Genomic DNA, 144179 nt, shown 5'->3' with positions numbered 1-144179 from the left:
ATTTGTTTACTATCGGCATCTAAGGTATTACTGGGTATACTATATTTTTGGTAATTACAGTAAATACCACACCTCGGTAATTACTGAAAATACTGGAGCTTCAATAATCACCAAAAATACCATACCTCGGTAATTACCGAAAATACCATACCTCAGTAATTACTGAAAATACGGGCGGTGGTCGTTTCGACGAAGGTAATAATTGTCATTTATACCGTTTTTTCTTCTTTTTTTTCTTCTAGCATTTAATACTCTATGAGTTTTTCCTGTCATCACTATGATCTCTTTGACTCTATCCATTTCTCTCGATCATGAGCTATTTATCTCCTGTTCTTCCATCATGTTAAAGACCTCTTCCACAGCATCCTGCAGTCATCTTTTCCTAGGTCGTCCTCGAGGTCTTTTTCCTGCCGGTTTTCACTCTAGAACTGCTCTGCTTACATCATCCTTGTTTCTTCTCATCATGTGTCCCAACCACTGAAGCCATTGTCCTTTTATGAAGCTGATAAGATAACTGATGTTATTTACATTTCTTCTTGTTATTCTCTGTTAAATTGTTTCATCTGCATTCTTTCTTTATTGCCATATACATTGGTCCAAATATTATCCTCCATATTTTATATCCAAATGTCTTTAGTCTTCTCCCGCGGTGATACTGGTGGTAGTACATGCTTTACAGCCATAGGTAAGACTGTAAGGGTAGATATTATTACTACCGTATATAACCTTGCTATGGTTTTTTAAAGAATAATTTTGACTTTAGGAATTTACTTTAGACAAATGACGCATTTTCATAATTTATCATCCTTAATCCTATCTCACTCGACCAGTCATTTTTAGTACTCAAAACTGCCCCCAAGTACCTGAAATTGTCGATTTTTTCAAAGGCTAGTGATCCTACTTTGGCGTTGTGTTCATTATTTAACAATCCCATTATTTTGGTTTTTTCCTAAAAAAATTACATATTACAGTATAGTACCTATCTATATGCAATATATTATATATTATTGAATATGATATATAGCATAATATAGAAAATATTATATTTTTTTTTTTTTAATTGATCTTTAAGCCCGACGATTATTCCCATTAGCTGATTGTGGGGTTTTTTATGATTGTAGATAGTGGGGTTTGTAACGGTAGGGTTTTTACATGTGTGTGTTGTGTTTAGCAGAATTTCTAATGGGGCACCCGTAGGTTTCTGCCATGCGCCGGATGGGGATGGCGGCACTTGTTTTCCGGACACCGTGACTTTCCCAAAGAAAAATGCCGCCTGCGGCCGAGGTATCGAGCCAGCGTCGGCTGCGACGCAACCGACGCCTTAGTCCGCTCGGCCACTCCGTCCCCCTATTATATTTTATTTAAACAATAATTGTCAAATGTCAAACACTGTATTTATACTACATAATATAATAACGTGTCTTATTAATAAAATAATATATAACATAATAGATAATAAACATTTTTATTACATTTTTGCATTTGACAATTTGTTTAATTAAGTATGATAAATTACAAAGCTGGGCATTAACGAGTTAAAAAGTTAAAGTTAAGTTAAAAAGTTAATTTTATTTTAACTTTTTAACTTAACTAGTTAGTAGTTACTTTTGGCTTTTCATTAACTTAACTGTTAACTTATTAAATTTCTTTCTTAATTAACGTGAAATTAACGAGTTAATTTTTCATTTTAAGAAGTAAGTAAAGTAAATTTATTTTGTTTTTAATTTTATAATATTTCACTATTTCAATCTATTTCGTTTTCATGTCAAAAAATATGTATTGTAAATTGTTTAAAGTTAAAAATGTATATCATTCGAATCTTACTTATATGGAAATCTGTATGAAGTATTAACACTATAGCCTATAATTTAGTTTTGGGTTGGAAAAAAATTAAGTACGTTAGCGTTGTATAAACAAATAAACTTTTTTTTAACTTAATAAAAAGTTAACAAAAAATGTGTATTAACTTTTAACTTAACTGAGTTAACCTATAGTTAAATTAACTTTTAACTTTTAACTTTTTGTTATTGGTGCATATTAACTTAACTTAACTGAGTTAAAAAAAATCATTAACTTGCCCATCCTTGATAAATTATAACTATATACAATAATATACATGTTACATAAACAGGTACTATACCGAAACATGTCTTTTTTTATTTAATTTTTACATTCGACTTTTTTTTTAACAAAATTTAACATTTTCTAACCAAACCTATGTACCTATTGTATATTATATTATACCTATGCCGGGTTCCCTGAACAATCACTTAACATTTATCAATAATGAGCTAATGGTTCCTTAAACATTTAGTAATTATTGGTCCATTCAATGTTATTGAACCATTAAATTAATTTATTTTAATATTTAGTATAGAAATTATTTTGGTGAAAACAATTATTGTCAATATCTCATTTGGTGGAAACGAGTATTGGTAGAAAAGAGGAAGGTACACAGTACACTTTTGGTAAAAACGGGAACCTACTACACATTTGTATTTTCATAGATGATAAAAATAATTTTTAATTTTCTTTAAATTTGGGTGGAGGCAGTGGACCTCCAGGACCAACCCTGATGGCCACGCTACTGTTACATATCTACCAATATACTTTTAAAGTTAAAGAGTTCATTATTAATGTATTCTGTATATGACTTTATTTTTCAAATTAACAATGTACATATTATATTACTATAATATATCAATTAATTTACCAATAAACCTATATTCATACGTATTTGCACAAACGACAAGCCTGGATTAAGAAGGGGCAAGGGGCCATGTCCTCGGGGCCCACGTATGTAAATGGCCCATAGTCTTCTCGCCTTAAAATTACATTGAGTGCTTATTTGTACTTTTTATAATGCCTACAAGAATTTTTTTTTTTGAACTAACAGCCGTCGAGTTTTGTACTCTTGTCATCTGCCTACCATGTTTACGGTGTTTACCATTACGGGTCTGATAAGTGGGGGCATATGTCCAGGTTGATAGGACAAATAACAACATTGTAATAAAATATCTATTCATTTACAAAGCAAAAGCAATAATATTTTACAAGCGGTAAATTTGTTGAAAAGCTTAAAAAATTTTGTTTCAAGTTTAAGAGATTTTAACATGATCTATGAACGTAGAGTTGGAGAGTTTTGCTTCCAAATAAGTAATACATACAAAGATGAAAATAAAATAAAAATCATAAAAAAATTTCCTGATGGTAACAATAAGGGTTTAACTATACTTAGTGGTAATAATATATTTGGGTTGAAACACATCATGTAATAATTGATAATTTTCCTCAGAACTGGGCAAAAGAATAAATGCATATAATGTGTGTTGAACACTTTTAAATTCTGAGCGAAGCGATGAATGTATTGATTTTACAATGATGTGTGTTTTTTTTTAAATTTTTTTTTTGTATCTATCATCACCTTTTAGGACAGTAAAAGTATTTGGATTTTCTTCAACAGTAATTTTTTTGATAGGAAAGTGAATCTAGTTGGTACTTTGGGGGGGGGGGGGGGGGGGTCAAAAGTAAATATTTCTCAGTAGTTATCAACGCAACGTGAAAAACAAAAGAAAAATTAAGGAAAAACGGGAATTTTCACGTAAAATCTGTTTTCGAGAAAATCGATTTTGGTTTTTGGTGCAACTCTAAAACAAATGACCGTAGGAGGTACATGAAATTTAGACTGAATGTTTATATTAGCATTTTCTATACACCATAACATTTTCCAAATATTTTGAGCTGTTTACGGACATTTTCAGTTTCCATTTTTTTAGTTTTTTTTTCTATAAATATCAATAAAATTTTATCTGTTGGGTAAAAAAGCTTGAAAATTTAATAGAATGCTCCTGATATATTTTTATAATAGCAGTTGAAAAATATTAAAAATACATAGGCACAATTTTTTTTCATAAGCATTTAAAGTTCAAATTTATCAAATTTAAAATTTAATAATTATTTTGTAGTTAAAATTTATAAAATGTTCAACTTTTATAGCTACGGATTAAAAATTTAAAAAAAGCTCCACGTAAATAGGTTATATATAAATTACTCTATTCACAATAATATTATCATATATATTTGGTAATATCATAGGCTGACTGACCGTTTTCGCTCAGAATCATTTTTCTTATACAATGATATTATATCATTGAATTCAAATTTAACACCAACCATTACAGTGACCCACTTGTAACCTACTGTACAGAAGAGTGACATCCACTTACCCACCTTTTTTTAGTTTTTTTTTTCTATTAATAACAAAAATATTTTATTTGTTGACTAAATTTAATACAAGACTCCTAATATATTGTTACAATAGCAGTTAAAAAATATTAAAAATACATAGGCACGATTTTTTTTTTTTAAACATTTTAAGTTAGAATTTTGAAAAATTTATCAAATTTAAAATTTAATAATTTTTATAATTATTTTGTAGTTAAAAATGTATAAAATGTACAACTTTTATAGCTAAGGATTGAAAATTTAAAACAAGCTTCCATGTAAATAGGTTAACTAGGTTATATATAAATTACTTTATTCACAATAATATCATCAAATATACTTAGTAATATCATAGGCCTGACTGACCGTCTTCGCTCAGAATCGTTTTTCTTATAGGTACAATTTATATTATTGAATTCAATTAATTTAACATCATCTATTACAGTGACCCACTTGTAACCTACTGTATAGCAAAGCGACACCCACTTGCTCACCTTTTTTTTTTAATAGAAAAATTTGTAGGGAATCTCCTATTAAAAATTCTAATGTTATCCTTCAAAAACACACTTTTATAAATTTCTAACTGAAAAATAATTTGAAAATTTTCGAGATTTTGACGAATTTTGTCAACATTTGAACTTTAAATTCATATAAAAAAAATAGTTGTCCCTATGTATCTAATCAAAAAAAAATGTTTTTGCAATGATTTAATAAAAACTTTAAAATCAAAAATTTTTCATAGCAATAAATAATTCAAAAAGAATCAAAATATTTTATCATATATGGAAAATGGTCATATTTACATTTGGTGAAAATTAAAAATACCTACGGTTATTAGTTTTTGAGTTACACCTAAAAATATATTAACCTGGCCATTAATTCTCAATGCTATGATAATATACCTAATGGATTTATAATTAATACACCCTGCATTTATAAGTAACGTTCAATAATTGTATATTGCTAAACGTTAATGCTATAATAATTAATAATATATTCCGGTACACATCTTAATTATATAGCTACATACATACATTATTATATAGGTATTATAAGAGTATAATAATATATTAGATTAAAAAAAAATATATGTTTTATATAATAATGTATTATATATATTTAACACAGAACAATATATTATAATACATGTAATATTATTACTATACTATACATGTATATGTTAGTGTACATTAGGTTATACTTTATAGTGTACCTACGTTAGGTATATAGTATATTATAATAGAAATATTTTATTTTTTATGGACATGAAATACCTAATTTACAAGAGCTAAATATTTTTTTTTACTTAAACTTAAACAGGTTTAATCAGTATAGTTGATTAGAATATATAGGTACCTATCCATATAGCCACATAGGGACTTATACTCTAAACAAAATGTATCTTTTCGTCTGCTAAAAATATAGTTAATGTTACCTAATTTGTACTTAATAATACCGAACTATCCTATATTACCTATAATAATATTTTATAAAACCTATAATAGACGTTAATAAGAGACGTTGATGGAAATAGCAATTTGGTTGAACCTTGATTGCATAATCTTTCCTTGTCTTACAGGGTTCCTCATAAATTGTTGTTTTAGTGAAAATTGTAAAAACAGTTGAGCGTAAATCCATAATAATATTGTTACGAGCGTCTGAATTTAAAATGTTTTAAAATGACAAAATTCGTAAAAATCCCGAAAATTTGCAAATTATTTTGAGTTAGAAATTCATAAATAAGTCTTTTTATAACTATAAGATTTGAAAATGTAATACAAGATTCCTGTTAATTTAAACTACTTTTATTGAAAAAAAAATGTACCTAACCAATTGGTTAACATTGTATAGTTACATTAACATTGTAACTCGATATCTCATGGAAGAGTTTTTTTATTTTGTTGTTATTCTAATCTGGAAGACTATCCAGTTGGCTATTAAGACAAGAGGATTGAAATTAGAGCAATGGGAAGCTATAATAGCTGACACCTTATATTCCATTCGGTCATTGCTACCCAATTTTACACCACACGAACGATTTTTCGCTCATCCTCGGCGCTCTTCAAATGGTGGAACACCTCCATCGTGCCTCAACTGCCCCGGGAAAGTTTTTATAAAAAAACATGACGTGCTTCTAAGTACGAGCCACTAGTGGTAGAAGTGGATTTAGTGGAAGCAAATCCTGAATACGCTTTAGTACGCTAAGGAAATAGTAGAGAGTAAAATGTTTCGTTAAGAGATTTAGTACCTGTGGGTGACAGAACATTATATATAGAACCTTCAGACAGAATAGATCCGAATACAACAATTAAAAATACACAAACCACGAGCGAGCCAAAGGAAGAGTTAATTCAAATAGATACAGTTACAGTAGTCAAGTGGACTTGATGGACCTCGGAGAACCACCAGAAATAAATCAACGCCTAAATACTTAAAAGACTACGTAACTTAGTATTTTGAATTTCCTATGCTAGGGAAAATGTGATAAAATATATTGTTATCTACTAACTATTACCATTATCTATTAATAACAATTGTTTCATAATAATTATTAGTTAGGTTAGAATATTATTATAAGAATATAATGTGCACCACATTTTGTTAAATAAAACCATAGAACAAACCTTAAATATGAAAGGTCTTGTATAGTTGTATACTGCTATAGGTATTCACAACATGAATAAAATATGTAATCAAAAGTTTATGTTTTGTAAGAACTGTGGTATGGATTTCAGCGTCTGGTTGTGCTGAGGATACGCATGATATGCGTGCTCAGTACTTTAGGGGATTTCCAGTTTCCACTTTACCGTCCGGCATTACGGAAATTCCCACTTTACCACCCGCTGGACGGAAAAACATTGTTTTCCATCGCTTCAACCGTCATCGAAAACTTAACTTTCGGTGCAGGTGTGACAAGATCATTTATTGTGTGGCAAGGGCGTGAAGTGAGCTATTTCAGTCGCGGCCGACGTGTGCGGCACGAGCCGCAGACGATGGCCGCATTTAGCTTAATACTTAAATTTCCTTCCCGCACGAGCCACACATACTATTTTTTGTCAAGCCTCTGCGTTCATTGATCACGTCATCACGGCAAAGGTAATGCAGGCTGGGATTTATGCAACAACAACCAGACTATTCTACAAAAACAATATTTCATGAGAGAAACGATTTGGTTTATCTATTATAAGTGTCATGCATGGAGGTTATAATATGAATATAAGATGTAACCAAAAGCTTATGTTTTGTAAGGACGGTAGTATAGATTTCAGTATAAATAACTATTATTATATTAAATAAAATAAGAATAAAAAAATGTAATCACGGCAAAGGTAATGCATTATGCAGGAATCTATGCAACAACCAAATTATTATACGAAAACAATTTCATGAAATAAATATGTTTACGGGTCATGCAAGTAGGTTATAACATGAATATAAGATGTAACCAAAAGTTTATATTTTGTAAGGACCGTAGTATAGATATTCGTATCTGGGTTGTACAGAGGATATGCGTGATATGTGCTAAGTACTTCTTTGGATTTCCACTTTGCTGCCCAGCACTAAGAGGATTCCCACTTAACTGCCCGCTGGATGGAAAAGGTCACTTTCCAACGCTTCAACCGCTATCGGAAACCAAACTTTCGGTACAGACGTGACAAATAATATATAGTTATATTTTATTCACACAATGATAATATAAAATACAAAGTTTTTGGCAAAAAATAATTTAACCTACTGTAGTCTGTTGTAGTAGGTGCACGCACTAATGCCTAATAGTAAAATTAAATTACTTGAATCAAAATAATATCATAAAATATATCTACTTAGTTTATATTATAGGCTTCGCTCAAAATCGTTTTTTGTATACAATATTGATAACAACTGGTCATTACGGTGGGGAATCGCAGTTGAACAGTTGTAGTGGTGCCTCTCCCATCATAGTTAATTAGCATGACAAATTATATAAGTATGTCAGCAACTTGTGATTGGGGAAACAGATTAACAAAATGCGCTCTGTTGGAAACAATTTGTACCTTCCAATTCGAGGTGTATAGATATAGTTTTAAATTGGTTATTTTACTTTTTATAATAAATGAATTTTGGTATTGAAACTTTATACGCTTTTATAGCTAACTGTATACGTTGGTAAGTATAATTTCTACTAATATTATCAAATACATTCAAATACACTTTACTTAAAGGAAAATATATGCGAAATGTCGGGAAAATACATACAATCTCCAGACTCGAGTCCCGACTCCACCAGAACCCGCCTAACGGCCTAACCATCAGTACGATAGGCGTCGACAGTGCTCCCAGTGTTAATCTGTCTTCCCAATACGCATGTCTGTGACGTAAGCATTTCTCAAACTGGTTGAGCGGTGTAGTGGTGGTGGAGTCTTTGGCGGCGGCGGCTACTGCGGCAATGACGGCGGTGGACCAATGAGAAACGGAGAAAGTCATACGTCACAGGAAAATGGATAGGTGGAGGGAGGATGCGCGATTTGTTTCAAAACTGGTATATTGCTGACATGCCTATATAATTTATCATGGTAATTACTAATTAGTTAATTAGCTCTGACGAACGGAGGTCTGCGCAAATGTGTGTAAGGACCCGAGCTCCCTCGTTGAAATGTTGTGAAGTTTCTGTTATAATAAAGTGAGTTAGTAAATGACTTGTCTTGAGTCTCTTGTTATTAGTGATATAGAAGTTAACACAATGAATTCATATTATTGAATTTAAATTTAACACATCCATTAAATTACAGTGACTCTCTAGACACCTAATGTTATGTACAGCAGATTGCAGACAACAGACCGTTAACCCCTTAACCTTTTTTAGATTTTGAGAGATACGACGTATTTATTGATTTGACAATGAGTGTTTTTTAATATCCGTATACACGATAAGTATAAGGTCGAAATAATGCTTTAATTTTCAACAGCGCCTGGAAAAATAAAAATAAATTATTAAAAACGGGAATTTTTACGCAAAATTGGTTTTTGACCATAACGAATAAAAAAATATGAGCAAGTGGGTGTCGCTTTGCTGTACAGTAGGTTACAAGTGGGTCACTGTAATGGATGGTGTTACACTTACCCGATATTTTTCTTTTTATATCTAAGATTTGAACATTGAATACAAGATTCCTCATAACTTGGTCTACCTTTGTCAAAAGAAAATAACTACCTGTAAGTCAAATTAAATTTTTAAGAGCATTTGAAGTTTGAAAATATTTTAACACGTTTTGGGCTGTTTACGCCTACAGACATTATTAATTTTCAATGTTTTTAGTTTATTTGTCTATAAATATCAATAAATGTCATTTGTGGTCATTAGGGTGGCCCAGAAAAAGAAATGTGAATATTGTGGAAGATACCTTGATAGAATGGGAATACAAAAATGTAGGGATAAACATAAATTGAGGGAGATTCAAGATAGTAACGGTGGTGAAAACTCTGGTATTAAATATCAGAAGTGGATGAGGTTTTTATATTTTTATTGTACAATTTAAAAAACCATTTTCATTTGTATTCTAACATGCCTACATTTGTAATACAATTATTAACCTAACCAAGCCTAACCTAGTATTCCAATTAAAAGTTATATAATTCTGTAAAGTTTCAACCAATAGTCATATGTTGTAAGTCATAACATTTTTACAAGACTAAAATATAATCAACTTATATCCTACTGTCCAGAGATAAGACTGATAAACAGTTCCAATATTAAGAGGATACCACTTCCGTATAAATGGCCTCCATCTAACAACATACATGGCAAATTTGCAATCAGCAAAACAATTGGTTCTGAAATATGTTGATTTTAATACTATAATTATTTAGCCTATAACAAAACTTATGGGTAAGTATAATATGATCTTCTTGAAAATTGTATACTACACTATTTTTACATGTTTGTCACAGGTAAAATTTGAATTGTGGTTAAAATTAAAGATCACACATCATGCTTTTACTTTTAAATTTGATAATGGGTATAAAAATATTAAATCTAAAAACACAAAATTGGTTTAACAAAATATGCCAGGGTGGTGTGTACAATAAAATTTAAGAATCGTCAATGTTCTCAAATAATCATAGAAGATATTGGATCTTAATATAAGACAATAAAGTAACCTTAATAATTTACCTCAGATGTTAAAAACTTAAAGGATGGAATTGTTTTGAAATTTATTTTATATAATTTTATAGTTTATAAAACTAGACGATTTTTTTTAAATTAAAAATTAAATTTTCAATTAAAGCCCGATTCAAAAGGGTTGTAGGTGTTAACTTTTTGAGATACTTTATCATAATATACCATTAAAAAGCAATTTTTATTAAATGTAACAAATTTGGGATAATATTGAGTATTAACCTTTTAAACCAGCAATTTAATTTTACTAGAAATTACAACAAAAAAATCTTAAGTGAAAATAGTATACATTTAATGATTATTTTAACATTTCTCAACAACTACTAGGAATTTTGATATGTTGACCTCCCCATACAAATAGGTTACTGTAAATTAATAATAATAAAAAAAAATTTTAATGTAATTTTTTTTAATAATAATATTTTATAATTTATATAATTACAATAATAATTATAATGATCTAATGATAGTAATAATATAGTAATATATAATAATTGTGTGTATCTTCCTCGTGTTTATGTAATATATAATATTTTTCATTTTAACAAACACACACACAGATAAATACATATGTTTATATATGTATATATGGAGTGTATGTTTTCTATCTATATGGGTTTTCATTGGCTTCAAAGATTTAAATTGTCAGTTTTGTACATATACATATATATCAGAATATTATAACTCTCGCGTGCGCACGCGCATTAACGACAACAAATAATAATAATTTCGTTATAATATTGATTTACAAACTACATAAAGACTATCACGCGCGCGAGAAATGAAACATTCATACAGTTAATATACGTATAATATTTATAATTATTAATAATAATAATAATAATAATAATAATAATAATAATAATAGTAGTAATAGTTGTAGTAGAAGCAGTAATAGTAGTAGCAGTAGCCTACGTGTAGTAGTTAATAGTTAAGGTTAAGGCATCGGCAACGACACTGTTAAAACATATTTTATCTTTAAAACAATTTTAAAAATCATATCATAAGACAATAGAAAAAAAAATTATGAATAGCATCAGTGGAACCACAATGGACATCAGTAATCATAATCGTAATATCATGATAAAAATGATGCAATACCATTATCAAAAAAGATATCTGATTAATGATTTTTCAATTATTAAATTATTTACAGATCATTATGTGTGAGATGAGTTACTTTATGTATTTTGTTATTAAATAATATTGTTAAACTCCTACTAATAATACCACTACTACTATTATTATTATTATTATTACTACTACTACTACTACTACTACCACTACTACTACTATTGCTAACAGTTAAGAATGTTTACATTATATATTATATAATATATTTATATATATATATAATTATTAAAAAATAACAATTTTTAATATTTAATTAATCTAATATTATTTACACACGCACACGCTTACACAGGGGGAGAGGGTTAAATCTAATATAATTTACATTAAAAATTAGAAAATTAAAATTTTTATAACGCCACATTTTGCATTAGTTATACGCGTTTACACGTGTGTTGATTGTTATTGTGATTATATCAAATCAATAGAATAATAGCAATGATAACATCACATTTTTGAGTACATAATATCGAACAATTCACATAATATACATTTAATAAAAATAAGAACATGCATGTAAACATGTTTTACATCACATATTTAATTTCACCAATTTTTCACTCATCAAATTCTCATACACATAAAATAAATATTCATAGAACATTCAAGTATGTCATATTCTATTATAATTAGCATTTCCATAATTTCTTTCTCTCAAATGATATTTTTTTAGTAAAACATAATTTTAATGTGGAGCATATGTTATCACATATTACCATACAAATACTATTGAAAATAAAATGTACACATACAAACACACCACAGCAGTATGTGCGCATCGATAACAACATTGTACGTTCATTGTATTATTTTAAAATTCCACCACATTAAATCTTAACGTTTTTGATCTTTAATTGTATACAACTACAATACACAAGCATACATGTGTATGTTTGTATATATAAATAAATATATAGATTATACATACACATGGACACATGTGTGTATTGAATGACAAATAATTATTATCGTTGCTACTACCACTCCTACTACTGTTGCTGCGCTGCAATTGGAGATGCTGCTATTGGTGCCGCTGCTATTGGTGCTGTTGCGGTTGTTACTGCTGTTTGTACAGAATCCAAACTATTGTTACTACTAGTCTTGTTGTTATTATCTACTGATATTAGTGATGCTGCAGATGGTTTACCACGACCGCTAGATGATATTTCGAGTTGTCCCAATCGTTTCCACAATTCTTCACGTTCAGTTTCCTTTTTCTTCTCTCTGTAAAAAAACAACAACACAATTGTAAAAAATATTACACAATATTGTTAAGTTTTTACTTTTGTCGTTCTGCTTTATAATTAGCAGTTAATTCGTCGAAAAGTTGACTATTCATTTCCATGAACGTTTTCAGTACATTATAAACTAATGCTACAATGGTTTGATTCCAATGTTCCTTACTGATACGGTATAACGCTGGAAACATGATTGGCATGATTGTCTGGTTATTTTCTTCTATCAGACTCATAATGTATTCGTTGTTCCACAAATATAACGCTCGTTCGGCAACCTAAATTGAAAAATACCATTATATGATAGAAAATACAATTAAAGCTTGATAAATTGCTTAGTCTATATACCAAGGATTAGAACATACACATATTAATAAATATGTCTATGGATTAGAACTATAATTGAATAATATATTAGAAATAATATGCCTTCTGATAATCTTTTTTTAATTTTTCCAGGGTACCAAAATCGAAATTAATATAATATTTAAGTATATATTTGTTTGGTTCTTATATAATTTTTTTCAATTATTAAATCTGAATAATATTTCTTTTTATTATTTCTTTTGTTTATTATCTATACACAAATCAATTTTATATGTTCAAATACTAGGTTGGTTATCGCGTCTGAGTGTTGTTGCTGGATAGCTACACTCCTCAAGCTTTTATATCATGTATATGCTTTTATACGCTCATACTTGTTCATGTTAACTAGAACTGTAAATTATTTTTCTGTAATTTTAAGATTCAAAATCATAATTAAAACTAAGAAAACTTTTATTTTAAAAACCTAATTCTATACCAAAAAAAATTGAGCATTAAAATTAAGCTATTAAAAGCATTACTAATACAACCATATTATAGGTACTGTAGATTAAATACAATATTAGGTACTGTAGATTAAATACACAATAGAATTATAGCAATAAAAGTATACATGCCTGAAAATGAGCACTGGATACGCAACGAGCGATTTGTTTAAATAGATGAGTTTCAATTTTTTGAAATTGTAATGGTTCAACAACATCGAGTATTTCTTCCATTTCACCGAGGAACATAACCTGTAAATTAAAAATTAAAAATTAAACATAGTAAAAAACTATGACACAGTTAAATATGTAAATTAATAAGAAAAAAATCCTATTAATGAAAAACACTAATATATTTATTATTATTTAGTATTTTATAATAAATTATCTTCTTCTATAATATAGTATTTCATTAATTTAAATCCATAAATTATTCCATTATTCAAAAGTTTGGGAGTCAACAACTCTTCAGTTTTAAAAATATATAACTGCATATTTATAATAACAAATGTTAGTTAATTTTTAATATCTTTAAGAAGTAACGTTATGTATTATATTACCTCTTTTAGGCTACAAGTTTTCGGCCAATACTTGAGTAGGCCTCGAATGACAGATTCAGTTAAAGAGCTATCCTTTTCGATAAATTGGACTACACAATATGCTAATTGTGCATGGTACAGACTTAAGCATTTGACTTTGTGCAGAGGTATGAGCACTTTAACCAGGAACTGCTTGTGTTCGTTCTTCAAGGGGAGTGCAAACCCATTGATAATGCTTATGAAAGCAAAAATATTTGTTTATATTAACTTATAAATTACATATAAATTGTAAATTATAATAATAAATATTGAAGTAAATTACCTTCCTAGTATTTCTAATAGTTCACCAACACCATTGAAATGTTCCGTTTCATAAATGAACCTATAATAAACATAATGTGTTTTGATTAATTTTACAGTAATAATTAAAGATATTTAAATATATTTTTTGAAAATACTAAGTACCTATTAATCTTTTGTATCTCTTATCTTTACTATAATTCATTATATACAAACCTTAAAAATATATTGTTGATTTGCTTGCGAATAAAAGCACGCAAGCCCAGGAATTTTCCATAAATGCGATGCAACACAGTCTTGAGGAAGTCTCTCTCCCGTGGGTCCTCCGTATCAAATAATTCAAGGAGCTGTGTAATATATTAAATTAATATTAAAATAATAATTTTATCTATTATAAAAGTATACAATTTGTATGGTCTAAAGAACTGACAGTCAAATTAATTTTGTACTAATTTTAAAGACAAAAATTATTACCAACAGATAAATATGTTTGTGTTCAAACGAATGGGAAATATTTTAATACACAAATACAACTTATTGTGATTACTGATTAAGAGGACGCTACCCACACATTTGTTGTCTCCATCTTACACACGCATGGCATAGCAAATTGTCGTTTACTAGTTAAAATAGTGTGCTGTTAGTTTTGATACTAGAGCAAATTGACCTATTATAAAACTTTTAGGTAAGAACATTATCTGTGCTTAAGCATTGGTGATTTTTAAAAATTTCTATTTTCAAGCAAGATATGAATATGTGAAACATCAAAAATTAAAAATGCTCATATCTCACTTGAAAATTAAAATAGCGAATAAAAGCCTTTAAAACGCTTAAGCACAGATAATGTTATTATCTAAAAAATTGATAATGGGTCAAATCACTCTAATATCAAAAATAACTGCACACTTTTGAAACTAGTGACAGAAAATTTGCTATGTCGTACGTGTGTAAGACGGAGACAACAAATACATGGGTAGCATCCTCTTAATGTTATAATAGCTGATAATTATCAATTTACCTAACTAAATCTCCTTTAAATCCACATAATATAGGTTAGGTTTAATTGTAAAGGTTTATTATTATTTAAATATCATTAGCTGCTAATGTTATTAAGATCATTTATATCGGGGAGTGTTAAAGAAATTTTAGTATTTGTTAAGAACAGGTGGTTTGATTGGTTGATTGGTTCTCTAAAAATCTAGTTACAGCTCTATAATGAAATCCCAAATAAACACATCATTATATTGTATTTTTTAAAGATAGTATTATACAATATTGTATATTTGATTACAACTCTGTTGTAAAATCAGGCAACGAGTCAATGAGAGGCGATACTAATTATACACTTACAGTACAGTATAATATGGTTTATACAATGTTTGTATCGTATAAACAAGTATTCAAAAGTGAGATCAACTGACTATTGTGGAGGAAGTGGTGTTCTTTGTGTTGTCATGCTCTTAAAGTATGCTGAGTATAAAAATAAAATACTAAATAGTAAATAATATGGTTTTTGTTAAGACAGCTTATGTTGATGAACTATAAATATTATATATTTTTTTTTTAATTAAATTGTATGAATAAATCTCAATTACAAAACTTAAACAATCATTTACAATTATTCAAAATAATGTGAGACACGTATGAGCATTTTAAAAAGTAAAATGTCTTAGGATGTATTATCACTAATATTATCACTTTAAAAATATATAAACTGTAAAATGTTGAACATAAAAAACAGTATCAGGACTAGCTGTATCTTACCTTATTTTTACCATGTCTACATGTATATGTAAGTATTAAGTTGTTTAAATAAGCTATAAACTTAATACACTTAATATTTTTATTGGTAGTAATAACTAATAAAATATTTAAACATTATTAATATTTATTTTACTATCAGAGTTATTTTTACCTGCAAGACAAATTTCTGATCAATGACTTTCTTGCCAATGGCTGGTTGAAAGTCAGGCGATTCCAAAAAGCGTAAAAACAATTCATAAACAAGCTGAAAAAAATGTAAAAGGTTTAATGATTATGAAACTTCCGCAATATTTAAGATGAATAAATGTCACATATATGAACAACTTCATTATTAATTATTAGTATGTATATCATAATGTCTTATTATTTTACCTCATTATTTGAATTTAAAAATACTTTGGTTTTTCAAACACAGAATGTATTGTCTTTACTTAAATAAACTACAATAACATTGAGTTTATCTTTTCATTTTCAATTTACCAACTTTAAATAAATAACATTGTAAACTAATATTTATTATTAATCACTATAGATTATTATAATAATATTATTATTGGCTAATAATTTATTTCAATTATCAATCTCATAACCGTTTAAATTTTAAACAGAATAAATAAAATAGTGAAAAAGTCAACATTATTATACAATTAAATACAATGTACAATTAAGATTTAGTTAATTCAATCTTATACTATTGCAAAAAAGAATAATCTTAACATTTGTGACATAAATATAATATAAATTTGGTGTACCTATAGAAATATAATAATAAATATTATTTATAATTTATTTTTATAGGTACTTAACCTAACTTATAATAAATACAAAGTTGAAACTATTCTATTATTTAATAAATAAATATATTTACTGTTAAATGAGGCCATGATGCTTCCAATGTTGGATCATCTTCTTCAGGATCAAAATCTGGATTATCACTGGGTGGCAGTGTTCTGAATAAATTTGAAGAAATCTAAACAAACAATGAATTATATAATAGTCATTTTTTTTAGGAACCGCAATGGTTTTATTGTTAAAATAATAGTTAATCTGACAAAAAACTATGGCTGTAACAACAAATCCTGAATTAATTTCAGTTAAAATGTTCAGTGATTGGTGAGTTTATCATATACCGGGTCCATAGTGTAGTTTTAACCAAATTATCTCCTTAAGCCTTTGACTATGTGGAGTGTAGGGTAAATAATTATTCCTGACCAGTTTGTAATTAACAATTTTTATTTAGTAGACCTTCCTAAATAAAGCTTGTAGATATTTCTAATATAATTATAACTCAATACTATTATATTAATGTCACCACTATGGATAAATGTTTCAGGGGAAATCTGAATTTAGAAATTATTTATTTTACATACATAATAGTATTCAGGTTTTTGTATGCTTCATTTTGTAATAATATTCAACATGGACACTTTTGATAAGACTAATTTAATTATGTCTGAAAAAAACTAACAAGGTTACTTATATTTGAAGTGGCAAATCAAGTAGTGACAAAAATCTCGTTGAAAATTATTTATCTGTAGTCTACTCATAATACAGACTTAGAACTATCAGCATATGATTTAAAATATGATCATTTTTAAATATGAACTATGTCCTTAAAAATGTTGAAATTTAATATTATATAAAAGTTAACATAGATGGTAAATTTCATTGTTAATGTAATGTAAATAATCGTTGTAAAATGCGTTATCAAAATATTCACTCCTTATCAAATTAGGTATAAAATAAAATGTTACGCACGTGGTGAAATTTCTAAAAAATCGAGTGGTTTATAGTAAACCAAAGGTTAAAATTATTTTAGATTGATTGAAAAGTGTAATCACATAAAATAAATATTCTTAAATTGTTGAAACCAAATTTTTAACGGACTCTAGTGCAAATTTAATTTCTGTTAATCACCAATGAATAATTTGCACTATTAACCCAAGTCATGATACAATAATATAATACAAGTATGAACCCCTACATGTTAACTATTAGTAATTAGTAATTAGTATTAGTAATTTAGAAAATTAATTAGCTGATATTGAAAAAAAACATAACATTCAAGAGCTTAATTACATAATTGATGATAGAAAACCACAATATATATATATTATATATATATATATGTATATAGCTACTTATGGGCTATGACTAAAATACTATAACCTTTTTGCTTACAATATAATTCCAATAGGTATACATTTTTTTACAATAAAAATAAATTACTATTATTTAATAAATTCTTTCTTAGAAGTATTATTTCATACCATTTTAATGATTTCTGGATACATATTTTCTGTCAATACACCCCGTGACGTTGAAACATAATCAACCAGTTCATTAAGTGTATCACGCTTTATTTCCTTGCCCTTGAGTTCCGCCATGGGATCCATAAAATCAAAAGGCACTGAACACTGTCGGAGTTTTCTTATCATTAACTCTTCTTGTTCCTGAGCAGTTACATCTAGAGAAAAAAATTGTAAGAAAAATTTAAATAATTTTATACTGTGTATATGTATGTTGTTGATTGAATCACACACATTACATTGACTAATGATATAATTAAAAACTTTATTTATAACTCATATTAAATCCTAACACAGACTTTTTATATTTTTTTTTCGTCAAGCAATTAAATAATAACATTAAACGGATACCTTATATGAAGCACCTAAACTTTTAGCTTGGCTAAACTTATTTTTAATAAAATAACTAGTAATTTATTATTTTTAATTCCCTCTATTCTTAAAATACATATACATTTGTGTACACATCAATGTTACATAAGTAACTCTATACATTATTATTTTGCTCCTTTAAATTTTTACTCTACTAACTAGTCAGATTTATTTACTTGTTTTCATTAATTTAAATATATATTTTTTTAATATAATATTTATAGGTACTTACCTATAAAGTTATAATTATTATAGGTTTATTTTTGAAAAATTTTAAGCAAATTTTAAAATAACACTCATGTAAATAGGTTATAAACAACTGAATAAGAATCTTATTTTGTGCTTACTTTATCAGAGATCCCTACCAATAAAAATCATAGCAATCTATAATACGGTATAATCTATAGGTACAAAAAAAAGTCTATGTATTATGTTTTATCTATTTTCAATAAGCTAAACCAGGCGTGTCCAATCTCCAGAAAAATTTCAACAGGCCCGTAAAAATTTTATAAAATTAAACATTTGTATAAGTAAGTAGAATAAATTTAAATTAAATGTTCATTTAAGAATTATAAAATATCTTACAATTTATTGAGTAGTTTTTAATTACAAAAACAAAATGTTAACTAGCGACTAGAGTGGAAATATTCAGTGAACAAAGATAATATTATATCTCGTATTATATTTATTGTATTTATCAGAATGAACAAAAAAACTGTGAAGTATATTCGGCCGCCAGTATAAATTTGAAATTTGAATGTAGCCCACAAGTTGAAAAGGGATTGGCATGCACGGGGGGCTAAACGAACAGAATAATAAATCCTAGACTACATATATTTTGTTAACCATTTCACAAATTATTTTTTTAATTATACAATGGTTTTAGAAAATAAGGTTAAATTTTTCAAAAATCAAAAAGTACATATATTCCTAAAATATACAAATATTGTATCACAGTGGGCCACAGAATTGACACTTAAGAAGCTTTGGACAACATTAAAAACTTCCAAAAAGGAATGTTGACCCATGGTGTTAGCCATCTTCACGACAATGCCAGACCTCACACCTGGTACCACGCCTACAAAAACTTAACAATCTGAACGGTGATTAAATAACAATATACGAGTGGTATAAGGCACAATTCCTGTATATTTCATGAACATACATTTTTTTAGATTTTTAAAAATGTTTTAGCTCATATAAATATGTTATTGAAATTAGTATAACCTAAAAATATTACTTTTTTTTATGTACTTATTAAAATGAAACAAGTTGTACATTTTAGTATTTTAAATAACTAATTAAATATGATGAATTACCTACCTATAGTAAATTAGTGTTTATATAATATTATTTGTTACACTTTTCTTTCTATAGATTATCTTGTATTGTAAAATATTAAATAAAATAACTAGGTAGATGAATCTTAATATTGTTTACATATTGAGGAAAAAAAATTATAAATATTGAAAAAATATATAGAAATTATATATTTGAAGATACTAAATATATTAATACAAAACTACTAATAGTTTTAGTGTAAACTCTTACTCACCCTTTAACAACGGTAAAGGCTGTAATTCGACGTCTGAACACGTACGGTATCTAGAAGAAGACGATGAGCCCTGTGAACGCTTCGTTTTGCGTTTTAACACAGATATCTTTGTGAACGGGTCGATGCGGTCGACAAATGTTGTGGCCGCACCAGTTGATGCAGTAGTTCCACCGCTAGCAGCACTACCAGCACTAGAAGCAGTAGCCGCCGTGTTTGACATGCTCTATATAAGCAAATGCGAAAACTTTTTTTTCGTTTACACGTGATCAGAGCTCAAATCAATTTTCTGTGACTATTGTCAATTAAACGACAGAAACACAATGTAATAATAATGTAAACAATTACTATTTCATTAATATTGTTCTTCTTGATATAATCGCATTTTGTTAACTATATTTCAAAAATAAACTTTTGTTTTAGTTAACAACTGTATGAACCAACAACTATTGGCCAGTAAGCAGACAGCTTGTTTGGATCGTTATTGAGTATTGAAACGATGAAACGTCTGTGTGGTTTTTGTCCGCCGTTTTGTAGATATTTATGATTCTGTTGTGATACAATCAAACTAGCATATTTAATGAACATTGTCCGTATGCGGAGTAGTGACTAATATATTATTATTCGATTTACTATCACACTACAGTCTTTGTAAATAATTTGAAATAAGTATTATGCATAGAATACAATTAATTTTATATAAATTATGAAAATGTTAAAATTTGATAAATCCGAGAATAAATCACTAATTGAGATGGTTCATTGTTTATAACAGTTGTTATAATACTATAAAGCTATCTTATCTTACGCGATAAAACAAACAGACATCTTGAATTTGCAACCTGTAAACAAAAAAAAAAATTAGTTTTTACAGTATTGTATACAATACGCATTTCAATAGTAAATAATTATAACTTATTTTAAAATTAAACCAACATTTAAAATAAATATCAGCCTTGTTATAGTAATTGTCGATATTTATATAGGTATGTTTAGAACTAGGTAACAAATTATAAATGATGACACAAAATAAGATTTGGTCAAATGTCGAAGCTAACGCTTAACATTAAGTAAGTAATAATATGTATCAAAAACCTCAAAAAGTTGGTCACGCAATAACGAAACAGCTACTACAACTTATTATAGGTGTTCCTAGGTACTTTGTTTACAGATGGCTTGTGATACAGTGTTATTTGAAAGAGGAGCTTGAAAATATAGAGGCCGCAAATAACACAATGCGTAGGTGCTTAGGTGCTCAGTGAGCTAACTAATAGTAACTAATAATAACTAACTATAGCCCCACATGGTGATCACATTACAAAGTATACGCACATATATAATAGGTATGCATAAAAAACAATAATACTCGTCGATGTGTTAATGTTGTTGCTGAAAGCCGTTCATAGACCTTATACAAGGATAAAGCGACCCATACACGATCTATTTTATTTTACGTTTTACTTGAACAGCAAATCCTGCCATATGTGACCAGTACTGAAAGACTGTAAGCACAGCATGAAATAATCAAAATATATTTTGATTTTTCGAGCAGGTGCAACGACTTTCGTGACCGTTGTGTCATTAAAAATGATCATGTGTGGACTTCATCTATTGATATAAGCAATTAAGCGTAATCGATCGTTGATAACCGACATGTTTGTGACACGAGAAATGCAACACATGATTATGACAATATATGCAATATATAATATATACATTCTTCAGTTCTGTTTTACTTGTACGAATTCAATTTCGGGTAAATTGGAGAGCGAAACTGACCGTGTATGGGGGATGCCTTAAGGTATATGTTACGCGCACCAGTGCACAACCAATTTTTAAAAAACAATAATAAACGGAAACGCGTCAATCAGTACGATGCACTTATGTACCGCGGCAAATGTATTATGCATTAACGGTGGCGATAAGCACATACTAACCTTTAATATCTCACGCACCCGCCCCGGCAAACCACAAGTGCGCGCATGTTTTGTGTACAGAAGATTGCGAGTTCGCGTTTTGACACCGACCGACCTTATCGCACTACAAGTTTTGAACGATTGTCAGTAAATGTCACTGGCCGACTGCCGAGCGTGCGAGATCTGCAAACGCGGTGGTCGGGTTCAACCTTCGCGAAGGAAAACGGAAATCGATATCGAAACGGGTATAATGCGCTCGGACCGCGGTGCGCGCTACGACGATATTATTATCACCATTAAACCAATATCGCCAAATTCATAACACACAAACGCGACACTCGTATAATACTATTTAATACAATGCACACAGTCGGGCATTCATACATGCACACACACACACACATACACGCGCACACACACGTCCACGCGCAAACGATACAAATATTGTAATAGGTAATGAATAGTAATAATAATAGTAGTAATAATAATAATAATAATAATAATAAATAATGTACCTATGTCGAAGTAATATAATAATATTATATTGTTTGTTGTTATAACACAGTAACACAATACGTGAGTGCCGCAATGGATGCAGTGTCGACGGCAATCGTCGCGGTTGTTGTCGGGAGGGCGGGCGACCGACCGACCGGATGATAAACACGACAACGGCGGCGGCGTCGGCAGTCGGCACACACGAATGATGTCCGACGGGGACGCGGCGCGAAAGAGAAAAACCGACGGCGGGCGGCGCGCGTGAAAAACGCGTACGCGAAAAACAGTCAACTGCGGCGAAACTGCGGCGACGACGGCGACGAGTCGCTCCTGGGCAAAAAGCTCGCGCGGTGCTCACACACACATGCACACACAAGTTAATACCACGGTGGCGAGAAAACCGTACATAACACACGGAACGATGCTATCGCTCTCTAATCACACACACACACACACACACGCCCAAACACGCACTCACACACACACCTGACACACTCGCGCGCGCGCACTCACACACTCACACACATACACTATCGCACAGGCTCGCGCTCTCGGGACACACTCGCACGCACGTACTCGTACAGACCGCGCGCACGCCAGCCACCAGCTCTTACACAGACGCAAAACAGTATTAATGCGTGCGCGCGCGCCGCCGACGCCGCCGCTGAGCGGACGGACGCACGCACTCGCCGCTCGCACCGTCGACGGGTACGCGGAGGGCGTCCGCACCCATGACTCGCAGACTCGCACGCATGGTGCAAATACACACACAAACAAACGCGCACGCACACACTTATGACGCGGCGGTGGTGGTGAAGGTGGTGGTAGTAGTGACGGTGGCAGCGGTGGTAGTTGTTGTAGATGAACTATAGTAGTGGTAGTAGTAATAATAGTAGTAGTTGTATTAGTAGTGAGTAGTGAAACGGCTTACCACCGCCGCGCCGGCAGACGCGACCCCGCGACATTCATCACCGTCATATTATTATTATTACGTACGAAATATCAGGCTATTATAATGTTATTATTATTAAAGTTATTTAATCGAAATGATAATACAATACTATGGAGATAACAAAAAAATATATTTTCCCGTTGTTTATACGTTAAAAATGAATAGTTTTGACTTATTTTTTATATATATACCTAAATACCTAATATAAAATTAAATTGCCAGTATTTTTCATTCTAGAATATAATATTACGTACACATATTGTATTAGATCGCTGATATATATGTGCCTCTGCCACTCCACTGCCTTGACTTCGTCGGCAACACCGTGCACTGGTTACTAGAATAATAATATACTAAATATCTAAATATAATATCGATGGCACGCAATAAAATACGTATTAATATATTATAATTTATATTGTTACGTTAATAAAAATAGTTGCTACTACGACAAGCTATTACTACTTAATACGTCTTATACGTCATAATACAGTTTATATGAAAAAATGCAGTCGTTATCGCAATCTGTCCCGACGCTGGTCTACTACCGTTTTCGTAATTTCGTCGTTATCATAACACCGAACACCGATTATTGTTATTTATTGTATATTATAATAGAGTATAGACGGTGTACGCGTGTACCTATATTTATGTTTGTACATGATATAGTAGGAGAGAGTTAGTATTATTTAACTGCCATCACGTAGGTATTTATCGGACGGTGTTTTCATAGATAATAAAAACTGCAATTTAACACGGTTACCGTGGGCGCGTTTGTTCTCGATTTGAAACAAAAAATGAAAAACATATAGAAGTAACGCAATATTATAGTAGGTAGGTATCTATAATATATTACAGTGCAGCTACGCTTTTGAACGTTTTTGGCAACGGTAACATTTTCCGTTATGTAAAAAACGACGTGACGTGTTTGGTCGTTGGTGGGAGTAGAAAAAAAAATTAATTAAGTACAAAAATTGCCGGGCTGGCTTGGCGGCCGTGTTAAATACAAGATAGTTTTATAATGTTATAGGTATATCGTATATTTTAAACACCAGACGAAAATAAAAATTACCTACTGGTTGCCATAGATTAATAGTTATTATATTTTATATTACTTACTCTATTCATTAAGCCTGGATTAGTTGGAAGGGGCCGGTGTACAGACGTACAGTTCTGACTTCTGATCCCATCTACAAAATATTGTTTTAATGCACACATACACATTGAAAATACAATTTTCATATCACAAAAAACTACTAAAATGATAAATTACTACTTAAAGAGTGTTTAGAAGGAACGAGTTTCAAAAGGAACGAATTCCTTTTAATAAAAAAAGAACAAGAAAATGAACTAGTTCTTTTTTTCAAGGAAAAATAACAAAATTGATCGTTCCTTTCTAGTTCCAATAATTTACACAGATAATTATGTAAATAATTGAAATTAAGATATATTTTTTTTAATGTGTATAATGTATATTGCTAACAAGCGATGGTTATCGATTATCGACGTTAAAACAATCGACATACGTTGGCCAACAATTTAATTTTGAAGAAAATCTAAAAATAGAATTATAAAATATGTACCTACTTGTAGTTATATATTATAATTAAAAATTAAAGAAGTATGCATATGAAAAAAAAACATAAGTGATTAAATAAGAATTTTTATTTTATTTGGAACTAAAAAGGAACTCGTTAATTTTCCAAAGTCGTAAATAATATATACAAAATAAACTTATAAATAGTCATAGGTAATTCTTAAAATATAATTTGTTACCTACTGCAGTTTTTGTGGTTACTATATTATAATATTAGTATTTTTGTTTTAATAATTCCCAATTGTGTACACAATTATTATAACATAATTATTACTAATAATAATAGCTCAGAAGCTAGTGGTTTTACAATGGTGTTTATTTTAGATTCTGAGCGAAGCGATAAATGTATTGATTTTACAATGATGTGTGTTTATTTTTTATTTTTTTTTTGTGTCTGTCATCACCTTTTAGGACAGCAAAAGTGCTTGAATTTTCTTCAACAGTAACTTTTCTGATAGGAAAGTGAATCTAGTTGGTACTTTGGGGGTCAAAAGTAAAATTAGTAGTTTTCAAAAGCGACGTGAAAAACAAAAGAAAAATTAAGGAAAAACGGGAAGTTTTACGCAAAATCTGTTTTCGAGAAAATCGATTTTGGTTTTTGGTGTAACTCTAAAACAAATGACCGTAGGTACATGAAAATTTTACTGAATGTTTATAATTGCATTTCCTATACACCATAATATTTTCCAAATATTTTGACACTTTTTGAGCTGTTTACGGACATTGTCAATTTCCATTTTTTTTAGTTTTTTTTTCTATAAATATCAATAAAATTTTATCTGTTGGCTAAAAAAGCTTGAAAATTTAATAGAAGGCTCCTAGGTTATTGTTTCAAAGGCAGATGAAAAAAATTAAAAATCCTTAGTCACAGTTTTTATTTATAAGCATTTAAAGTTCAAATTTTGAAAAAATACGGAAAAATCACGAAATTAAGCAAATTATTATGAGTTGAGAATTCATAAAAATTTTTCTTTTTAAATCTAAGATTTGAAAATGTAATATAAGATTACTAACAAGTTTGTCTACCTTTATCAAAAAAAAAAATGTCTACAAGAAACTTAAATTAATTTTTTATGAGCGTCTGAAATTTATATTTTTACAACATTTGATATTCACTCGATTTCTCATGTAACAATTTTCTTATTTTATTGTAATTAAAAAACGAATGACTGTAGATACCTGAAAATTTCACTGAATGTTTATATTAGCATTTTTTATACACCATAAAATGTTGAAAATATTTTGACTCTTTTTGAGCTGTTTACGGACATTGTCATTTTTCAATTTTTTTAGTTTTTTTTTCTATAAATATTAATAAAATTTTATTTGTTGGGTAAGAAAGCATGAAAATTTAATATAAGGCTCATGATATATCGTTCTAATAGCAGTTGAAAAATATTAAAAATACATAGGCACAATTTTTTTTTATAAGCATTTAAAGTTCAAATGTCGACACTATTTATCAAATTTATAATTTATTAATTATTTTGTAGTTAAAAATGTATAAAATGTTTAACTTTTATGGCTAAGGATTGAAAATTTAAAACAAGGCTCCACGTAAATAGGTTATATATAAATTACTTTATTCACAATAATATCATCAAATATACTTGGTAATATCATAGGCTGACTGACCGTCTCCGCTCAGAATCGTTTTTCTTATACAATGATATTATATCATTGAATTTAAATTTAACACCATCCATTACAGTGACCCACTTGTAACCTACTGTACAGCAGAGCGACATCCACTTACCCACCTTTATTTTATATCTTGTATACAAAATTTTTACCAGAAGGGGTGCTTCGATTTCAACATATAGTACCTTATCTTTTAGAAAATTGGATCAAGATGGTAGGTACTTTAAAGAGGTCATTTTTCGATTATATCAATAGTTATTTAATGCCACGGGAAAAACCATCGAAAAATTACGAAAAACCGCTAAAAATGGGATTTTAATTTCTAACGCTTTGTTTATCACCATAGAACTGAATAAAAAATTATAATGTTATAATATAAATTCAACTTACATGATATAATAAATAATAATATAAAATATCCAGACTGACAATCCGTCTCCGCTCAGAATCGTTTTTCTTATACAATGATATTATATCATTAAATTCAAGTTTAATACAATCCATTATACAATGACCCACTTGTAACCTACTGTATAGCAGAGCGACATCCACTTACCCGCTTTTTTATTATTATTATTATTTTAAATTATATAGGTACAACAGTTAAAATAGGTAATAATTTATTGAATATTTTTAAGTCTGAATGGTTGAAATTAATCTATATTTAAAGAGGAAAACTAAGACACTAAGTGTCTGGTGTCCCTGGATCGCAATTCACTACCTAGAGACCTACCTATGATACCTAGGATATTGAATTTTCGGCAAAATGTTATTTGGATTGTCCTGCTACACAATGTTTACCAATAGTAGAAGAAGTAGAGATAAAATACATTTTTGCAATTCGCATTTTCTCTAATTGCTACCTATAAGTTCAATATATTATGTTAAAATTATAGCATTCTAAACTTTTTTGAGTTTATATACTATACTAATATTTTGTTAAAAATACGAACAAACTCATGTAAAGAGTGTAAGAGACTGCACTTTAAGAGAAGTGAGGGGAGCATCAATTGGCAGGATATTAAGCAACTGTATACTTTGCATTCCTATATACACGTCTATTTGTTTGGCCATTTGGGTTATGCTCATCATATTCATATTTGTATTTTATATATAAGTACCATTTCAATGAATTTTGTGAAAATTAGCGACTACCGTTATTCATATTAAATATATTACTGCGTATCACTATCATCAAATAATAATATAGTAGGTAATTGATAATGATTAATGGCTGCAAACGTTTTATGTTATGGATTCGTATATTGTTGTGCTAACCAACATGTATACCTACAATTATGAGAATAATTTTGAAGTATATATTTTAAACATTAGTTTAACACAATAACGCTGAATTCGTTCTCTTTTTTGAAAGTTTTTAGCAATTCTGGAAATTCAATAATATGTTGATATACTTACGTTAAAATATATATATTTAAACATTTAATACCAAATTCAAAAATGCTCCAGATTTTTTTTAACTTGATTATAACTTCAGTATTATTTTTAATTTATAGACAGTATTTTCATGCTGGAATGATGGATTTGCCCTAACTTTTCAAGACTTAATATCGATTTGTACCGAAGGGCATATTATATAGATTCCGTCGATATTATGTCGGCTATTTATTCCGTTGTGTCGGTATTACCGATATAAATATATAATATATTATAAATTAAAAATCACAAACTTTAAAAGTGTTGGTAGTTGGTTTGTTGTATAACGTATGCGTACCAACCTGCCCAACTAATTCTTGGAAATTATTATTTTGAATTAGTTTTTTTAGGTATTAAATGTTTTAAATTATTAAATAAATCAGAAGTATACTTATTAGGTGTTATGAATACCTACCATAATTATATTATTATAAATTCGTTGTATGACATTTTTATATATTTTACATAATATTATACCATTTATATTAATGAATTCGGCATTACTTATGCCTATTGCCTAGGTACCTATGTGATATAAATTAATTATTTTAATACATTATATTATTTACCCGTTTAAAATAAATTATAAATTGTACAAACAATTTATACAAATCATTAAATTTATTAGAATAATATAAGAAAAAATATTATTGTATAATAAATTGTATTTATTTGTTATTAGACTTATTGATTTGATGTTATATTAACGTTGATGGACGGAGCCTCCTGTGTCTTGCAAAATATATTGCATATAATGGAACCACATTACCACAACTCACAATAAAATATAAATTACATTTTTTTCACATTAAGAAAATTTGATTTTTAGTCGCAAAGTGATTACTATTCACTGGGTACCACTATTTTATAAAATGTTGCTCTACATTTCTACATTGTACCTATTATGGGTCTAGAAATTCGTTCATTTAATATGGTATACGCGTAAATAATACCGGAATCTTTTTAGTTTATATCGGTATTCGGTCTATACTTCTATAGTATATAAGTATATGCCGGACACCGGTATATCAATAAATGTTTTAATTTTTTACAAAAACAATGTAAAATAAAAAAAAAAATTGTAGTTACAAGATATCAATATTCTCTCTATAGACAATTATTGTCCACATATCATTATATTATATTCCAATATATGAAATAGGGGAAGAATAATATATAAAGAGGGGAAAACACAAGTATCACAAACAAATTTCTTTATTTTATTCCAGTATTTTAATAAGGGGAAAATGTATACCGGATTAAACGAAAGAATTTCTATGATATTACGTCATGTTGGCTTTGATTTAATTTCAATCAAAAACATTTACGGGCAATACTTATTATACAGATTAGGTGCTATAATTTACTGAGATAAATCATAAATTGTATCATATTCACGATAAGGTGCTAATTGGAATGACCTAAAAAATTATTATGATTGTAACATACTAACATCGAGTAATAATAATGATAAATATTAAATTCATGTACCTACCTATAAAATATATTTTTTATAATATACTATTGTCCAGTTGTTGCAGAATTTATTTATTATTTTTATTTTTAGAGAAGGGGTATAATATTCCCTTGGCCCTTGAACCTTTAAATTATGAGCGGAGTGATTAATGTATTAGTTTTACATTGATGAGTTTTCTTCATTGATATTTATAGATAACATTTTAAACTATTTATAGGCGTAAGAAATTTTCTAATTTTTTCTCCTGTAAATATTGATAAGTAAAACTTTTTATACTCATTAAAAATGCTTGATAATTCAATACAATTTCCTCATAAGTTGTAGGTACATATTATATCAATTTAAAAATATCGAAAATGTATACGGACAATCTTTCTTAGATTCTGAGCGGAGCGATTAATGTACTTATTGATTTTACAATGATGTGTGTTTGTTTATTACTTTATTCACAATAATATCATAGGCTAACCATAGGCTGACTGACCATTTTCGCTCAGAATCTTTTTTTCTTATACAATGGTATTATATTATTAAATTCAAATTTAGCACCATTCATTACAGTGACCCACTTGTAACCTACTGTTCAGCAGAGCGACACCCACTTTCCCACCTTTTAAAAAGTGATTTAAGTAAAAATTTTAAAAAATTTCCAATTATAAAATATATTTTATAGGTTTTACGCTGTTGGTCGGGATTCACTTACTTATAACTTATAACTAATAACATATAATACAATATTACATTGATACATTATTTTATTAATTTGTTAAGTTATAGTCTATTGATAGTAACAAATTATTAGTAGTATTTATTAATAAATGGGTTGGCCTTGTTATTAATTTATGCCGCCGATAATCTGAAAAGAAATAACTATACCTACAGATGAGGTTTCAAATGCTTAGCATTCATAAAAGAAAATGGTAATATTTTATAGGTATTTCAAATTTTTAAAAATGTTGGCGTTTTACCATATTATGTTATTATTTTTTAATTATTATTGAATAAAGTGGGTCACCAAAAGTTTAATTTTCCATAATATTAACCTCCCCTCGCGACAATCACGTTGTATACGTTATACGTATATACGTCCGTGGTTATAACATAGTAACTCTTATCATTATCATTTTTTCAATGATTTTATTAAAGCAGTTTAATACGATAACAAAGTAGTATTAAACTAATATAATACTATAATAGTTAATAATAATATAATAGCAACTCAATTACCAAACAAAACAAAACGTTTCAAAATTGTTTTTCTTCCTTTTTGACGATTGTGCATTTGTGTAGATACCTACCTAATTTCTAATTATGACAGAAGAATCGCCGATTAATACGAATATCGCTGAAACAACCAACACCCGAGTAAAAAATTGTATATTTTGTGACTTAATTACTGCCAATGATCCAAATATTATTCTTGAGCGTCGAGTAAGGATTGTTTTTGTTTTTTTTTATATTTTCATATTATATTTACCTACCTATTATTGTATATGTTGCCTATCCTAAATTAGATAAATAGCAATACATTTAAATAGGTATTTAAGGTAATACTAACTTGCAATTATTGATGACCACCAAACAGTGATGGATTGGATTAGAGTAGATATACTAAAGTAAATTTATTTTATTACTAATGTACTAAACTACTAACTTGCCATTTTTCAAAAACTATGAGTTGATCAGGCAGTTGTCAGGTCTCATAATATTATGTCTGTTTAACATTCACTAGATTACAATCCAAAAACTTTTGATGAATACTTATTAAATTATATTTTTTATGGAATGAAAAATGTTACAGAGCGATCAATTTGTAATCATTAAAGATATTAAGCCAGTGGCTACTCACCATTTCTTAGTGTTGTGTGACAAACACGTAAAAAGTGCTAAAAGTTTACAGCCTAATGAACAGGATTGTAATTTACGTAAGTAGAAAAATATTAATCTATATTAATTACCTACTTTGTTTAATTTACATAATATTTTTGTGTATTTACATTAGTCAAGAGCATGGTTGCAGCTGCAAAACAAATATTATTAAACAATGGTTGTGATTTGAATGACACAAGGTATTCAAAATCATATGTTACATTAATTATAATGTATTCATTTTTTATGCTTTGTTGTTTTATTAGAATGGGTTTTCATTGGCCTCCATTTTATTCAATAGGACATATGCATCTTCACGCCATCAGTCCTGCTAGTTCGATGTCTGTTTTCAATCGTTTTGTTGCATTCAATCCAAGTTTCAGTTATATTTTTGTTGACGTAAATAAATAATTTTAAAAATAATCATTTTTTTATTTGTTTATCAAAAAATATATTTATATTAACAGGTAGATTATGTGCTACAACGTATTGGTTGCAAAGACAAAAATGAAACAGAAAACCCATCTTCAGTCACATAAAGCAAGCTGTGATACATATTTTATACATTACAATATGGGCACTATGTGTTATTTTTGATATATTAGTATTTTATTCATTAGGTATTATTATACTATTATTTTATTTATTATTACATATTATAATGTTGTTTTTATTGAGAGGACACTGAACTTGTATGTGTTGTCTCTGTCTTACAAGCGTACAACGTGGTAAATTGTTCACAAAACGTTCACTATAGTACATTTTACTTTGTAATTTCTAAAATTTAAGTGAAATGGCATATACAGGTAAGATAATTAACTATTAGCATCTCATAGGATTTTTATTATATTTTAATTTTAAAGCAAGTTATGAATGTTTTAAAATTATAAATTGTTTGTACATCTTAAAATACTTATGACTCACTTTAAAATTAAAATATAATAAAACGCCTGTAAAATGCCCTAGATAATAATCTTGCCTTTTAATTTTATAAGAAGTTATTTCACTCTAGTTTTAAGAAATTATATTAAAATAAAATTTGCCATGTTGTACGTTTGAAAGAAAGAGACACTAAATGTGGTGTAGTTCGGTGAGTTAGGTATAATCTTAATACGATTCTACTGTATGATTTTATTGATAGTAAATTATTAGTTTTTATATTTTTGATATTCAATAGTCATTCTTTAGTCAAGATTAAATTACCTAATATTTTTTTATCATACAATTTTGTATTAAAATAATGCTACTTTATGTTTGGAAAAATACTTGTAGATGTTTTATAAATCGTTGTCGTCACGCTAGAAGTGATCAAGTGAACATGTTTATAATTTTTATGTTTATTTAGGTTACATCTTAATTTTTGTTTTTTTTGCACTTTAGCATCTATATTATGATATAGGTAATCATGCTCAAAATGATCAAATGAAATATTAAATAATTATGAACTAATACAAATTTTAAAATAAAATCATAATATTTTTCCCTTGATCACTGATCACATGATGATGACGACATATATTATAAATTTATATTGATAATTGTATTTTCTCATGTAAGTTTGATCAACTTGAAAGAATAAATATAATTAATTAATGATAATTAAATATAATTTTGTTTAAGTCTTAATATATCAAAGTAAATAGTTCTTAATTTGTTTGACAGCATTTTCTGACTGGTGGAGACCAGCAGACAGCAGTTTATAACAAATATAAAATGCTCTTATTCTGTTGTTTTATAAATATAAATAAGTTAAAGTGGTTATACATAAATATAGGCAATAATTATTTAACTAATTTTCTAAGCCTGAAGTTTCAAAAATATCATAAACTACATAATAATTAAGTTTCAGAAATAAATTATTCATTTGACAAAGTTATTTGCATATTGTTGTCACTTATAAAAATTAGCCAATTATATTGTTTGTTTTACTCCTATAAGTAAGGTTAAAAACAGGAATATTTACGCAACACCAATTTTTGGAAAAATTAATATTGTTATTTTGTATTAATTCAAAAACAAATAACCAGATATATTTTAAATTGTTTTAATTTATAAATTAGTTATCAATGAATATTACTGTATTAGTGTTTGTTTTTATTCATGTTCCTCGACAGTCTTATAAAAGATACTTTTAAAAGTATTCTATTACAGTACAAATAATATTATTTTAAAAAGTATTTAAAATGCGTATTAGAATACTCAGTAAAGAAGTATTTGAGTAAAAACGCAAATACTTTAAAAAATAATTATTTATAGATGCTTTCAAATTGTTTATAAAATATTTGTTTTACTTTATTAATTGAAACTAATTCTTAAGTTTTATAGTAATTTTATTGAGCATTTTACACCGTATCAATTGTTGTAACTATTTATTAATACTCATCTGTGTACTTTGTCAGTGCTTAAATTTTAAGTTGAGTATAATTCACAGTAAAAAAAATATGTTTTGTTTTATATTCTCATTTTTTTTTTTATATTACATATTTAAAATTAAAATTAAAAATATATAAGCTAAAAAAAAAATAAGTATTTGGGTACTTTTACTAAGTATTTTACAAGACTGTTTTCGTGGTATTCTCAACAAGACACCACAGCTGAATTTTGTTTAAAAGAGGGATCTGCTGAATAAAATGTTTGGGATCAGCTAAATTAAACATAAAAGAATAAACGAATCAGAAAAAATCAAACGTTTTCAGGTTCAAGTTGTACCGTTCACCTTAAGTGCAATTACATTTTGGAAATAATAAATATTAATCTTATGAATTAAAAGTCTTCTACAGAAATAGAGCACTTTAGGCCAAAATATTTATTAAATAGGAACATGTACATTAATATCTACCTTGAAATATAAGAAAAATAATATTTCTTAATTTATTTAATACCTATAATACGTTTTTATAATAAAAATTCAATACTTGATAATTTTAAAACTGTGTAACATACTTATTATTTATAAGCCATAACTATCATAAAAATAAAAGTAATTTTCAAATAATCAATATAGCAGTAAGAGAATTATATGTATTCATCCCAAAAACCAAAACCCTCTACAACTAATAGTTTTATAATATATTTTACAAAAATATTAAATATAGCTGGTAGGTACTATGTATTATAAAAAACATTAAAAACATAAAACAATTTAGAACTATTTGGTTAGTTAGATATTGTATAATAGTTCAATTTAAATTTACAATCCAAGGCATTGGCTCTTAATTGTTGGAGGGTCAAAACTAAATTACAATTTTCTGACCCATTTAAAACTTTAAGTTTGCCTCACAATATTTTTTTTGTGGGTGGTCAGGGGGCCCCGCCGTGACACTACCAAATTAAGGCGAGGCTTAGATAATCAATCTATAGTTAAGATTTTTTGAAATAATACAACTAACAATTTACAATTACTTTGCCATTTAAAAAAATTGACACATTTTAAAATCTAAATTGATTAATTCATAAATAGTTAATATTGAATTATATATATATTTAGATTTATTTAAGTTTAATGCTAATAATATGTTCTTATATCTTATTGTTGTCAAACCTAACAGTATTACCATTTGTATAAAGTATAATATTATATTTATATGATTGATCATACAGTAAATAGTATTAATTGTCAGGGTAACAAATAATTTCAGTATTAATCGATATTATGGAATGACACTAATATTAAGATTTAACAGACAAATTATAATTTATAATATATAAATAGCCAATAGATACAATGAAAAGATCCAATTGCAGTACCTTTGTCCTTGAGGGAAACAACATGTGTAATTTCTAGTGGAAGACAGATTAAGGTATTATTTATTTTAACCTTAACTTAATTCTACCAATTAAGTAGAAAATAATAATTAAAACCATACATTTTCTTTTAAGCCAATGTGGCAAAGCTTATTTAATTATTAATTAAAATTACTATAGTTGTGGTTTATGCAATCAAAGGCTTTTATTTATATCTGAAGATGACTGGAACTCTGGAACAATGATTTTAGTTATCAAAAAAGTTATCAAAAAATTATTAATTGCTGTTACTGTAAATCTTAGATTAGTATATGGTCTAAGCTGTAAATCTTTATACCAAACATAAAAAAAAAATTTAAGGAATGGCATGAAATACAACATTTGATACCAGGAACTCACGAGCTGTCTATTTTCAATATTTCAATCATTTGAGTTTATAAAATCTTATTATATTTTAGATACTGAATTTTAACTTCATTTACAAAAGTGTTAAAATCTATCAGTTTGAAACCACTTGAAAAAATAAAACAAAATAATATTAATAGAAAGACTTCCATATTTTGTACTTGGTACTAAATACATAATTTAAAGTTTATAAAAATGACATATAATATTTAATACAACAAATGAAATACATATATTTAGTTAAAAAAAAGCTTTTTAATATAAGCTATGAAATTTTACAATTGTGACAAGAGTGCATGTGTTTGAGAACCAAAGTGTTCAAATTAGAATTTCTAGATTAAACTTTTTTACTTTATAAAAATATTTATAATGTAGTGATATGCCTGTAAGTTGTAACAGCTATTTATGGGGAATGTATGTTGTCCAGTATATTTTAAATTAATAATGTTTGTATTTAAATTATATTTTAGGTGAATACATTAAATTGAATAATTACTTATTCGTTTATTAACAATTTACTCAACCTCAATTTTGAACACTTATACTCATTGCACATACTCTTGTCACTGTTGAATACAAAACTAATCATTTTTTACATTTTTTGACTGAATGTCACCAATAAGTTTCATGAATTCAGTATGATTATAAGAAGGAGCAGTGGCAAATACTCCATATTTATTCAAAGGGTCTTTTTCATTTTCCTTGCTATAGCTGTATTTATTTCCATGTACGTCTGTTAATTCACCACCAGCTGCTCTTAGCACTGCCTCTGGTGCTGCTGTATCCCATCGTTTGCAACCAGCACTAGGATAAACATAAGCATGTGCTTTTCCTTCTAATATATAAAGTACCTATATAATATATTTTCAAAATTAATTCATATTTCATTATAAAAACTAATAATAATCAATAAGTTTCAGCGTTATACCTTATTTCCAGCACCACCAACTCGTATAACTTCGCAAGGTTTTAAGCCATCAATAAATTGTTCTATTGCTTTATCATAGTGACTCCTAGTGGTTACATACACTTTCTTTGTTTGAGGGGGTTCTTTTAACTCAAACCCACCTACACCACTGCCAACCAGACCCCAAAGAGCTCGACCACGGTTTTGCCAAAACGGTTGATAAATTACTCCAGCCACAGCTTCATCATTGACACATACTCCAATTAATATTGTAACATGATCTATTAAACCTATAAAATTGAACAGTAAATATAAATGTTTATAAGCCAATGACAATTGATGAAAAACAATGTAATATACAATGACTTACCTTTTGTAAATTCTGATGTTCCATCTAATGGGTCTACCCAAATTGTTACCTAAACATTAAAATTTAAAATTTAGAATTTGATTATATTATCAATAATAATATCTGAGGAAACCATATCAAATACTATTAGAGGTGAATAGGAAGAATGATTTAACTAAGTATAAAATAGTAAAATTGTTATGCAAATACTGAAGTTCTCTTGATTGACCTTTATTAAAAATTTACCAATATTTTAGAGTATTAAGTGTCCTGATATTTCAAGGAAATTTACTAGCATTCAAAATGTATTTAATTTTAGTTCTAAAATAATGTATTTTTGAATTACTTAATATAAATAAAATATTTAACTACACTAACTTGATCTTCTGTAACATCAAGTAGTGATTTTGGACACTCCAAATCCAATATTTTAGGATCAAGATCAGTAATTAGCCAATCTGCAGGAACATCCAAATTTTGACTAATTTTATCTACTTCTTCCGCCACAATATTCACATTTGGATACAGATTTTTAAAAGATGCAACAATACACCGTTGTGCAGATCTATCAGCTTCAGTTTGCAAGTCATTTTCACCCTAAAAATATATAAGTTAAATAATTACAATTATAGTTACAATTAATGTTAAATTTTTTTTCAGTAAATATGGTAATTTGAACATTACGACGATTAATAAAATATAATAAAAAATAATATTTACCTTTTCAATTATTCCCAAATCTCCTTTTTGCATAACATCGCGAATTATGTTACCTGCTTTATGAGCAACAGATACTGATGAAGCCAAAAGTCTACAAACTAAAGCTGGTCCTTGAGCCATTTTATAAGCTAAACAAATATAAATTGTATCAATAAAGCAAAAATTGTATTTGAAAATAGTTTATAATAAATTACAAGTTTAATAATTCACAATATTCATAATAATACTGCTATGATTGAGTAAAGTAGACTGAAAGCAATATTCGTAAAATTGATACCATCTTTTTAAGACTAAATAGAATGAAGGCCATTAATAACATCTATAATAATATTAATATATAAAATATAATACCTATACGTTGTCTATACAAGGTAATGCACAATAATTTAAACAATGGGTATCTAATTCTATAGCCACACAATGACCTCTACAGTGATTGTCTATTTGTCTTCTATATATTATACATAGATTAAAGGTATATAATAATATTAATATATATATACCTATATGCATATCTTACCACACAACTATTATAATAAATAATATGAATTATTATTTAAAAAAAAATTTACATTGAAATCATAAGTATAATATAGCCTTAGTAAAAATATTACAATGTTTTACAAACTCGAACAATCACGGCAAAACCACATTATTGACTTTTTGAACAATTCTTAGATATCATTATTCATCATAACTTGATGGTACACAATATTACCTATTTTCTTTTTAAGTATTTTAAAATATTTATTCAACCGTAGGTATAGCTAAAATAACCATAATCACATACATGTTAAGGCATAGAATAGAATACTACAACAAAAAATAAATGGAATTATATTTTGCATATACATATTTAATTCCTTGTTTGCTTAGGTATTCGTCTTTGTCAAGAGTAGATTTTTAATTATCTTTTCTTGTGTCAGCAGTTTTGTTAAATCTTTCAATGGTACCTATTAAAAGTTACTACAACATAAGTCTTAACATAATTTTCCAGGAATAATATTTAACACGTCAACCATTAATTAATTAAATAAATGGAAGTAGTTCTGTATATAACAACAAATTTTTATTTAAATATAAAAAATACAGCCAATTACTTTAAATTGTATTTCCTAGTATACACTAAAAAGTAATTTCAACAGTTTTTTTGAATTGTATACAACTTCATTACCATTAAACCAATAGGTAAGTTAATTACTTACCAGATGTTTGTTAATCAGCAGAGGCAATGATTTTAATTTAGAGGAAGTGCCTAAACTTTATCTTTAAATTTTCGTTAATACGTAAAATGTTTAAAACCTATTTACCTTATGGATAGTGGTAAAAACTTAGAACGGCGTTCGACTTTTATTTTATTCAATGGTTCAGTAAAACACCTATTTTGATGGCGATAATATTTCACAATGATGTTTGACGCATTGAATGATCCATTATTATATTTCGCCAATGGGAATGGGGAACGGGAAAAGATTTCTTTCACGAAAACGCTAATTAAGTATTGTATATAATAACTAGTGAGTAGTGGGTAACTACTTTTGTAGTTTCGTACTTTCTAATTTCTATTTGAGTTTGCACATATTATACGTTTTCACCAGTCGAAACTGATGATAAATTGATAACAAAAGTTGGGGGGAGTGGAACTCAACGCTATACGCACATCCGTAATCTGATAAAAAATTTAAAGATAATAATATAATATTATGTATAATATTTTCACATACTTCTTAATTCTTAACTGCCATACTTAGTACCACCCTGTGATTATTGTACAAGGTGGATTTAACTGTACACCTTGATACTTGAACCTTTTGATACAGCCACGGTTATAGATAAACATAAAAATATAGATTAGTATCCGTGACTATATTGTATATGCCATGAACTAAGATAAATAATTTAATTATAATAATTTATCTTAGTTCATGGTATATGGCATAATATGCTATAATGCAATCACTGAGATAAATATAAAATAGATAACAATATACTCCAGTTCCGAACGCGGCAGACTGCGGAGCCATGAGCCGTGGACATGGTCGTCGGTCGGGACGGTCGTAAAAAAGAAACGTCAGGTTTTATTATTGTTCTATGGTTTGACCTTTGAGTGGCTTTGACTGCTCTATACATTACGTTGACGGATAACAGTTAAACCCGCCAACGAAGTTCAACATATTGAACGTTTGTAAAATTAATATTAAACGATTACTTACTACCTACTAATTTTAACTGAACATATTTATGAAACAAATATTACAAATGATTATTATTAATTAGTACCTATGTCATTTACCGATATAGACATATAGTTGAATAGTTGATAGTTCTATAACTATACTATACTATACTTACTATACTTCCATAGTTCTATAGACTATAATATTTGTAATTTGCATAGTGCACTATACCATGGTATCATATTTTCTGTTAGAAAATTGTATCTACTTAGTCTTTAACCATTGTTGGGTAAATTACTTTTAAAAAGTAATACAATTCTGTTACTCGTTACTCGTTACTCGTTACTCGTTACTTCAAATATATTTATTTAAATAACATTTGCGTTACCTAAAATTATTTTTATCACGTTACAATCGTTACATTACTTTTTAATTTATGAAGTAATGCGTTACAAATAACGTTACTTTTATATCATTTTTTTTTAACCATATTCAATTCATATGATTCAATTATTATGTATATATTTTACAATCATAGACCTAGTGATAATATTAATATACCTATATTAATATTATGTACAAATGTACAATCATCTCACCTATATGGCTATATAGACATAAGTCATAAATCATAATTTATTTTTATTTTTAAACTACACTTTTTTCTTTCTGCTAATACAGTGATAACATTTATTCCTAGAATGTTTAGTAATGTTGTTAACTATTATCGGAATCAAAAATAAATATAATTGATTTTTAATTTTTCTGGGATATCCTATACCTGTAATACATTCAAAACTATTATTTTAATAACGTGGAAAATAACGTGTTAGTGCGTTACTTCATAGAAATTATTTTTCAAAAGTAATGTTGTTACAATTGCGTTACTTTAAGTAAAATTCAATGAAATTACTGCTGCGTTACTGAAAAAGTAATTGCGTTACAGAAATTTGTAATTTGCGTTGCGTTACTACCCAACACTGTCTATAACAGTGGTTTTCAAACTTTTATTAAACACAGCACACCGTGTTCTCAAAAAATTTTCACGGTAAACTTTTTTTTGCACTAAATAATTAGATGAACAAAATTTTTTTGAATTACAATTATATAGGTACATTTAATTATAGAAATGTTTGCTTGATGGACTAACAAATTTTTATTAATTTTATTTTGATATTTTATTCTTGGACGAATAGTCGAACTTTCCGAAAGACCCAGTGGTTTTCAAACTTTTATTAAACACAGCACACCGTGTTCTCAAAAAATTTTCACGGTACACTTTTTTTTGCACTAAATAATTAGATGAACAAAATTTTTTTGAATTACAATTATATAGGTACATTTAATTATAGAAATGTTTGCTTGATGGACTAACAAATTTTTATTAATTTTATTTTGATATTTTATTCTTGGACGAATAGTCGAACTTTCCGAAAGACCCAGTGGTTTTCAAACTTTTATTAAACACAGCACACCGTGTTCTCAAAAAATTTTCACGGTACACTTTTTTTTGCACTAAATAATTAGATGAACAAAATTTTTTTGAATTACAATTATATAGGTACATTTAATTATAGAAATGTTTGCTTGATGGACTAACAAATTTTTATTAATTTTATTTTGATATTTTATTCTTGGACGAATAGTCGAACTTTCCGAAAGACCCAGTGGTTTTCAAACTTTTATTAAACACAGCACACCGTGTTCTCAAAAAATTTTCACGGTACACTTTTTTTTGCACTAAATAATTAGATGAACAAAATTTTTTTGAATTACAATTATATAGGTACATTTAATTATAGAAATGTTTGCTTGATGGACTAACAAATTTTTATTAATTTTATTTTGATATTTTATTCTTGGACGAATAGTCGAACTTTCCGAAAGACCCAGTGGATACTCGGAACCCAGTTCGATAATTACTGGTCTATAACTTATAAGTAGAGCGCGGATTTCTATGCAATTGCATATTTTTTTCCTTTTAATATTTTTTGGATTGTTGTCAGTTATCTCCACGAATCATCATAATTTGAAGCTAATGGAGAAAATTTTTTTTGCATATTTCTGCATATTTAAAGGTTATTGCATATTTTTGCATATTTTGGCAAAATTCAAAATTTATTGCATATTGAAGCAAAAATTTAAAAAAATGTATAAAATAATATTTTGTCAAGTAGAAAAATTAAAACTAAATTTCATAGTCACTAAATAATAATGTATACATATATTTATTTAAACCTTTATAAGATAAATAATCGATTACGACTTAAACTTAATCGCTCTTGCTGTGTCAGTCGGTTATCGACATACCACTTGGCACTCGGTTAGGTTTATAAGTTATAAGGTAAGCAGGACTCTTGAAAGATCAAAATAAAAATTCCTTGAATTTTTCCAAATAATCAGTAGGTAAAACAAAAAGAAAATCATGATAAAATAGAATTTATTATACACTTTTTCTTTTGGTGTAACTCAATTACGAATAACCGAAGATACTTAAAATGTTTACTAAATTTTTATATTATACTTTTGTATATAAGTATTGAAAAATTTTCAAAATATTTTGACGTTTTTTTAGCTATATATTATAGACAACATTTGACATTTTAAATTTTAGATTCTGAGCGAAGCGATGAATGTATTCATTTTACAATGTGTGTTTTTTTTTTAATTTTTTTATTTTTGTGTCTGTCATCACTTTTTAGAACAGTAAAAGTGCTTGGATTTTCTTCAACAGTAACTTAAAAACAACATAAAAATTAAGGAAAACGGGAATTTCTACGCAAAATCGGTTTTTGGCAAAATAGATTTTGGTTTTTGGTGTAACTTTAAAATAAATGAACTATATGTTATATATGTAACTATAAATAAATAAATGAAATATATACATGAATTTTTTACTGGTTTTTTATATTTGCATTTTCTATATACAATAAAATTTTCAAAGGTTAAATACGGAAAAATCACGAAAATTAACAAATTATTTTGAGTTGAGAATACATAAAAATTTTTCTTTTAAAATCTTAGATTGTAATATAAGATCACTCATAAGTTTGTTTACCTTTATCAAAAAAAAAAATGTCTACAAGAAACTTAAATTAATTTTTTATGAGCGTCTGAAATTTATATTTTTACAACATTTGATATTCACTCGATTTCTTATGTAACAATTTTCTTATGTTATTGTAATTAAAAAACGAATGACTGTATAGATACTTGAAAATTTCACTGAATGTTTACATTAGCATTTTCTATACACCATAAACATACTTGGTAATATCATAGGCTGACTGACCGTTTTCGCTCAGAATCGTTTTTCTTATACAATGATTATATATCATTGAATTCAAATTTAACACCATCCATTACAGTGACCCACTTGTAACCTACTGTACAGGAGAGCGACATCCGATTATCCACCTTTTTAGTTATTTTTTCTATAAACATTGATAAAAGATTGTATACTTCGGTCAAAAACCTTGAAAATACAAGGTTCCTCATAAGTTTTTAGATTCTGAGCGGAGCAATGAATGTATTGATTTTACAATGATGTGTGTTTTTTTTATTATTATTTTTTATTTTTTGTCCGTCTCACGGTTTGGGGCATTAAAACTCCTTCGATTTTCTTCAACTGTATCTTGTTTGATGGGAAAGTGAATCTAGTTGGTGTATTCGGGAGATCAAATTTTTTAATATACAATGATTTTCAAAAGCGTCGGGAAAAACAACATACAAATTAAGGAAAAACGGGAATTGACAAAATAGATTTTGGTTTTTGGTGTAACATTAAAATCAATGAACGTTTTTTTTTTTTATCATGAATATTTTACTGGTAAACTATATTTGCATTTTCTATATACAATAAAATTTTCAAAATATTTTGATTTGTTTTGAACTGGATAGAAACATTTTCTGGTTTCCAATTTATTTGTTTGGTAAAAAAGCTTGACAATTTAATACAAGGCTTCTACTATAATGTTACGATGACCTTTAAAAATTCTTAAAATCCTTAGTCACATTTTTTTTTATAAGCATTTTATGTTCAAATCTTGACAAAATACGGAAAAATCACGAAAATTAGCAAATTATGCTCCTGATATATAATTCTAATAGTAGTTGAAAAATATTAAAAATACATAGGCACAATTTTTTTTTATAAGCATTTAAAGTTCAAATTTATTAAATTAAAAATTTAATAATTATTTTGTAGTTAAAAATGTATAAAATGTTTAACTTTTAAAACTTTGAAAATTTAAAACAAGGTTTCACGTAAATATGTTAATATAAAAATTACTTTATTCACAATAATATCATTAAATAGACTTAGTAATATCATAGGCTGACTGACCATTTTCGCTCAGAATCTTTTTTTTCTTATTCAATGATATTATATCATTTAATTCAAATTTAACACCATCTATTACAGTGACCCACTTGTCACGTACTGTACAGCAAAGCGACCCACTTTCCCACCTTTTTTTATATACCAGTTTAAAAATATTTAAAATACATTCACAATATTTTTTATAAGCGTTTAAAGCTAATATATGTACAAAATATTCTAAATTCCGAAAATTATTGTACTGTTAATAATGATCAATATTCATACCAAGATTTGAAAATGTAGGTACAATAAACCTAATTCAAGGTTCCTTTTAAAAATGTATTACTGGAGAAAAATAAAAATTATGGGTGATTCCACACAGGGGCGTCATTTTATATTTTGACTGATTAAATTTGCCGACTTTATAATATTTAAAAAATTATGGTTAGCTATATATTTCATATTTATGAAAAGTAAGGCATTCGTGAGTAAAATAATAATTTCTCCATTGTTAAACGATTTTCTTATTTTGTTGTAATTCTAAAACGAATAACCGTAAAATGTAGTTACTTGAATTTTTCAACAGATGTTTGTATTATAATTTTAAAAAAAAATTTGACTTTTTTAAAGCTATTTATAGAGATTTAAATATTTCTTAGTAATTTCTATAAAGTAACAAGCTAACGCGTTATTTTCCATGTTATTAAAATAATAGTTTTGAATGTATCATAAAAACAAGCCGATAGGATGATATTCCAGAAAAATTAAAAATCAATTATATTTATTGTTAACAATATTATTAAACATTCCAGGAATAAATGTTATCACTTTATTAACCGAAAGCAAAGAGTTCAGTTTAAAAATAAAATGTAATTAAAATTAATTATGATTTATGACTTAAGACTATAGATGAGATGATTGTATATTTGTACACAAAGGTCTATTATCACTAGGTTTTATGATTGTAAAATATATATACATAATAATTAATAATTGAATCATATGAATTGAATAAAGCTAAAAAAAAAATGACGAAAAAAAGTAACGTTATTTGTAACGAACTACTTTATTAATGAAAATGTAATGTAACGTGATAAAAATAATTTTAGGTAAAGTAAACATAATTTAAATAAAAATCTTTGAAGTAACGAATAACGTAATTTCATTACTTTTTAAAAGTAATTTACCCAACACTGTGGATGGTGTTAAATTTGAATTCAGTGATATAATATAGATATGTATAAGAAAAACGATTCTGAGCGAAAACGGTCAGTCAGCCTATGATATTACTAAGTATATTTGATGATATTATTGTGAATAAAGTAATTTATATATTAACCTATTTACGTGGAACCTTGTTTTAAATTTTCAATTCTTAGCTATAAAAGTTAAACATTTTATACATTTTTAACTACAAAATAATTATTAAATTTTTTCAAAATTCGAACTTTAAATGCTTAAAAAAAAACTGTGCCTATATATTTTTAATATTTTTCAACTGTTATTGTAACAATATATCAGGAGCCTTGCATTAAATTTTCATCCAACAAATAAAATTTTATTGATATTTATAGCAAAAAACAAAAAAAATTAAAAACTGACGATGTCCGTAAACAGCTCAAAAAGAGTCAAAATATTTTCAAAATTTTATAGTGCACAGAAAATGAAAATATAAATATTCAGTTAAATGTTCATGATTCTACAGTTATTTGTTTTTGAATAAAATAAAAAAAACCGCTACATGAGAAATCAAGTGTGTATCCAATATTTTAAAATATGAATTTCAAACGCTCATAAAAATTTAATTTGATTTGCGCGTAGAAATTTTTTATTGATAAAGGTAGACAAACTTATAAGGATTTTTAATATTTTTCAAATGTCATTGTAACAAATAGTAGGAGCCTTGTATTAAATTTTCAAGCTTTTTTACCCAACAAATAAAGTTGTATTGACTTTCATAGAAAAAAAGACTAATACAATTGGAAACAGAAAATGTTCCTAAACAGGTGGCCCATTCTTAATATCATACGGATTGGATCCGTATACGAACGATCCACATGATATATTTCCGTATACAAACAAAAAATCATATTCTTTAATCTTTTTCATTCGTTTACGGATTCGCGTTCCCCAAATTGTTCGTACGGGAATACTAGCCTAAAGGTACACAGCGGCAACGTCAAAAAATATGTCGTTCATCATGGAAAATAAAATAAATTCTATTAAAATATCGTGAACGCTTATTCATTTTACCATGAGATATTATTATTTTCTATTCGTTTTCATAATATACCTTTGCCTTTTTCTACTCGTTTTCTTTCACAAAATATGTCTTGCGAAAAAAGGAAAAAAAGTCATTCCATAACAAATAACCAAAAATCGGCAATGGTTGACTTTTTCAGCCATTCAGATTTACTAAAAGGAAAACATTCAGCCACTTTTACGCAAAATTTTTCCGCAAAACAATGGCAAGAATTAACAGATTTGTTAAACTCAATCCCAGGGCCAATAAAATACTGGAAAGCCTGGCGTAGAGTATGTACAATCAAATTAAAATTTATCTTAAAATGTATTTTTATTATCGATGAGATAGAAGGTGATATATTATATTTAAGGACTTCAATATAGGTAATAAAAAGTAAATGGGTGCAAAATTTGCGATGTGCACTACTAGTAGTAAACTTTTAATTTTCATATGATTTGAATAATAACACACTTTAAAATTGAAATACGATTTGATGAGATTAATTTTTTTAAACCATTCAAAACTCAGTTAATTATTAGTAGAATTAAGTACTTATAATATATATATATATCATAATATTATTATATAATTAAAATATAATATTTATGTTAATGTTAAAAATAACAAATACTGTTAACAAAATATAAATACAAATTCCAAATAACAAATATCCATCCTAATATTTTGTAGAGATGTGTTTATTGACATAAAATATAAACAATATTAATCATTTGAGAAATTATATTTACTTAATACTAGGTACAGTATAATGACCAAATAAATATTAAATAGTAATAATATGATATAATAAAATGATATAATAAAATGTGTTTAAAATATAGGGTCAATAGTTGGTTTATTTTAAAATGTTTTATTCAAAATCATTATAGTTACAAATAATATATCAATGTTATTAACATAATATGTATAAACCCAAAATATTTGAGAGGCCTAAGATGAACACAATATATACAACATAACAGATTATTATGGTTAGAATATAATATATATTATCTGGCAGAGATACTAATAAATAAGATGTTATAAAACTAAATAGGCCTGATGGCCAATATACGGTTCACAGTCATTCAGATTATTTAAAATTACCCACCTATTAAGTTTTAAATAATAATGAAACTATAATAAAATATGTGATTTAAATAAATATTAATCGAAGAATCGAAGGCCAATTAAAATTATACAATAAGTTTATAGTTAATATTGATGACTATGATACACTATAATTAATAAGTGCTTATTTTGCATTTCTTGACAATTTTCAATTTGAGGTAATTTTTTTAAAAAATTTGGAGTGCTTAAATATTTTTATGTCATTCAACACTAAAATTCAGTTTTTAATTTAATTTTAATATTTCAAATTATTTTTTGTTTAAAGCTTGTTCAAAAAAAAGTAAGTGCATTTTTAACCGAATTAATTTGAACTTTTAAGGCATAAAAGCAGTTTTAGGGAATTTTTGAGTATTTTAAGGAAATTACATTCCCATCCATAATTTATTATTATTAAAGCGTGTTACTTATCTAATTACGTATGTTACATAAGTAAGTAGGTAACTCAATAACATATTATAATTATAATATTATAATAATTTTATAATATAGTATAGGTATACTCATTAGTCATTACTCAACAATTGAATTTAATATACGATCATGAAACATTGTAATAATTTGTTTATTCGTACACGAAAAAACGTTTCCGAATGCCACACCCCACTCGAATGAATCGTACGGATCTTTTTCACACGACCGAACATATTCGTATACGTAAGCATTTCAAGAATACATATTTTTCGGATCATGTGGAAAGTCGTGTGAAAACCTGCACGATTTTCGTATACGGATCCAATCCGTATGATTTCAATAATAGGCCCCCAGTTCAAAACAAATCAAAATATTTTGAAAATGTTATCGTGCATAGAAAATGCAAATATAAACGACCAGTGAAAATTTCATGTTTATACGTTCATTTGTTTTAGAGTTACACCAAACCCAAAATTGATTTTGTAGAAACCCGATTTTGTGTAAAAATTCCCGCTTTTCCTTAATTTTTATGTTGTTTTTCCCGTCGCTTTTGACAACTATAGGAAATTTTAAATTTTGACCTCCCCAATGCACCAAAAAAAAATTCACTTTCCCACATAACAAGGTATACTGAAGTTGAAAATCGAAGCATTATTTCGACTACTTATCGTGTACTCAGACTAGTCACACAAAAATAAAAAAATAAAAATACACACATTTCATTTTAAAATCAATACATTCATCGTTCCACTCATAATCTAAAAATGTTCACTTGGTCAAAAACGTTGAAAATTTAATTCAAGGTTTCTCAAGTAAGTACCTAGTTCATACAATCATACATCAAAAATCAAAATTCTGAGCTGAGCTGATCTGAGCTATGAATGTATTGATTTTACAATGATGTATGTTTTTTTATTTTTCATCACCTTTTAGGACAGTAAAAGTGCTTGGATTTTCTTCAACAGTATCTTTACTCATAAAAAAGTGAATCTAGTTGGTATCTTTGTTGGTAGATTTTTGACAAAATCAATTTTGGTTTTTGGTGTAACTCTAAAACAAATTACCGTAGATACATGAAATTTTTACTGAATGTTTATATTAGAATTTTCTATACATCATAACATTATTTTGAGCTATTTGCGGAAATTTTCAGTTTCCAATTTATTTAGTTTTTTATTCTATAAATATCCATACAATTTTATTTCATGGGTAAAATTTGAATATTTAATAGAAGGCTCCTAGTATACCTATTGTTTCAAAGACAGATGAAAAATATTAAAAATTCATAGTCACAATGGTTTTTTATAAGCATTTAAAGTTCAAAATACGACAAATTAGTAAATACGTACATTTAACGAAAATGTGTACCTAAATTATTTTGAATTAGAAATTCATAAAAATTTTTCTTTTTAAATCTAAGATTTGAAAAAGTAATACAAGATTTCTCATAACTCATAAGTTTGTCTACCTTTATCAAAAAAATATGTCTACAAGCAAATTAAATTACATTTTTATAAGCGTTAATGATTGGATAATCACTCGATTTCTCGTGTAGCGATTTTCTTATTTTGTTGTAATTTAAAAAAGAAAATCCGTACATACTTGAAATTGATATCATAAGTTTATTTTATCAATTCCTATACTTGATAACATTTTCAAAATATTTATACTCGTTTTGGGCAGTTGACGGACATTTTTAATTTTCTTTTTTTTTCTATAAATGTCAATAAAATGTTATTCGTTAGGACAAAAAGCTTGAAAATGTAATACAAGGCTCCTGATATATTTTTACTTTAGCAGTTGAAAAATATTAAAAAATACATATGCACAATTTTTTAATAAGCATTTAAAGTTCAAATTCTGACAAAATTTATCAAATTTAAAATTTAATTATTATTTTGTAGTTAAATATTTATAAAATATAAACATAATAAATAATAACATTTATAGCTAAGGATTGAAAATTTAAATCAAGGTTCCACTTAAATAGGTTATAATATTTAAATTACTTTATTCACAATTATATCATTAAATATACTTAGTAATATCATAGGCTAAATAGGTAGATAATATCAATCGTTTTTCTTACACAATGATATTATATCATTGAATTCAAATTTAACACCACCCACTTGTAACCTACTGTACAGCAGAGCGACACCCACTTGCCCATCTTTTTTTTCTAACATTTGAAATTCAAATTTGGTTGAAATTCGATACTTCACCGAATATTAATACATTTTTTAGTTATTTTGTTTATCATTGAATTTAACACATTCATTACAGTACTTCATTAACCTACTCATTAAAATTTACAAAATTAATTTTAAGTCTTGTGTAAAAACAAACAATTACCTAGGTTATGGTTTCGATTTTAACGGATAAATTATCTGTCTGTATCTTCGTGTGGGATAAAATATTACTTTTTTAAAAATATTTTTTTTTTTATTACAACGCAATTGAATTCCTTTTAATTAAATCAATAGATTCCTATGTATATTAACTTAAATTAAACATAAATAGTTTTATTCAACATAATAGTAACATCATATTATTAACATTATACCGTTTTCGGTGAGCGTTGACGAGGTACTACTCATTCTTTAGTTTTGTCAGCGGCGGCGGTGTCGGTGTGGTTGTGGTATTGTAGTTGCGACGGCGATGGCAGTAAAGCTACTGACATCACGATCACGCCATCACGGCATACTCACGACTAATACCTAAAACTGAGCCAAACCGTTTTGCGAATGAGTTATGACCAATTTTATTTGTTCAAACTCAAATTGAGTAGGTAACTGTAAATTGTAATGAACGAATCGTATACAGAGTGTATTTAATCAGGTACCTATACAATAATAAATCAATGTAACTATGTAGTTTGTACGAAACACGATTCTGAGCGAAGACGTCATAATGTTAAATATATGCCATAATTATAATAAATATTATTCATACGCTTAAGTATTATATAGGTAATATTATAGTAGGTATAAGGAATTTCTTATACTATAGGTAGGTGACATTATAATATATGGAACTTTGTTAGTTTACCGGACGCCCTCTTTTTAGACTTATCACTAATTAATGTAGTTAACTATACTGAAAACAATGGTGAATTCAGAATTTAACAGACGGACTTAGTTTCAAAGTTATGGCCGAATGAAGTTCGCTATTTTGAGATTTTTACGCATTCGTGCATCACTCTAGTTTATAGCACCTATTACGAATATTGATGTTTTTTTCTGACTTCACCATCGTTTTCAGTATAGTTACTTCAAAGGTTTAAAAAAATGTGTAGTGAATGTGTAAAAATTCTATTTGATATATTGTATACTGATTTCTACTAATTATTTCTCCTATGATCGATAGCAACCATTTATAAACAAAAATGTCTATCGTAAATCTCAAAATCCCTGTTTGAGCACCTCCACAGGTTGAACCAACTGCAGGGTCCTATTGTGAATTTAAATTATCCAGGGAACTACTTAATACACACAAAATATTTCATCAAAATCGGTCCAGCCGTTTAGGAATGCATTATACATAAACACAAAGGACATACAGACAGACATTAATTTATATATATATATATATAGATTTGAAAATGTCTACGGGTTTTTTTATCAGTTTATGTTTGATTTATATAATAGGTATGTAAATTATTTTTTAGCTAAAATATCAATACAAGGCACAAGGCATGTGTTTTGCATACTTTAACTAAAAAATAACAACTCAATTTTTTGGTCATAAGTGTTTTTAAGTTTTTTCAAAATTCTTGAAACAACAAATATTTGAAAAATATTTAATAATTAATAAATACCTATACCTAAGTTTGAATATTTAATATATAATAATTTATTTCTTAAAATTCTTTATAAATGGAAATTTAAAAAAAAAACTTTTTTTATGAACGATTGACTCGATTGAGTAGGTAATTAAGTATTAAATACTTTGTAGTAGAGTATTTTAAACATTAGGTATACACCAATTATTTAATAAACAAAAATAAAAAATTTAAACTTATATGTTTTATCGAAATTCTGCAAAAAAACGTAGCATGACAAAATAGATTATTTTGTCATGTCGGGTACTGGGTAGTGTATGCCAAATGGCATAGACCTACACCTATTTTTTTTTTAGTAGTTTATAGGTCTATGGTGAATAGTGATTGCGAATGGTTAACTTTTCTCACAGATATAATCACATATCTCTGTGACTTTTCTTGAGTAATATTTTATTCTGTGATAATATTATTAATCAACAACTGATATTCCAAGTGTTACTCTTATATTATCTATGGTTACACCTTATCAAACCAATTCAGATTATATTTTAATAATATTATTGTGGTGATTAAGATGAGATAAATGAATCCTAAACAGTAAACAGTTAACATTCATACGACATATTTCATAAAACTGCCTAAACAAATACAGTACACATGGCTTACTCTAGTTATTAATTATTATAACTAATAATTATTAATCAATACTATAGCACCGTTATTAATGGTACAATATTATGGTTCCGTGCTCTGATCGAACAATAAAATAGTACTATAGATGGTGTTATGGTTTTTTGACAAACTTTTGAGGTACCTAGGTCATTATTTCGTTTGTTTGTAGTTCTTGACAGATAAAGAGAAAAAAAGTAATTGTTATACACGGACGGTCGACGATACTGAAGTTAGTTTACCATACTAACTTGTATAATCTCAGCTGGATATTCTGTTTTTTTTTCACGATATTACGATATTTTGTATTATTTTATCGAGTGTAAAATTGGAAATATTGTTTGATAATTCAAAAATCGTTGTTGGATAATCATATATTTTACCACGATGTTTAATGGGAATTTGGCCTGTAAAGAGATTGTCCTCAATCAGCTGTTCTCTGCATCTCGTCTGTTTTACTTAAATAAATTGTTAAGCAAGTCATCTTCGTCAATTGAACATATTTTAAAGTCTGTCGATAAGAGTGAATATGTAAGATATAAATTTCCAAAATGCATAAACAATTTAGTTGACATTAAACAACAACAATTTGATTCTTCATTTACCATTGTACCAGACATTGTGTCCGTTCACGAAGAGTCACAACTGATTGATGAAATAGAAAAATCATTGAAACGTCTACGTTATCAACATGATCATTGGGATGATGTAAGCATAATTTCTTTCTAATAATATATTTAAATTAATGTTTATTAAACAAATGTTTATTAACTTAGGCCATACATGGATACAGGGAAACAGAAATCATCACATGGAAAAATCAAAACAATTCAAATGTGATACAAAAGCTCAGAAATAGAGTATTTGCTGAATCAATCACAGAACAAATGCAGAGAGTTCATGTACTTGATTTATGCGACAAAGGTTATGTCAAACCACATATAGATAGTATACGAGTAAATATTTAATACCTGAATTCCTAATATTTTTAAATAAATAAATAAATAATTTTCTTTTATTTGATGAAAACATATCAAATAATACAACTATCAGTTATTTTTTGTTAACTAGTTCTGTGGAAATATAATTGCTGGCTTGAGCTTACTGTCCGACTCTGTCATGCGTTTAGCTGATGAAAAACATCCAGACACCTATGTAGTGTATGCTCTATTACCTCGCCGATCATTATATATTATGAAGTAAGTTTCACATGGTATTTTAAATTGTTATTAATATTTTTATTTCTTATTTATTTACATCTAATATATTTAAAATTATGAGTTAATTAAATTAGATGTGTGTGCATATTAATAAATTAGGTAGACATTTTCAATTTATATCCCGATACTGACCATAACTTAATTTTAGTTAAACATACATTTAAAAATTCTTACAGTTCAACTAAATTATAAACAGTTTAACATTTTGTTTGTTAACAATTATTATACTGCATAATTTAAATAAACAATTTTGAAACATTGTTACTTTATGATAAATTTCAATAAAAAAAAGTAAATCCCATCAATTTTTTTTAAAATCAAAAGCTTATTTTTTCTTAATAATTATTATTCTGTATTTATTATAAATTCTTATTTGTAATTTAACTATAAACAGGGATTCAGCTCGATACCAATACACCCATGAAATATTGAGTGATGGTGCAGCGTCTGTGTTCAGTGATAGACAGATTGTACGGGAACGAAGAGTATCAATAGTAATGAGAAATGAGCCACCGGTTGAGGCTGTGAAATAATTCAATAATCATATTAGTTAATCAAGATTTACTTGGGTTATTTTATTATTTAATATGATATCTCAGGTACCAAAATCTGTTATATTTACAAAACTATTTATTTTCTGTTAATAAAAATATATTATAAAAAATGTTAAATGTTATTTACAGCCAACCCTCAATATTTCAAACATTTGATAATTTAAAGTAAATATAAAATGTAGGTCTCTTGAGAATCGAAAATCTCTTAGTAGTTTGAAGTAAAAATTAATTTAAGTACACTTGAAGAAAAATATAGGGAAAACCAAGCTGCCAATTCATGACAAATCTAAGTATGTTCTACTGTACTGTCTGAAATTTAAAGTTGTTTCATGACAATTAAGAGTTAAAAGTGTTCATTATATACTATACTATTATTATTATATTAAAGTTATATATTATATAATCAATACATAGTATAAAATGAAGTCACTTTTTATTGTTTGGGATAAACTCTTAAACGGCTTGATCGATTTGACTGATTCTTTTTTTGTTGTGTTCAGTAATTGTCAGGACAAGGTTTGTACAAAAGACAATTTTAAGAAATCTGGATGGCAAAAACAATGATTGAAAATAATTGTAGACCTGTATTTGGTCATAACCATGGTATTCTTAACCTTATTTTTCGACCATTCTCCTGGGAACCTAAACATGCACATCTTAAACACTGTGGCACCCAACATGTTAATAATATATTCGTAATTACGTATGCACCTCACACCTACCTGAAAATATACTGTTCACATAATCACAAGTGTGTCTCACAATCGGGATAACTATAATATAATATTATCGAATGTGTTCTGACTGATCAAAGTTTAAATCATATAGAGTTGACATTTTTAACAGGCATTGAAGTTCACGGGATTAGGTAGGTATTATAATAAGATTATCTCAAATATATTTACATATAAAAAAAACAAATATTTGTCTCGAGTGGGACAACTAGTACTATATACATATATAGTATTATTATTATATTATACTATTAACTATTAATTATTATAAACATGTCTCGTTTTTCCGAGCCCCCCCCCCCCCCCAATTATTTACATACATATTTTATAATTTATCTTCATAGATTGACATGGTCAAAGGTGTTTAATAATATTATACTATATTGTTTTACGTATTACATCCTGTATCATTTATTATATTATATAATTTAGTGTTACATTATCAATATACATTAACAATTTGCATTTTTCAAAATTCTTGGTAGTTCAATTTTTTTTTACCCTCAATATTTGATTCAAACACTTGGTCATATATTTCTCTAATATTATATTAATTGTTTTTAAAAATATGTAAAAATTATCTTTACATCTAATACTTTTGAATTATGATCTCTAAAAAATGATGATTTAATTTTTTTAAACTGTACCAAATACTCTTTCTTAATCTATTTATTTATTTATTATTACAAATATTATTGATAATAATTATGATTAAAATCAGATTGATTAATCTTTTATTGGATTAAAAGGTTCAAAAGCATCACGAAACATTTTGACATCATTCTCTTCTTCATCTACAGATTGCTCACATTTTCTCCAGTCTATGCGACTTTCAACATTCAATAGTTTTGGAGACGCCAAAACTTCCCTAAAACAAATAAATAGTTCACTTTATTAATGCCTTGAAAACATTTAAACTACCAATTTATAAAATACCTTGCAATATGAATTGGAAATTGTGGCCGTTGACCACTTTTTTTGGCAGCACTATGAAACAAGCGTTTTCCGTTAGGCAACTCTGTACAAAAGTAATTGCCTTCACTATTCCCAGCTATTTGACGTAGCGATGCGGCTGGTGGAATGTCTACCAAATTGAGATCATATTCTTTAAATTTAGCCTAAACCAATTGAATATTAAACATAATGTAAGTTATAAATAATGATAGAAATTATTAAAATATATGATAATTTTAGTTACTTTAAACATATTCTCAAGATGATCTGCCATTCTGATAGGAATTGGAACCACTTGTAATTGAAAATGAGCAGATAAAATATTACGTTCAAAATAAACTACTACCCGACCTGTGCTTTCAAAATACTGATTTAAAGAACTTTTAATCCTGTAACAAAAATCCGAATCAATTCATTATTTTATTTTTTTATAAATTGTAATGACCAAATTATAGTTTGAATAGTAAAAAAAATAGATAGTTACAGATTTATTTCATTTTCTGTTTCTGGTGGTACTTCAGCAAGTGATTTGTAATGTTCAATTGGAGCCACTAGTATATGTTCTTTGACTAATGGACCCTTAGTGCCTGATAAGTATACCTTAAACAAATTAGTTCATATTATACAAATGTTATTGGTTAAAATATAAGTAAAAACTAATAAAATACTGAATACCTGATTCCCAATAGATATAATCAAATGCTTAGTAATGTTTTTACTCGACAAACAAAACCAGCAAGAATCTGCGCTTATATCAATAGCTGTACAAAAAATTGTATCAAAATCATAAAATTATCACATTTCAGATGTAATATTATAAGTTATTAAAAATTCTAAATAAATTTTACTGACATTGTCTGATTGGTTGTCCATCAAATTTTCTCTTTTTAGTTTGATCATTATTTCTATAATTGCTGTTAGTGCTTGTATTATAAAAATACTGTTTTGAAACTGGCAACATATTAGCAGTATAATGAGATATATTATCAGCAAATGGTGATTCGGTGATAGTATAGTTCATTGTATTTGGTGCAGTAAATTCTGCTAGTGATAAAACAAAGCCATAGAGCCATTTTTGTTTTTTTATTTTATTGTCATGATAATCACCCAAACCAATAAACCGCGTAACTGTTTTACTATTGGTATTTCTATAGAACCAAAAATATGTTAATTATTAATTCAAAATGAAAAATAAAAAATTAACATACTTGTAGGGACTACGCTGATAAAACACTCTTTGCAATCCAGCAAAGTGATAACGTGGAGTTAAGTTAATAGCTGCCCATGATAAAAGTTGAGATTCACTTTCTTTTTCGGCTGGTTCCTTAACATTTATGTTCTATGGAAAAATAATTAAATATATTCTTGAAATTGTTTCATATATTTTAAATTATTATAGAATTGTTTGAATAATGGTTTTTACTTCAAGAATTCGCTCTTTGTTACGAATGTCTAATGGCCACGGTGAAGTTAATAGTACATCCAATGACGTACTTCCAGCTCGAATACAAGAATCTCTGAACTGAGAGAGAGAATCGTAATTGAATGTATGGATTTCATTTTCCTTACTACTATTGTTTTGTATTCCACTGATATATCCTATTTTAAGGCCATCAGAAGTTGTAAAAATTCCATCTTTACCTAATAGATAAACATACAAACATACATAAAAAATTATTTTCTTAATTAAAAAAAGAGAGTTATTAGCAAGATATGAAACATTTTCAATATAATAATATAACCGTTTATTAAAAATAACAAAATATTACTAACCAAGATAATAAATATTCGGTGCTAACTGTTGATGTTTTAAATTCTTGAAATATTTTTCATGTTGTATCTTATTTGGTCCCAATGTATAAATAGGAACTGAAACTTTAAAAAAAACAACTATAAATTTACTCAAATATATAACAGGATTTCCTTACTAGATTTGCCCGACTTTTTAAACTCGTCCCATTCTTTTTCACAGGATTCATCGTCTCCAAAAAAATCACCTATGCAAAACACGTAGTCAAACGCGCCTTTTTTAGCAAACAATGCTTCTATATGGTCAATAAATGACGTTATATGTCCTTTGATACCGCAGCAAACCAATCTGTATACAAATAGGTAATTTTAACAACAACAATAAGATAACACAAAAAGAAATATAATTTTAATTCTTACATTTTGACTTGCTTTTTTTTATTTTCCATTGTGAATTCAATAACTTGTTTAATTTAATCCTAAAAATAATATTTTAATTTTAAACATGACAATGAATATTAAGTTTAATAACGTAGGTACCTGAAATTAATTTATAATTGAATGCTATAAATTAAATTAGTTTTACAACACAATAGATAGGTATTGCAAATATTTTAAAATTCATATTAACTATTAAGTAGTAACACTTTTATTTTTTTTTTAAGTCTATAGTAAAAGCTTAAAGCAGTTGTAAGCAATAATGGACACTCGGTCACCGGACTGTCTAGACAGTTATAAGTTGTAGTTGTAGACTCTAGTAGGTATTAGCGCTTTTTTTTTTATCTGGTGACTGGTGAGTGCTTATCTATAAGACAATATTTATCAGTATTGTCACGGATATAGATACTACAGTATCAGCTATATCCATGGTATATTGTTCGGACGTGGTATAAACACAGGGTAAAAAAAACAACAAATAAATTGTATAAATCTGATTTATAGACTATAGTAGATATTTTAAATGATTTTCATTTGAAGTATTTGACTATAGTGCCATAGACCATAGTGGTATAATTTGTTAAGTCGCAGTTAACAAAGGCGTGCGCAGACTTTCTTCGCAGGGGGGCCCCTTAAAAAGGTCTGAATCAAAGATTCTTGTACTAATGACTACTGTAAAATGAATTGACTTCGGACTTGTGGGGTGACAACATCATGTTTTTTTAGTCATCTTATAATTTTAGAATACACGTTTAACAAATCTATCTATAATAAACTCCATAGAAAATAATATATTTTATTGATGACATAATGTCATAGTACATGTCAGGTATGGAGGTAAATACGAAACATTATATTTTTGGATTTTTAAATTATATAACTGATAATTACTGTAGCACAACAACAAATAGACATATTATTTGACTGTGGTTTTCAGTAACCTACTCGTTAACTTGTCTGTATTGTATTGTTGGAATTGTAAGGTTCAAAATTATTATTATACACTAGCTGATCCTGTGCACTTCGTTGCCCGTTAAATGTACCAACTCTATATGACTCAAACTTTGTTCAATTTGTTATTTAATATTCGGTGTACGGTGTTCAAAATTTATCTTAACTTTTCTGATGCCTGGAATAAAAATTCTGATTCGCAGCAGTATATTATCAGGTAGGCAATCTACCTGCGGTAGATCGCGGACCCGGTGCGGTTTGTACGTAAGTGTATGATTTAACTCTAAAGTATCAAATTTATACCAAGTTTATTTTGATATAATACGGCGGATTAATGTAATCAATTAATACATAGTCCTAACCTAACCTAAACGTACTAAATTCCGACGAATAAAAACCAAATTTAACTCTTTTTAAATTAGCCTATCTTCTTCACAGAGATCTGCACACAAACGTATATATTTTAATATAGGCTATAGCTGATCCTGCACACTTTGTGGCCCGTAAAAAATGACAACTCTTAAACAAATTGTGATTGTTCAACTCCTTTTTGGTGTAACTCACTGCAGTAAGTGCAACTCAGCCACCCTGGTAGGCAATGTGTGAAAATTCGATTTGATGCATGCTTGTACCTGATCTGCCCGATTAACCAATAGCAACCAATAACAAATAAATACTATTTCTATTAATTATTTCTCCTATAACCAATAGCAATCATTTATAAACATATATTTCTATCATAAATCTCAAAATCTCTGTTTGAGCACTTCTATTAATTGAATGTAGCGTGATGTTATATAGCCTATGACCTTCCTCAATGAATGGACTATCCAACAAAAAAATAATTTTTCAATTCGAACCAGTATAGCCCCTTACAGCCCCTTTAAGCCCATTTCAGCCCTTTACAGCCCTTTTTTAGTAATAAAAAGTAGCCTATGTTTTTTCTCAGTGTCTAAACTATCTATGTACCAAATTTCATTTAAATCGGTTTTGTAGTTTCGGAGCCTATTCAATACAAACAATAAAATCTTTCCTCTTTATAATATTAGTATAGATACATATATTATTTATATATTTTTTTCTGCTAGATGGCGCCACCGGTGTAACTAAGTTTTTGTCCCTAAATCTCTAACTCACATCAGTTAGGTCTATAATTTATGCTATAAACCCGCTCCCCGACATTCTCTATCATTTAAAAAAAATTTTTAGCAAAATCGGCCCAGCCGTTCTCAACTGATGCAATTTCGAATTTTTTGTCTCCATTTTTATATATATAGATTATTAACAGTATATTGTATATACTATATGTGCAAATTGTTAAGTTACTTAATCTCACACTCAGCCCCTATTTTTCAACAAAATTCTTACTACACATTTTTTCACAATAATATTAAGGGTGTTAGTGCCGGTTTTTTCAATTTTCTGAAATTTTATACATTCAAAAATTATATTTTATATTTTAGTTACTACTTTATATTTTAAAAATAGTTTATTATATCAACGAAAATGACTTCACGGGAAAACTGATGCTTTGTAGAATAGTCGGATTTCGTTAATTTTGTTTTATTTAAAAGAAGAGAACATTTTTCAGGTCAGATCAAAGGCTGAAATTTAATTTTAATTTAAATGGTGGTAGAAAAATACGTTTTAAAAATAACAAATATTGTGTATTATTCAAATGCATATTTGAGCTTATATAATTATAATTTTGAAAATCGGGATTTGATCCGACTTGTAAAATCTTCTCTTTTTATATAAATAAAAATAATTAACGAAATCCGACTATTCTACATGGCTTAAGAGTTTTTCCTGTAAGACATATTTTTGTACCAAAAAACACAGTGACAGTGACGAAGAGGACTAAGAAATTAAATTAAAATTGATTTATTATGCAATAAAATATAGGTCATAACTTTTTATAAATTTAAGAGAATTAAAATCGTACCACAGAAACAATTAAAGGTAGTACCCTTCATAATAATTCAACAGCGTTTTTAAAACTTCTTTAAATCTCATTTTATGTTTCAACTGTGGGATACAGTATGCTTTTTTATATGAAGTAACGAAATGTATTGGTTTAAATTCTAGACATACCTACATATCTAATTTTGACACATTTTTAATTATCCGTCAGTAATTTCATAATTTTTAGTTATTACTTATTTAATCGTTGTAAATTGTAATTAGTTTATAATATTATACTATTTTGTATACATATCAACTATCTTGGTAATGTAAATTATACATTTATAACATCGATAACATTTAAAAAAAATATAACAAAAAATCTCCTTCACGATAGTAATTTGTAGGTAGGTATCTACCGACTATACCGACTACCCGGCGTGTTCACTATTCACAATTATTCAAAGTAGAGAAGTAAAGAACAATTTGGTAAAATGTTACTAAAAACAATTTATTTTTAGTACCTATCATAAAAGAATTTCATTTTTAAAAATTCAAAAATGTTTAATTGTTGTGCACAACACTTAAACATAAATTATAATAGTGTAATATACACTATACTATATATGTAGTTTGTGTACCTACATAATACCTATAAACTATTATCTATTTATTTTTATAGTCTTAATTATTAGTACACACTTCTCAAATCCGTAGTGCACACTTCCAACTTCGGACTACACACTTTGTGTCGGAGTTCACTAAAAATAGGGGCTGCTCCCACTGTAGTGTTAAATCGTTTTAATTATTACAAAACGTGGGGTGACTTCGGACAACATATTAACTATTCCCAAATCATATGTCAAAAATGTAGGAGCTCTGAGATTGTTCATATAAGAATTATAATCCTAATGATAAGTTTTAAAAATGTAGTTGATGCTGTTCGATATAAAAAAAAATGACAATACAACAACTAAAAACAGAAAAGTAAAAATAAATTTAAGTTGACATTTTTATAGAAAAGTAAAGATTTATTTTTTTAGATTATTAAAACAAATTATGTTGTAATTGCGATAAATGTATAGAGTTTTTTATTTCAATTAATTACATTTTTTTAAAAATATCTATATTGTCCGAAATCAACCATTCAACCATTGTAATTATAACATCGGTTTTTAATTAAATATAATACGTGTCCAAAGTCGTCTTATTTGCGGGTCATTCCAGACAAAATTCAACATAGCATTCGTGTAGCAGGTGATCTACCGCGGTTGAGTGATCTGCGAATTCAGGACAAATTAAAAATATTTTTCTTTTAATTGTATAACAACATATAATATTTTTTATTACGTCATATCATACAAATTTCGTTCAATATCAAAAAATAATTATAAAAAAGCGGGTAAATGGATGTCACCCTGCAGTACAGTAGGTTACATGGGGATCTCTATCATGGATGGTATTTAATTTGAATTCAATGATATAATATCATTGTATAAGAAAAATGATTCTGAGCGGAGACGGTGAGACTAGATATTTTATATTATATTTATATTATTATTTATTATTATTAATACGGTAGGAGGTAAGTTGAATTAATATTACAAAATAACTAAAGTAGTTATTCTTGGTTTTTTAATATGTAATTTTGTCCAAATTTGAACTTAAAATAACTATAAAAATAAACTGTGTTTATGTCGTTTTTAGATTTTTTGGTAACAGAATTAACTACTTACATGGAACTTTGTTTTAAATATTTAATCCTTAGCTGTAAAAGTTGACCATTTTATAATTTTTTAACTACTAAATAATTTGATAAATTTCTTCAAAATTCGAACTTTAAATTCTTATAAAAAAAATTGTCCTGTGTATTTTTAATATTTTTCAACTGCTGTTGTAACAATATATATCAGGAACCTTGTATTATCCTTGAATATCCAATCTTGTAAAAATATTAAACCATGTAGAATCCTCCCACTCGCAAAAATCACCGGAATAATGCGTACCTACTGCTTCTATACTTCCTTTACGGCGATGAAACATACAACTTTCAACAGCCATGTATTTTGATAGTCCAAAAAACGAATACAATGAGATTTTCTCTCACGCATCGCTTGACAAGTTAGCTACATGTTTTTATGGACGACGTCCGCGGGGTTTAGGCACCGAAACCCCCATCATGCCTCCAACAGCCGGCATTCACCACTATTCTAAATGTAACGGCTAATGGCAACCTGGATCCATAACTTCAATGGTCAAAGAGCAGCATAGGTGAAAATTCGGGGGGCATGTGGGTGCTTAGCCCACTTAAATCAGCAATAGACCCGCCCTCCAAAGAAATCTGGAATGGATTCATACATTTCCAAGGAGCTTGATCGTTGACAACATTTACAACGATGCACTGAACTGAATATAATATGCCAAGACTAGTGATCATAACACAAAAAATCTAGCTAAGACTCGACTACGAGATTATCACCGAACCTCTGCATGCATTAGTAAATGAGAATGTTCAGATCCCATTTCCTCACACAAAATGGAAAATAAGCTAGAATTTAAGGCAATACTTTTAATAAAATTAATTATTTTTACAACCTCAATCAATCCTTCGTTCAAATCTGGTGAATTTTTTTTCACAACTAAATGCTGTCTATGTTTAATACAATGTAAATTAATAAAATTTTTCTTTGCTGCATTTTTAATTTTAGAAACTACTCCTGAATATTTTTCGGTCATACTTGCTGCACCATCAGTGCAAACGGACACATCATTTTCCCAGTTTAGTAAGTTGGACATTTTGTATGTACATACTCATTTAATTGTTTAAATATATTCACACCCTGTTGTGCGCGTAGGTAATCCACACCAACATAATAAATCTTCACACAATGTATGAAAATCAATAAAACGGACGTAACATAATAGAATAGCTTTTTTAGGATATATATCAGTTGATTCATCAAGTTGTATTGTAAACCATTCTGATAGTTTTATTTTATCTATAACTTGTTCTTCAATGTGCACAGAAAGATAATTTATTCTTCTGGAAATTGTGTCATTAGATAAAGGTAAATAAATTAGTTTAGCAGCAGAAGGCCGTAAAAACTTACTGGTAAAATTAAATAAACTGGGTTTTACTAAACATTCTCCGATATTATATGGTTTTTTATATTTGGCTATACAAAATGCTACCATATAAGATTCTTCAACTAATGAGTAATATACCTTTGAAGCGTTAAACATGAATTTTTTTTTGGGCAGTCAACTATTATTATTTATTATGAACTGTAAACAGCAAAGAAAATGTGGGACAAAATGCTCAGCATTTATGAACAGAAGTCTGCAACAAGCATTTCTTTGTTACAAGAAAAATTCTATAGTTATGTTATGGACTCCGTAGATAGTATGGCTGGTCACATATCAAAACTAGAAAATTTAAGTAAGCCATTGGCACAATCAGGAGAACCAATATCTGATTCAATGCTGATGACAAAGATTCTAATGACGTTACCAGACACTTATAAACATTTTTTATAGTGCTTGGGATTCTATGTCAAGTGAGAATAAAACTTTATCAAACTTGACATCTCATGGTGGAAGAATCAAGGCAAACTCAAAAACATGATGTTCAGAGAGATATTAAAGGTAGTGCATTTTCAGCAAAGAAATTGTACGGAACAAATAAAGAAAAACATGCAAAAATTGGTAACTCTGAAAACCAACGGAACAATGATAAAAAACCAGGCAAGTGTAATCATTACAACAAAAGGTGGGTAAGTGGAGGTCGATCTGCTGTACAGTAGATTATAAGTGGGTCACTGTAATGGATGGTGTTAAATTTGAATTCAATGATATATATCAATTAATACCATTGTATAAGAAAAACGATTCTGAGCGAAAATGGTCAGTCAGCTTATGATATTACTAGGTATATTTGATAATATTATTGTGAATAAAGTAATTTATATATTTACCTATTTACGTGGAATCTTGTTTTAAATTTTGTATATTGTGGTGTATAGAAAATTCTAATATAAACATTCAGTTAAAATTGCATGTACAGTCATTTGTTTAAGAGTTGCACCAAAAACCAAAATCGATTTTTTCGAAAACAGATTTTGTGTAAAAATTCTTGTTTTTTCTTAATTTTTCTTTTGTTTTTCACGGCGCTTTTGAAAATTACTGGAAAAATTTTACTTTTGACCCCTCCAAAGTACCAACTAGATTCACTTTCCAATCAGAAAAGATACTTAAGAAAAATCCAAGCACTTTTACTGTCCTAAAAGGTGATGACAGACACAAAAAAAAATTTAAAAAAATATATATATCATTGTAAAATTAATACATCCATCGTTCCACTCAGAATCTAAAACCAGGCATTGGAAGCGGGAATGCCGGATTTTCTTAAAAGAACAAATAGAAAGAAATAAGAGCGAATCAAATTCAGGCAATGCGTTGGTTGGAGGACAATCAAAGGACACCGAAATCAGTGAGGCAGTAAAATGGGATGTGGATTCAGTGCAAGTGATCCATGACCAGTCGAAAATAATGGTTCACTAACTATGAATTATTTGAAACTTAATTACCAGTACGTATTGGTGATGGTAAATATATTATGGTTATTGGTAAAGGTAATATAAATGTTCAAGCGATAATCGGTTATAAATGGGTTGACAGTCATCTGTCGAACGTTTTACACGTACCTGATCTTAAGGTAAATTTGTTTTCGTGTGGAGCATCCCTTGATAAAGGTATAAAAATGGTGACAGACAGTGACGGCTGTATATTTAACAAAAACAATGGTATAGTTGATATAGGAGTTAGTGAGAATAAAATGTTTTTAATGGTTCTAAGAACAAAGCCATTACAACTGGCTGATCAAGCAAATGTTGCAGTTACAAATATCACGTTACTACAGTGGCATGAAATGTCAAGTCATCAGAATGTCCAGTATGTTCGGACATACTTGAAACATATGCGGATTCCATATACAGAAACGAAAAATAAATTTTTCTGCGAAGCTTGCATTTGTAGTGAACAACACAGAAAGCCATTCATGTTAAGTAATACTAAAACTACAAAACCAGGTCAGTTAATTCACAGTGATGTATGTGGCCCCAAGGAAGAAATCAATTCAGACAATTCAGCTGAAAACGTGGAAGACAAAAATTATGAAGAAGAAAAACTGGACGATGATAAACAGATGCCAGTAGCAGTAGAGGATCAACAACAGATGATACTCAGAGACAGAGGAAAACTCAATAAACCTATTAGGTATAGAGATGCATTTTTCTCAGCATGTAATGACCCAGTTACATAAAAAGAGGCTATGACAAGTAAAAATGTAGAAAATTGGAAGGCAGCAAAGGACAACGAAGTGTTATCATTGCAGAAAAATGAAATATGGCAATTAGTAGATTTACCAATAAATAAAAATCCAATAAATAAAGGGTGGATATATAAAACTAAGTACAAAAACAAATGGAGAAGTAGGTCGATTTAAAGCTAGGCTAGTTATAAAAGGCTGTGCGCAAGTTTTTGGAATAGACTACCAAGAAACATTTAGCCCCGTGGTTAAGGATGATTCGATTCGTATAATATTAGCCATAGCAGCAGCAAAGAAACTAGTTCTCAAATAGTTCGATATAAAGACAGCATTTCTTTATGGTGACCTTGAAGAAGAAATATACATGAATCAGCCTAAAGGATATGAAGATGGAAGCAGTCAAGTTTTCAAACTGCAGTGGAGCTTGTATGGTCTGAAACAAACCCCCAGATGCTGGAACAAGAAGTTCAAAAATATGTTAAACAGCTTTGAGCTAGAGGAGACCAAAGCAGATTCTTGTATATTTATAAGTAAGAAAAATAATCATTTACTAATAGTAGCTATTTTTGTAGATGATGGACTTGTAGCAGCAACAACTGACGATCAGGTCAATGACTTGCTCAGATGTCTCAAGGACAACTTTGAAAAAAAAGAAGGCGATTTGGATCAGTTTCTGGGCATAGAAGTGAACCAGAAGATTGATGGATCTATTTTCATACACCAGACATTGTACTGTGAGTGCATCATTTTCAAGTTCAATATGGAAAGTGCAAACGTTGTGCACATACCAATCGATCCTCAACACACCTTGGGCTCAACTGTGTCGGAGACAGAGTCAACACAAGCAGAGGGAGTTCCATACGGTGAAGCAGTTGGGAGTCTGTTGTACTTGAGTCAAATAACGAGACCTGATATAACATTTGCTGTTAATTTGGTTAGCCGTTATCTAGAAAAACCTCATAAAGTGCACTGGAATGCAGTAAAACGCATTTTTAGATACTTAAAATCCACACCAAATTTTGGACTTTTGTATAGTAGTGATATAAATATCAATTTAATTGCTTATGCCTTATAGTGATGCAGATTATGCTGGTGACGTAACGACAAGGAGACCTATATTAGGATCAGCGTTCTGTGTTGGCAAGGAATTAGTTGCATGGAGCTCACAGAAACAGAAATAAGTGTCACTTTCTACTACAGAGTCAGAGTATATTGCACTAAGCCAAGCCGTACAGGAGCTTACCTGGTTAATGCTATTAATGAGTGATCTTCTGGAAACACAGTATATTAAACCTATCCCAGACAAAAATGTTATGATTAATAATATTATTATAACATTGTAATAAAGAATAATATTTGTATAACGTTATTATAATACTATTATAGGGGGACGGAGTGGCCGACCCGAGTTCGATACCTAGGCCGCGGGTGGCATTCTTCTTTGGGAAAGTCACGGTGTCCGGAGAACAAGTGCCGCCATCCCCCCCACCCGGGGCACAGCAGAAACCTACGGGTGCCCCATTAGAAATTCTACCAAAACACAACACACACGTGTACCAACCTACTATTTATTGCAATTAATATAATATTTATTATATGCTACATTATGTGAAATGTCATAATCTTCAATTTTGGTGGTGTGTAATTTGTACGAAAAAGCATTATTTTTGCCTAAATTAGAAAAAACAGAAAATGGTACATATACCTCAATGTACAGTAGGAAGACGTACAACTAACTTGTGTTCCAACCTGAGTAGTTTTCATGGCCACGAGTTAAGATATACCTACAGGTTACTCAACGAAACTTATTTTTTTGTACACGAAATTGTCATAGCAAGAATTACGGTTAGAGCTTTTACATTACCTATAGTGATTTCTCTTGGTATTACAAAATATATCAATATATATACCTAATATACAATATTAAGTTGTTGGTTGATGTTAACCACGCTTGGAGCGTTAGTAGCTCTATCGTTGTCAGCTGTTTAAAACCAGATCTTTCGTGCAACAAGTTTTTTGTTATGTATGTGCATAACCTGCATAGGGTCGTTGATTAACCTGTTACTTGTATATTATTATACAGATTACAGAAAACAGATATTATCTTAAATTGTGGTTATTACTCATAAATCAAGAGTCCGTTTGTGGAAAACACTAATGTTCTATCCTAGAGCAGAAAATATCTATAGCAGTTAGCGTGCTCCTAACCTTACGCGGCCCAGTGAAAAGGCTTTCGTTTCCAGTTTATTTTATCTTAGTCCATACTAATTACTAATTTATTAGTTATAGTATTGCCTACTTTTTATACAGGGTTAATACATGTTGGTATGTTGTTCATGGGTAGTATAACTGCAGTAGTGTTACACATGACCATTGGCTTTTATAAGGAATATACAACTTTTTTTACATAAACAAGGTAAGTTATATGTTCGAAAACACAGTTTATTTTGTTTTTAGTTGAATTTAAATTTGTATTTTTAAGACAAGAGTTTTATAAATTTTACTGAGTATAAAATGTATACTCAGTAAAATTAGGATATATTATTTAATATATATCAATATTCATTATATTATAACCTATATTGAGTATTTGTTAATAGGTATCTGTAGAATTTAAAATGGTCAAATAATCTAAATTCATTACAAAGTGTCAACAGTTGTATTATTATACATTTTTAATTTATAACCTACCTATAAATGATGATAATAGTTTGATAATAATTATAATATATTGACAACTGTTTGAATGAAATATGTATCAATTATGTCAAGGTATACTTAGATAACTTGGTAATTCCACATTATACCTAAATTATTTCTTAATACAATTTCTTTTTATAAAAATATCTTTTATTTATAAACTATATTACAGGGGTGGCAACTAACTTTAATTTATAAAGCTAATTCAAGGGGAGTCACATTTCGTGTTAGTCTTATATCAGTAGCAATGCTGACAATATTACCGATTGGCACTGAATTTTTCTGTAAAACCCCATCCAGAGCTTCTCTAATGGCACGACCACGAGTAGTATTCTTCAAAGTAACCAGGTCATAAAAACACTATCTAACGATTCTAACAGAATTATATTTATTAATTTTACTCTAAGCTTGGTTTCAAGAGCCAGACGAAACTGATTTAAGAGCCGCATGTGGCTCGCGAGCCTCGTTGAGGCCACCTCTACTATATTACCTACTTATTTCCTTTAAAATTACTAATTCAACAGTAAAATACATTGATGTGATACATTTATCTGGAACATATAAATACATTTTAATAACTACTGTGGAACCTTAATTACCATTTACATGGATGTAATATAATATAGGTACATGTCTCATTTAGTTCCAACAATATTACAATTATTATTTAGTATTAAAAAAAAAATTATTATAAGATAGAATAATAGATAGGTAATTATTATTTTGTTACAAGAACATAGGTATTCTTAGATAAGTTTCTAAAGTTAAAATATAGGTTATAATTAATCTTATTTTTTAGGACACTTATAGCTTAATTTTAATAAAACAAGAGAAGGAAATATTGCATAAATTACAAAATTGAAAATTTTAGTAGGTACTTACTGTTATATCATAATCAGAAAAAAATATTATAATTAAGTTTTAATTTGTTTTAGTAGTATCTGATTTGAGTTTCAAATTATAATTAAACTCTGCAGGAACTAATTGATTTAATTGAAAATCATAATATGACAACCAACATAATATGACAATTTGTTCTTTAGTATAGAGTATCCATAGGCGCAAATAGCTTTCGGCATTTGGGGGGGCTAAAATCTTACTTTAATAATATTGAATAAGCTTAAAACAAAATGTAGGAAATGTTTGGGGAGCTATGGACATTTTTGGGGGGATTAGCCCCTAAAGCCCCCCTATTTGCGCCCATGAGAGTATAAAAAGGGCATTGTAGTCATTAAATCGGTTTATGTACCATAATGAATAATATAGATACATTTTGTAAAAATTAAAATCATAATGAAGTTATTGAAATTTATTCGATAATAACTCTAAATAATCATATTTAAAATAACATTTAATTAAATTAATCTTTAAATAAATTGGTCAATTATTGGGACAATTTTATTAATTAAGCAATTAATAAAAAGTGAAATTTGTTGATTATAGTTATTGTTTTTACATGTTTAACACCTAACAGGAAATTAATAATAAACATTTTCAGTATAATCTTAATAACCATACAAAATTAAAAATGTAAAACCACATCTGTAAAATGATAACTTATCAGTGGCGGATTTAAGGGAGGACCAGAGGTGCCCTGCCTTCCCCCCCCCCCATTAGCCTAGTATCTAGGTTAATGAATTGGGCCTAATTTGGTTAATAAAAAATCCAATATTTTCGATTAGTACTACCAAACGGTTTTTTTTTTACAAATTTGGTAGGTTTATATCCTGTATACAAAATTTCTACTAGAAGGAGTGTTTTGATTTCAACATTTAGTACCCTATCTTTTAGAAAATTGAATCAAGATGGTACTTTAGAAAGGCCATTTTTCGATTTTCTCAATAGTTATTTAATGCCACTAACAAATTACGAAAAACTGCTTAAAATGGGGTTTTAATTCCTAACGCTTTGTTTATCACCGTAGAAACGAATAAAAAATTATAATATTATAATATAAATTTAACTTAAAGGCTATAATAAATAATAAAAATTAAAAAAATCCTTACTGATAAACTGTCTCTGCTCAGAATCGTTTTACCGTTTGTCTTGCATGTAGCATAATAAGGCATTTAAAATTTCAATAAGACTTTAATAACTTTTGTAACTAATATTTTTATGATTTTGTTTCAGTCTTATCCTACAAATTGTTCATAATAATTATGTTTAATTTTATAGAATAACCTAACTATAAAATAATAATTATACATATATATAGCCATAAAAGTATAAAAATTGAGTAACTTCTATTTTGTATTTTTTTTCAGATCTATATTAATTTTATTCTAGATGTAGATGATCACATAATTAAACAATATGAATATTGATTGTACAATAACTAAATTAGGTGATATGAATATTGATGGTCGAAAAACAGAAATCATATCACCTAGTAAATTAAATGAGTAAGTTGATTTTTTATTCATTAATAATAATTAATAATTACCATCATATATCGTATGATAAAAAGTAGAACAAATCTAGTTAAGCATTTCTAAAATTTTTGATTTTTTTTTTTTGGAATTTTGTCTGTAACAGTAAAGTATTAAGTTAAGAACAATGGTTTAAAAATAAATTGGCAGTAATCATTAGTTTTTAATTTATAGCCTTATATAAATATTTTAATTTATTATATTTAATATTTATTGATATAAATGAAGTAGGCAAAAAATTAATTATTCTTGTGATGATACCAACCAGTAAAAATAGAAGAAATACCTATTCTTGAATACATTTCTATATATTACGAAAAAAAACAAATAGTTCTGAAAAATATACTAAATAGTGATGGTAATATTGAAAATATAACCTATCAATAATAGTATACAAAATATTTTGTTCAATTTCCCAATAGGAATTAATATAAAAAAAACTTGAAGACTTCTATAATTATTCCAATTTCACATCATTTATTTTATATTAAAATTTCATGTACCATAAAAATAATAATTTTAAACTACCTACATTGTTAATTTTTGAATTACCCTATACCTATATCTAAAACTAACAATTACACTACTATCCTTTGTCTTATAGTTTTTTTATTAAAATAATGTATAAATCTCATTAAAAATACTGTTGTACTTTATATAAATATTATTTTTAGCCTCCCACATAATGGGACACTAAATGCAAATATTTTTTGATTAATGAAAATAAATTAGGCATTTTACAATTCTTATTTATTATTCATAAATTAGTTTGTTCAAAGATGAATATAATATATACTATATTCACTTCATAAAACTAGTAATTCTATTGATATTAAAAATAAATTGAGGATTTCACTAGAGATTTTTGTTTTGTGCTAAAAAATGGCCAGCATGGGTCGAGCAAGATTACTTTACAGACATTTTGGGGTTTTCTTTTACTCGCATATATTTCTTATGTGTGCTAGCAGATTCACAGTTTTGTTGAGAAAAATTATTGTTTCATATTTTTTTAATCCTACCTATCTATCCGGTAATTGAACACTTAATTTATAGATTACAAAATCAGTATAATTAATTGTTTTTCATATTTTCCTTTACCTTTTTTTCACTTATATTAAAAACTTAACTATAGAAATATGTAGGTATATGAAAATAATAATTTAGTAATACCTATTCTTACTTTTCAATGGAAATTAAACGAATAATTTGAACATGCTGTCACTGTTTAATAATAAGTAATACCTCATTAAAAATACATTTTTTCTTTAACTTGTGTATTATGCTTTAAAGTCAATACTAAAAATTTACTAAGAATCTTATAAATTGCTTAGCATTTTTAACTTATGATATTTTATGGTAAATTATGGTATTATGAACACCTGTGGAAAAACTAACCTTATTATCAAACATAATGTTTTACCATCAGATGTAGAGCTAATTACAAAAAAAATGTTGAATAACAAATAAAGATATACTTTTAATAAATTGATTTAAAGTTCTTAGGTAATAGTTAATCGATAATATTTTATCATTGATAATAATGTAAAAATTATTTTTTTTTGTAGATCTGAACCGTATGATATTTTTAAACAACTTCCACTTGAAATCATTAATACAATAGTCCTAAAGTTGGACTTCAATGATATTTTGAACTTGAAATTAGTTAATAAGAAGTGGCGATGTATATATTTAAACCAAAATGAGATATGGGGTAAGATTTGTAAGAATTTAAATATACAAGCTATTGATTACAACCGGTGTCTAAATGATAGGGAAAGACATGATTCACAATGCATGTCATATTCTGAAATAGTTTCACAAAAATTATTTGGGTCATTATGTGATAATTGGCTAACTTTTAACCATTATATAACGGTTGTCAAGAATATGAAAAACAACTATTTTCCGTTTATTAAAATACCTCATCGACGTTTTGAACAATCATATTGGACTGATGATTATATAGTAAATATGAATTACTACTATAAAAAACCAATTGAAATACTTATTTTAAATGGTGCAAATAAACCTATAGAAAGAAGAATTTTGCCGTTATTTAATTTACTTAGAGAATTTATTAAAAAATGTTTTTTAAAAAAATATCCAGTCAAAGTAATTGGTAATAAAAGATTCTTGGTGCTTGAAATTTGTTCCATTATATTTGTATATTCAATTAAGAATACTGAATTCAACAAAAAATTTTTTAAAGTGATACAGAAATCTGTTGATTATGGCTTGAATAAAGATGATTTCAACGAAGAGTTCTTAATTGATCATTGTGATACAAAATTTGATTTATATGAAAATAAACTATCATTAGTGCACCCAGCTACTAGTACATTATTTGTAACTGATTTGAGTACAGAAAAAACATATAAAGAGCTGCAATTTAGCTCAAAAGGATGCATTGTTGATAGCATGAAATGCTCAGATTATAGACTCATGATTGGAATCACAAGACCGGTAAATATAAAAACTTAAATTAAGAAATAGTCAATTGTACTGTTTGTCTGCCAGTGATTTTTAAACTTGAAATCTAAAATATTTTTGACATCCAACTCATTACATATAATTCTGTTATCTAACTGTATATAAAATTTCTTGCAAATAAAATCCATAGCTAATTTCAATAAATAAAAAAATGTATTTAGGGAAATTTGCATGATATCATTTAATTCTACGACTGTAACTCACTTTAACATATATATATTATAGTAGGTAACAGCGTAGGTTAAATACAGTATTGGAATTATATACTATTTATACCATAGAGTAAATACTAATTAGTAATTACTCTATGATTTAAGCTGAATAAAAATAATTTTATAGTATTCAAAGTGAAAAGTAATTTAAATATGGAATTGTTGAGTATAAAATGAATTATTTGTTTTTTATCATATACTGTTTTCTATTTATTTTTATTTTTGTTAAATAACCATTTAAATTTTATTTAAATAAATCTGACTTTTTAAACACTTAAGTATTTGAATTAAACTTTTTATATTATGATTGTAAATATTAACTATTTTATTACACGCTAATTTATTTATCATATCTTATTGGACTTATAAAAGAAACAAATTTGCATTTATTATATTTTAATTTTCAGAAGAAAAAGAATTTTAAAGCTACAGAACATTTGGCAATTCTTCATCAATTCAAAGGATGTAAAGAAAACAATAGATTACAGATACCCTTGGTAGGGCCCGTTACTCAGTTCAAGGCGATCGGCAATTATATTGGAGTAGAAAACAGAGGATCTGCAACTCCATTCATCACATTGAAAAATAATTCATTCTTAAACATGTTTTGGCTTGAATGCGATACTTTTTCATTTGATTGTACAAGAAACTATATTTATTACAATGTTAATCAAAGTATATTTCAGTATGATATATTAAAGTCCACTATGGCCAAATTTGAAGTGATACAAAAAATAGCTGGTGATGCAATATCAAATCTCTTACCTCTAACACCTTTAAATGATAGATATTTGTTAGTACGAACGACTCTTCCAAATTCATATGAAATATTTGACGTCAAAGAACATGTTTCTATTAGGTCTATACATTTAACTCCAGGGTATTCATTAGTTCATGTGGGTAAATTATCTATGATTTTCTCTCATTCCTATAAAACTATGGTGGTTGCATTTAATTAATTATGTAATTTTTTTTTTACAACAGTTTTTTTTTATATATGTATTATGATTATTGTTTTAAACTCCATTACAATGCAATGTTTATTGCAAATTATGTTTTGTTGATAAATTATGAATTAAAAAAAAATATATATATATTTTTGAAATTATAAACTAACTGAAGGCTATTTGTCATGATGATTGGGTTAACTTACTATGATTGTGTTCAATAGGATAATATAGAAATAGAAATAGAAATAATATATAAATTGTAGCATACTGTTTTAATATTTTTTTATTATTTGATTTATTTTGTGTTTGATTTAGTATTAAATTTTCTTTTGGATTGTAATATTTTTTTTCAATAATATTGCTTTTTTTCGTTATTATATTCTAAAAAAATGCATTTTATCAACCAAACTTGTAAACACTATACAGTATAATGGTATAACTATTAACTACAGTCTACAATCTACACTAAATACGCTGAATTCAGTGCCGCAACTATGCCAATTTGGGCCCGTGTGTAAATATAATGAATGGGCCCCCTCCCTTACTTTTGAAAATGGAAAAATTAATCTATCGACCATTGAAAAAATATTTTGGAATTTTAAGTTTTTACTTATACAAAATAAGGTTAACATAATTACAACGCGTAGGTACCTATGTATTTACAAATAAATAAATGTAATAATTTGTAGCCTTTTTTATTCATTTTAAATATAGATAATTATCAAATAACAAAAAGGTGGGTAAGTGGATGTCCTTCTGCTGTACAGTAGGTTACAAGTGGGTCACTGTAATGGATGGTGTTAAATTTGAATTCAATGATATAATATCATTGTATAAGGAAAACGGTCAGTCAGCCTATGATATTACCAAGCATATTTGATGATATTATTGTGAATAAAGTAATTTAATTATAACCTATTTACGTGAATCATTGTTTTAAATTTTCAATCCTTAGCCATAAAAGTTAAACATTTTATACATTTTTAACTACAAAATAATTAATAAATTATAAATTTGATAAATGTTGTCAAAATTTGAACTTTAAATGCTTATAAAAAAAAATTGTGCCTATGTATTTTTAATATTTTTCAAGTTCTATCAGGAGCCTTATATTAAATTTACACGCTTTTTTACCAAACAAATAAAATTTTATTAATATTTATAGAAAAAAAAAAACCAAAAAAATTGAAAACTGACAATGTCCGTAAACAGCTCAAAAAGAGTCAAATTTTTTTCAAAATGTTATCTTGTTTAGAAAATGCTAATACAAATATTCAGTTAAATTTTCAAGTATCTACAGTCTTATGTTTTTTAATTACAACAAAATAAGAAAATCGTTACATGAGATATCGAGTGAATATCAAATGTTGTAAAAATAAGAATTTCAACGCTCATAAAAATGTATTTGACATTCTTGTAAACGACATGTACGACACACAGTAAACAGATTCATCATATGTTATAACATAAACTAAGTATGTTTATTCATGTGTTTTCTATCTTACTTTATTTTTACATGTAACTATATATTTATTTTTTGTTGTATTAATTAAAACTAACTTTAATTTAAATTATTATAATTACCTATATTTTAATCTATTTTTTGACATTAAAAATGTCACATTATGTACCTACTATAAAATGTAATACCTATTTAATTCCGTAATTATATGAAATATAATTAATATAATGCAAATAACTGCATATTTAGACATTTTACATTTTCAATTTGTATTAGTTTTTTTTTCTAAAAATGACAATAAAACATTTTTGAAGTCAAAAAACTTGAAAATACAAAGATCCTCCATATTATGTTTTTATAGTTATTTATTTATTCAGCCAAAACAAGTGGGTTACTGTAATGGATGGTGTTAAATTTGAATTCAATGATATAATATCATTGTATAAGAAAAACGATTCTGAGCGAAAACGGTCAGTCAGCCTATGATATTACAAAGTATATTTGATGATATTATTGTGAATAAAATAATTTATATATAACCTATTTATATGGAGCCTTGTTTTAAATTTTCAATCCTTAGCCATAAAAGTTCAACATTTTATACATTTTTAACTACAAAATAATTAATAAATTATAAATTTGATGAATAGTGTCAAAATTTGAACTTCAAATGCTTATAAAAAAAAATTGTGCCTGTATTTTTAATATTTTTCAACTGCTATTAGAACGATATATCAGGAGCCTTATATTAAATTTACACGCTTTTTTACCAAACAAATAAAATTTTATTAATATTTATAGAAAAAAAAAACCAAAAAAATTGAAAACTGACAATGTCCGTAAACAGCTCAAAAAGAGTCAAATTTTTTTCAAAATGTTATCTTGTTTAGAAAATGCTAATACAAACATTCAGTTAAATTTTCAAGTATCTACAGTCTTATGTTTTTTAATTACAACAAAATAAGAAAATCGTTACATGAGATATCGAGTGAATATCAAATGTTGTAAAAATAAGAATTTCAACGCTCATAAAAATGTATTTGATATTCTTGTAAACATTTCTTTTTTGATAAAGGTAGATAAACTTATGGATAATCTTGTATTACATTTTCAAATCTTAGATTGAAAAAGAAAAATTTTTATGAATTCTCAACTCAAAATAATTTTTTTCATCTACCTTTGAAACAATCACCTAGGTATTAAATTTTCAACCTTTTTTACCCAACAAATAAAATTTTATTGATGTTTGTAGAAAAAAAAACTAAAAAAAATGGAAACTGAATATGTTCGTAAACAGCTCAAAATAAGTCAAAATGTTATGGTGTATATAAAATGCTAGTATAAACATTCAGTCAAAATTTCATGTACCTACGGTCATTTGTTTTAGAGTTACACCGAAAACCAAAATCGATTTTCTCAAAAACAGATTTTGCGTAAAAATCTTTGTTTTTTCTTAATTTTTCTTTATTTTTTATGTCGCTTTTGAAAACTACTGGGAAATGTTTACTTTTTACCCCCCAAAGTACCAACTAGATTCACTTTCCTATCAGAAAAGTTACTGTTGAAGAAAATCCAAGCACTTTTACTGTCCTAAAAGGTGATGACAGACACAAAAAAAAATTTAAAAAAAACACTCATCATTGTAAAATCAATACATTATACATTCATCGCTTCGCTCAGAATCTAATAAATTGAACATACCATACATTAACAGTCAATTAGAAACTTAAAAATAAATACTGTACTCACTTCAAAAAATTATGGCAATCATTTATTTATTATTTTAAATTTAATTATTCATATAAATATCGCAACTAAGTTTTCACATACGTTATCAAAATGGATAGCTTATTATTGACCGACTACAAAATACCAACCGTAGAAGACTCGCCTTTTGAACTTGTATTATAAAAGCGAGCCCAGTCTCGTTTTTCTCGCACAACAAAAATAGGCACCAATAATTGAAACGCGTAGACACGCTCACACTAAACCGGTCAAAATGCGCGTTCCTTCGCATGACGCATTTGAATCAATTACAACCAAACTATTTTTAATTTCGGTTATACAGGCCGCAAAGAAACGTTGATGTATGATAATGTTGTGAACAAAACGAAACCGATCTATTGTTCAATCTTTATTAATAATTATTATTATAACAAAAAGGTTTTATTTTTTTCTTTCTATATATTTTTAAATTTTTATCATTGGGCCCCCCTTATGGGTTGGGGCCCTGGGCCCGTGTGTTCAACACACGCAACACACCCGGTTATTGCGGCACTGACGCTGATTATTTTATGGCAAAATAAGTTTTCACCATGTTCTCATATCACGTTCAGTTTTTTTGTTAAAGTGCATTTAAACATCAAATTTTTTTTTTTTAAATACCCTCAATTTTTAACGATTAAACGATGTTTAGTATATTTAATAAAGTAAAGACCACGATTAATAATCCACCCGTTAAAAATCCAGAGGAAGAATCCAGTCGAGAAAAACTAATTGTATCCACTTGTATAGACTCAGGTGATGTAAAAACTTTAAAATTAGATCTTGGAATTTTAGACTCTGGACCAAAACAACCGATTTTAAAAGTAAATATTATATTATAGTTTTTATTAATCATAGATACGATAATACAAGATATTAAAGATATTATACTTTTTAATTGTGTTATCTAAAATGTTTAATTAATTGTCTGAAAAATATAAAAATTATTCATAGAACATATTATAGTATCTATAAATTAGTATTACGTTTAAAAAATTAATTAGTAAATTAATACTAAATTTAATTACATAAATGTAATAACTATAAGGTACTATAGGTACTTAATTAATAAAACTACTCAATTTTCACATTTATTTTTTTTTTACAATTACTATTTTTCAGAACTATCCAAAAATACTAGAGGTTTTGAGAGAAGAAATTGATGCTAACAGTAATCTAGATGTAGCACAAGCAATAGGTATATGATCTGTTTGATATTTCATTATAATTTTGTATGAATTAATTATAAAATGTTATTAACATTATATTTTATTTTAATTAAAAAGGAATTGAAGCTATGATAAAAAAAGGACATTTTATAGTATTTTTAATCATACTTGAAGATATTTTAACAAAAATCAATATTCTTAGTAACCTAATGCAAGAGAAAAAAGCAACTTTGGGAAAATCAGTAAATTTAATCAATAGTATTATAAAAACATTTGAAAATGACCGTTGCTCAGAAAAATTTAAAAATGTGTGGACAGAAGTTATAGCATTAGCTAAAGAGTTCAACATTTCATTAGAAATTCCAGCTAAAGGTTATTTAAAAATATTTATAAATCATATTTTATTTTAGAACGAAAAGATAGTTTTTAACCGTAATAGAGAATTTATGTTGAAGTATTTTATGTAATAATATATCTTTATATATTTAATTTGATACTTCACAGGTTCCAAACGTAAAAGAAAAGAAACAACACATTTACGAAACTATTGTTAGTAATACTACTGGTGCTGAATGTTCTTATGTTAATGTAGATGAACTCAATCTCAATGAAGGAATGAATGATGAAGATACCCAGTTTGAATACTGGAAAATTAATGGTTATTTTAGGATACTCGACTGTGTTTTATCAGGTTTGAGAAGCCGATTTTCAACAGCAAGCTTGAAAATTGGACATAGTATTGATAACTTTATGAAGTTAAAATATGATGAAAGCTTACATTTTATTGAACATTACGAGGTTAGTAAAAAACATGAAAATATATTATTATATTAATGTTAATATAATGTTTTTGTTTTTAGAATGCTTTATGCATTGATAAAGACCAACTTAAAGCTGAAATGCTAATTATGAAGAATTGTATTAATAAAGATGATTTTGACATAGATGCCATTGTATCAGAAATCAACAAAAAAATTTTTCCAAATTTGTATAAGCTTTTGCAAGTAGCACTTACAATTCCAGTAAGTTCTGCTTCTTGTGAAAGATCGTTTTCGGTAATGCGGCGAATTAAAACATGGCTACGAAATTCAATGTCTAACGATAGATTTTCAAATATATCGTTACTTCATGTTGAAAGGGACTTATCTAATATAATATTACATCTGAAGAGGTTCTTAATATATTTGCGCAAAAAAGCAGACGTTTAAACCTTATAATATAGTAATTATAGTAATAATTTCCTATTTAAAATGTTTTTTTTAAAAATATTTAATTCAAATACAAAATATGTATTTGATAATAATATGATGTATGGTATATTATTTATTTATATTTTACTTAATAACGTGCTTCTTTAGTCCTTTTTTATATATTGTTCCTTTATATTTTTCTATAGTTATATGTGTAGAATATAATAGGTTCTGTACCTGAACCATTAAAGTCCTTATACAAAGTAATTCGCAAGCAGTTGCGGCAGCGTCGTTGATACCACAAAAAAAAGGCTATAGCCCCCCCAAAAAAAATCATCACGCTACGCCTATGTATGAGGTATCAATCGATCAGAAATACGGATTCCGCAGCACCCTCTCTTCGTGGACCCGTACAGGTACTCCCCCGACGACTCCTGCGACAGGTAGAGTGTAGCCTTGATTTCCGGCCGAAGGATCTTGTCCACCCTAGCCCAATCCGTCTTGCTCCTATGACTTTCAGCGAGGGTGGACAGTGGAGGAACGACGTTGAAACCAACCTGGGCTCCGAGGAAGGTGGCCGTTTCGCCCTTGGCAAGCGGACGAAGCCTTGTAACAGGAATTGAGTATCCCGGACACCCACCGGCCGTCGACCCGACAGGTGCAACGACGCGCACTTGGCCGCATTAAGCCTGAGCCCAAGCATGTCCAGGCCACTGTGTGCCGCGTCGATGGACGCTTGGAGTTCGCCAGGGCTGTCGACAATGAGGTACAAGCATAGATAATAGAAGAATGGATAGGACATAAGAACTTATCACATGAAACTTTAGTGATACTATTTTTAAGATTATATGGGGCAAATATTGATATGATAATTGATAAATAATAATAAATATTTAACAAAGTTTAGAGTAATTTTCCAGGCACAAGTGGCACAACAATCAAAATACAAGCTGACAAATATCTAAATATAACTGATCATCATGTTATCATTATTATTTAATAAAATAGTTTTGCACATAACCTTAAAAAGCCCCATATCATCGTTCTCTCTTCCCCAAAAAAGCACACGACCCCATATGGAACTGGAATAGGAATGTCCTATCCATTCTTATATCATCTATGGGTACAAGTCGTCCGCGAACGTATCGAAAGACCTCGCCCTGCAGGAGCGCCACACCTGGGTCGATGGCTATGACGAACAGGCAGGACCACGGGATATCGCTGGTCGGTTGAATTATGAAATTAAAGTATATAATATGATCATGTTTATTATGTGGGCCGTTCCCGGCGATACTGCAATACCGGGTCAACCCGCGGTGGAGCAGGAGCAAGCCCCAAAATCTCCACCAGTTTTGAAAAAATTAGTTTAACATTTGAACCTTTCAATGAAAGGTGTATCAGATGTTAAGCTGATAAGAACAGATTTAATAATAAAATGTTTATGGTGATTAACAAATTATGGGGTGAAAGCAGGGGGGGAAACAGAACTGAGGGCTTTAGCAAATATATGTGAAAGAGAACAAACAAAAATAAATAAAATAGAATCGTACAGTAATAGTACCAGGAGCGGTAGTGATTGAATGAAGACGACTGTTATCCGTGTCTAGCGCGGACGCCGCTGATGTGCTCCGTGTAGATGTCCCTGGTGAACGAGATGACCTCGCTAACACACAGCTTCCTCAGGAGACTCCCATACGAACGGCTGCAGATCTTCTTCACCAGGTCATCGTTGCAGGGGTCCCACGACCCCAGTGCGCCAACGATGAAAGGGACAACAGTGACATCGCCCCCGAAGCTCTCGGCTAGCTCCTTCTGCAGCTCCTCATACTTCACGACCTTCTCGGCAGCCGCAACCTTGAACGCTTCAATCCTGTTTTCGAAGGGAACGGTGGCGTCGATGATCAGCGTCGTGGACCCCTTCCTAATGATGAGGTTGGGCCTGAGTCGCTGCGCGCCGACCACCTGGTTTTCGGAGATGATCTCGAATTTCACAGCAGCCGCCTTCTTGATTCTCGCAATTAGAGCTTTATGCCTTGCCATGTAGAGGCTGGAGTACCGCATGCAGTGATTGACGACGTGCGCTAGGCTTTCGATAGGATTAGCACATCGTCTGCACCGCCGGTCTCCAGACCTCCAGGAGGAGGAACCATTTAGGGGCACCAAGTTAAGTCTGGCCCTGTGTATAAACCGCCAGTCGGCGAAGCGGCAAAAGTCGCCACCCTTAAAGAAGTGCACACTCAATGGCACGACCCTGGTCGGGTTTCCCGATCAGCGTCGCACTCCGAGCCAAGCGCTTTGACTCCCGGATTGTCCTCATGACTACGCGCCTTTGCTTGGCACGTAACGTGCAGTCGAGGACTCTCAAGCTCGGGGGGCCCTCCAGAGACCAAGCGACGTCAAGCCTCCCAGACGCATTCCGGGCTCGGGACCATCGCGAGTGAAAACGCCACCCCGCTGCTCATGAAATACTCCGTCGTTTGACCCTGTCAGGTAGGCACATACCTCGGGAATAGGGTCGGAGCACGTCCGATTCTACGACGGGAAGTCTCGTGAACGTGCTCAACAGCCTCTCTGTCAAACGCCACAAATGGGTCGATGGTCGTGACAATCAGCGGGACCTCTGCTCAATAGCGGATTATCGTATGACTTTGCCTATGCAATTGGTGTATAATATATGATCATGGTTAATATGTGGGCCGTTCCCGGTGGTACTGCAATACCGGGTCAACCCGCGGTGGAGCAGGAGCAAGCCCCAAAATCTCCACCAGTTTTGAAAAAATTAGTTTAACATTTGAACCTTTCAATGAAAGGTGTATCAGATGTTAAGCTGATAAGAACAGATTTTATTTAATAATGTTTATGGTGAAACAGTAAAATGGGGGCCTACAAAAAAAAAACCACAAAAATTAGAGAACAAAAGGGGGGACACATATAAAGGGAACATCAGTATTTAGAGCAATAAATATAGGTATATATAAAAAAAGTATAAAAATAGAGGTAAAAAACGTGGTACATAAAAATCAGCTAAGAACGAAAAAAAAACAAAAATACACAATAATACAAAAATACAAAAAAAAAAAAAAAAAGGTCACGAAGGCAACTCCCTGACCTGTTGGACCCCGGACAAGTGTTCAATATAAACGTCTCTGGAAGCTGCAATGGCGTCGCTGACGCACAACTTCCGGAACAGGGTACCATACGACTACATAACTTCCTCAGGAAGACGTCATTGGCCGGGTCCCAAGAGCCAAGGGCACCCACAACAAAGGGAACAACCACCGCCTCGCACCCATGTCGCGCCGCGAGCCAAGCCCTAAGCTCCTCGTATTTTGCTCGTTTTTCCGCCGCCGCCACTTCAAATGCAGCGAGGCGGTTATCAAAGGGGACTGTTACGTCCACGATATAGAGGTTTGGGCCCTTCTTCAGAACTAAATCCGGTCTCAAACCCTGGTCACCCAGGGCTTGGTTCTCGGAGAGGACCTCAAACCTCGCGGACGCCGCCTTCTTGATTCGGGCGACAACGCTATTGTGCCTCGCCATGTACAGGCCGGTGTAACGCATACAGTGATCGACGACGTGGGCTAGGCTTTCATTTGTATACCCACACCGTCGACACCTGCGGTCGCCGACCCTCCATGACGAAGAGCCATTTAGCGGTACGAGGTTCAGCCTAGTGCGATGGACAAAACGCCAATCGGCGAACCTCAAGAACCTCAACCAAACACAGGTCGTCCGCGAACGCCAGTACCCGATGATCAGCCGACGCGCCCTGCAGGCGTGCCACCACCGGGTCTATGGCCATGATGAAGAGTAGGCCACTAAGCGGGCACCCCTGCTTAATGCCCGAGCGCACCGGGATGTCGCCCGTCATCCCACCGGCCACACTGACTGAGGACGTGGCCCCGGAGTAGATGTCCCGCACTGCCAGAAGGAGATCTTCTCCGGCTCCACTGGCCTGGATCGCTGCCTCGAGCGCGGGGTGTGGTATCGCCCCGAACGCATTCGACACGTCCAGCCAGGCCACGCACTTGTCCACCGCGTGTGTCCTGGCCTTCTCGAGTACACGATTGAGGGTGTGGACGTGCTCAAATGCGCCATCCGCCGGGAGAAACCCCTTCTGGCACGGGCTCAGGACGTTGTAAGATTTCTAAATCTCTATATGCTCATAACTTGATTCAAATTTACAATAAAAAAATAAACCTATGTGAGATTCTAATTTCTAGATAATATTCTAACATAAAAATTTAATAATACATCAATTAATTTTAATAATAATGCAATTGATATTTTGAACATTGTTATGTTTTACGATAATAAGACAAACAACACAATATGACGTGTATATGACCAATATTAATATTAATATTCAGACTAAGAGCCACTAATGGCATTCTGGGAAAACATTATGTGCCAAAGTAAGATAGGTATTTTATACATATTTTCCCTGTTCTTTATTTCCTTGGTCGTTTTTAGTGATTACCGAAAAAAATATAACTTAACGGTGGCATGACAGTGCATATGTGATGATTTCCCGCATCACTAGGCACCCTCGGTCCGGGAAGTAACCAGCTTGAACCCGCTGTCCAACGACATGATACTGAAAGACTCGCCCGGCAGGAGCACCACAACTGAGTCGATGGTCGTGACAATCAGCAGGACACCACTCATTGCCGGACAAGACCGGAAGATCACTTGTCGTTGTCTATGCAATTGGTGTGTAATTTATGTTCATGTTTAATATGTGGGCCGTTCCCGGTGGTACTGCAATACCGGGTCAACCCGCGGTGGAGCAGGAGCAAGCCCCAAAATCTCCACCAGTTTTGAAAAAATTAGTTTAACATTTGAACCTTTCAATGAAAGGTGTATCAGATGTTAAGCTGATAAGAACAGATTTTATTTAAAAATATTTATGGTGAAACAGTAAAATGGGGGCCTACAAAAAAAAAAACCACAAAAAATTAGAGAACAAAAGGGGGGGACACATATAAAGGGAACATCAGTATTTTAGCAATAAATATAAGTATATATAAAAAAAGTATAAAAATAGAGGTAAAAAACGTGGTACATAAAAATCAGCTGAGAACGAAAAAAAAAACAATAATACACAATAATACAAAAATACAAAAAATACAAAAAAAAATATAAAAAAGAAGTCACGAGGGCAACTCCCTGACCTGTCGGACCCCGGACAAGTGTTCAATATAGATGTCCCTGGAAGCTGCAATGGCGTCGCTGACGCACAACTTCCGGAACAGGGTACCATACGACCGACTACATAGCTTCCTCAGGAAGACGTCATTGGCCGGGTCCCAAGAGCCAAGGGCACCCACAACAAAGGGAACAACCACCGCCTCGCACCCATGTCGCGCCGCGAGCCAAGCCCTAAGTTCCTCATATTTTGTTCGCTTTTCCGCCGCCGCCACTTCAAATGCAGTGAGGCGGTTATCAAAGGGGACTGTTACGTCCACGATATAGAGGTTTGGGCCCTTCTTCAGAACTAAATCCGGTCTCAAACCCTGGTCACCCAGGGCTTGGTTCTCGGAGAGGACCTCAAACCTCGCGGACGCCGCCTTCTTGATTCGGGCGACAACGCTATTGTGCCTCGCCATGTACAGGCCGGTGTAACGCATACAGTGATCGACGACGTGGGCTAGGCTTTCATTTGTATACCCACACCGTCGACACCTGCGGTCGCCGACCCTCCATGACGAAGAGCCATTTAGCGGTACGAGGTTCAGCCTAGTGCGATGGACAAAACGCCAATCGGCGAACCTCAAGAACCTCAACCAAACACAGGTCGTCCGCGAACGCCAGTACCCGATGATCAGCCGACGCGCCCTGCAGGCGTGCCACCACCGGGTCTATGGCCATGATGAAGAGTAGGCCACTAAGCGGGCACCCCTGCTTAATGCCCGAGCGCACCGGGATGTCGCCCGTCATCCCACCGGCCACACTGACTGAGGACGTGGCCCCGGAGTAGATGTCCCGCACTGCCAGAAGGAGATCTTCTCCGGCTCCACTGGCCTGGATCGCTGCCTCGAGCGCGGGGTGTGGTATCGCCCCGAACGCATTCGACACGTCCAGCCAGGCCACGCACTTGTCCACCGCGTGTGTCCTGGCCTTCTCGAGTACACGATTGAGGGTGTGGACGTGCTCAAATGCGCCATCCGCCGGGAGAAACCCCTTCTGGCACGGGCTCAGGACGTTGTAAGATTTCTAAATCTCTATATGCTCATAACTTGATTCAAATTTACAATAAAAAAATAAACCTATGTGAGATTCTAATTTCTAGATAATATTCTAACATAAAAATTTAATAATACATCAATTAATTTTAATAATAATGCAATTGATATTTTGAACATTGTTATGTTTTACGATAATAAGACAAACAACACAATATGACGTGTATATGACCAATATTAATATTAATATTCAGACTAAGAGCCACTAATGGCATTCTGGGAAAACATTATGTGCCAAAGTAAGATAGGTATTTTATACATATTTTCCCTGTTCTTTATTTCCTTGGTCGTTTTTAGTGATTACCGAAAAAAATATAACGTAACGGTGGCATGACAGTGCATATGTGATGATTTCCCGCATCACTAGGCACCCTCGGTCCGGGAAGTAACCAGCTTGAACCCGCTGTCCAACGACATGATACTGAAAGACTCGCCCGGCAGGAGCACCACAACTGAGTCGATGGTCGTGACAATCAGCAGGACACCACTCATTGCCGGACAAGACCGGAAGATCACTTGTCGTTGTCTATGCAATTGGTGTGTAATTTATGTTCATGTTTAATATGTGGGCCGTTCCCGGTGGTACTGCAATACCGGGTCAACCCGCGGTGGAGCAGGAGCAAGCCCCAAAATCTCCACCAGTTTTGAAAAAATTAGTTTAACATTTGAACCTTTCAATGAAAGGTGTATCAGATGTTAAGCTGATAAGAACAGATTTTATTTAAAAATATTTATGGTGAAACAGTAAAATGGGGGCCTACAAAAAAAAAAACCACAAAAAATTAGAGAACAAAAGGGGGGGACACATATAAAGGGAACATCAGTATTTTAGCAATAAATATAAGTATATATAAAAAAAGTATAAAAATAGAGGTAAAAAACGTGGTACATAAAAATCAGCTGAGAACGAAAAAAAAAACAATAATACACAATAATACAAAAATACAAAAAATACAAAAAAAAATATAAAAAAGAAGTCACGAGGGCAACTCCCTGACCTGTCGGACCCCGGACAAGTGTTCAATATAGATGTCCCTGGAAGCTGCAATGGCGTCGCTGACGCACAACTTCCGGAACAGGGTACCATACGACCGACTACATAGCTTCCTCAGGAAGACGTCATTGGCCGGGTCCCAAGAGCCAAGGGCACCCACAACAAAGGGAACAACCACCGCCTCGCACCCATGTCGCGCCGCGAGCCAAGCCCTAAGTTCCTCATATTTTGTTCGCTTTTCCGCCGCCGCCACTTCAAATGCAGTGAGGCGGTTATCAAAGGGGACTGTTACGTCCACGATATAGAGGTTTGGGCCCTTCTTCAGAACTAAATCCGGTCTCAAACCCTGGTCACCCAGGGCTTGGTTCTCGGAGAGGACCTCAAACCTCGCGGACGCCGCCTTCTTGATTCGGGCGACAACGCTATTGTGCCTCGCCATGTACAGGCCGGTGTAACGCATACAGTGATCGACGACGTGGGCTAACCTTGTCCACCCTCGCCCAGTCACCTTTAGGAAACGTCCCCATCCTCTGGAGGTGGACTGTGGACGGGTAAAAAAACGTTTTAAGGGCGTCAATGCGCTGCCAAGGGGCCAGCTTGCTGCGGGATATTTTGAGGCCGATTTCCGTTATCTCGGCGAGTGTGGAGAGGGGCGGCACGATGTTGAACCCAACCTGCGCTCCGAGAAAGGTGGCCGCCTCGCCCTCGACCAGCGGGCGAAGCGGGGAGTCGAGTAGCCGGAATTGGGTGTCCCGAACACCGACGGGCCGCTTACCGGACAGGTGCAGGGAGGCACACTTGTTGGCATTGAGTTTGAGGCCGATCATACCGAGTCCGACGCGCGCGGCGTCGATGGCCGACTGGAGGTCTCCCGGGCTGTCGGCGATCAAGCACAGGTCGTCCGCGAACGCCAGTACCCGATGATCGGCCGACGCGCCTTGCAGGCGTGCCACCACCGGGTCTATGGCCATGATAAAGAGTAGGCCACTAAGCGGGCACCCCTGCTTAATGCCCGAGCGCACCGGGATGTCGCCCGTCATCCCACCGGCCACACTGACTGAGGACGTGGCCCCGGAGTAGATGTCCCGCACTGCCAGAAGGAGATCCTCTCCAGCTCCACTGGCCTGGATCGCTGCCTCGAGCGCGGGGTGTGGTATCGCCCCGAACGCATTTGACACGTCCAGCCAGGCCACGCACTTGTCCGCCGCGTGTGTCCTGGCCTTCTCGAGTACACGATTGAGGGTGTGGACGTGCTCAAATGCGCCATCCGCCGGGAGAAACCCCTTCTGGCACGGGCTCAGGACGTTGTTGGCCACCAGCCACTCCGTCAGCCGTCCGGCGACACATCCCACGTAGAGCTTGTACAGCGTGCGGCTCAGCGAGATCGGCCGCCAGTTGGTTAAATCCTCCTTCGCCCCCTTCTTGTAGATCAGGATTGTGACGGCTTTCTTCCACGCTGGGGGCACTCGTTTGAACCTGAGGCATGTGTTGAGGATCCCCGTGAGGACCGTGCACTCTGGGTCCAGCCGCTTCCAGTGCCGGTACGTGAGCCCGTCGTCCCCAGGTGCCGTGTTTTCGAACTTGCCGAGACGCTTTGAAACATCGGCATACTGGAACGGGCCCATCGGTACCGGGTCACGGCCGTCCACCCTCGCATAGATGCTGGGGTCGCATGCTGAGGGTGCCCAGGTCCTCTGAAAATGTTCCTCAACGGCCGGAACGGGGACCTCGCACGACTGCCCCTCACCCGACAGGATCAGCCGGACAGCACGTCGCCTGTTACGCCTATACAGCGACTGGATTCCCTTGGCGTCTGTCGGGTCGATCGCAGTCCTGTTGCCCGATGACCTGCCCTCCGGTCTGACGGGCAGTTTAACGATGACCGCGGCCTCGGCGGTCATCTCGTCGACGAGGGCGACGAACCGCGACCACACCTCCTCCGTGCACGGACCTCTGGAAAAGTCCGCGAAGCGTTCGCGGAACGCGTGCAGGGGTGTGGTGTCGTCGGGCTGCAGAATGTGATCGCCATCGTCGGGGACCTCGGCGGCCGCGTCGGGCTCGGGCACGGGGACGTCCAACAGGTCATCGTCCTCCGGGGCCAGCCCACTCGAGTCAGAGCCGCTATCCGAGGTCGGTGGAGGAATACGCGGCCGCCACAGCTCCGGGCTCGCAATCACAACATTGTAGCCCTCGTTCCTGGGCGATTCGCGACGTGGCGGAGGTAGAGACGGCAGCGGGAGTGACAGTCTGTCACCGACCCCGCGCGGCCTCACCGGTGTCGCACGCCTCGTGCTGGCGGGCAAGAGCGTGGGAAGCGGTGACAGGGGTGCGCCGCCTGTGTCCGGCGGTCTGTCACCAGCCGGTGTCCTTGGCGCACCTCCTGACGCGGCGCCCGCTGTCGATACTGAACCGCCTGTGTCCGGCGGTATGTTACCAGCCGGTATCCTTGGTTCAGTACTGGTTGTGGGTGGCAGTGGGGACGTACCGCCTGTTGCCGGCGGTCTGGTACCAGCCGGTGTCCTTGGCACGTCCACTGCCTCCGGAACGCGAGCGTCTCCTCCGCGCGCCGGGCGGGGGTTTCGGTCCGAGCGCAACCGTTGACGCGTCGCCGGGACCGGGAGCGGCACGGCGGCCGCGGCCAGTGCGTCGATACGGCGGTGGTTGCGCAGATGGTTGGTCAGTCCCTGCTTACTGGGGAAAGACTCGGGGCAGCCGGCCACCGTGCACGTGAAGCGGTCCGCTGTGTCCGCAGCGTCCTCAATCGGGACCTGGCATTTGTGTGCCCCGGGCCGGACGCCGAGAACGATCCCGCACCCGACGCATCGCACCGACGTATCCTCCGCCTCTGCGTGTAACTCACGGAGGTGACGGGTGATGGATTGCTTCGCGCTCGTCCACACCTTGGCGCGAAATTTGGCCGAGCAGTCGGCGTGCGGGCACTCGTCTATGCAATTGGTGTGTAATTTATGTTCATTTTTAATATGTGGGCCGTTCCCGGTGGTACTGCAATACCGGGTCAACCCGCGGTGGAGCAGGAGCAAGCCCCAAAATCTCCACCAGTTTTGAAAAAATTAGTTTAACATTTGAACCTTTCAATGAAAGGTGTATCAGATGTTAAGCTGATAAGAACAGATACTACACTTTGATCTTAGCCGATAGGCCGAGAAGCGATACACTACAGACATCACTAAGGTATCTTAAAGATAAACACAATTCTAAGACGATTGCAGTTTCAAATTTGAGCGTGTTCGGAAAAGCGAAAATATCGATTTTCGAAAAATCGCATCTTCAAAATTGGCCGTATACGTCATTAATTTTATGTGTTGCACCTCGCAGGTCGATGATAATTGCATTGAAATAGATGATTTTATAGATTAATTGTCGAATATACCATCAGACAAATGATACAGCTCAATTGCGCTATCTACCGTCAATAAAAAACGAACGCATACGCGAAATATTCTTTTTCAAAAACGCGTATTCCGTTGTCTATTTCTACACGACTTTGTTTTTTCTCATGTTTAATAGTTGTAAAATACGTACGAGTTTGCAAATAACCGTTTGAATACAATACGATCAGTATCGTTGCGATGGAATTATAACAAACGACGTTTCTACATACGAAAATTCGACAACGGCGGACGCAGATAGCCGCCACCGTCGCGGTCGATGGGAATGTTACCTACGACGTGTAATAATGACGTGCGGCGAAATACGGCGGCATCGTGTACCAATAGCGCCCTCTCGTTGTCATACTATCGGCTCATGTATGTACATAATATTCTGAATAGTATTTTATAACGTATAATGTGAGAAATAACAACAATAACAATACAATAATATTATTGTTGTTCTTTTTAAAACAATGTTTACAAATTAAACTTTATTACTCAAAATCATTAATCAATTAATATTTTACATTTATAAGTAGTTTAATGTTATGTAAGCATGTAGCCCACGAGCTCACCGCACAGGGGCTATAGTCCATATGCGTATTTTACATTTTCTGACTACGGTCATTACTTGTGCAACAAAAGTGCATTGTAAATTCCACCGATTGCAACCATTTTAAACCTTTTTTCATGTAAAATCCTCCGGTACTTTTTACTACCTGTAAAAACCTAAATTCAGTCAAATATAAATTCTTCCGGGTCCGGGATAGTTGAATTGCACATATTACTTAAAAAGAAATGGTCGAACTGCACTCGGGTAAAAAGCATATAGTGGTCGAACACCATTCGTTCAAAAAAAGGGGTTAAAATGTAAGGTCATTATGTACGGTCTAGTTTATTATTATAATAATATTTGACGCTTTAAAAAAAGAATAAAATAAATTATACATATATTATATTACTTCAAAAATTATCAAAATTAATTGAAAAAAAAAGTTATAATAATAGTTGCTGATAAACCTATATAATATTATATCAACATAATGGATAATGGTATGTATAAAACAATCATTCTTAACTACGCTAATGATTAGAATCATTGTGTATACAATATTTTGAATTGTTGATAAATTAAACAACAATTAGCAATTTTAAATTATTAAATAATAGTTAGTGAATACATTGTCTTCTTATAAGTTATAAGATACTCGATATAATAAGTTATATGTATATAGTGTATTCCTTTATATTATATCATAATATCAGCAAATGTCAATAACATTTGAAGTTTTCAGAAAGTCACATTATCGTCAAAGTATAAACAAACAGCGTAATAATAAATTAATTTATTAACTTTCATTATTTATTTGACGATTTAATTTTTATAATTTTATATTATTTATCAAATTATTGTAGGTACTTTGAGGATTATTTTTTATAGGGATTTATTCCGATTACCCACCATACCCGTATACCTCTTTCCATCTGTACTGCGTAATATTCCATGACGTAAAAATGAAATTTTAACGTAAACAATACCGTAGTCTAGGGTAGTATTGTAAATTTTAAACATCTATTGACAAATTTGAAGAAATGATTTTTTTAATGGACCTGTTGCAGCAAATCATTCTGAAAACAACGTACGAATTTCGATTATTTCCGTATGAATTGTGTCAACAATGTCACGTACTTACCTACCTATCATCATTGATTATACATAGTATGATAATATTAAATAATCTGTCGTTGGACAAACGGGGTAAACAATTACCACAGACGTATTTAATACAGTATATTATTAAATATGATAATTTATATTAACTAATGATATCCCAATAAAACACTCCGTCAACTCCGTGGAAAAAAATGCTAAGTAAAAAAAAAAATAAATATAAATGCTATAAAATGTGTGATATAAGGTGAAATCTAAGTAAATGATCTAATGTGTAAATTGTATATACAAATAATTATTTCAAATTTAATAAAAATTGGTTATTTATATTAATTTATAATATGAATTATTTTAACTAAAATTGATCCAAATTTAGTTTACTTGGCCGGAAACAAATTTATTTATTTTAATGGGGTCTGCATTATTTATTACATAAACTTAGTACTTGGCTATATATATATATATATTTTTTTAGACTGAATCTTCCGGTCAAGTAATCTAAATTTGGATCAATTTTAGTTAAAATAATTCATATTATAAATTAATATAAATAACCAATTTTTATTATATTTGAATTAATTACTTATAATATATACATTTTACACATTAGACCACTTACCTAGATTACACCTTATATCACACATTTTATAGCATTTATAATTTTTTTTCTTAGCGTTTTTTTACACGGAGATGACGGAGTGTTTTTGTTGGGATAGTATTATTACGATTTATTATAATATACGACGCCAGTCTATGTGGTGTGTATTCGGTATAAGTTTAAATTTTTAAACTAAAATATGTTTGTATAGGCAACCCATTGTACACGTCATTCTTATCAATGGCCAACTTCACCCTCCTACATTTTCTTTGGAAATTTCGAAACTCTGCATTGATATTTGGCGCATGTAAATTATGATTAAAAATTTGAATTGTGTATTTTTTAATACAGATAACTTTGCCATAAAAGTGTAATTTGTCGTTTAATTTATTACGTTGTAAATTTCATCTAGGATTTAAGTACGATCATAATAATATTATTACTTTTTAGTCATATCAACTGAATGCATATTTTTTGTATAACCCTAAATTAGTTGATTACCCTAGGCATAATGGATATACTCATATGAGTGCAACTGTGTACAGTTGAGGGATATACCTAACGCATAAATGCATCAAGTGTGTGGATTTATATGTACAGCCTGCTGAATTGAAAACTATGGAGAAAGGCAATGAAATAACATTTGATTCTGATGAAATTCAAATATATAAACCTATTGCTGTGGTAAGTTTAAAATTCACACAAGTACACAACTTTGTTTTATTATAACAGTAAACAATTCAAAAATCATATTTGTTAATGTAAAAACATAATATTTTTACGATAGGTAAACAGAAGGATTGAAAATTTCTTAAAGAGAAAGAGAGATGAAAACCAAGAAAGAAATGCCAGATTGTATTGTAACTCAATATCTAGCCGAAATTGTTCTAGTGCTTCTAGAACATGTAATACAATAGAAGCTAAACGTCAGAAAGGATCTGAATGCTTTGTTAAAAGTACAGCATTTTTATATCCTTTTTATTTGATACTTATAAATTAAATTATTTTTATTTTTTCAGAGACGAAAGTGAATAATAATTTAGGACCACTGAATAATGGCGGTTTGGATCCAGCTAGCTTAAACAGCTACAATTTATCAAGTAATTCTAATTCTATTGGATTAAACCCAGATGTGCAAGAAAGAATATCAAACATTGAAACAGTCTTAAATATTAAAAGTGATGGCCGAAGTAACATTGATATTTATGATAAACTAAAATCATTAGAAGATCATGTATTAAAACTAGAAAATATTTTATTAAATATCAATGAAAATTACTCATTATCAAATACTTTTTCCATTGATAAAGATACGGGAACTATACGACACAATTTAAAGACCGATGATCTTATTAGACAAGTAAATGTATTATTATATTTTATTGATTAATTAGTATTAGTTAGATACATATTAATATATTTTATTTTGATATTGTATTTGAAAATGGTAGTTATTGGGTAGGCTAGTTCTTTGTTGTATTTAAACATGAGATAGTAAATTATGTGACCTTATAAATAAGGTTTAGCTGTATCCAGAAGTAAATTTAATATTAGTATGCATGCACAATAGTTATCGAGACAGAACATATAACTGTATACTGTATATGTTGGTATAATTCTCGCAATGCTGCTCTTATGTGCAGTTCCTGTCCAATCTTATAATTTCGACAGTCCCATCTATTCTTTATTGTCTATGCATAGCACAGACTAACATTCACTTAAATTGCTAAATACTAACAATAAATAGCACACATAGAAGATGCTAGAATTAAATTTATTTTCTTAGCAAAATCACACAACATTTGTTTACATATCACTTCTGACTTCATAATGATTTATAATTATTTTTCAGAAAAAACTTGCCTGTGAAGATAATATGATAAAAAAAGAAATAAAACCAAGCGTATTACCAAAGAAATCGGTAAGTTATCTACTGTTTTATAAATACCAATAATTTCAATGAGTTTATAATACATTATATATGGTATTAAATAATGTTAATGTGGTATAAATCATAATATTACCAAATTTAATATCAAAATATAAATCAAATAAACATTTGAGACTCTCACAAGTTTAATCATTTTTCATAGTACTGTAGTTTAAAATAATTGAGCCCAGGTACAAATTCAAACCATTAATCTAAACATAAGGTTACAAAATGTAAAAAAAAAAAACCCTGGGGAAGTTGCTCTGCTGTGTAGTAGGTGTCGACTGTCAAGTGTTTCTCAACATTGAGAAGTTACCCTATTTAAAAATAAATAAATTTAATTGTTGGGTCAAAAAGCTTGAAAATGTAATACAATGCTTTCACACATTGTTACAAGAACAGTTTAAAAATATTAAAAATACATAGACATGATTTTTATTTATAAGCATTTAAAGTTTACACTTCGAAAAAATGTATCAAATTATTTTGTAGTTGAAAATGTATGAAATGTTCAATTTTTATAGTTAAGGATTGTAAATTCAAAACAAAGTAGTAGTTAGTTAGTAGTTTATACTGTAACCAAAAAATCTAAAAAAAAATATTGGCAAAATTATATATCTAAACAAAGATTAACGATTTTAGTAGTTTTGTTGTAATTTAAAAATATTATACCTGGCTCCTGGGTACCTACTCGAAATTGTATTATATTTTTTACACACAATAACATTTTTAAATGCAATTTCTTAAATTAAAATTAGAAGATAGTAATAGTAATATAAAGTACTTTAATAACAATAATATCGTACAATATACTTAATAATATTATAGGCTGTCTGACCGCCTGTGCTCTGAATCGTTTTTTGTATACAATGATTTTATATCATTAAATTCAAATTTAACACATCCATTACTGTAACTTCTAGACATCTAATTTACAGAAGAGCGTTACCCACTTAACATTTATTTTTATATTCTGAGCGGAGCAATGAAAGTATTAATTTTATAATGATATGTTTTTTACCAAATTTTTTTTTTATGACTCATCACCGTTTGAGGCTGTAAAACTACTTTGATTTTCATCAACAGTATCTTGTTTGTTGGGAAAGTGAATCTAGTTGGTGCAATGAGGAGGTCAAAATTTAAAATTCCCAATAGTTTTTTAAAACGCCATGGAAAACAAAATAAAAATTAAGAAAAACCGGGAATTTTTAAGCAAAATTGGTTTTTGACAAAATCGATTTTGGTTTTTGGTATTACTCTAAAAAAAAATAATCGTAGATTTTCACAGGTTGCTTATATTCGCATTTTCCATACAGGATAACAATTTTTTGATTTGTTTTGAACTGTTAAAGAAAATTTTCAGTTTCAAGTTTTTTAGTTTTTTATTCTATGAATGTCAATAAAATGTTATATGTTGGGAATAAAGCTTGAAAATTGAATACAAGGCTTCTACTATATTGTTACAATGACATTTAAAAATTATTTAAAATCTATAGTTACAATTTTATTTTATAAGCATTTAAAGTTCAAATATTAACAAAATACGTAAAAATCACAAAAAGTTAGAATTTCATAAAAAATTTTCTTTTTGAATCTAAGATTTCAAAATGTAATACAAGATTCCTCATAAGTTTGTCTACAAGAAAGTCAAATAAAATTTTTATGAGCGTTTGTAGTTCATATTTTTACAAGATTGCATAATAACTAGATTTCTTATGTAGCGTTTTTCTTATGTGGTTGTAATTTAAAAACAAATAACTATAGATACATGAAAACTTCACTCGATTTGAGCGGTTTTCGGGGAATTTCAAATTTAAATTTTTTTTTTATTTTTCTATAAATGTCAATAAATTGTTGTTTGTTGTTGGGTCAAAAAGTGTGAAAAATGAATACAAGGCTCCTGATATATTGTTACAATAACGGACAAAAAATAGTAAAAATGCATATGTACGTTTTTTTTTATTATCATTTAAAGTTTAAATTTTGACAAAATTTATAGTGTTCAACTTTTTATAGCTAAGGATTAAAAATTTAAAACAAAGTTCCATGTAAGTATGTTATTCGGTAACCAAAAAAAATATAAAAACCGTTATTTTTTTATAGCTATTTTATGTTTAAATTTCGACAAAATTAGATACTTAAATGAAGAAAAACGAATTTAGTTTTGTGTTTTTTTTTTAAAAATATTATGGGTACTAAAGTATATTATTATATACCAATATGAAATAGTAAACAAATAATAACAATTCAACTTAACCGGCTACCGTATTAATAATAACAACATAAATATAATATAAAATACCCAAGGCTGACAAACAGTCTCCGCTCAGAAACTTTTTTTTCGTATACAATGATATTATATCATTGAATTAAAATTTAACATCATCCATTAGTCACCCACTTGAAACTTACTGTACTGTAGAGCTCCTTCCACTTATCCGCTTTTTTTGTATTATATTTTTATACATTTAATTATTGTAATTTAGAATATTAAACTAACTGTTACCTGGTATAGGTATTGTTATATACTCATATATCAAATAGTAAATAAACAAAATTAACACTTGTCTAATATACACATTTTGTGGGTTTATTAAAAATAATTTAGGTGCTTTTTAATAGTTTTACATGGCTACAAAATTTGAACTCTTATCATAACTCATAAGGCATAACCATCTTTGTTTTTAGCTATGCATTAGTGTTAAGAAAAATTATTTTCATTAAATCATACAAAATCACATTATTTACATTATTAATATTTATATTAGCATGCATTTGTTAGATATGCAGCAATTATCCTGGATTTAACTAAACTATAAGACTACTATAAATTTAAATTTTGGACTTTTTCCTTTTTTGATAAGAATTTGATTTTTTCTTTAACGGTTATAGTTATTTTCTTATAATTCAAAAATATTTACTGTAAGGACTTGAAAGTTTTCGTCATCACATATATTATTATTTTTTTTATGCATAGTAATGTATTTTGACTAATTTTAAGTTATTTATATCATGAACCTATCACACTGTTCTACTGTACGTCTATAACAACACGAGTCAATAAGTAATAACAAAACTACATATTAAATGATATAATATTATAAAAATTACTTATAAATATATTATGTGATGTTTTTGTCAAAAATTAGATCAACTTAAAATATTTCTAAATGTAATATAAATAAATTTAAAAATATTCATAGTGGAAGTGAGTAAACAGTGTTCACAGTGACTTGGAACTTATTGTATTATAATTATATATTATCAAAATCAAAGTACACTCAAAATTTACTGTACTCTGGTCCACGAGAGTACACAAACCAAAATCAGTTTTTCTGCACATCTCTATGAGATACCCTTTCATAGCGGAACCATTTTTTAAATAGGTAGACGCATTGGTATGCCTAGAAAAACGTTGGTTTGAGTTCTCTTGTGGAACAGAGTTTATAATAATGGCAGAGCGACTTCTCTAGTTTTTTATAGCAACTATTACAGTGCCTACATTTTTAAATTTGTTTCTTAATGCATTAAATTAATATGTTTCCATTCATATTTTACACTAGGAACTAAGAATTTATGATCTTTGAGTTTATCAAGTCAATATATCTGAGAACAAAATATAAAATTAAAATACCTAAGAATAAAAACAAAATTAGTTTATTTTGTAATTTTTTAATGTCTATTACTTTTTATTTATATTTCATTCTTAAAAACTATTTTTCTACATGTTAAATTTACAATTCAAATGTTAAAATATTAATTATTTTTCAGAAATATTCTGCCAATGAAATACAAGAACTCATTAACAATGTCAAAAGAATTGATGAAAAAAAAAAAAAATTCTTGAATCAATAATTAATACATAAGACATTTATTTTTATCTTATTGTATAAAATCATTAAAAATATCTGGTACTTCTAAACATAGTTTGTTATTTCTTTTGTCCATAATATCGTTTAAAGGTACTATCAATATGAGTCAAGTACCACGAGTCGGGAAACAAATTGTCAACATTTGAAGTAGGTTCAAAAGGTGCTACAAACAAATTAAAATAATTTAATTTAAAGACTGTAGTCAAAACTATTACTATTATTCAGATATATTCATGAAAATAATAAGAAATAGCTATGTAGAACTTTAAAAAATATACTACCTTTGTTGTAAGCCAACTCCCGGTTTGTTAGTGTATTTTCAAATTCAACAGTCGATGTACTCTGTCTGTTTTCTAACATCACAGGAACATGTTGCAATAAATCAATAAGGGTTTCTAGTTTTGCTCCTGGGCGTATAGTAATTGAATAAAATGAAGAACACATGCCAGAACCAAATGAAAACATTGCTATTCGTTTCCCAGCCATTTCATTGGTAGGTTTACTGTAATTCAATTTATTTAACACATAAATTACAACACACATTGCTACTCCGGTTTATGCTAAATTTGTAAAAAACAATAAAAACCCTAGTAGTGTATAATTACCTAAGCAAGTAAGAAATCAGCCCACCAAATATAGATGCCGTGTACATGTTTCCAATATTTTTGGGTAATTTTTGAGTTGGCGCAGTGAGTTTTTTAAACAGTTTTTCTGTGTCCTTTATAACACCCAATTCGGATAACATATTGACACTGATATCTGAGTTTCTAACAGTTCATGATATTTCATACATTATTATTTCAATGGCAATCGAAGGTTAATTATGCACCTTTACCATACAATTACAATTTTGTTTTATTAAAAACAGTGTTTTTTAATGATGAATTCAAAAATACTTTTTGCAGAAACAATTTTGTTAAATTATTGGATAAATGTTCAAAAAACTTGGAAACATTTTTTAAGACAGTATTTAAAAAAAATAAAAATTATAAAAAGTTAAAATTAAATTTGTTTTTATCTTATGAATTACTTGGGTTAGTTTTGTTCTAAAATTTTAGGGATGTCAAAATTATAAAAGGGTTATCTTTACTGTATTTGTATTACCAAATTGAGACAATATTGAAGTTATCATAACTCCTCAGCTAAGAATGTTCACAATTTGTTTCAAATATCTTTTAAAAATTCATAAAAAACCACATATTTTTATAATTAAAAAAAAAAGCTAGGTAGCTGATATTAATGATGTACAATATTTTTGATTGTTCCCATTCAAAAATATGGTTTTATTTATCTCACATTTAATGCTTACACATATTTCAACAGATCGGATTCATTCTCATAACATTTAGCGTCTAACTGGACGTCGTGAAGCGTTAACCAGGTAAATGCTTTCCTCACGAGTTTTCCGTAAGGAGAATGAAACACGATGGCGTCAAAGTGTTGCAATACACTCTTAGGGCCTATAAAATTTTATGTTTACACGTGAACAAAATCAATTGCAATCGGTAAGTAACAGCAGTAAATTTGAGTTTACACAGCCTTTAGAGAATGGGTGAAAATAAAAACTGTACTAGTATTATTCGGAGTATTGGATTCGCTGTTGTCGGTGTCAGCAAATTTCTTCAAAAACCTCTTTCGGTACAGATAATAGCAGTTGTAAAGCGCATCAAAATAACACCGGATTGACACTTTTCCGTCCACTGTTGGATAATTTGTGCCCATGTCTCCTTTGTAAAAATCGTACGTGTCTGCCATGTGTGAAGCTCTCAATTCTGAATTTTTATTAAGTTTAGAGAATGTAAAAAAAAAAACAATGTTACGATTGCTAGAAAATTATATGGTTTTATCTAGGAACCTCTGTCTAACACCAAGGGTGCGTTGGGTCCTAGAAGCATTGCCACTGCGCCTGCACCACCTGTTGGCCTTGCTCCACCACGAGCATATGTCGCGACGTCTGCAGCAACAACAATAGCGAGCCGTCCTACAAACAGGTGTACATAAGTCATAATCGACATAATGTTTAAATATAATATGTTCCATTATTTATGAGTTATGAATTCAGAACAGGGACTTAATATACTTATAAAAATTATCACTGACGCTTAATAAAACATTAAAATGTAAGCTTTTGAGATCATCAAACAGTGTTTAATTTGTATGTTAATGTTAAAAGTAGGTACCATATAGACAAAACAATATAACATTAATGAAAACCTCATAACTGATTTCTAATCATTTATTATTTTTAATTGTAATTTTTTTAGATTCAAATTATTCTTGTTGTTAACAACAAAACAAAACTTTAAATTTGTTTCTTATTTACTGCTGTTTAACTACTCTTAAATTATAACAACATTAAATAAATGTCCTTTCTTAATAAGTATGCAAATGCAGTCTTGACCCATGATTCAATGATAGTAATGATTAATAAATTCAAATTCCTTTATTATATAGTTGGTATATACCATCCCAAGCACTGGACTCCAACCATGCTATTGAGTTGAAAAGGGCAGCGGTGCCCCCATAACAAGCATTGGTCGAATCTACTCCTTCGACATTGTTACAGTTGTCAAATAAACGCATTAACATGGATTTGATACTTTTGGACTTGTCTACCGGTGTTTCGGTTCCCACTTCGAGTCGTCCAATATTTGAATAACCTTAGTTGTATTTAAATGTACAATATAAAATCATTAGACACATTATCTGGTATAAAAATATACATACATACTTGTTCTTGTACGCTGCATCAACAAACTTACTGCAGTTAGACACAATGAGACGACATCTTCGCGGTCTGAACAAAATGCCATGCGCTCTTGACCCAGACCGATTGTATACTTGCCTTTAGATACACCATCGTGCACCTCAAGGTCAGTCTGGTTTACATATGTAGATGGTACTACTATCTCTAAGGCTAGTATGCCTACGTGATCAGGCCATTTACCTTGGGTGTTATCCATTATTATACTATGACTTTAAACAAAAATTTACATTTATATACAAAAAATCATTGGTACTTTTTACAGTTATAATGAAAAGTGAATATGAGATTGATATGATGAAAAAATAAATAACTTACAATATCTTACTTCAAATTATAAATATTTTACTGGTTTAATAGAGTAACTGTCAGCAAAAATAAGACAACGTTTATATAGTATCTATTGAAATTGTAAATATGTAATTAAAAAAATTAATTATAGTCAATAAACCATGTAATGGGAACTACATTGTGATAATGTGAGTCAAACTGTATAAAAATTATATTTATATGCTAACTTTTTATTGTATAACTAAATATTAATCGCAGTGTGTGAAAATCGGGCTATTGGCTATTGTAATTTATATATAGTTTATTTATAGTTTGAATTTCCCATTAAATATAATGATCAGTAAATTATATAAAATTACAAATTATATTATTATAATATGTATACTAATCAAAATGAACAAAAATATACGAATAAATTATACAATAAACTTTTATTGCTATATCCATAAACTAACTAAATGATATTGTAAAAAATAAAAATTTAATTTAAATATGCATTTATGGATAAAGTCTTAATATATTGAGACTTCAGTGCATAATGTGTATATAATGTTTCCAATTTTATATCTAACCCGTTATACTAAGACATAAAAACTACAAATTAAGAAATTAAGAATTTCTCACCTTTAGGTTTATACCATACTTAAATGTAGAGCACTTGAAGCCATCCATACTTGATTAATATTAATAAAATTAGGTAAAAAATAATTAAAAATTCTATTATTTATTTTGATTTCACTTATTATGGTATATTATACAAGACATATTTTATACACTGATTATTTTATTAGTAGCTTGAAATACACAGCCTCTCTGTGATAATTGATTCATAATGGTAATAATGTTAACACAATCGTCTATAAATAATAAATAAAAACAATAATAACTTTATTCTCCATAAATATTTACTTAAAATAAATATTACCAATTCCACTGTGAATATTACCAAATTGTTTTGAATTTGTTGTCTTAAGCATACTTTTTATACCTAACGGATATTGTCCCATTGTCAGAGCAAATAACTATTAAAATAATCACAATAAAAAAAAATTTTTTTTCAATTTATAATTAGTTGAGAATGTTGAAATACCTTTTTAATATTTATCCAAGTACACATGAACTCTGGAATTTTTATTGTTGAAGGAAACAATTTACATTGTTCAATGAACATGTTGCCTATGTCCCAGTTTCCTGAAGTTACGATGATGGATTTTTCTTTTCCCATATTAGTGTGATCCTTATGCCAATTACAAAAATTGAAGAAAACATCATCAAATGGTGGGCTATTACTAACCATATCCTAATATTCATAACATAAACAGAATTTTTTTTTTAATAATTAAAAGCTCTATTTTTTAAAATAATAATGTGTAAACTAATATAATATAATCAAGTAAAATTTAATAAATATACTAAGATATTTTTTTTTATTGTGTCAATTGTTACAAGTAAAATGTATGTTTTATACAATATAATATCATGATGCATTAATCATTATATTTTGTGTATTCTTACGTGGTCGGATTTATACTATCTGATTTCGGGGCAAATCATATTTAGTAGCCTACACCAGTGGCGGCTCTTGGTATGGTGCACAAGAGCACATGAACCACCCAAAAAATTAAAAAAATTATAAAAATAAAAAGATTCATATAGTAACATTAAATTGATTATTATGCAGATGGTCTGTAAAAAAATCTGTTTTTGCAGTTTTTATGTTGAGAAATGTGTCTATAAACGATTAAATAATTCGTGGAGCACAAATTGTTTGGAGCACATTTAATGTGTGCACCAAACCTATTTTTATCATGTCGCGTCATTTGTACGTTAAACACTGTACATTATCCATTAATTACTAAGATATTGTGTTTATGTTCATAAATCATAGGTCAATAATAACCAATTAGTTAGTTTTTCTAATTTATTTATATTTTAATGTGGTAAAAAGCTTAAAAAAATTAATTTAGATAAGTAGGTACATTATTTTGGTATGCACCTATAACAAAATTAATATTTTTACCATCTTACATAGATTATTAGGTATCTCATACATTTCTTGTGGACCACCGCCACTGGCCTACATTAAGAATTGTAAGTTAAAGTCTAATATTTGATACTGTTTCTAAATTTATAATATCAAAAATCTAAAAATCTAAACCTAACGTCCTTATATTATTAATATTTGCATTACAAATGAAAATAAATAGTTGTTTTAAATATATACAGTTAAAAAGTAATTTGGAAAAGTCAATTAGTAATTTATTAATTAGTTTAAATAGTAGTTCTAACAAATTGAATTACAAAGCTTAACAGTAGTAGCATTGTTTTTGAAATACCATACTTGTGTAATACCAGTCAACTGTGTACAATATTCTGTCAGCACTGTATGAATTATAGGTTTGACATATGAATGAAAAATTGATACTACTTCAAAACCGCCTTTGGCCGTATTAAGTTCGACTAGTATACATGGAAATTCAATTATTTCCTAAAACAAATATATTAAAAACTATTAATATGACATTACTTAGTTAAACAGTAAGTAAATTAAAATTTTAATATGATGCCTTAAAACAATTTGTTTATATAACACTCCTTATTTTTTATCAATATGTATTGGATATAACATCATTGTCCTAATATATTGTAAATTATGATTTTATGATTCTGTACATAAAATTAGTAATTATTAAACTAATTTTAATACATAATTAATATGGTATGGGTATATTTGTTTAACAATTGTATACAGCAAAAACTTAAGAAAATGTAGTGCAACAACTTTATATAGTGCCATACTGGAAATCATACTATCAAAGCTTTTTTTTCAAGTACAGTAATGTCAAAAAAACTGAAGTAAACTCAAGAGAAAATGTATGAATCAGTTCTAATCAAAATGTTTAGAAGACTATATTAGACCATTAGAAAATGGATAAGACAGTTATATAACAATTTGTATTTATTAATAATTATTACATTTAAATATCCCACTTTTAACTTAAAACAGGTAAATAAGTTTCTACATTCTTATTAGTTTATTATCTATATTATATTTCATCTGTAAAATATGTTAAATTGAATATTAAACCTTGTGAAAAATCCAGTTATAATTAAGTGATTATATCCATTTTTTTTCTTTTAACAAACTAATAATTAAGTCTAATACAATTGCTATATGCTAAAAGTAAAAATGAACCTGAGGTTTTAGTAAATGAGCCCCATTGTCGCAAGTAGCTTCAAAATCTAAGACAAAAAACTTAGTATATGGTTGTGACATGTTAGGTCTTGTAATTGATTCTGCATTTGGCTTGTCCGTTGACCGGATAAACATTGTTTTATTGAACACCAAATTGTACTTATGAAATATTTGTGGTCGGAATAAGACATTAAACTTCATCATAATTTACAAAATGTTAAATTTATATAAAAAAAAGTAAAAAGATCAATCTCCAATCTCAATAATACATAATATTATTGTCTAAAGAATAAAGATACTCCAGTAAGTTGTAGTTCAGAACATCTCCCTCTTATCAGTCATCATTTTCTGATAAGTTGGTAATCAGTAATCACAATACTGCATAACAATAATATTTTTATTATTATTATTATTATTATTATTATGTTTGTTATATTATCTTAAAAACTGCTTCTCTGCTGCAGTTCTAAATTCTTATAAACATTCTTCACACATAAATCAAATTTTAAGATTAAAATATAAATAATAATAATTATTGTGTTTATACTAATTACTATTAATTATAAAATAATTATATTATAAGTTCTTTATAATCGTGTACCTACTTTAAGTTATTAACTACTAAGTAATAAGAATTACTTTATTATACTGTTATAAATTACAATCGTGTAAACATTTTGAATTATGCATTAATGTAATTTCAAAACACCTAGTTGTTTTTTTTTTTTTTTATTAAGAAATAGTAGGTACAGTAGTGTTAATATGTTATAACTTATAATATTATTATTAACATTTGTAGTATGAATAATTGTAATCGTGTGAAGAAAATTATTTTTATTTTATTTTCCTTAACCATTATTAGAAAAATAAAATGCTCTTAAAATCTGTTGTGATATCACGACACACCGCGTCGGTAGCGAAACCGCTAGCGCGACAGTGGAACAGTACCGCCGATCAAGAAAGCAGAGTTGATAGTTATCAGGCGCATGGATATAAATTTATCGTATAATAATATTATGACGAAAAAATAAATAAATTGTTATATCGTCGTGTATACAATATAATCTTATACACAATTATAATCACGTCATAAGGCAGTAACATGGTATTTTTTAAAGAGCAGTACCGACGTTCAGAACTTTACTAACGCAAAGACGTTTACGTTATCCGTATCGTCTGCATGTACCATGTTTATTAAATTTATATGAAGCATAAGAAGCCCGACCAGTAGATCAGGCAATTTAAAAAATTTCTTTTCTAGACTCCTTTGAGTGCTCCCCTCCACGGAAATCTTTAGTAAAAGGCGAAAGATTTTTGCGATTTGAAAGGGAACCGGAGTTAGTTGGACGGTGGCGGTCGGTTCCCTATATACAATTCGTACGGCAGCAACGCTGTGCAGTCGCCGGTATTCGCATCACACCGTTTTCCTGGATGTGAACGCGAATCGGCCGAGCCGCCGCGAGTCCGTACCACACCAGTGCAAGCTTTAGACGTTGTCGCAACGGCCGAGCGTGAACAGCTTTGTTCGCGGTACGCCCAACACGCCCGGCGACCGCATAAAAACCGCGTCAGCAAACGACCGTACCCGCGAACGCCATCTATCGACCGTCCGCCGACACACGGGAACGCAAGTTGGCCGGCGTCCACAACAATAATACCGAATGAAATCGGAACGAATCACAATTCACAGCTCTCCTCAATCGTAGGATTTTCGGATCCGTGTCCATAGCCGGTAGCCGAGTACTGTGCGTAAGAGCATGATTAATTAATTGAATACAATATGATGTTGACGTGCTTAAGTGGATAACGAATACGGGCGACAATGTATAGTAAATGCCGATCGATCGAATTGATTTTTTGTTGACGCATTCAAACAACGGCTGTTATGATGTTTATAACAATCCGTAAATAGTAATAGAATTGGTATAATCATTTATAGCTCTATGAATGGTTATAGTGCTTTTAAAAGTGATTGTTGTTATTGTTTCGCTCCCGTAAAATAATTCTAATTTCGACTAAATTCCGAGACATCAGCGTTCTCACTCATATAAATAATATTGTCTTATTTCTCTCTTTAGCCGATCCATTGGTGCCGGTATAGATGTTCGTGGTTCGACGTTACACCGCACTCCTTTGACCGGGCGCACCACACCAATGCAGTGAAAACAAAAACTTCCTCTTCCCACAGACCACTGACTGTCAGTTTTGTACTGCAATATTTAATGCTTGTACACGTTATTGTACATGCTTTAGTGTCCGCCCGGCCATACTATTTCACCTGAAAAATAATAATACGCGGACAGCGATCGGCAGAATTCCGGAATTCCAAAACGATCATTCTTCATGCCGTATTTTAGAGTCTGCACACACTGTAAAATGCTATTTGACGTCGCGATGTGTTGACTGTGGACAATTTTATTAACCGCCGCCGCAGTGTGTGGCGGGCCGGACGTAACCGGACGTAATAATAATATTCATGGGCCGTGGGCCTTGTTCGACCAGCAAAAAAAAAAAAATACGTGTATGCAATCATATTATATATAATAATTATAATATATATAATAATTTGTGAAATACGAAAATATTGGTCACTTTTTAATGAAACGGTCTCTCCAGTTTGACATTGTGAAATTTTTTTAAAAAGTCTTAAAAAAAACAGTCTACCTATCAGATATAATTTTTATTTATTTACTATTTGTTCTTCAAAGTATGCTTTTAGATTCTGTATTATTATTTGTTAATACCATACAAATTTGTATATACTATTATAGGTATCCATTTCAGTTGTATTTATTGAAAGTTCAGTTAAACGTTATACCATGTATTATAATTTATATATACCTAACGGTTATACTTATTGCTTATACATAATATTATGTAGTAGGTACTAGGTTTAATTTAATAATCAATATTTTAATATTTATGAATACCAGAATACATTTCGTATTAAATATACCTACATAAATATAAATTATTTAAATTAAGAAATAATAAATTTTATAAGTATACCTACAGTAATGGCAGTCGGAATAAAAATCCCCAGGAAAAAAAATTCCCAGACTACAATATTACTCACAAGTCACAACCATATGCAAATGGTCGAACAAATATATTTTTTAAACGTTAATTAGTATCTATAATTATCATTTACCACATTTAAAAAGATACGATATAAATATTGAACTAAAAAATTAATTTAAGATTGTAAGAAAGTGGATTTCAAGTAAATTTCATGACAAGTACAAATATGTTTTCAGAAATTGTATCAGATAACTAACGATTAGGTAATACAATTTGCAAAAAATGTATATTTTTTTACCATAAAACTCAAAATATTCTATAGATATTTGTGTAGCACGTAATTTATTGACTTGCGTGGAGCGCCTTGTTATTTTTTTTACACTACAGTCACACTCACACATTAATGCGATCACAGTAGGTACTACCTGTGACTATGAAAAATAAATACATAGTTAATAATAGTATAATATATAATATATTATAGTATTTATAATCAATGGTACTACCCACGGGGCCTATCGATTCCGCCAATGTAGCATCGATTCCGCCAGTATCGACTCCACCAGTTCAGGTAGTCTAAAAACAACCTATCTAAAAAAAAAGTTGTTCCAAATATGCACAGAGGTATCATATGATAACGGGGTTGTAATCTATCCCATGAGCTTATTTAGCCCAAATTCTATATAGATGTTTTTTTTTTGAAAATCTAAAAAGTCGTGCATGAAGAGGATAATATAATATACTAGAAGATCTGATAACTGATAAGTAGTTCTAGAGTTTAGTCTGTACAGTTATAGTCTCTGTATTTATATTGTTAGATATATATATAAATTAATGTTTGTGGGTAGATTAGATCTCTGGGAAGAAAATAGATTAATTTACAAAGGGTTAAATTTGTTTTTTTTTATTCATCAGATTTTGGTACGGTTAGGTTAGGATAGGATTTTGTATAAATTGATTATATTAATCCATCGTAGGTGGAATTAAGTAAAAACGACAAACTTGGTATAACTTTGATACTTTAGAGTTAAATCATACACTTACGTACAAACAACACGGCGGGGCCCGCGAACTACCGCAGGTAGATTGCCTACCTGATAATGTACTGCTGCGAATCAGAATTTTTATTCCGGGCAACGGAGAAGTTAAGATCAATTTTGAACACCATACACTGAATATTAAATAATGAATTGAACAAAGTTTGTGTCATAAAGAGTTGATACATTTAACGGGCAACGAAGTGCACGGGATCAGCTGGTTTGATGGTATAATTGTGATTAAAGTAATTTATTTTACTTTTACAACAGTAGGTTAAATTTATTTTTTCCGAAATAATTCATTTGAATTACATTTTATACTTATAATTGTATCGGGATACAGCCCAACCTTGTTGGTAAGGGCAGTGGTGGGTCTATAATTTTCCAAGTTTTACGACACAAATATTTATAAAAATGGACCAATTTATTAACCTAGATGATAGACCAATGGGGGAGGGCCCTCTGTCCCCTTAACACCACCACTGTGTAGGGGGGTGTAAACATGACATGCGAGTGCAAAAAACGTCAGTTACAACTTCATAATTATATACAATATACATATGAAATCAATTGTGTTAATGTGTTGCCATAACCAAAATATACAAAAATGTATAAAACCAAAATATACAGTTTATTGGTGTTTAATTCTGTAATAAAAACATCAAAACGTGTAATATAATATATACTAATGTTTAGTTAAGTATCTAAATGTAAACTGTAACTAAAATACTAAAAAACTCACAGATTTTAATAATTTTAATTAGATGGTAGATAGTTGGTTCACGTATTCATAAATAGTAATTAATACTCGATAGTTTAATACAGTAATGAAGTCTAAAATACTGAATTTTGTATGAAAATTAAACAGACATCAAATTTTGTTTGAAAATATCAATCTATGTTCTACACTGATTAATAAGTAGCCAAAGCCAAGTAGGTAATAATTAATAACTATAATAAGTCATATTTAGACAACTAGTATAATGTTATATACTTAAGCCTAAACAAATAATGACTGAAAATGTAAAAGACGTGTATTATGATTTATAGACTAAGCTGTATGCGCCCGTGTACGGTGGGGTACCTACACAATATATAGGTAACATTAAACATTGAATGAGTTATAACTTATAAATATTAAATATTTTTATTTAAAATATTATAATATAATATAACATGTATTAGGTAAAAATTTTAATAAATTTAAATTGTATTTTATTAAAATAATAAATATTTGGTCCGATTGGTCCAAGTTAACTGCAGACATCTAACATTAATACATATTTGATGGTAAATTAAGAATAGTCCCAGTAAACATAAACTACGTCTATAAAAAGGATAATTTTGGTATAATATACTTATACTTATACCATATATGTTGTTAAAATATGTATATTGTTGGTATAAATGTATAATATACGTTTAACCGAGTTTATTTTGCGTGTACGATGGGCAGAACTATATTCGTAGGTACACTTTACGTGGTGACTCAGAGGCGTAGCCATGGGGGGATGCTATACCCTAGTGTTTTACAACTATTAAACAAAAGAAAAAACTAATTCTTGTTGAATTAGACAACGAAATACATGTTATTGGAAAATAATATTTCGTGTATGCGTCCGTTTTTCGGTATTGATCAAAATTGATAATATTACATGATTTTATATATACATGATTTTTAAAATTGTTGTATCTAAATATAAATAATTTATTTAATAAATATGTACATAAGCTAGGTAAGTACCTTGTACCTATTACCTACTACTACTTTATTTGGGCGGTTTGCGTTAAAAAATGCAATGTGTTCAGGCAATTTAGCATGTGTGAGTATATGTGAATAAAAATTGAAATTATGTGCCATATTTAGATTGATGTAAAATTTCCTATGGATTTATAAATTATTTTTATCTTAATTTTTACAAATCTACAATTTTATCTTTTATATTGTATCATACTGTGTTTATAATATGTACCTGTCACTCGTCAGGTAGTACTGAGTTAGACCCGGAGATACCCATACCGGTCGAATTGCACTTATTTTAGTCGAACTGCACTTGGGCTCAAAAAAGGTATTCCAACAAAAATATCATGCATTTGAAGGGGTTAAAAGTTAATTTCCCTTCCCGCTTATAATGATTTTAATCATTAGCGTAGTTAAGAATGATTGTTTTATACATACCATTATTCATTATATTGATATAATATTATTTAGGTTTATCATCAACTATTATTATAACTTTTTTTGTAGTAATATATGTATAATTTATTTTATTCTTTTTTTAAAGCGTCAAATATTATTATAATAATAAACTAGACCGTACATAATGACCTTACATTTTAACCCCTTTTTTTGAACGAATGGTGTTCGACCACTATATGCTTTTTACCCGAGTGCAGTTCGACCATTTCTTTTTAAGTAATATGTGCAATTCAACTATCCCGGACCCGGAAGAATTTATATTTGACTGAATTTAGGTTTTTACAGGTAGTAAAAAGTACCGGAGGATTTTACATGAAAAAAGGTTTAAAATGGTTGCAATCGGTGGAATTTACAATGCACTTTTGTTGCACAAGTAATGACCGTAGTCAGAAAATGTAAAATACGCATATGGACTATAGCCCCTGTGCGGTGAGCTCGTGGGCTACATGCTTACATAACATTAAACTACTTATAAATGTAAAATATTAATTGATTAATGATTTTGAGTAATAAAGTTTAATTTGTAAACATTGTTTTAAAAAGAACAACAATAATATTATTGTATTGTTATTGTTGTTATTTCTCACATTATACGTTATAAAATAATATTCAGAATATTATGTACATACATGAGCCGATAGTATGACAACGAGAGGGCGCTATTGGTACACGATGCCGCCGTATTTCGCCGCACGTCATTATTACACGTCGTAGGTAACATTCCCATCGACCGCGACGGTGGCGGCTATCTGCGTCCGCCGTTGTCGAATTTTCGTATGTAGAAACGTCGTTTGTTATAATTCCATCGCAACGATACTGATCGTATTGTATTCAAACGGTTATTTGCAAACTCGTACGTATTTTACAACTATTAAACATGAGAAAAAACAAAGTCGTGTAGAAATAGACAACGGAATACGCGTTTTTGAAAAAGAATATTTCGCGTATGCGTTCGTTTTTTATTGACGGTAGATAGCGCAATTGAGCTGTATCATTTGTCTGATGGTATATTCGACAATTAATCTATAAAATCATCTATTTCAATGCAATTATCATCGACCTGCGAGGTGCAACACATAAAATTAATGACGTATACGGCCAATTTTGAAGATGCGATTTTTCGAAAATCGATATTTTCGCTTTTCCGAACACGCTCAAATTTGAAACTGCAATCGTCTTAGAATTGTGTTTATCTTTAAGATACCTTAGTGATGTCGGTAGTGTATCGCTTCTCGGCCTATCGGCTAAGATCAAAGTGTAGTATCTGTTCTTATCAGCTTAACATCTGATACACCTTTCATTGAAAGGTTCAAATGTTAAACTAATTTTTTCAAAACTGGTGGAGATTTTGGGGCTTGCTCCTGCTCCACCGCGGGTTGACCCGGTATTGCAGTACCACCGGGAACGGCCCACATATTAAACATGATCATAAATTACACATCAATTGCATAGACAACGACAAGCGATCTTCCGGTCTTGTCCGGCAATGAGTGGTGTCCTGCTGATTGTCACGACCATCGACTCAGTTGTGGTGCTCCTGCCGGGCGAGTCTTTCGGTATCATGTCGTTGGACAGCGGGTTCAAGCTGGTTACTTCCCGGACCGAGGGTGCCTAGTGATGCGGGAAATCATTACATATGCACTGTCATGCCACCGTTACGTTATATTTTTTTCGGTAATCAGTAAAAACGACCAAGGAAATAAAGAACAGGGAAAATATGTATAAAATACCTATCTTACTTTGGCACATAATGTTTTCCCAGAATGCCATTAGTGGCTCTTAGTCTGAATATTAATATTAATATTGGTCATATACACGTCATATTGTGTTGTTTGTCTTATTATCGTAAAACATAACAATGTTCAAAATATCAATTGCATTATTATTAAAATTAATTGATGTATTATTAAATTTTTATGTTAGAATATTATCTAGAAATTAGAATCTCACATAGGTTTATTTTTTTATTGTAAATTTGAATCAAGTTATGAGCATATAGAGATTTAGAAATCTATTATATTAAAAAAAAGCTTATGTGCCCTAGATGGCTAGATAGTATTTTAGATGTAATGATAGACTCACTTCTATATTAAAAATAATATGAGTTAGATTGATTATTGTGAACATAATATATTTTGCTTTGTTGTGCAATAGTCAAATTTAGACAACATAATATGATGGTATATTGTACTCTTAAAATATCTTAATTATCTATCTAAAATTTTTTTTAGAACATAATATAGGAACACACTATACATATCAGACTTGAAGATTATGTTTTTCCTAACTTATAAATAAGGAAGTAGGTAAATTTGAAAAATGCATTTTTATGAATTTGATTTTATCATGACTGAAATATGTATGTAATATAACCATTAATCGCTTATCAGTATAATATGAAGTATTCATCATTGAGTCTGGACAAGTTTCTATTTTATAAGGTTTATACTTTATAGATACCTCAGGAATAATAAAATACATTAAATTGAATAACCTATATTTGTTTTTTTTAAAGTTTTAGCTTACCTCTTAACATTTAATTAAAAAAATTTTTTAACATTTCTGCCTTAATAAAAGTTAAGAGAACCTGACTTATAAGAAGTTATAAAAAAAATTGGTTATAAAACTGTATGAAGGAATTTTTCAAAACAAGTAAAATTAACATGTCTCAGAGTGACCTTGATAAGGGAAATGTCATTACTCATTACTGTAAGTATTTCATTTTTTATCAATCACGCTGGGTAAGTTATCTCCCAGCTAAGTATGTTTGCATAACAAATTTCCAAAAATAACGTGTCTATCTAATATTTTGTAAGGCTGTTAATTACATGTTGATATAAAAATAAGGGTTAATCATAACTTGTTTCATTGAATCAATACGCTTAAACCATCCGCTAATATTGATTGTGTCATGTTTGGAAAATATATATCCCGTGTGACCAAGGCTACCAAGAATTGTTAAAATTTTTTTCAACACAAATAACTTTAGCGGTCAGTTCAGTCTAGCTGATTTATTAAAACAAGTTATGATTGTGTTATTAAAACAAGTTATGTTTGAATTATTAATGAAAATTACCATGAAATCAATAGCTATACTAAACATTAGTTAAGTATGTAATTTTGGTAAATTTGTAAATATTTCTATATCTAAGCTGAAAGATTATTTACTATACGCGACCGATAGAACTTTATAACTATAATTTATACATATATTTTGTAAACCGAAATCTACAAAAAAACTATTTTGTAAGAAAAGCGGCTAAATGTACTTTAAATAATATATCTAATTATAAGAGTGAACAATGGAGAGGAATGAGCTGATGATACATTAATTATTTGCTATTATGGTGCATTAAATATAGACCAAACTAATGTATTGTATAAATATATTCACGAATTCAATAAAATAAACATATAGAGGTAGACTTCCAGTCATAACAAATAGTATTTAAAAGATAAATCCCTTCCCAATATTGTTCAAAATTTATTAGAATTATTGTAAGAACTATGACTGTCCATTTAAATGTCTACTATTGAATGTTTAGTTACCAAACAATAAATATTATATTAAGTTTTAAAATATTATTTTGAAAGTTGAATAGGTAAATTAAATAATTATAAATTCTAAATAAATGCTATGTACCAGGTTGTAAGACAAGATACGCTAGTGGAAGTGAAGGAAAAAATATTTCATTGTTTAGAGCTCCAAAGATACTGTGATTATATTAAAGACAAAAAATATTTACATGATTTTTTATAAATTTTAAATAGGTAATTACTAAATAGCATTACCCCACAATAATATAATAATTATATAGAGTATTATTATTATTTGGTACCTAATAATAATGTATACACTTAGATAAATTATTTGTACATAAAATCATTTAAAGTAATTTTCAAGATACGGATACTCATACTTTAAATTTAAATATTATAATAATATGATAATCATTAGGTAATAAACAATATTTTTATAACTTTTATCTTGATGTAAGATAAACTATAGTTAATAAATAACTATTAGGTACATATAAAGTAAATCGAATTTTAATCTTTAGTAAAAATGTATTATTTATCAATTTATCTTTATTACAATTTTCCTATAGGCTATAACATATTTAATTTTAAGTTTTATGTTTTTATAATCTGATTGGGTTATAATTATAATTTTAATTAAATAACACATTTGTTTATTTTAGTAAATCTAGATTACTATTTATATTAACATAATTTGTAAAAAATACTACCCAAATCAGGATATTATTTATAAGTCACAATACAGAACACTCAGGGGTTAAAGTGGGGGGGGGGGGGGTGTGCAGGAGGACTCAGTTTTGCCTCTGATGACAGTTAAAATGCGTCCCATTTAACAAATTAGGATTTTATACATTAGGCATTATCCATAAAATCATAAATGGAACGCTTAAAAGTTAAAACTATATGGAGACATTGTCCCCTCTGGAATTTTTCCCACTTTAAACCCTGGAAAAACAAAATTAATCAAAACAGTCCAAGTTGTAACTGCTTCTTTAATATTATGTGATAACTACCTACTTATATGTATACTATTTTATGTATTATACTTAGGCACATTACCTATTATTATTTATGTAATAGTGTTTTAGATATATTTAAATATTTTTTAAGAGAAGGTACCAAATACCAATATTAGGTAAATAATAAATAAATATAAAGAAGTAAGTATATATAAATAGATTTGAGTTAATTATAATATATAGAAATTATTAAATTTGTAATGGTCTGTATTCTGTTATCTGCAATTTTGCTATAATTTTCAATTGTCAACTTCTAGGCAGTTGAATAAAGTATATCATAAGGCAATAAATGATGTGCAATATGAATACCATACGTTAAAATGATCTTATTGAAATACCAATAAATAAACGTAGGTACACACAGGTATTTTCCATTATAAATACAATATTTATAATATTTAATATTTTTGATTCATTGCAATAAAACACAATACACATGTGTCTAATGCAATTATTCAAACACCCGGCCTCCAAAGGTTGTGGTGCTCCTGGTGGATATTATTTAAACTACAAATTTGCCATCAAAAACTAAGCCACTTTTTTTCTCCTGGCCAAGCCGAGTGTTATCACCTTCTCTTCTCTGCATCGTGAATTATATGCTATTTTTCCATCTGGCCCGTTTTAGACCACCCCCCGCTGGCCTGTAAATTGATAAGCTTTTGATCGCCAATAGATGTAATTGTTACACATATTCACCAAATAGGATATAAAAATATAGTTGTTTTAATCAAACAAAATGATTGGTAGTGGTGATAAATTTATTTGAACATTTATTATTATTAAGCTTTACAAACGGCACTATCTTAATTAAAATATTACTATATATTATGTATACACAGGAATCACAATAATCAATTAATATTTAAGTATATTGTAAAAAAGCTATGATATTTTATATTCAAATAACATTAGAGAATGAAGAACACATGTAAATAATCAGTGAAAAAGGTAGAATAATGCACACCTTAGATATTAATATTTACCAAATTAAAAATAACATTACAAAGAAAATAGTTATAAAAAAGTATACATAAAGTTATTGCCAAATCATTATTGATTCATATAATTAACCTTAACAATACATCAGCAACAAAGATTTAACTAAAAATTATTATACACTATTAAATAACAATATGTAATATTATGTTCCTCAAAAAGTAATATATTCTAATATAATGATTTTCAATATTTTAATCATATTAATCATATTATTTTTTATTTATATAATAATTAATACTTATAATTGTTTTGCATATATATTAGGTACTGTAAAACTATTTTTTTTTAATGTTTATCATTCAGCCATAAACTAATATAACAATTTTGAAGCAAATCTATACATTAATTTATATATGTGTGTATATTACTTCTGTAATATAATTTGGAAATAAAGAAAATTTGTTGCTAAGAGTTGTTAAGTGTCTAAAACTGGTTTATATATATTTTTTTATCAAAATGTAAAAAATAACGGGTGTTTATCATATTGATAGTCTATAAATATAATTTTTCTTATGAAAAAATGAGTAACAGGAAAACATATCCTTTTTTTAAAATTATTAATAATCCTACTTGAGTTTAAAATTATAAATAAAAATAGTTTGTATTATAACATTAACTATACATAAATTGAATGTATATAATTATTTGAGTAGATGGTAAATTTATGGAAGGAGCAATAAATCTCCTAAAAAGTAATTTTGTAATTGGCGCGGTTTAAGATTCATTTTGTAAATACAAATAAACCATAATGTAATAAATTAACGATATGAAATATTTAAAACACCAGTGCTGGGCGCAACATAGTCTCCAATCATTAAACTGTTGTTAACTGGATAGTTTCCAATAGCAGTGGTTGAACCTCCTGCAGCAGCTGTTGCTGCCCCTAACAAAAGTTGTTGATTTTGGTTCTAAAAAAGTTATGGTCAATTAAAAAAATAAATAATGAAAAACGAAATTACTAAAAAATTTTGATAATATCTTTTAAATTGGGAGGCATACATTCAATAATTCTACTTTCATATTTTAAAACTAACAGGCAATTAATACTTAGTATTACATTTGGAACATTTGCTTTACAACAATAAATCTACTTAATATCTACCTGGTTGGAAGTAAATAAGGTTGGGGATATACCACCACCAATAAGTTGTGCTCCTGCTGTAGAAGTAGCTGTGCTAACACGTTGTCTTCCAGTACTACTTATAGATCCTGGATGAATATTTGGTTGAGGTACTGTAACTATTTTATAAAACAAATACATTTATTTGTTTCTGTTATAAAAGTTATTATTTTATATAACATAACTGTGTTTACTCAATTACCTAAATTTATAAGATTTGTATTGTTGGCAACAGCAGTTGGAGATGTTTGCATATCCATAGAAATGTCTGTAGCATAACCATTCAATGGAATGCCATTAACCATGTTTAAAGCTATTTAAATTAAGTTTCATCGCTGTTAGTAAGATTATGATACTCAATACTATTATAAAAAATACCAGATGTAGTACTTTGGAGATCCAAGTTGGCCCAATAACTTTCACTGGGTGATATAGTATTGACACCAGGAGGAGGTTGAGGCGGTTGACCTGTATACCGAAAGTATGGGTTTTTAAGATCCAAATTGTTGGAAGAACATGTATGTGGAAGCCCGTCAATCATTAAATTTATGAAAACATCATAACTTTGTCTAAAAATTATATTAATTATTTTTATAATATGATATAGTAATAAAAATTAAATTACTGAATGATATAAGACTTTAATATACTAACCTTACATTGGCTTGAAGTGATACACTACCAGTTAAAATTTGACCAACTTTAACAAGAATAGGTTTTTCTAGAAGGCACCTGACTTGATACCAATGAGTTAAAGATTCAGTAGGGGAAGTAGATAGCCACAGAGTTTGGTTGCTGCCTTGAAATGCAACATCAAACCAAAAAGCTAATCCATGAATCGTTCCAGATTCAAGTATATAATACTCAAGTGGAATGTCAATTTTGTGTAATTGTTGTTCAGTAGCTGTGAGAAAATCTAAACTATGTTTGACAGACTTTGCGAGGCATATACGAATATCAAACGTATCAACTATTGGCTGTCGAAAATATTCTCTCATAGCCATATCTCGTAATGAACTCAAGTCAACTCCATGAAAACATGACTGAACCCTTTAAATAAAAATTATAAATGAGATTATTATAAAAACACCAACCTTTGGAAAAATATATTCAAATTATTTGTGTTTTTAATCCATTTCGAGCAATACTAGCTATATTCTATTCCAAATAAGAGTGCAACGGGCAGTGAATGAAAACCAGTTATACTTGCAAATGCATACACCGTTTCAAGCGGGTTCTGCTACTATATGCACAGCAGTTTCGATGGTAGCCAACCAATGGTAATCAGTTCACCGACCACAGAACGATTAGACATTGCTGGCGGTTTAGATGTTGTTTCGCGGCTTATTTGTATACGCCAAGGTAGTGTACTTTTATTTGGAATAGAATATAGATATATTATGACCATATATTTTACATACCAAAAGCTGGCTTTATTTGTTTGTTCCATAAATAATGCATCATCAGTGAATGGAGCTATGTGCAAATCCCCTTTACTAGGATACATTTTTCCTATAAATTATAAATAATTTATAACAACAATAAAACAATAAATATATTATCAACTCTAATTAATATTTGGTTAAAATAATCTATAGTATAAATAATATAAAATGATACAAAATATAAATTACCTCCGGGTTTTAACCACTTTTTAGCATGTAAATAAGTTTCAAGCATACGTTCATTGTAGAGCATATATCCCATTGGTTCTGATATAATAACATCTACTTTCTCAGGTAAATCAATTTCTTCAATTTTACCAGCAACAATAAAAACTTTGTCTCCTAAATTATTAGAATCCACCAACGTCTTCAAATATAAAAAAAAAAAATTAATAAATAAATAAATAATTAATTGAATGAATAATTATTTTAACTTAGATATTTTATACCTGAGCATGTTGAGCCATTGAACTTGCTTCCACAGCATAAACTTTTTTAGCACCAGCTTGGACAGAAAAAAATGATAATATTCCTGATCCAGCGCCTACATCTAGTACTACTTTGTCTTGAAAATCTATGGTATTAATAAGCACTGCTTTTTGATAAGTACTTGTACGTATATAGTCTTGTAACATGTTTTGTTGTTGAGAAAGATATCCATAAAACTGATCAAAAATTAATATATTTTATATAAAAATTAATAATATTAGGTTGTATAATATTTATTACCTGGAAATATTGTGCAGCTGATGCTTCATCGGTTCGGTTAGAAAAAACTGAGAGATCATTCCCTTTTTTAGCACGATCCAGCAATACAGTGAATTCATATAAATCTAATTAAAAAATATTAAGATATGTAATTATTTAACTTCATAAAATTGCTTTTTAGACTAATTTAAACAATTTCAAAATACTTTACCTATATGTGTTTTAAACTTTAACATATATGAATGATTATTCAACTGTATGGCATATGTATCTTTGGCAACTTTACAATAGTCTACTGAAGAACTGGGGGTAAATTCTACAATATTTTCATTGTTACCACCTAAAAAAAATGTATAATTATTAGTTGCAATTTTCAAAATATAAAATCATAATGGAAATGTTGAAGTATTATCAAAACCAGTTTTATCTAATTTGTGGTGCTGACTAACTATTTTTTGACTCTGTGAAAGTGTTATTTAATAATTTAAAAAAAAGGTCAATATTTATTTATTTTTGTTATTGTATTGTGTAAAATGTAGTATGTGAGAAATAAATATTTATAATAATTAAATGTATCAATTTAATATAAAATTTGACTAACAAAAAACAATATGGTTTTATAATACACTGAAAAGCTGAGCGGCAGCAAGCAGCCAACTAATGTGTAATGTAATAATAATACACTTTTATAATGACGTTTGATAGTTGCTGCAATGTTTTTGATGCAATAATTTTACTGCGACATTATTGCCACAATATTTTGATGTGGCCAATAAAATAAGTTCTTTATATTTAATACTTTTAATAAGATCCAGCTATTAATTTATGATAATATGGTTTTACATTCAGTTGAACATTATTATTGAATTATATTAAGTCATATTTAATAAAATTGATTAGGTACAAAATAACTAAGTGAAAAAATAATTTTATAAGTTTGCAATAAATGTTATTATTTTATAAGAATAGTTAAAACAAAAACTATAATATCAGAATCATTTCTATAAAATTGACTAATTCACTATTATCCAATGCATTTGCATACCTTTATTATTAATACGGTATGGTATAATAATAGTTACTTTATCATTAATCAATGGTGCCATTAAAGGGGTAGACTTAGTGAAAGAATAATTTATTGTAAATTGAATTTGTTAATTTCTTTAATGATTAACAATAGTAGGTAGCATTGTTCTGATTTTGGATCCTGTCCAAAATCTGGGTTTTCACTGTAATAATATTACCTATACCTATAATAATTTTTTTTAATATTATGATAATATATGATATATTTGTAGTTTTTATCTTCCCATACCCTTTAAAAATCTTGGTTGTGCCATTATTGTCATTAATGCCTATAAGCTATAGCTAGAGCACAAATGTGTAAGAATTTTCATATATTCATAATTTTAACTGCATGTTTTATCTTTGAGTGCAAATTTAGGAGTTTAAATTTCTTCATTTTAGGAGTTTAAAAATCTTCAAAATTTTTTTTAGTGCATACGTAATATTATGTGCATAATATAATATCCACGTTTTACTTATAATATAGCTTACTAATAGTAATGAACTACCTAAATAAATAATGTAAACGTTTTGTGAATTTATTACTAAATACTGTTTGCTACAATTTTTTATTATTGAAAAATAAATAGATTATTTTATAAAAAACAATCTAAATCGAATCTAATAAGTAATAAACTTATAAAAACTAACGAGTAAATTAGCAACATATTATATTATATATTAATAGTTAAACAATTTATGTTTAAGTTAAACAGTTAGATTTTATATTTTACAATTGAAGGTGACCAATGGATACCAATCTATATTTTTTTCTTTATCTGTTTCGGTTAATTCACTCCAAATTTAGCACGTTCACGCTATATCAGAACACCATTTGCTCCCACTTTCACCCTATATACAAGTATTTAAACCTAGTTGCTACGCATTCTATACAATTTTAAATTGCAAAGGTTATTAATTATTGACTTAAATGTATACCTCTCTGGTTGTTAAAATATGAAATTTCAGTTACAAAGTGAGTACAATATTAAAAATATTTAAATAAGTATAACTATGAATACAATGTAAATACCTACCTAACATTTAAAAAAAATATATTTACCTATGAAGATTTTAGCTTATTAAATAAGTAAAATAATGTAAAATGAAATATTTTCATTATCTACTACAACTTAACAAATTATTAATAATTACCCAACAATTGAAATTGTATCCCCTGTGATGCTGTTCCACTATTCATGACACAAGTATTGGTAGTGGAAATGTAAGCGGGAGAGTATACGACACCATCATCGGGTGCTTCAGTGTTGATTCCGGCATTCAGATCGATTTTCACAATTTGTATCAATGCCAGGCGTTTGTTATTTATTTTGCCAGTGTTGTTGGTCTGCAGTAAATTGACGGCCATTTTTCAAACTCAGGTGATGCTAAATAAACGAAGATCAAAAACGAGCGACAAACAGCCAAAGGAATGTTCCCTGCGTTAGAACAAAATTATTAACGGATTATTAATAAATGTGAACAAATGTTGTAGTTTTTTGGTGAAAATTACGGGGAGAAAAACATGAGTTGTCAATGAAACGCTGATGGCGGCCGAGGACGATTTGGTACTTGGCTACATTTTAAAATCTCGACGCCGACTCAAAACGGTACTACGGTTTAGGTAGATACCGCCACCGCCATAGAGGGTCGCCAGGGGATGAACGACAAACGCGCAATAAGAAAATAATACTTACTTGGTTGGTTGATATTAAGCGGAACGCCGGGCGGCGAGCGGTAACGGACACGGCGGACCACGTCAGACGAAAACACAGTTGCCGTTCGTATTTTACGTGGTGTTTGATGTCCGACCTCGTCAGGGTCGGTGATCTGCGCGAAAAATCCAAAACGGCGATAATAATAATAAATATTAAATAATAATATTACTATTAATGCGGTCTTGTGCTCGGAGTGTTTGGACTCGCGTGAGTGTTTGTAATTTGTGTGAGTGCATGCACTAGTGTGTGTGTGTGTGCGTGCGTGTGTTTGCGTACAGTGTGCACGCGCAGTGTGTGTGGTTGTATGTGAGTCTGTGTGTAGTAGTTTGGGTTTGTGTTTGGGTTTGTATGCGAGTGCGAGTGCGTGAGCGTGTGCGTGTGCGCGCGAATTTGTTGTTATGGCGTTAGTATTGTTCGTAGTGATAAAAAATTAAAAAATAGAAATAATAATAAAAACATTAGTGCATTAGTGCAGTAAATTAAATAGACGGAGGGATTACGAATTATATAGATACAAATTTACGGAGGTAGTGGCAGGAGTTACTAACTATTATTATAATACTAGACACTAGACAGTATACTAGTATAGGCACGTGATTCCGTTTTGATAAATGGCCATGTTAATTAATATTATTTATTATGATCGTCGTCTATCGTGTCGAATAATCGCGGTTGACGCAACCAAAGAAAAGATAAGATAAGTGTAGACGGCAATAATGAATAATATTCAAACACACTCGCCGCCGAACCGTGCGCCGCGGTTCTCATGGAGGTAGAAAACTGCCGGGGCAGCCGCGGTAGGTAGGTACAGCTGGGAAAAATTCGAAAATGACGAAGTCCTGAGACTACCTACCCTGCGTGGACAAAAGATGACTGGACAGAATGTTTCGCCCAGGTTGTGTGATGAGGACATATTATATTATACATGTATACTCGTATATAATATACATTGGTATGGATGGACCATGGACGTATCACAAAGGACGCGTGTTGTTCCTCCCTCCAATATAATGTGTGTGGGGAATGGGGGATCGGGGGTGTGATCACAACAACGACGGTGGTTGTACACGTAATATTGTGAATGTTTATATTTCTTAGTCAGGTGTCTTACGCGTTTAAAGGTAGGACCATAGGCGCAAATTGACTACATTTTTTGGGGGGACTCAAGCCCCACTCCCCATAGGTCATATTGCTTAGTACCACATAATATAAAAAGGTAGGTAAGTGGATGTTGCTCTGCTGTACAGTAGGTTACAAGTGGGTCACTATATAACCTATTTACGTGGAGCCTTATATTACATTTTCAATCCTTAGCCATAAAAGTTAAACATTTTATACATTTTTAACTACAAAATAATTAATAAATTATAAATTTGATAAATGTTGTCAAAATTTGAACTTTAAATGCTTATAAAAAAAAATTGTGCCTATGTATTTTTAATATTTTTCAACTGCTATTAGAACGATATATCAGGAGTCTTATATTAAATTTTCACGCTTTTTTACCCTACAAAAAAATTTTTATTGATATTTATAGAAAAAAAAGTTAAAAAAATTGAAAACTGACAATGTCCGTAAACAGCTCAAAAAGAGTCAAAATATTTTCAACATTTTATGGTGTATAGAAAATGCTAATATAAACATTCAGTGAAATTTTCAAGTATACTATACTATCTACAGTCATTCGTTTTTTAATTACAATAAAATAAGAAAATTGTTACATGAGAAATCAAGTAAATAGCAAATGTTGTAAAAATATAAATTTCAGACGCTCATAAAAATTTAATTTAAGTTTCTTGTAGACATTTCTTTTTTTGATAAAGGTAGACAAACTTATGAGTAATCTTATATTACATTTTCAAATCTTAGATTTAAAAAGAAAAATTTTTATGAATTTTCAACTCAAAATAATTTGCTAATTTTCATGATTTTTCCGTATTTTGTCAAGATTTGAACTATAAATGCTTATAAATAAAAACCGTGACTAAGAATTTTAAATTTTTTTTATCTGCCTTAGAAACAATAACCTAGGAGCCTTCTATTAAATTTTAAAGCTTTTTTAACCAACAAATAAAATTTTATTGATATTTATAGAAAAAAAAACTAAAAAAAATGGAAACTGAAAATGTCCGTAAACAGCTCAATATAAGTCAAAATATTTGGAAAATGTTATGGTGTATAGAAAATGCTAATATAAACACTCAGTCAAAATTGCACGTACCTACAGTCATTTGTTTTAGAGTTACACCAAAAACCAAAATCGATTTTCTAGAAAACAGATTTTGCGTGAAAATTCCCCTTTTTCCTTAATTTTTCTTTTGTTTTTCACGTCGCTTTTGAAAACTACTAGGACATTTTAACTTTTGACCCCCCCAAAGTACCAACTAGTTTCACTTTCCTATCAGAAAAGTTACTATTGAAGAAAATTCAAGCACTTTTACTGTCCTAAAAGGTGAAGACAGTCACAAAAAAAAATTAAAAATTAAAAAAAAAACACACATCATTGTAAAATCAATACATTCATCGCTTCGCTCAGAATCTAAAATTAGTACTAATTACTAGATTTTGAACTGAGGGGACTTGACCGACATCTGGGGGACTAAGTCCCCCCAAGCCCCCCTATTTGCGCCAATGGGTAGGACCATGGTCCATGATACTAATATAGGTACTATACATACTCATACACACATTTTTTTCGAATAGCTCAACTGTTTTTTTTTTTTTGTTCATTGATAAAGATAATTTAGACATTAAACGTATATTAGGAGACGTATTATTTAATAACTTTTTTTTTCTCGTTAGTTTATTTAAATATTTATTGAATCGTAGGTAAATTCAATAATTATTTTTTAATTGTTCAATTCGGTATTTAATATTTGGTGTATGGTGTTCAACATTTATCTTAACTTTTCCGTTTCCCGGAATAAAAATTCTGATTTGCAGCAGCGGTTGATCGCGGGCCCCCTGCAATGCCGTGCTGTTTGTTCGTAAGTGTATGATTTAACTCTAAATTATCAAAGTTATACCAAGTTTGTCGTTCTTACTTACTTCCACCTGCAGTGGATTAATATAATCAATTTATACAAAATCCTATTCTAACCTAACCGTATTAAAATCCTATGAATAAAAAAAAACAAATTTAACCCTTTGTAAATTAACCTATCTTCTTCCCAGAGGTCTAATCTACCCTCAAACATTAATTTATATATATATATATAACTATATAAATACACAGACTATAACTATACAGACTAAACTCTGGATCTATACTTATCAGATCTTCTTGTATATATTATATATAATATGTATATTGACAAAAGATAATAATACAAATCAACAAACATGCCCGATGAACTAATAGCAACTATAATATGGCAATATATTATACACCAGTGGATTTTTCTAAAATTTTCTTTTATATAAACCTTCTCCGTGAAATACTCTTTCGTTAAAAAAAAATCAAGAAGATCTGATAAGTAGTTCCAGAGTTTAGCCTGTACAGGGATTTTCATTTCACATTTTAGATTCTGAGCGAAGCGATGAATGTATTGATTCTACAATGATGTGTGTTTTTTTTTTTTATTTTTTTTTTTATTTTTGTGTCTGTCATCACCTTTTAGGACAGTAAAAGTGCTTGAATTTTCTTCAATAGTAACTTTTCTGATAGGAAAGTGAATCTAGTTGGTACTTTGGGGGGTCAAAAGTAAAAATTTCCCAGTAGTTTTCACAAGCGACGTGAAAAACAAAAGAAAAATTAAGGAAAAACGGGAATTTTTACGCAAAATCTGTTTTCGAGAAAATCGATTTTGGTTTTTGGTGTAACTCTAAAACCAATGACCGTAGGGACATGAAATTTTGACCGAATGTTTATATTAGCATTTTCTATACACCATAAAATTTACAAAATATTTTGACTCTTTTTGAGCTGTTTACGGCCATTGTCAGTTTTCAATTTTTTTAGTTTTTTTTTCTATAAATATCAATAAAATTTTATCTGTTGATTAAAAAAGCTTGAAAATTTAATAGAAGGCTCCCAGGTTATTGTTTCAAAGGCAGATGAAAAAAATTAAAAATCCTTAGTCACAGTTTTTAATTATAAGCATTTAAAGTTCAAATTTTGACAAAATACGGAAAAATCACGAAAAATAGCAAATTATTTTGATGAGAATTCATAAAAATTTTTCTTTTTAAATCTAAGATTTGAAAATGTAATATAAGATTACTCATAAGTTTGTCTACCTTTATCAAAAAAAAAATGTCTAGAAGAAACTTAAATTAAATTTTTATGAGCGTCTGAAATTTATATTTTTACAACATTTGATATTTACTCGATTTCTCATGTAACAATTTTCTTATTTTATTGTAATTAAAAAACGAATGACTGTAGATACTTAATTTCACTGAATGTTCATATTAGCATTTTCTATACACCATAAAATGTTGAAAATATTTTGACTCTTTTTGAGCTGTTTACAAACATTGTCAGTTTTCAATTTTTTTAGTTTTTTTTTCTATAAATATCAATAAATTTTTATTTGTTGGGTAAAAAAGCGTGAAAAATTAATATAAGGCTCCTGATATATCGTTCTAATAGCAGTTGAAAAATATTAAAAATATATAGGCACAATTTATTTTTATAAGCATTTAAAGTTCAAATTTTGACAACATTTATCAAATTTATAATTTATTAATTATTTTGTGGTTAAAAATGTATAAAATGTTTAACTTTTATGGCTAAAGATTGAAAATTTAAAACAAGGCTCCGAGTAAATAGGTTATATATAAATTACTTTATTCACAATAATATCATCAAATATACTTGGTAAAATCATAGGCTGACTGACCGTTTTCGCTCAGAATCGTTTTTCTTATACAATGATATTATATCATTGAATTCAAATTTAACACCATCCATTACAGTGACCCACTTGTAACCTACTGTACAGCAGAGTGACATCCACTTATCCACCTTTTTAATATTATAAGTTATATTTAAAAAATAAAGCAAATATTTTATTTTTTATTATTATTATTATTATTATTATAATAGCTTAAAAACCCATGGCAATTAGTGATGTGCAGAAACGACTATTTGATACTACCGACTATTAGTCGGTTTTCATCACGTACTACCGACTATTATTCGACTAATAATTTGCACGACCAGCTATATACAAATCATAGAAATTAGTCGAATAATTAGTCGACTATTTTTTTCCAACCAACTAATATGAATAAATGAAATTAGTCGACTAATTATTCGACTACTTTTTTCAACCAACTAATATGAATAAATGAAATTAGTCAACTAATTATTCGACTAAAATAACTGATAAATCGATAGTAAATTCTAAGAAATTTAAATTGTAGTCGTAATTCTATTTAAAACTAGTCAAAACAAAAATACCGATAATGACACGCACGACGCACACACTACAAAGGTTTACCTATGGGTTTACCATCCCTGCTACCTCAGTACCTTCATAGAGAATTTTTTCAAAAGCAGGTGAAATCATGTCAGCAAAAAGAAATAGAACACATCCAAAAAATTTAGATATGTTAATATTTTTAAACAAAAATTTAAAACAGTTGTAAATTTGTATTTATTTTTCCTAGTAATGTTTATGTTTCTTGTTATATTATTATTATTTTTGTTATATTGTTGAATTAAAGTAATTCATGCTAGTTTGCAATCAGTCCAATAAAAATCAGTTGAATAATAAAAAAAAGTCGAATTGAATAACGATAATAAGTTAAATAATAAAAATCGAATAATAATAATTAGTCGAATAATAAAAATGAGTCGAATAATAATAATTAGTCGAATAATAAAAATGTTCGAGTAACTAAATTAGTCATATGGTACTACCGACTAAGTCGGTAGTAATTAGTCACTTTTGCCCATCACTAATGGCAATCATTTATGAACAAAAATTTCCATCTGAAATCTCAAAATTCCCATTTTAGCACCTCCCGGGGTTGATTCTCTCCCTTTTAAAATTAGCCCATCTTTTAAGTTCGGTAAAATTACACACATTGTAAAAATGTCATCAAGATCGGTCCAGGAGTTTCGGAGTTTATTCCGGACAAAGACGTGACACGGGATTTTTATATATAAGATATACTTAGTAATTTCATAGGCCGACAGAACGCTTTAACTCAGAATCGTTTATTGTATAAAATGATTTTATATCATTGAATTCAAATTTAACACCATCCATTACAGCGTGATCCATTTGTAACCTACTGTACAGTAAAGTGACACCCACTCACCCGCTTTTTTATTATTAATTTGTTTACCTTATTTTTTATTTTTTTTATTAATTATTTAAGTATACAAAATAATTTAAGTAGAGTATTAATTTTATTTAAATAAGATATTTTGTTGATTATAACCTTACAACTATATAGGTTGGTTTGCAATGTACTCAGATATATATGTATTAAACAATTCAGAAGTACTAATCAATATGTACACCGCCCTATTGAATACTATTTTTATGAGCAAAAAAAAATATGTGAGATACCTACACCGGTTTTAGATTACTGGTAAGTACACGAAACATGAACGTAAAATATACTGAACATCAACTATACTTAAACTCAGATTATACACCAAATATATACAAATAATTATATAATACATTTATACATTAACACACCAAATATATAAATGTTATACTTATTACTTATACACCTATTATATACAGGGACACAGGGTCCGGCAAAAAGATCTCCCGTATTGGCCGTATTTAGTCATTTAGAGATATGATTTATTTTTTATTCAATTGTATAAGTTCAACAATTTATTATTAAAAACTAAAACCAATAAGCTAAAGTATCAATATTTAAAAAACCTAGCTATACCTAGGTAATTAATGACTAATGTTGAGATTTTGAAAATAAACTTTGAATATAATTTATTTTAGTATTATAACTTTCAAACAGCTACTGACTATAATATTTGGTTTTTTATTACTGCAGTGATGTTACCTACACCTATCCGATATGTATAATTTGTAGATACATCACAGGGTTGAAGAGACATATAGGTATTTAGATTGTATGTATGATTGTAGGTACCTATAACCTACCTATTTAATATTTTAATGAATTAATGAAATTGGAAATTTGGAAAATAATGGAAATAGCGTAGGCATAGGCGCAAATAGGGGGTGGGGGGTTTAGGGGCTAAGACTTTAGCCCCCCCCCCCCCCCAATCTCAAACGCTTTTTGCATCTATGATCGTAGGTAAATATTCTATTTTCATAATAATTTTTTTATGAATACTATCGATTTTATAACTATCGATATTTTTACTTTCTACTATTTTTTTTTATAAATGGTTTGCTCAGATTTTAGAATTGTAAAATGTTAATAATCTATTAATATGTCTCATTATGTTGTATTATTTTTAAGATATTATCTTCTTTAATCTATTATATTATATTAATATGATTAATGATTATATACATTTATAATAAGTTAGGTATACCCCTTTTAAGATATGCATAAGCAATTATAGAGTATGCATCTTTCGGTCACCTACCTTATCAGATTATCAGAACCAGAACTCAGAAGTGATAAGTAGGCAAGTGGAATGTGAAAAATGTACGTGAGCACTGAGCTGTCTGTATTGTTCTTCTAGTTTATACTCACTACTACTACCAAATACTATAGATAAGATAGATATCTATGGTATTTTCTACTACTCAGGTTTTAGTTGTAGTTGTACAACTTAAGTTACCGTCTGCTAGTAAAAATGATAATTACAAAGCAGGTATGTAGAAAAATTGCTATTTAGTAATTCGTAGTGGATTTAATAAATTGTCATTTACCAAGAATGTATAAAACAACGTTCTAAACAAATTTCAAAGATGTCAAAATTAATGAATATTATGAAACATTCATAAATCTCAACCGCAGCAATGGTGTATAGAAGCACAACTGGTAATAGGTCCAAAATATGTGCATTGCCAATGCCTCTATTAATGGGCTTTTTTATTGGTATTATGTCAGTTTATACTTATTATTTGGTAATGAATTATGAAAACAACACAAAGTTAACTCCAGTTCCAGTTACACATTTTAACAGTCAAATAAAGTTGAATCATCGCCATTATCATCTAGTAGATCTAACAAAACCAACTATAAATCATAATATATCACTATTGTGTCTTATATTTATTAATGATATAGACTCATTACTTATGCAACACAATGTTTGGCTCGATAAATGTGGCAACAACAAAATGTATGTGAGTAAGCAAGAGCACAAATATATTGATCATGTTGTAACTGATACTTATTCTTCACAACCATGGAAGTATTACTGCCAGACTATGATGTTCTTACATAACAAATATAATTCTCATAACATTAAATATGATTGGATATTTTTGGCCAAGGATAATGTTTGGTTAATTTATGAAAACTTATTACATTTAATATCATTATTGAATGTCAATAAACACAAACATAATTATTATGCTGGGCAATATATCAACGGTGTATTAAGTATCAACGCAGGTGTACTGTTTAATACAAATACATTAACAGCTTTAGTGCATTTAATCAGTAATATGGATGGTTGTAACTCGGAAGTATCTAACAGTGAAAGTCAAATGTTAGGTGAGTATTACAAATAATTTGTGTTTTTTTGTAAAGTTTAATTTAGTGCCAGGTTTAGGGAGGCAGAACTCTGGGTTGTTAGGTAAACATTGACATAACCAACCTTTGATCTGATTCCATTGTCTAATTATATAATAAATCTTGTATCATTAATTGTAAGACACCTATAACAAATTAATAAGGTACTATTATAATGTCACCATACAATTCAAGGCTGGGTATTAACGAGTTAAAAGTTAAAATTAAGTTAGTTGACTTCTTACTTTTTTTCAAGTTTAACTTACTTAGTTACTTTTTTTCAAGATTGACGTGTTAACTTCAAGTTAATTTTATTTCAAAAGTATCTAAATTAAGTTAATTTTTGTCCTAAGAATAATGCAATTTTTTAAATGAGGTTTTTATTTTGATGTATCATTTTAAATTTCCCCAGTAATTTTCTTGAGCCTAAAGAAAAATTATCTAATAAACCATATTATGTGTGGAATTTTTTATTTTTGCAAATTATCAAATTTTAACTTTACACTAAAATAAGTTACTTTTTTTCAATGTTAACTTTTAACTTAACGAGCTAACGAAAAAAAATACTAGTAACTTTTAACTTAACTTAATTTTATTATTTTAAAATAACTTAACTTAACAAGTTAAAAAAAAATCGTTAACTTTCCCAGCCTTGAGTCCATACTCCGCGTAAACCTTGTAGTTAATACATTAGCATAATATACTAAATAGTTTAAAATATTCAACTACTTCACAATGTGGTAATGTTATTAATGATCATTAAATCAAATTTAAATAGTGAAAACGTTTTATATAAAGAATACAATTTAATTTGGTGAAAGTGTTAAAGTACCTTCTTTTTGATCTACATACCCAGATGAAAGACATCCATCTTATCAAAAATGCCCTATTTAAAAGTTTAATTGTCAATTAGATATTAGAAGATATCATCAGGATTTAATATTTTAATTATGCTATACATATTTTTCTACCTAAGTACAAGATAAGCGTCCCTAAATCTGGCACCATATAAATGCAAAATTCAAGGCTGGGCCAAAATGGTCATTAGTTTTATTTTAGTGAAGTTAAATCTGAAAAAAATTAATTGAATAATTTAAGTGAAATAAATTGTATTTTTTCATGATATTTTCTATGAACCTTCAACCTTGTGCAGGACTTTGCATCACCAATTAATAACAATAAAAAAGTTAAAACTACTGAATTTACTTTAAATATATTCATATGCCTAGCCTTGGATAAAATTGAAGATAAGTACAATAATTTTATTTGCTTTCAATAGATTATTATTTAAGAAAACTGAATAATGTTATACCAATTAACAATATGGATTCATACGGTTGTACCTTGTTTCATTCAATAACTCTTTTTAAAAGTTTTAATGTAAAAAGCTTGAGACCTGAAATACTTGATGTACGTAAGACAAACAAAAAATATATTTGACCTACTACATAGAAATACTATTTTATGCTTAAATAATATTATGTTTTACAGAAATGTATGAGTAGATTTGCTATTACATTTCAAATAGACTTATCTTCAAATCACTATGCAATGTTTTACAAGTATGTCTTATACAAAATCAGATTAGTAACCAAACAAGATCTTATGTCTAATGCTAATAGAATTATAGCAGAACCTTCCCCAGAAGATGTAAACGTGAGTTAAACTATTATCACTATTTCATTATATTTATTAATTATTTGTTGTTGATTATAGATTTGGAGGAGGGAAACACTTTATGAATTGAATCTCGACCCTAGTAATACGTCCCAAACAGATTTTTTTTACTACTGGTTTAAGAAACGTCAAATCATATTATAATTGTTAAGTTCTAACTATTTTAATTTAGATACATTGGTTGTGGTTTCAGTGGTATGGTTAACTAAAAATGTTTTAATTTAAATTATTCTTATCCAATATTCACCAATAACTATCCTCAGTCAATTTATATTAGACATTTTGCTGAAAATAGAATTTGGTTCACAATACTGTTTTATGGAATTCCAAAATTACCCTTTATATTATTTTCTTTCCATACCATTGTAATATTTAAAAAACAGGGTAATTTAAATAATTGTTTATAATTTGTATTTTTAAGTCAAGTATTTGTAATTTGTAATAGAAGTACAACTATAGAATACAACTAACTTCTAGTCTGTAAATTCTAGTGAAATTATGCAGCTATATATTAATAGCTGAATTTTGAATCTAAGATATTTAAACCTATATAAAATGATACTTAATTTTTTTTAAACGTGATGTCATTACATACATATCATTTGCATTATAATTTTAGACAATTTTGTAAATATTATTTTAAAGCTTGTGTAAATCTAAATTTAAATGTTATTTTATTTTTTGTTCGTGTATGTGAATTTATTTCATACATTTTTTTTATTTTGGATAAAATTTATATGTTTTAATATCTCTGAATATTTTAAAAATAAAATATAAAACTGGGTTTGTCTTGTCAGTAAATTGGCAGAACCGCAGAACATATAATACAATTAAACTACAATAACATACTGATCGCACACTGAGTATGATGTAATACTGATATATTATACTCATATAAATTAATCATGGTATTAAAATAACTACAGCTTTCAGACCTGTTAGTGGTATGTGAATTTTTTAATTTTTTATTCTTTTACATTTGTATGAAACAAATTAAATTATTATTTTTGTTTACATTAGGTTAAAAAAAACTGATTAATATATGTATACTTATTATATTTTACAGTAAACACTCATTATTTCAAAGTGTTTATGTTTTTGAAAATATTTTTTTATGTAATTAAAACAATATTTATGAATAAAAATGTAATTTTTACTATTTTTTATGGTTTCTATTTTAGATTTTCAGACGAATGTATTGATTTTAAAATAAAGTAGTTTTTTTCTATTTTTGTGTTTTTAGTTGAAAAAATGCTCCGATCATCATTCTACTAGAAAGTGTTTTCAAACACAAAAAAAAAAATTGTAAAATACTAAAATCAATACATTCAGTAATCAGCTCCTCCCTCAGAATTGTATACAGTTATTTGTTAAAACTTAAATACTATTAAAATAACTGTTCTTTTTTTTTTTATATAACTATGATTATAAAAAAGTTGGACCGTCTTCACTAAGAATTGTTTGTCATCATAATATACAACGATTTACTTTCATATTATATTCATTGAATTCAAATTAGGTAAATTCCACAATTACTGTAAAACAGTGCTACTTACTTGACGGGATTTTTTATTTTTCATATCACATTTTTTTTATTGTCACAAATTTTTTAATTCACTAAATCTAAGTTTGTCTGTTTAGCTTTAACATAACTTGGATTGGGTTTAACTTGTGTGTATATAGGCATAAGCATGCACAGATTTCTGGCAGGGTAGTCATACATAAGTACATAACACATTAACACACATACACATATTACACATATATATATATATATATATATATTCATATTCACACCTGTTATAAAAACTAATTTGGATGGGGTATCCTCATTTAACTACATTTACCATAATAAAAAAGTATTTTATGATTGACTATCAATTATCATGACCATATTAAATATTGATGGCGGAAAGTTTGCAGAGTAGTCAAGTGCCTACCATGACTACCCCGTGCACATGCTTATGAATAAATAAATAAAAATGTATTGTTTATAAATAACTTGCATTTATACAGTGTTGGGTAGTAACATAACGCAAATTACAAATTACTTTTGCAGTAATTTCATTATATTTTATTTAAATTAAGGCAATTGTAACAAAATAACTTTTTAAAAGTTATTTTCATGGAGTAACGTGTTATTTCTAATGTTATTATAATAAGTTATGAATGTAAAATGTATGACAAAAACTATGGGCTAGAATATTTGAGAAAAATTTAAAATGAATGACATTTACCTACGAATCCTAAAGTTTTAATAATTAATAATAATCAACAATATTATTAAAGATCTCAAGAATTACTACTTATATATTTTGTTCATGTATGATATTAAGTCATTGACAATGTATTTTTTTTTTTTATACTGTACTTATTATTTGTTATGGCCGGATTTTGTAATTTTTTTTAAAAAAAATTAGCGTTATTTGTAACACCTTACTTTTTGAATAGAAAAATAAACTAACGTGATAAAAATAATGTTGGGTAACGCAAATGTAATTTAAATAAAAATATTTAATGTAACAAGTAACATAATTTTATTAATTTTTAAAAGTAATTTACCCAACACTGCATCATAACTCATAAGACAATATATCATAAGAGGAATTTTGGTGAAATTACTGGGAGGGCTGATCATTATTTGCTCATTACACCTATACTACTGTATTAGAGCCACTCAAAATTATTTATTTCAACAAGACAATTTACAAAGTTTGACATACTAAACAATTAAACCATAATAAAGTACAAAAACAATTAGGTGCCTTAACTTAAATATTTTAGAAGTATTAAAAACAGAAATTATTAAGTTATTAAATTCGTTGATTAGTTGAATTATAACCAACGGTGGATTAAAGGGCTCAAATAAAGTTGGCAAATCCATAAGGGGGGCGTTGTACAAAATGTATCAGTAACATTCTTACCCCCATTTTACTAAGCCACTCGCGAGATATAATGATCAACCATATAATTTTATAGCAACAAATCATCTAATTAAAAAAAGTGTTTACATTTTTTATTTATTTTTTACAAATAAATAAGTTTACTGTGGAGATACTGTGTGTCAGTGTAGAATGGAGATAATAATTATAATATAGTTTGACAAAAAACCATTAAATTATAAAAAAAATGTGAAGCTTTAATTATTCATTATATTATAACATTAAAAATATCAAATAATTTCTTAGAAATAATAATCAATTTATTATAAAATGTGTTAAGCACTTGTTAAATACTCAAATACTCAGTGAAAAACAAAAATACTTAAAATTTGTCGTTATTTAGTTACTTTAAAATGTTGAGACCCAGGGGTGCTAAGACATGTACTTTAAACTTCTAGGGAGGCTTAGTCCCCTCAAGCTTCCCCACCCCGATTTCCATCTATGGTATATAAAGAAATGAATTTTTATTTATAGTATAATACTAATAAAAAACATAAACAACATTATAAAATGACTAAAATACGATACTCGACTCCAAGGAGCAAAAGATTCTTGGTAGGTGGTACTGTAAGAGTTGCCTACAGACATATCAATTACTGAACCAAGATAAGCTAAATGTATAATGTTTAAAATAGTAAACATGATGTTAATACTCCAAAAGAACCAGTTATTTTGGTTTGAGCTACTTAAGTATGTTTTTGAACCATGGTGGGGATATTTGTTTTTATCATAATAAGAAAATTTGTTTGGAAATCTTGATGCCAATTTTGTACGCATTTGATGTTCTACATATGTATAAGCAGCAAGAGAAAGTAACACAGCTGATAAACGTCGTTCTAAGCCATGTAATAGTGAGCTTACTAAATATGTGGTTCCAACAGCAATTATTCTGTTTCGATGTTTTTTATTTTTATTGCCATATTTCAGTACTTCTTCAAATACATCTAAATAAAGAACAAATATATTATGTTTAAATTAATTCACATGTAAATAACAAAATATTTGGTAGTAACTTACATTTTTTTAACCAATAGTGCATTGGTGCGTTCCAATGTACGACAACATGTGGAAGAGATCGTGGCCATTCCATAATCAATGGACGGGTTACTAATATTTCACTGTTGTATTCATGGTGGTACCCACAAACAGTTGCAAATACTGTAGATGCATAGGCTACAAAATAATGACCAGTACGGAACTCCAAAGCTTGTTTGTACATAGTTAGAAAAATGTTAATAATTGAATTGCTGTAACACAGAATTATAATAAATTAAAAATTATGTATAATTTTATTAAAATAAATCAAACCTTTTATTATTGGTCAACAAATATTGGCTGAACAGCCAATCCACAACACAAATTGATAAAACAAAGCAAAGCAACGAAATTATTACTTTCCATATCAAACGAAAGACTTTGGTCTTGTTCTTAAATGAAAAAAAAAATGTATACAATACAATTTAATATTTAAGAAAAATAAATTAATGTATTACCCAATTAACAGATGAAGAAAACGCATTTGAGTATTCTTGAAATGTTAAAAATGGACCCAGATAAACAGTGCCTGCACACATCATGTAACCTGTATACTGAGGAACTGAAGGAAACGTATACAATTTATTTGATTGAATATCAAATAATATTGCCATTGCTTTCATTGACATTAGCATATGAGCACTTTTGGTTTTTTGCCATTTTGAATCATTTGTAAAACATTCACTGTAAACATTTAAATTTCTAATAATTTCTTCTTATGAAGATGTTATTGCACTATTTGTTTTCTCTCTCTGACCTACAAGCAGCATAGCCAATTTGCATTTACTAGAACCAATCTTATGTTATTAGTTTTAATGTTATGGTAAACTCATATTCTATCAAAATACAGGTTAAAAAAATTATCAATCTTTCAATATTGGCTTTTTTTTTATATTTATTTGCATGCAAGGTATGTGTATATAAAATATTCAAAAAATATGTGATAAGCAAATGTACAAATACAGAAAATGTTCTGAACTTTAAGTTTGATGATAGGTAAATTCATTCTAATATTAAAGATAAAAACACAAGATTGATTCTGTTGAGTGCAAATTTGCTATGCTGTGTATAGGCCAGAGAGAGAGAAAATAAATAGTGAACTGAAATCATCTTGAGACTAAAATATCGATTATTAGTATAATTTACTAATATTTAACATTATATCATGTTAGTCTAAAATGATGTACTATTATTTTAAATTCATTAGAGAAAACATATAAATACTTTTATTTAAATTAAAATCTTAGTGTTGAAAAAAATTTATAATTTGAATAATAAATGTGTATATTAACTGAACATTAATCGTTTTAAAGGTTAAATTTACTTAAACTAGTTACTATACTTTGTCTAAAAGTAGAATATACCGGACAGCGAGTATCTCCTACATAATGGCATAGGTGACCGGTAGAAGCGGAAAAAGTGTACGGATCCGGTGTATTCTACTCTGCAACTGAGTATATACTTTTATGTATTAAGAATGAGTTATTCAATTTCAAATTAAGTATACCATATAATAAATGTACTTAAAATCTAATAAACAATATATTTATTAAGAATATTTTATTTTGTTTTGTGTTATAATATAATATATATTTAAATAAATACTAACTCACCGATAGAATAATGTAAATAGGATTATAATAGAGAACACAATAGAGGAATGACGTTTTAAAGTCAATATACATATTATAGACACTATGTAACAGAACATAGGGTACAACACAATTTGTAGTAATAATTGATATAAGTCTCCATCTTCATGAAATAAAACTAACGGTAGAATACCACATATGGCGCACACTGTGTGCATGACTGCTTCAGGAACCACTTTGATTTTATTGCCTGAAACCGAGTTATGTATAAGAGCTTGCTGAAAAATAGTTTTAACATAATATGATTTGCTTACATATAACAATGAATAATCTGAAAAATATGCATAGAATAAGGGTAGTTCCGAGTAGATTTCCAGTACTCCAAACAGCGGGCACCACACATTGAGTGCACAACTGTCGAAAAGTTAGATTGCTCCAAAAAGGGGGTTCACTATGAATTTCTGAATTTATATTTGGCTGATAATACTGATTTTCATCTTCCAACTGATCATCGTACAGCTCGTAGTAATCTGGTTTTGCAAATTTTTAATTAATACTATTCTTATTAATTACCTATGTTTACTTCATAATAATAATAATACGTTACCCTCTGGGTAGTAGTCTCCAGCATAGTTGTCACCGCCGTAAGACAACGAAAACTGTTGCCGGTCCATATAGTAGATTATAATACTTTTATAAACATAATATATAATAAAAAACTAACATTTAAGTATATTTGTGTTTTAAACCGTTGGACATTTGCTTTAAACACTAGAAGACTGGAAGAAATTTATTCACATAGTTACTAGTTAATAGCTATGGATGGTTTTATTTTAAGTATAAAATTTATAATTTAAATTCCAGACGGCCAGTAACTTATTATCATTTATATAATTATATCTACCGCCGTCCGTAGACCATAGTATTATAAGTTGTAACCATAAACATAACCTAACCTACCCAAACGTAGTAACGTACTTTTAATATGGCTGTAGTTTATGATTGTAATCAAGAAGTCTTATTAATATTTTATAATATTAATATATTATTAAAGTCTCCATTGGTTAATTTATAGTATAACACTCAATCTGATCATGACAGAGTACTATGACAACATTGTTCATATTAATTAATAAACCATTTTTTAAATCATAATATTATTATTATTATTATTATTATTATGTCATATCACTAAATCCAGTATCATCATGGAGTCATATTATGTGATATGATATACATAATATTAATAACAATAATAATAATAATAGCAATATTATGATTTATGAAACTTACATTATCTATGATGAAATTATTGAAATTAGCGTCTACTGTCTAGCACATTAGCACGAACTTAGATAATTATATAAATTGTATTTTATATCAATTATGAATTAATAATATTGTGTACACGGACTAAGATATATCTTAGTCCGTGAATCAAGTTAATATCATGAACTAAGATATAACTAACTATCTTAGTTCATGGTTAATATGTATTAACCATAGAGTAATATAACTTTATGATATAACCATAGAACAATGGTATAACCCTATTAATTTCGAAGCACGGTGGATTGGAATCTAGGACAAAATATCCAAGGATAAAATATCCAAACCAAAATATCCAAAAACAAAATATCCAACGGTCAAAATATCCATGGACAAAATATCCAAATTTATCCGATTCTACGTAAATTAGTAGATTATACTTTACTTTGTAATAAAATTAGCTCAAATATCAAATTATTTAATAATAAAAATATACCTAATATATAATAATAATATAAATATAAATATATGATATAATATAGGTATTCCATAAAATATTACACTTTTTCCAAAAATTTAAAAAATCGTTAATTTAATAATAATAAAATAAATTACATTAATAGTAATAATATCACAAATTATACTGCACACACATTAGTTAAACCCTTTAACTGGGTACTATTGGACCACCATCGAAAAATAAAAGAAAACATATATTAAAACATCTTTGCGAAGAGAACAATGATGGAAGTAGGGACATTCCAATTTTTTAAAATGCTATTGCTAATTTTATTAAAAAATAAAATAAAATTTTCTATTTTTAAAAACGTTTTTCTAAATTTTTAGAAAATAGTGTAGGTAGTCATTTTTTTAACAAATTATTTTATTTTATTGTGTGTTCATAAAAAAAAATATTTTACATTTTATTTTATATTATTAATGTGCGTGCAAAATTTATTTTACTATTAGTAATGCAGTGTATATAGGTTTAACTAATTTTACGAGCTAATTTTAAAATTTAATATTTAGAAAATTTTAGATTCTGAGCGGAGCGATGAATGTATTGATTTTACAATGATGTATGTATTTTTATTTTTATAAAACGTTCTTCTAAATTTTTAGAAAATAGTGTAAGTAGTCATGTTTTCAGCAAATTATTTAATATTTTATTTTATTTCATTGTGTGTATACTGTATTCATAAAAACAAATTGTTTTACATTTTATTTTATATTATTTGACTATTTGACTAATATGTGTGCAGTATATTTTGTGATATATTAAATAATATATTTATATTTATATTATTATTATATATTAGGTATATTTTTATAATTAAATAATTTGATATTTGAGCTAATTTTATTACAAAGTAAAGTGTAATCTACTAATTTACGTAAAAACGGATAAATTTGGATATTTTGGTTTGGATATTTTGTCCGTGGATATTTTGTCCTTGGATATTTTGACCGATTACCGGTGGATTGATATAACGAATTATAATATGGATAATATACGTATTGATATAGTGATAACCAATTGTTAAATTAATTACTTACATCTAATTACTTATGCGTTAATGAAATGTAGATAATTTGTACGAATATGTATATTATCATTATGTGTGAACGCGTAATCTTACAAGCTATATGAATTATAATAGGGCATGGTCAGTAAAATTTTATACTAGGCTCCTAATATATTGTTACAATAACAGTTGAAAAATATAAAAGAACATAGTCAAAATGTTAATAATCATTTAAAGCTCAAATTTTGACAAAATACGTAGAAATCACGAAAATGTGCAAATTATTTTGAGTTAGAAGTTCATAAAAATGTTTCTTTTTAAATATAAGGTTTGAAAATGTCATACAAGATTCCTTATAAGTTTGTTTATCTAAATAACCTAACTGGAAAGTTAAAATAAATTTTTTAGTTAAAAATTTATAAAATGTTCAATTTGTATAGCTGAGGATTGAAAATTTTAAACAAGGATTCTCATAAATTATTCATACTGTAACCAAAAAATCTAAAAACATATAAACAGGTTTATTTTTTATAGACATTTTAAATTCAAATTTTAGATATAAAATAGATAAAACCAAGAATAACGTTTTTAGTTACTTTGTTGTAATAACATATTTCATCTAATTATAATATTAATATAATATGAAACGAACTGCAAGTGTCTGCAACCATTTAGATTGACAAAAATATTTCTTTTTTCTTATGCTGAAAAAAAATCATGTGCTTTACCTATCTACGCTCTACAGCCTATATATGAGTTGAAAAATCAAGCTATATACACCATCCAAGTTTCAAGTAATAATCTATTGAACTAACTTTTATTGAACACGGTAATTTTTTGAGGCTATTAATTTCGGATGAACCAACATCCAATTTTAGTTGTACCTATAACCCGGTTTCACCCGTAAAAAAAAGAAAAAATACAAAATTTAGATTATATAAGTGTACTTTGGTTTTGGTTTACCTATCTAGGTACCTCAGTTCACAGATAAATTTGGGTAGCTTTGCGAACTAAATCGACGAAGATGGACAATTTATCTGTGGTGGATTGGGTGTAGCACTTGGTATAAATTGATGTGGTTCAAACTACTCTTTAAACTTTCCTGATATCTCCAAGAACAATTTGAAATTTTCACAAAATCGATTAGGTTGTTTTTGAGAACCTATATAATAGCTACAAATATACATTCAACTCTCATATTTGTTTTAAGATATAATTTCTTTACTCGAAACCATAAGCGAGCGACGATTTGATGGATCCTTTTACCTCATCTGCTAGCGTAACTAATGGCAAACATTTAAAATACAAATTTGTAACTTAAATCTCAAAATACCTGTTTGAGCACCCCTCCGGGTTGAACCGTTGAACCAACTGGGTCTAATTGTGAATCTAAACCATTCAGGGACTTACTCAAAAACACACAAAAAATGTCCAGTGGTTTAGGAGAAGATCAATGACATATAGACATTTATTTTTATATATATATAGACATAAATTGTTATTATTTTCGGCCACCCAATTAATTTTACCAAGGAAAATTATTATACTTTAAAACCTTTCCCGTGACTTAACCGATTTATTAGTGAAAACCGTATCAAAACAAGTAGAGTTCTTTTCGAGATATGCTTGTACATACAAACAAGTTAAAAGGGGTTTCGATTTTATAATGTTCCCACTGATCCTGCGCACTTTGTTGCCTGTAAAAATTACAAATCTTAAAAAAATTGTGATTGTTATCAACTGTTTTTGGGTGTAACTCGTTGCAGTAAGTGCAACTCAGATATCCAGGTAGGCAATGTGCGAAAATTCGATTTCTGCTCGATAAAT

The 144179-nt window shown here is 29.3% G+C and overlaps 14 protein-coding genes, 4 non-coding genes and 3 pseudogenes across 26 annotated transcripts; 6 read left to right on the top strand and 15 right to left on the bottom strand.

The window, feature by feature from the left end:
* Positions 1–10773: 10773 nt before the first annotated feature.
* LOC132933854 (serine/threonine-protein phosphatase 2A 56 kDa regulatory subunit epsilon isoform) lies at positions 10774–24192 on the bottom strand. Of its 3 annotated transcripts, none has more exons than XM_061000128.1 (11): positions 24010–24192; positions 20396–21234; positions 18430–18626; positions 17028–17129; positions 16311–16403; positions 14612–14742; positions 14418–14477; positions 14117–14330; positions 13689–13808; positions 12796–13025; positions 10774–12736 (listed from the first exon to the last, which is right to left on the bottom strand). In XM_061000128.1, exons 2-11 carry the CDS (start codon positions 20613–20615, stop codon positions 12502–12504), a joined length of 1602 nt encoding a protein of 533 aa, XP_060856111.1. In that variant the 5' UTR covers positions 20616–21234; positions 24010–24192; the 3' UTR covers positions 10774–12501. The 3 variants fall into 3 exon arrangements, with proteins under 3 accessions (XP_060856111.1, XP_060856109.1, XP_060856110.1); XM_061000126.1 differs by lacking the exon at positions 24010–24192 and adding an exon at positions 22824–23424; XM_061000127.1 differs by lacking the exon at positions 24010–24192 and adding an exon at positions 22330–22730.
* A 6856-nt stretch (positions 24193–31048) lies between these two features.
* On the top strand, positions 31049–32425 carry LOC132935379 (adenosine 5'-monophosphoramidase HINT3-like). The gene is made up of 5 exons (XM_061001914.1): positions 31049–31338; positions 31709–31832; positions 31910–31976; positions 32043–32175; positions 32244–32425. The coding sequence occupies exons 1-5, from the start codon at positions 31219–31221 to the stop codon at positions 32313–32315; spliced, it is 516 nt and encodes a 171-aa protein (XP_060857897.1). The 5' UTR covers positions 31049–31218; the 3' UTR covers positions 32316–32425.
* Positions 32426–36056: 3631 nt separating this feature from the next.
* Positions 36057–39902, bottom strand: LOC132935377 (3'(2'),5'-bisphosphate nucleotidase 1). Of its 4 annotated transcripts, none has more exons than XM_061001912.1 (6): positions 39626–39902; positions 37902–38029; positions 37560–37778; positions 37203–37251; positions 36854–37122; positions 36057–36776 (listed from the first exon to the last, which is right to left on the bottom strand). In XM_061001912.1, the coding sequence occupies exons 2-6, from the start codon at positions 38019–38021 to the stop codon at positions 36507–36509; spliced, it is 927 nt and encodes a 308-aa protein (XP_060857895.1). In that variant the 5' UTR covers positions 38022–38029; positions 39626–39902; the 3' UTR covers positions 36057–36506. The 4 variants fall into 4 exon arrangements, with proteins under 4 accessions (XP_060857895.1, XP_060857894.1, XP_060857893.1 ...); XM_061001911.1 differs by lacking the exon at positions 39626–39902 and adding an exon at positions 39107–39516; XM_061001910.1 differs by lacking the exon at positions 39626–39902 and adding an exon at positions 39212–39515.
* Positions 39903–52553: 12651 nt separating this feature from the next.
* LOC132936297 (alpha-ketoglutarate-dependent dioxygenase alkB homolog 7, mitochondrial) lies at positions 52554–55622 on the top strand. Its single transcript, XM_061002992.1, has 4 exons — positions 52554–53347; positions 53416–53595; positions 53711–53838; positions 54254–55622. The coding sequence occupies exons 1-4, from the start codon at positions 53027–53029 to the stop codon at positions 54390–54392; spliced, it is 768 nt and encodes a 255-aa protein (XP_060858975.1). The 5' UTR covers positions 52554–53026; the 3' UTR covers positions 54393–55622.
* Positions 55557–58625, bottom strand: LOC132936294 (CWF19-like protein 1). The gene is made up of 12 exons (XM_061002991.1): positions 58391–58625; positions 58271–58329; positions 58030–58199; positions 57875–57976; positions 57525–57742; positions 57310–57440; positions 56954–57249; positions 56777–56862; positions 56586–56701; positions 56346–56490; positions 56084–56265; positions 55557–56015 (listed from the first exon to the last, which is right to left on the bottom strand). Exons 2-12 carry the CDS (start codon positions 58297–58299, stop codon positions 55874–55876), a joined length of 1617 nt encoding a protein of 538 aa, XP_060858974.1. The 5' UTR covers positions 58300–58329; positions 58391–58625; the 3' UTR covers positions 55557–55873.
* A 4767-nt stretch (positions 58626–63392) lies between these two features.
* On the bottom strand, positions 63393–64339 carry LOC132941041 (zinc finger MYM-type protein 6-like). The gene is made up of 3 exons (XM_061008892.1): positions 63984–64339; positions 63624–63794; positions 63393–63570 (listed from the first exon to the last, which is right to left on the bottom strand). The coding sequence occupies exons 1-3, from the start codon at positions 64337–64339 to the stop codon at positions 63393–63395; spliced, it is 705 nt and encodes a 234-aa protein (XP_060864875.1).
* Positions 64340–71438: 7099 nt separating this feature from the next.
* On the top strand, positions 71439–75503 carry LOC132937387 (uncharacterized). The gene is made up of 3 exons (XM_061004207.1): positions 71439–71572; positions 73165–74062; positions 74709–75503. Exons 1-3 carry the CDS (start codon positions 71484–71486, stop codon positions 75258–75260), a joined length of 1539 nt encoding a protein of 512 aa, XP_060860190.1. The 5' UTR covers positions 71439–71483; the 3' UTR covers positions 75261–75503.
* Positions 75504–82104: 6601 nt separating this feature from the next.
* LOC132937643 (U2 spliceosomal RNA) lies at positions 82105–82285 on the bottom strand (annotated as a pseudogene).
* A 1237-nt stretch (positions 82286–83522) lies between these two features.
* LOC132937642 (U2 spliceosomal RNA) lies at positions 83523–83711 on the bottom strand. The gene has a single exon (XR_009663751.1). It is a non-coding gene; the product is annotated as a U2 spliceosomal RNA (small nuclear RNA).
* A 1861-nt stretch (positions 83712–85572) lies between these two features.
* On the bottom strand, positions 85573–85747 carry LOC132937641 (U2 spliceosomal RNA; annotated as a pseudogene).
* An 828-nt stretch (positions 85748–86575) lies between these two features.
* LOC132941032 (uncharacterized) lies at positions 86576–93783 on the bottom strand. The gene is made up of 3 exons (XM_061008882.1): positions 93759–93783; positions 88561–91019; positions 86576–87052 (listed from the first exon to the last, which is right to left on the bottom strand). The coding sequence occupies exons 1-3, from the start codon at positions 93781–93783 to the stop codon at positions 86576–86578; spliced, it is 2961 nt and encodes a 986-aa protein (XP_060864865.1).
* Positions 87642–87816, bottom strand: LOC132937640 (U2 spliceosomal RNA; annotated as a pseudogene).
* On the bottom strand, positions 91054–91247 carry LOC132937632 (U2 spliceosomal RNA). Its single transcript, XR_009663745.1, has one exon. It is a non-coding gene; the product is annotated as a U2 spliceosomal RNA (small nuclear RNA).
* A 216-nt stretch (positions 93784–93999) lies between the features above and the next one.
* On the top strand, positions 94000–99578 carry LOC132933896 (MAP3K12-binding inhibitory protein 1-like). 2 transcript variants are annotated; one of them, XM_061000169.1, is made up of 6 exons: positions 94000–94156; positions 94244–94421; positions 94525–94693; positions 94757–95103; positions 95590–95658; positions 99439–99578. In XM_061000169.1, exons 2-6 carry the CDS (start codon positions 94356–94358, stop codon positions 99520–99522), a joined length of 735 nt encoding a protein of 244 aa, XP_060856152.1. In that variant the 5' UTR covers positions 94000–94156; positions 94244–94355; the 3' UTR covers positions 99523–99578. The 2 variants fall into 2 exon arrangements, with proteins under 2 accessions (XP_060856152.1, XP_060856154.1); XM_061000171.1 differs by having other exon boundaries at positions 94006–94421; positions 94757–95097.
* On the bottom strand, positions 99565–103358 carry LOC132933893 (hydroxymethylglutaryl-CoA synthase 1-like). The gene is made up of 9 exons (XM_061000166.1): positions 103219–103358; positions 102271–102515; positions 102005–102199; positions 101395–101520; positions 101111–101311; positions 100849–100999; positions 100145–100306; positions 99821–100041; positions 99565–99702 (listed from the first exon to the last, which is right to left on the bottom strand). The coding sequence occupies exons 2-9, from the start codon at positions 102500–102502 to the stop codon at positions 99599–99601; spliced, it is 1392 nt and encodes a 463-aa protein (XP_060856149.1). The 5' UTR covers positions 102503–102515; positions 103219–103358; the 3' UTR covers positions 99565–99598.
* LOC132933895 (ERI1 exoribonuclease 3-like) lies at positions 103315–106121 on the bottom strand. 2 transcript variants are annotated; one of them, XM_061000167.1, is made up of 5 exons: positions 105791–106121; positions 104936–105082; positions 103685–103894; positions 103520–103616; positions 103315–103451 (listed from the first exon to the last, which is right to left on the bottom strand). In XM_061000167.1, the coding sequence occupies exons 1-5, from the start codon at positions 105992–105994 to the stop codon at positions 103363–103365; spliced, it is 747 nt and encodes a 248-aa protein (XP_060856150.1). In that variant the 5' UTR covers positions 105995–106121; the 3' UTR covers positions 103315–103362. The 2 variants fall into 2 exon arrangements, with proteins under 2 accessions (XP_060856150.1, XP_060856151.1); XM_061000168.1 differs by having other exon boundaries at positions 103685–103831.
* An 886-nt stretch (positions 106122–107007) lies between these two features.
* LOC132937661 (U5 spliceosomal RNA) lies at positions 107008–107131 on the bottom strand. The gene has a single exon (XR_009663763.1). It is a non-coding gene; the product is annotated as a U5 spliceosomal RNA (small nuclear RNA).
* Positions 107132–113272: 6141 nt separating this feature from the next.
* LOC132937631 (U2 spliceosomal RNA) lies at positions 113273–113466 on the top strand. Its single transcript, XR_009663744.1, has one exon. It is a non-coding gene; the product is annotated as a U2 spliceosomal RNA (small nuclear RNA).
* Positions 113467–117351: 3885 nt separating this feature from the next.
* On the bottom strand, positions 117352–124088 carry LOC132935416 (histone-arginine methyltransferase CARMER). 2 transcript variants are annotated; one of them, XM_061001958.1, is made up of 12 exons: positions 123642–124088; positions 123100–123383; positions 121091–121219; positions 120901–121004; positions 120621–120836; positions 120361–120538; positions 120148–120238; positions 119381–119776; positions 119105–119295; positions 118929–119039; positions 118709–118845; positions 117352–118514 (listed from the first exon to the last, which is right to left on the bottom strand). In XM_061001958.1, exons 2-12 carry the CDS (start codon positions 123311–123313, stop codon positions 118365–118367), a joined length of 1917 nt encoding a protein of 638 aa, XP_060857941.1. In that variant the 5' UTR covers positions 123314–123383; positions 123642–124088; the 3' UTR covers positions 117352–118364. The 2 variants fall into 2 exon arrangements, with proteins under 2 accessions (XP_060857941.1, XP_060857942.1); XM_061001959.1 differs by having other exon boundaries at positions 119117–119295; positions 123642–124087.
* Positions 124089–131241: 7153 nt separating this feature from the next.
* On the top strand, positions 131242–135216 carry LOC132935169 (uncharacterized). The gene is made up of 4 exons (XM_061001639.1): positions 131242–132293; positions 133591–133721; positions 133803–133967; positions 134028–135216. The coding sequence occupies exons 1-4, from the start codon at positions 131591–131593 to the stop codon at positions 134130–134132; spliced, it is 1104 nt and encodes a 367-aa protein (XP_060857622.1). The 5' UTR covers positions 131242–131590; the 3' UTR covers positions 134133–135216.
* Positions 135217–137106: 1890 nt separating this feature from the next.
* On the bottom strand, positions 137107–140655 carry LOC132935168 (protein-serine O-palmitoleoyltransferase porcupine). The gene is made up of 7 exons (XM_061001638.1): positions 140165–140655; positions 139872–140087; positions 139579–139807; positions 138424–138649; positions 138239–138357; positions 137948–138177; positions 137107–137874 (listed from the first exon to the last, which is right to left on the bottom strand). The coding sequence occupies exons 1-7, from the start codon at positions 140229–140231 to the stop codon at positions 137399–137401; spliced, it is 1563 nt and encodes a 520-aa protein (XP_060857621.1). The 5' UTR covers positions 140232–140655; the 3' UTR covers positions 137107–137398.
* Positions 140656–144179: the final 3524 nt, after the last annotated feature.

This window comes from Metopolophium dirhodum, chromosome 1 (assembly GCF_019925205.1).
Source record: "Metopolophium dirhodum isolate CAU chromosome 1, ASM1992520v1, whole genome shotgun sequence".
Taxonomy (NCBI): Eukaryota; Metazoa; Arthropoda; class Insecta; order Hemiptera; family Aphididae; genus Metopolophium; species Metopolophium dirhodum.
Note: the sequence above shows the minus strand (reverse complement) of the source record. Positions and strands in the feature narration are given on the sequence as shown.

What these genes read in the sequence shown, in the direction of transcription:
- LOC132935416 (XM_061001958.1), bottom strand. Translation starts at nt 123,313, where the DNA reads ATGGCCGTCAATTTACTGCAGACCAACAACACTGGCAAAATAAATAAC. An exon ending in CAATGGCTCAACATGCTCAG is followed by an intron (nt 120,539 to 120,620) that starts GTATAAAATATC and finishes TTATATTTGAAG; the next exon opens with ACGTTGGTGGATTCTAATAA. An exon ending in TCTCCAAAGTACTACATCTG is followed by an intron (nt 119,040 to 119,104) that starts GTATTTTTTATA and finishes TAATTTAAATAG; the next exon opens with CTTTAAACATGGTTAATGGC.
- LOC132941041 (XM_061008892.1), bottom strand. Translation starts at nt 64,339, where the DNA reads ATGGTAGCATTTTGTATAGCCAAATATAAAAAACCATATAATATCGGA. An exon ending in TTACCTACGCGCACAACAGG is followed by an intron (nt 63,795 to 63,983) that starts GTGTGAATATAT and finishes TATTAAACATAG; the next exon opens with ACAGCATTTAGTTGTGAAAA. An exon ending in CTAATGCATGCAGAGGTTCG is followed by an intron (nt 63,571 to 63,623) that starts GTGATAATCTCG and finishes TATGATCACTAG; the next exon opens with TCTTGGCATATTATATTCAG.
- LOC132933896 (XM_061000169.1), top strand. Translation starts at nt 94,356, where the DNA reads ATGGAGAAAGGCAATGAAATAACATTTGATTCTGATGAAATTCAAATA. An exon ending in TATATAAACCTATTGCTGTG is followed by an intron (nt 94,422 to 94,524) that starts GTAAGTTTAAAA and finishes TTTTTACGATAG; the next exon opens with GTAAACAGAAGGATTGAAAA. An exon ending in ATCTTATTAGACAAGTAAAT is followed by an intron (nt 95,104 to 95,589) that starts GTATTATTATAT and finishes ATTATTTTTCAG; the next exon opens with AAAAAACTTGCCTGTGAAGA.
- LOC132935379 (XM_061001914.1), top strand. Translation starts at nt 31,219, where the DNA reads ATGACAGAAGAATCGCCGATTAATACGAATATCGCTGAAACAACCAAC. An exon ending in TGAACAGGATTGTAATTTAC is followed by an intron (nt 31,833 to 31,909) that starts GTAAGTAGAAAA and finishes TATTTACATTAG; the next exon opens with TCAAGAGCATGGTTGCAGCT. An exon ending in TCAGTTATATTTTTGTTGAC is followed by an intron (nt 32,176 to 32,243) that starts GTAAATAAATAA and finishes TTATATTAACAG; the next exon opens with GTAGATTATGTGCTACAACG.
- LOC132935168 (XM_061001638.1), bottom strand. Translation starts at nt 140,231, where the DNA reads ATGGACCGGCAACAGTTTTCGTTGTCTTACGGCGGTGACAACTATGCT. An exon ending in CAGATTATTCATTGTTATAT is followed by an intron (nt 139,808 to 139,871) that starts GTAAGCAAATCA and finishes ACTCGGTTTCAG; the next exon opens with GCAATAAAATCAAAGTGGTT. An exon ending in TTGTTGACCAATAATAAAAG is followed by an intron (nt 138,178 to 138,238) that starts GTTTGATTTATT and finishes TCTGTGTTACAG; the next exon opens with CAATTCAATTATTAACATTT.
- LOC132935377 (XM_061001912.1), bottom strand. Translation starts at nt 38,021, where the DNA reads ATGGCTCAAGGACCAGCTTTAGTTTGTAGACTTTTGGCTTCATCAGTA. An exon ending in AACATCAGAATTTACAAAAG is followed by an intron (nt 37,123 to 37,202) that starts GTAAGTCATTGT and finishes TCAATTTTATAG; the next exon opens with GTTTAATAGATCATGTTACA. An exon ending in TTGGTGGTGCTGGAAATAAG is followed by an intron (nt 36,777 to 36,853) that starts GTATAACGCTGA and finishes TATATTATATAG; the next exon opens with GTACTTTATATATTAGAAGG.
- LOC132935169 (XM_061001639.1), top strand. Translation starts at nt 131,591, where the DNA reads ATGGTGTATAGAAGCACAACTGGTAATAGGTCCAAAATATGTGCATTG. An exon ending in CAGTGAAAGTCAAATGTTAG is followed by an intron (nt 132,294 to 133,590) that starts GTGAGTATTACA and finishes TGCTTTCAATAG; the next exon opens with ATTATTATTTAAGAAAACTG. An exon ending in CTTCCCCAGAAGATGTAAAC is followed by an intron (nt 133,968 to 134,027) that starts GTGAGTTAAACT and finishes TGTTGATTATAG; the next exon opens with ATTTGGAGGAGGGAAACACT.
- LOC132936297 (XM_061002992.1), top strand. Translation starts at nt 53,027, where the DNA reads ATGTTTAATGGGAATTTGGCCTGTAAAGAGATTGTCCTCAATCAGCTG. An exon ending in CACATATAGATAGTATACGA is followed by an intron (nt 53,596 to 53,710) that starts GTAAATATTTAA and finishes TTTGTTAACTAG; the next exon opens with TTCTGTGGAAATATAATTGC. An exon ending in CGATCATTATATATTATGAA is followed by an intron (nt 53,839 to 54,253) that starts GTAAGTTTCACA and finishes AACTATAAACAG; the next exon opens with GGATTCAGCTCGATACCAAT.
- LOC132933893 (XM_061000166.1), bottom strand. Translation starts at nt 102,502, where the DNA reads ATGGATAACACCCAAGGTAAATGGCCTGATCACGTAGGCATACTAGCC. An exon ending in TCCGATCTGTTGAAATATGT is followed by an intron (nt 100,307 to 100,848) that starts GTAAGCATTAAA and finishes ATGAACTGTTAG; the next exon opens with AAACTCAGATATCAGTGTCA. An exon ending in CTGATTTCTTACTTGCTTAG is followed by an intron (nt 100,042 to 100,144) that starts GTAATTATACAC and finishes ATTGAATTACAG; the next exon opens with TAAACCTACCAATGAAATGG.
- LOC132936294 (XM_061002991.1), bottom strand. Translation starts at nt 58,299, where the DNA reads ATGGAAAATAAAAAAAAGCAAGTCAAAAT. An exon ending in ACCGAATATTTATTATCTTG is followed by an intron (nt 57,743 to 57,874) that starts GTTAGTAATATT and finishes TTTATCTATTAG; the next exon opens with GTAAAGATGGAATTTTTACA. An exon ending in TGGACAACCAATCAGACAAT is followed by an intron (nt 56,863 to 56,953) that starts GTCAGTAAAATT and finishes TTTTTTGTACAG; the next exon opens with CTATTGATATAAGCGCAGAT.
- LOC132933854 (XM_061000128.1), bottom strand. Translation starts at nt 20,615, where the DNA reads ATGTCAAACACGGCGGCTACTGCTTCTAGTGCTGGTAGTGCTGCTAGC. An exon ending in CATCATGGCCTCATTTAACA is followed by an intron (nt 16,404 to 17,027) that starts GTAAATATATTT and finishes CATTTTTTTCAG; the next exon opens with CTTGTTTATGAATTGTTTTT. An exon ending in TATAAAGCAGAACGACAAAA is followed by an intron (nt 12,737 to 12,795) that starts GTAAAAACTTAA and finishes GTTTTTTTACAG; the next exon opens with AGAGAAGAAAAAGGAAACTG.
- LOC132933895 (XM_061000167.1), bottom strand. Translation starts at nt 105,994, where the DNA reads ATGATGAAGTTTAATGTCTTATTCCGACCACAAATATTTCATAAGTAC. An exon ending in CTCATTTACTAAAACCTCAG is followed by an intron (nt 105,083 to 105,790) that starts GTTCATTTTTAC and finishes TATTTGTTTTAG; the next exon opens with GAAATAATTGAATTTCCATG. An exon ending in AGTTGACTGGTATTACACAA is followed by an intron (nt 103,895 to 104,935) that starts GTATGGTATTTC and finishes TATGAATATTAG; the next exon opens with GATATGGTTAGTAATAGCCC.
- LOC132941032 (XM_061008882.1), bottom strand. Translation starts at nt 93,783, where the DNA reads ATGTGTGATATAAGGTGTAATCTAG. An exon ending in TGATATAAGGTGTAATCTAG is followed by an intron (nt 91,020 to 93,758) that starts GTAAGTGGTCTA and finishes CCAATTGCATAG; the next exon opens with ACGAGTGCCCGCACGCCGAC. An exon ending in ACTGGGCGAGGGTGGACAAG is followed by an intron (nt 87,053 to 88,560) that starts GTTAGCCCACGT and finishes ATAGAGATTTAG; the next exon opens with AAATCTTACAACGTCCTGAG.
- LOC132937387 (XM_061004207.1), top strand. Translation starts at nt 71,484, where the DNA reads ATGAATATTGATTGTACAATAACTAAATTAGGTGATATGAATATTGAT. An exon ending in TCACCTAGTAAATTAAATGA is followed by an intron (nt 71,573 to 73,164) that starts GTAAGTTGATTT and finishes TTTTTTTTGTAG; the next exon opens with ATCTGAACCGTATGATATTT. An exon ending in TGATTGGAATCACAAGACCG is followed by an intron (nt 74,063 to 74,708) that starts GTAAATATAAAA and finishes TTTAATTTTCAG; the next exon opens with AAGAAAAAGAATTTTAAAGC.